This window comes from Lepidochelys kempii, chromosome 3, assembly GCF_965140285.1.
Source record: "Lepidochelys kempii isolate rLepKem1 chromosome 3, rLepKem1.hap1, whole genome shotgun sequence".
NCBI lineage: Eukaryota > Metazoa > Chordata > Testudines > Cheloniidae > Lepidochelys > Lepidochelys kempii.
This window is the reverse complement of record NC_136382.1, coordinates 130473907-130618085: the sequence shown is the minus strand read 5'-3', so window position 1 is coordinate 130618085 and position 144179 is coordinate 130473907. Positions and strand designations below refer to the sequence as shown.

The window sequence follows — 144179 nt, the reverse complement described above, 5'->3', positions numbered from 1 at the left end:
AGTGAGCCTTCTAGCCCAAGGATGGAGACAGACTTGCAGTAATTCTGCTGCAGCTAGCGTGCTAAAAATAGCAGTGTGGACACTGTGGCTTGGGCGGCAGCTCAGATTCTCAGGCCCATGCAACCCCCTGAGCCTGAGCTCAGGTGGGTAGCCAGAGCCACACTATCCACACTATTTTTAGCATCCTAGCTTGAGGAAAGCTAGCATGTGTCTATCTACCCAGGCTGGGAGGCCCGCTCCCAGCTGCAATGTAGACACACCCTTGCGGTTAAAACCAATACCTTGAATTTTACCCAGAAACATAAAGTGAACATGGGGACACATGTCAGGAACTGCCTCCTTCAGTGTTAATCTTTGGGGCTTTAGAATTCAAGCCTTTCCTCCAGTCATTAGAGACATCTTTCTCCTTTCCACCAATGTCCATGTAACAATCAATGAACAGTTACGAGCAAACCCTCTGTGGAAATACGCTTTCGGTACAGAACATGCATTGTAGCTGCACCGATTATACACCGATTATGCTGATTGGTATATGCTTAAAGCTGCATCACATTAAGCCCTGTGGGTCAAATTATCACCTGATGTAAATCAGTGTTGCTCCATTGCCATCAAAGTAGCTGTGTTGGTAGACACCAGCTGAGGATCTCGTCCCTTTTGTTTTCAGGCATTTCAAGCTCAGCAATAATGATTTGAAATTAAAAATTGAAGGGCTGGATTACTATAACAACAAAGTGAATTTGCCTATAAAACAGCTGCTGTCTATATGCAGTAGCATCTTTCAGTCAAACACATTTCATAGCGATGTCTACTAGGCAGACTCTTTAGCACCCAAGAGAACTGGTCTAGCCTATTGGTTTTGTATAATGTACGCTGTATCTGAAAAACATCTTTTGTGTGCATATTTGCACAATTTGTGTACCAAATACTTATTTTCATAGGAGACAAGCTAGCCAGTGGGACAAGCAGTGAGCCTTAAATCTGAACAGAGATGGACTTCTTCAATGGAATCTACAGTAAGTATCTTGAAGCTGGTGCATAGTTTTCCATCAGATTATCATATCCATACTTAACAGTATTATGTGCAGTACTAATTACTTTAACTGGCCTAATTTCAATATTTCCTTCATTTCCTAGGGAGCGGAATAAATGATTCTTTCTTCTCTTTCTTCCCTTCTTTCTCCCCCGATTCCCTCCCCAGATCAGCCATGTGCTATGACCTATCCAAGCAATCTTCCTCCTTCTATCCCGTCCCTACCCCACAAACCTGACTTCCAGTTCCTCACTGTGAAAGCAGAAAACAAGCACATGCATCTTTGCCAAAAGCCAAAATGATTTCCCTGACCCTCTTCTCATATTAGTCACCGCTGTTTGGTTTGTTTTTGTTTTTTACAGTCATCCCTCCGGCTCTTAGCACAAGTCACCCCATTAACAAAAATTAATCTTCTTTCCCTAGGTACACATGGATTTGGGATAAATGGTATAAAGCAGCTTTGCAAAATGGTAATTTTATCATCATCATTCATAGGCCTTGTCTATACTACGAAATTAGGTTGAATTTATAGAAGTCGGTTTTGTAGAAAGCGTTTTTGTACAGTCGATTGTGTGTGTCCCCACAAAAATGCTCTACGTGCATGTAGTCAGCGGAGTGTGTCCACAGTACCGAGGCAACCATCGACTTCCAGAGCGTTGCACTGTGGGTAGCTATCCCACAGTTCCCGCAGTCTCCACCACCCATTTGAATTCTGGTTAGAAATCCCAATGCCTGATGGGGCTAAAACATTGTCACGGGTGGTTCTGGGTACATATCATCAGGCCTCCCTTCCCTCCCTCCCTCCGTGAAAGCAATGGCAGACAATTGTTTCGTGCCTTTTTTCCTGGGTTACCCGTGCAGACGCCATACCACGGCAAGCATGGAGCCCGCTCAGCTCACTATCACCATATGTCTCCTGGATGCTGGCAGATGCGCTACTGCATTGCTACGCAGCAGCAGCTTATTGCCTTTTGGCAGCAGACAGTGCAGTATGACTGGTAGCCATCGTCGACGTAGTCCAGGGTGCTCTTTTAACCGACCTCGATGAGGTCAGGGGTACCTGGGCAAACATGTGTGTGACTCAGCCAGGTCATTTCCCTTTTAAGTTTTGTCTCATGGTGATTCAGTCCTACCGGCAAGGAGAAGATGATGGCCAGCAGTCATACTGCATCGTCTTCTGCCGAGCACCCAGGAGATGATGATGGCTAGCAGTCGTACTGGACAGTCTGCTGCCAGCAAGATGTATAAAGATAGATGAAGTGGATCAAAACAAGAAATAGACCAGATTTGTTTTGTATTCATTTTCTCCTCCCTCCCTCTGTGAAATCAAGGCCTGCTAAACCCAGTTTTGAGTTCTATCCTTGAGGGGGCCATTCTGTTTCTCGCAAAGCCACCCCCTTTGCTGATTTTAATTCCCTGTAAGTCACCTGTAAGCCATGTTGTCGGTCGCCCCAACCTCTGTCAGAGCAGCGTCAAACAATCGTTTCTCGCCCTTTTCCCTGGATTGCCCGAGCAGGAGCAGACGCCATAGCACAGCAAGCATGGAGCCCATTCAGCTCACCGCAGCAGTTATGACCATTGTAAATACCTCGCGCATTATTGCGCAGTATAGGCAGAACCAGCACCTGAAAAACCAGGCGAGGAGGCGACGACAGTGCGGTGATGAGGACAAAAACACACTTTTCTCTAAAACCGCGTTCCCCCGCAATTTGGAGATCATGGTGTTAATGAGGGAGGCTCATGCTGTGGAACGCCGATTCTGGGCTCGGGAAACAAGCACAGACTGGTGTGACCGCATAGTGTTGCAGGTCTGGGATGATTCCCAGTGGCTGCAAAACTTTTGCATGCGTAAGGGCACTTTCATGGAACTTTGTGACTTGCTTTCCCCTGCCCTGAAGCGCAAGAATAGCAAGATGAGAGCAGCCCTCACAGTTCACAAGTGAGTGGCAATAGCCCTGTGGAAGCTTGCAACGCCAGACAGCTACTGGTCAGTCAGTAATCAAATTGGAGTGGGCAAATCTACTGTGGGGGTTGCTGTGATGCAAGTAGCCAACGCAATCATTGAGCTGCTGCTATCAAAGGTAATGACTCTGGGAAACGTGCAGGTCATAGTGGATGGCTTTGCTGCAATGGGACTCCCTAACTGTGGTGGGGCAATAGACGGAACGCATATCCCTATCTTGGGACCGGACCACCAGGGCAGCCAGTACATAAACCACAAGGGGTACTTTTCAATGGTGCTGCAAGCACTGGTGGATCACAAGGGACGTTTCACCAACATCAACATGGGATGGCTGGGAAAGGTTCATGACGCTCACGTCTTCAGGAACTCTGGTCTGTTTAAACGGCTGCAGGAAGCGATTTACTTCCCAGACCAGAAAATAACTGTTAGGGTTGTTGAAATGCCTATAGTTATCCTTGGGGACCCAGCCTACCCCTTAATGCCCTGGCTCATGAAGCCGTACACAGGCACCTGGACAGTAGTAAGGAGCTCAACTATAGGCTGAGCAAATGCAGAATGGTGGTAGAGTGTGCATTTGGATGTTTAAAGGGTCGCTGGCGCAGTATACAGACTCGCTCAGACCTCAGCGAAACCAATATTCCCATTGTTATTGCTCCTTGCTGCGTGCTTCACAATCTCTATGAGAGTAAGGGGAAGACGTTTATGGTGGGTTGGGAGGTTGATGCAAATCGCCTGGCCTCTGGTTACGTGCAGCCAGACAACAAGGCAGTTAGAAGAGCACAGCAGGAAGCACTGCGCATCAGAGAAGCTTTGAAAACCAGTTTCATGACTGGCCAGGGTACTGTGTGACACTTCTCTTTGTTTCTCCTTGATCAAAACCCACCCCCTTGGTTGCCTCTAAATGCCCTGTAAGCCACCGGCCCTCCCCCCTTTGATCACAGCTTGCTTGCAAAGGAAATAAAGTCACTATTGTTTAAAAAACATGTATTCTTTATTAATTGATTATAAAAATAGGGAGATAACTCACAAGGTAGCCTGGGTGGGGTGTGGGAAGTGGGTAGGAGGGAAGGAAAAGGTGACTTTAAAACTTGTTGAATGCCAGCCTTCTGTTGCTGGGGCTGTCCACTGGGGTGGAGTGGTTGGGTGCCCGGAGCCTCCCACCCCGCGTTCTTGGGCGTCTGGGTGAGGAGGCTATGGAACTTGGGGAGGATGGAGGGCAGTTAAGCAGGGGCTGCAGCTGCAGTCTGTGATCCTGCTACCATTCAGGAATCTCCACCAGACGCCGGAGCACGTCCGTTTGATCCCGCAGTAGCCCCAGCATTGCCTCATGCCTCCTCTGCTCTTCCTGCCACCACCTCGGCTACTGTCCTGTACTCTGCTATTGTGTCCCTCCACACAGCTCTGTCAGTGCTGGACGACAGCATGAGCTCAGAGAACATGTCATTGCGTATGTGTTTTTTTCGCCACCTTATCTGAGATAGCCTATGGGATGGAGGAGGGAGGCTTGAAACATTTGCAGCTGCTGGAAGAAAAAAAGGGAGTGAAGTATTTTAAAAGATACATTTTACAGAGTAATGGCTATACTCTTTCACGGTGAACAACACTATTCACATTACATAGCACATGTGATTTCGGTACAAGGTCGCATTTTACATCTTATAGTGAGTGCCTGCAGCTTTGGTGTTAGAAATCACGAACGCAGGGCCGGGCAATAGAATTCGGCTTGCAGGCGGCCATGCTAAGCCATAGCCTTTCGGCTTCTGCAATCTTCATAACCTTTCCCATACCAAGCAAAGCCCGTTGAGTTGGCCATTTACTGCTGCAGTTTTCCTGTTAACATGCAGCAGCAGAAACCAAACTAACCCCCTCCCACCACCCAATTCTCTGGGATGATCGATTTTCCCCTCCCCCCACCGCCTGAGTGGTATCAGGGAAGATCCCTGCTAGCCAGATGTGAACAGCTCAGCGCCAATGCCCCCCCCACTCCCCGCGTGGCTAACGGCGGGGAGGATTTCTTTTCAGCCACAGGCAAACAGCCCAGTAGGAACGGCCACCTCTGAATGTCCCCGTAATTAAATTCCCCTATTTCAACCATGATACCATGAACGATATCACTCTCCTGAGGCTAACACAGAGAGATAAAGAATGGATGTTGCTTGAATGCCAGCAAACACTGGGACCATACGATGCCAGGCTTTGTCATACAATGATACCAGATAACTTGCTACTAGCATGGCGTGGTAAAGTGTCCTACTATGAAGGACGGAATAAGGCTGCTCGCCCCAGAAAACTTCTGCAAAGGCTTTTAGAGTACCTCCAGGAGAGCTTCATGGAGATGTCCCTGCAGGATTTCCGCTCCATCCCGAGACACGTTAACAGACATTTCCAGTAGCTGTACAGGCCACAAATGCATCCCAAGTCCTCAGGGCTACTTAATCATTAAAAATGCTTGCTTTTATAACATGTATTATATTAAAAAGGTACACTCACCAGAGGGCCCTTCTCCGGCTTCGTTGGGTTGGGAGGGTATTTCAATCAGGGTGATAAAAAGATCCTGGCTGTCAGGGAGAACGGTGTATTGTGTGCACTCCCCAAGCTCGTCCTCCTCCTCCTCATCTTCCCCATCCGCAAAATCCTCAGGCATGGCAGAGAGTACCCCATCGTCGGAGTCCACAGACAGAGGTGGGGTAGTGGTGGCGGCCCCCCCTAGAATTGCATGCAGCTCAGCGTAGAAGCGGCATATCTGGGGCTCTGTCCCAGAGCATCTGTTTGATTCTTTGGTTTTCTGGTACGCTCATCTGAGCTCCTTAAGTTTCACGCGGCACTGTGTTGTGTCCCTGATGTAGCCTCTGTCCCTCATGGCCTCTGAGATTTTTTGAAATGTTTTGGTATTTTGTCTTTTGGAACGTAGTTCTGATAGCACTGATTCCTCTCCCCATACAGCGATCAGATCCAGTACCTCCCGTTCAGTCCATGCTGGAGCTCTTTTTCGATTCTGGGACTTCATGGTGACCTGTGCTGATGAGCTTGCCTGGCCAAACAGGAAATGAGATTCAAAAGTTCCCAGGGCTTTTCCTGTACACCGGGCCAGTGCATCCGAATTCAGAGTGCTGTCCAGAGGTCACAATGGTGCACTGTGGGATAGCTCCCGGAGGCCAATACTTTCAAATTGCGTCCACACTAATCCTAATTCGAAATGGTGATGTCGATTTCAGCACTAAGCCCCTCGTTGGGGAGGAGTACAGATATCGGTTTTAAGAGCCCTTTATGTAGAAAAAATGGTTTTGTGGTGTGGATGGGTGCAGGGTTAATTCGGATTTAACGCTGCTAAATCCCACATAAACTCGTAGTGTAGACCAGGCCATAGTAAAGAACAGGCAAGGAGATTTGTGTCCAGGCTGATACATTTTCATGACCATTTTCCAAGCTTTGTTTAAACCACAGGGGAGTTGGAAGGTTCCAATAAACATTTATCTTTTAAACAGCAGCCTTCCTCACACTCCACAGCTTCATGTTCAGCCACACACATATTGCTTTTGTGGTCTAGCGCAGTGTGGTCCACAGATCTCTGGGGGTCCGCAGACTATGTCTGAGATTTCCAAAGGGGCCTGCACTTCCATTTGAAATTTTTTAGAGGTCCACAAATGAAAAAAGGTTGAAAACCACTGGTGTAGAAGGAACTGATGGGTAAGGCTAAGATTTAGTCATGGGTATTTTTAGTAAAAGTCATGGACAGGTCACGGGCAGTAAACAAAAATTCACAGCTGTGACCTGTCCATGACTTGTACTATATACCCCTGATTGAATCTTGGGTGCTATGCAGGGTGGGCTCCGGGGGTGCTATGGGTGCTCTGGAGGGGGAGCTCTGAGGGCACCGTGAGTGCTCTGAGGCAAGGGGCAGCCTGGGGGCACCGCTGGAGTGGCAGTGGAGCATGGCCCAGGACTGCAGCTGGTGCTGGGGGAGGGAGGTAGGTGGTGCATGGCTAGGGTTGTCAACTGTCTAATCACACAAACCCAAACACCCTTACCCCACCTCTGTTCTTCCCTTTTTCCGAGGCCCTGCCCCACTCATTCCATCCCCCCACCCACACTCACTTTCACCGGGCTGGGGCAGGGGGTTGGGGTGCAGGCTCTGGGCTGAGGTGTTTGGAGTATGGGAGGAGGCTCCAGGCTCAGCCTGGGGCAGGGAGTTGGGGTGCAGGAGGGGGTGTGGGGTGCAAACTCTGGGAGGGAGTTTGGATGCTAGAGGGGGCTCAGGGCTGGGACAGAGGGTTGGGGTGTTGGAGGGGGGTGTGGGCTCTGGGAGTTGGCTCAGGGCTGGGGCAAGGCATTGGGGTGCGGGAGCGGGTGAGGGGTGCAGGCTCTGGGAGGGAGATTGGGTGCAGGAGGGGACTCAGGACTGGGGTAGGGGGTTGGGATGCAGGAGGGGTTGCGGGCTCTGGGAGGGAGATTGGGTGTGGGACGGGGCTCAGGCTGGGGCAGGGGGTTGGGGCAAAGGAGGGGGTAAGGGGTGCGGGCTCTGGCAAGGCAGCATTTACCTCGGGCAGCGGCGCAGCAGGGCTAAGACAGGCTCCCTGCCTGCCCTGGCCCCATGCCACTCCCAGAAGCAGCCAGCACATCCCTGCGGCCCCTGGGTGGGGGAGGGGCTCCACGTACTGCCCCTGCCTGCAGGCACCGCCCCTGCAGCTCCCATTGGCTGCAGTGATCCTGAACTGTGTTTTGTATCTTAGGTCCACGTCTGCTCACTGTGGGGGTATCTTGAGCTACCAGGTCAGGGGGAGGAGGGGACTCTTTCCTATGGTTCCAACTCTGAGAAACTAAGATTTATCCCTCCAAAATGCAATAAGCTACTTCATGATATGTTATGGCTGACACACAAAAATGTCAGGAAATACAAAGTTATAGTTCTCACAACACATTTGCTTGGGCCCACCTTACATATATATATGAACTATTCATATTAGCAGAGCTTGAAGGGAGCCGGTAGAGCTGGCACACCACCTTTTCCACTTCTGCAAATCTGACCAATATTTGTGCACTCCCACCAGCCACTGCTGTGCTAGCATGTTGTGGGACATGTGATTGAGGCACCGATTCTACATTTCTCAGCACATCTATTCAGTGTGGGGCTTATAGGAAATTTTGCACAGTATTGCGGGATTAGAAGAGTGTTCTGTGAGATGGCTGTGAATATCCTAGAATCCCCCAGGAATTGCCACCATTTTACATGACGTTGGGCAGGTCACGTCACCACTGTCCCTCAGTTTCCCCATCTGTAAAATGGGGATAATGATACTGAATTCCTTTGTAAAGCACTCCCAGATCTACTAATGAAACCAAATATCTGACTGAATCCCTGGCCTCACAGAATCAGTGAAGGGAATGGGCAAAGTTCAGTATATATTAAAGGGGTGTCTGTCCTCACTGAGACTCTGGAAATAATTGAGCAGGAAACACCTCCCTCATCTGCCCCAGAGGCTGTGTCTATACACCAATAGCGATGAACATCAGTTCAATGTGTTGTTCCAGTGTTCTGCTTGCTTGTAGAGTGAGTGCAGAAGGGAACATATTAGCAAACAGAAACTTTCGGGGTCCAGTATATCTCAGCTGCTGCCACTACTAGGTAAGCTAGCATTAGCAGCATGCCCTCTGCTATTACTTTGCCAATGATGCAGCTGGCAATGGCAATGCTGACAATGATGACCCTGCCGACTGACTCTGTATGCTGGCAAATAGTGCTTCATTCACGTTTGGAGGGTTATCTCAACGATCTCATGGAAATTGATGTCGGTGAACAGGAAACACAAGCCTTGTTTGTAGAAGGATTGTAGCCAGTGCAGCTGAACTGATGTATAGACCTTGCGTAGACATGATTTACATCAGGCAGAACAATTTACACCAGTGCAGCTACACCATGGGATAAAATCCCAGCACAGATACAGCCATAATTAGTAAAGACAATTCAGGGACTTCCTGAGCATTTGCCCCATGGGCTTCTAAGGGCAGAGGGTAGAAAACAGAGTGGGATCCTTGTTCAGAGCAGTTCCTGAAGCACGACAGGACCAAGCTGGGAGAGCTCACTGCATTGGTGCAGCTGCCTTGCCTGCAACCCCTATCACTATTACAGCTGTAATGGTATTAATCAAACTCCTGTGAGTGGGGGCACTGTCAAGATGTGCTTGGACACAGCACAATCATAATGGAACTAGGGATGCACATGCAACATTAGGAGCACAAGGTAGCCTTCCACCGTATCAAGAGGAGAAAGCTGGATGGGGGTAGGGGGAGTGCTCTGCAACTGCAGGGCCTATTTCTGATCCTCCCTCAAGTTACATCTCCGGGCAGAGTTCCTCTGGGCCATGTCCACTGCTTCTCTGAAAGAAAAGGAGTACTAGTGGCACCTTAGAGACTAACCAATTTATTTGAGCATAAGCTTTCGTGAGCTACAGCTCACTTCATCGGATGCATTCCCTGTACACTTTCGAGGACAGTGGGCACTGTCCAGGATTCTCTGCTCAGTGTCCCGCTCTGAATCCCTTGACTTTATACCTGTGACCCTCACTCCCGTCCCTGTTTTTCATTTGTTGTCCCCTGAAATTATTAGGAGCACATTTGTGCATGGAGATGGAGAGTTTTATAAGCAATTGCAGGTGCCTGGCCCAGTGCTGACAACTGCTTTTTTCCCCTCTAGTGTAGGCAGGGCTTGTGAGCATGAGAGAGATTGAATGCGTTGTAATGAAGGTATATTGTAACATTTCTCTCCAGGTGGCACTTTGTTAACAACAATCAGATCCTGATTGATCTTTGAAGGGCTAATTCTTATGTGGCTTGCAAGGATCCTAGAAGAAGCAAGTGTTGAGTAGGGGTACTTTAAAAGTATCAGTGAAAAAAAGAATAGTGGCATAAGAAATTTGCAATACAATGCCTGTGTCTCCTTCGCACCCCACAGTAATTTGTTCTTATTCCTGTTATTATCCCCTCAGGCACTAATGGTCACTTTATTAATTAGTTGAAAATTGCATTCTAGGTCAAATGGTAGCCCCTCCCACCATTGTTGCAAATTGCTACTGGTAGGGCCCAGTAAATGGCAGTGTTACTGCAAAATGGGAATGATCCTTTGCTTTTCAAAATAAAGCCCAAGGGCCAGCTGCACTTTCCAGGGCTGCAAAAGGGATTTCAGAATTTCTAAGCAGAGCACTTCCCCAGGCCTGCTTTTAAGCAGTCAGAAATTAACAGGTCATTGTTAAGATTTCTAATCACAGCTGATTATGTTACTGTATGTGCTGATTTTTAAAGCCTGCTTTCTAAGGTGCACTGCTTCAGCACCTCCCTGAAAACTGGGGCTGAGGTTTTCAAAAGGCACTAGTAATTTTGGGTTGCTCAATTTTGGGGTGCCCAACTTGAAATGCTTTAAAGGTGCCTGATTTTCAGGGGGCAGATGCTCAGCAATTTTTAAGAACTACGACCCCCTTTTAAGGCATCTCAGTTTAGGTACCCAAAATCACAACTCAATTTAAAAAACTTGGCCTGGTGTCACTTGAAAGATATTTATGCTGAATGTAGGAATGAAGCAACATACATTTCAGAAAACAAGTGTAGAAATATAGGAATCTCTCAAGTCTTTAGAAAGGGAAACTCCTAGGGTTGCCAAAACTGTATTTAAAATAGAAGGGACTCTTTTCTTAGAACTCCCATCCCACCCCACCTCCCATTATTATTATTATCATTATTAATATTAATAATAATACACAGTACCGACCTACAGTTGCCAGGGATATTTATTGCAGCTTTTTGCAGCACTCAACTCCTCCCAATCTTGTTGTACAGAGTCATAGGGGTCTGAGGGTGCTGGAAGAATTTTTATAGTGGGGGTGCTGAGAGCCATTGAACTCAACTGTAAACCCTATATATGATGGAAACCACTTCAAGCCAGGGGGCGTGGCAGCACCCTTAGTTCCAGCACCTATGTGCAGAGATGAAAAAATAAGGGACGTTCCTTGTAGTAAGGGACTGTTGGCAACCCTATATGGAAGTCATAGGTGTTTGGCCTGTGCAGGAAGTAAAGGAGCAGAGGAGGTGAACATCAGAGGTCAAGCAAAAGATTTTCCATTAATCATTTTCTGCTGCCTAGTGTGCTAGATACATTGTGTCAGGACATCTGTGGTCTGGCAGGTAGGGAACTGACCGGAAGTCAGGAGGCCTGGGTTCATTTTCTAGCTCCTCATTGCTAGTATGAAGGAAGTGGTTAACATTAGAGTTTTGCAGATAACTCCCCTACCATCGTGCAAAATATAGAGCTCCTGATTTCTATTTTCTATATGACCATGGCCCTATGTCCTCTCATTCCCTTTCTTGCATAACAATTGAAACGCTTTTCCAACTGATTTCTATTCCGCACAAATTTACTGAAGCTCAAGTTGCCTTTCTTCCTTTCCCAAAGGCCACTGAAGTCAACAAAAAGACTCCCTTGGGCTTTGGATGAGACCATAAAATATCAGAGAAGATGGAGATGAAGATGATCACCAGACAGGGAGAGAGAGAGGTACATTCAGAAAGCAGTAAAATATTCATATCTATAAATCCATGACCACAAATTGGTGAATATTTTTCTGTTCTCACTTAGCCAGTTTTATGAAACTCACGATGGCTCTTATAAGTACTTAATATTTTTTCTCTTTGATTTTTTTTTAAACTTACCAGAAGCAGTAGTTTCACACCACCATATCCAAAGCCAGAAACTGATACATCACTCAATGATGGAACGCAATAGAAGCCTGTCTGAGCCTTGCTAAGCCTGGTGAATTTGGAGGATTTTATTTCCCTCATGTTCTAAAAATGCTCCAATTGTTTGTTTGTTTGGCCATCTGTAGAAATAATCAAAATGTAACTTCAGTGAAAAGTGTAAACTAAAGCAGCCACTTTAGGAAAGCAAGCAAAACTTAGCAAAGGAATTAAACACATAATATCATTTAATGTTCTAGTTTTACTTGTGAAATCATATTTAATAAACCTAAGGGTCAACACAGAAAGAATAATTGGAGCAAATATATTGTAAAACTTCTGATAGTCAGTAGATCTTGAAAGATTCCTGAATTATTTTTGAAATATGGAAACCTTGGCCTAAGCTTATTATTTTTAAATCTGTCTTAAAGTTGTATACTGCTGCTCATCACCATACTATCTGAGTGCCTTCCATATAAAATAAATACAATAACAAAGTTCCTAGTGGATTTCAGAGTCTCTGGCATTGCTTTATGGGATGAAAACTCTGCGTAGGCTGGGGGAGATTTTTTGGGAGGCAGGTAGGGAGTAAAAGGAGTGTTTGAATTGCAAGTGTCACTCAGGGTGGAAAAAAGAAAAGGAGTACTTGTGGCACCTTAGAGACTAACCAATTTATTAGAGCATAAGCTTTCGTGAGCTACAGCTCACTTCCTGAGGACTTAAGGACTTCCTCAGGAAGTGAGCTGTAGCTCACGAAAGCTTATGCTCTAATAAATTGGTTAGTCTCTAAGGTGCCACAAGTACTCCTTTTCTTTTTGCGAATACAGACTAACACGGCTGTTACTCTGAAACCTGTCAGGGTGGAAAGGCTTTCTCAGAGGGGAAGGCCATGCTAACATTTCCTCAAGATGGTCAGACTGTGTCAGTCTTATTATTGTGCTCAGCAAGCTGTATAATTATACCTGATGTTTTTTCTGTATAAATATACAATGTAGGTACAGTTGTAATATAGGCATACCTCAAACAGTGAATAAACTTTACAAAAAACAACACCTCCCCCCCACCCAGAGTGGAATGTAGATCAGATGATAAAGAAAGGAATCAATGGGCAATTAAACCAGAAGGCAACGATGAATATCAAAAGACATCACCGTCTACATTTAAATCCTACTAGATGAGCTGCATCTTAAACACAAATGAAAATTAAATGTCCTCAATGTAAATACAGAGCCAGCTGGGACTCCTGAATAAAAGGAGTTCAGATCTGATAAACTTAACTCCCCCCTGGTTACTTTGAGTTCAACCATCAGTGTTCAAAAGGGGATAAAGAGCAGCAACATTTCATAGCAGAGTTTTAAAAATTAGGGATGATTTTACCAAAACATTAAGATATTATGCAGTGCTGAGCCACCTATAACATAATATTTTAAAGTCACAACTGGGGGTAACGCTGCTTTTACATTCCAGTTTTGATCTCCTAGTAAAAGAGTCAAAAGGTCAGTCAGCAGTTGGATGCTGGGTGCTGCCTCCATAATCTTCTAGACATCCAAAAGCGTTTGATCACTGTGCATTGCCAAATGGCATGTATCCAAGCTGCTTTTTGTGTTTTACATTTTTCACAAGCCAGAGGGGTGTTTCCTGTGTAACCTAGCAGAGAGAAATGGAGATCCATACATTTTAAATATCAACTTTGACTGAAGTTCAAATGGCTGGTCTGGAAATGAAACCAAATGTATTTTATGTGATGATTCACACCTATTCAGTACTAACATACTGAATCAGACTCCCTTAAAATGGTATTTTATTTGCTCTGCTCCTTTGTGAACAGTTTTCAGAGTAACAGCCGTGTTAGTCTGTATTCGCAAAAAGAAAAGGAGTACTTGTGGCACCTTAGAGACTAACCAATTTATTTGAGCACAAGCTTTCGTGAGCTACAGCTCACTTCATCGGATGTAGTACTGATAGCTTTAATACAAAATCAGCCAATTAATGGGGTAATTGCTAATTATGGGCAGATGGAAATAACTGATAACAATACAAAAGAGGAAATGTACATAAAAATTGTATGTATCCCTACCCTCATCCCCTTTGAATTCCTCTTTTCTCTTTAAACTGTATGCTCTTCAGATCAGGGACCATATCCTTCTATATGTGTACAGGCCTAGCACAATGAGTCTCCAGCCCTGATGGCACCTTCAGGTGGTACTGCAAAACAAGTATTATATGCTAATAGTAAAAGAGGAGATGAGATTTTATTGATGATGTTTATACAAAACGCATCTTGCCGACTAGTGAAACGTGACTAATACCAAACCTAAATAGTCAGTTTAGGTTCTAGCTTTACCATCAGAGATACTCAATCCTGTACAGGGGAACACACTATCTTCCCATTTCCTGCAATGTTTGTAGCATATTGATATAAACAAAGCATAAAACAGAAGTTGAGATTACTACAGTTGAGGTCCTCTCCACACTACAACTGCAATCATGTTAGAGTACCTAGTCATAACACTGTTGTGCTCTAACCATGTTATAACACAGACTCTACTCTCGCAATGAGTTCTGTGCAGGCAGATCCCTGCACTCATGTGGAGCTCACTGCAGGATCAGAGCAAGCATCTGGTTTTACCTGTGTAAACTAGACAAAGATATATTTATTGCTCATTCATTTACTTTGATGTATACTCTCATTTCATAAAAAGAAACCACCTGTCCTTTACTCTGGGTATTCCTTCACTCATTAAAAAATAATTAAAAAATAGTTATAAAATACAGTTATAATTAAAAAATTAAAAAATACAGTTATAAAAACAAACTACTCCAATAACAGCACTTTGCTCAATTATTTACATAGAGCAAAACGCGTACTGAAGATCTTTATGGCCTCTCACCAGAGTCCTCATAATCCCACACAGCCAGGGAAAACAAACAGGCCTTGCAATATGCCCTGAAAGTCAGTAAGGCAGGACTATTTCACACCAGCAGGGAGCGAGTTACAAAGCTCACAGATTTCAGAGTTGCAGCCGTGTTAGTCTGTATTCGCAAAAAGAAAAGGAGTACTTGTGGCACCTTAGAGACTAACCAATTTAGTCTCTAAAGCTCACAGAGAATGTCCTGGTAGCGGCCACCCTCTCTTATACAAGTGGGACTCCAGCACACATCCCCCTACTGATAATAATTGTGGCAGTAGGGTCCAGGAAGACAGGTGGTCTTCTAGTTAAGTAGGTTCCAGGCTGTTTAGGGATATAGGTCAAAACCAACACCTTATGTTCTACCTGGGTTCTGGTCAACACTACCAACTTAGGTCGATGTAAGCTGCCTTGCATTGACCTAGTTATGCATGTATCTACACTTAAATTTGATGTAAGCTCTCCACTACACTGACATAGTAACACCGCTTCCCAGAGCAGCATTGAGCCACGGTTGATGTACTGAGGTCAACACTGAGGTGCAAATGTAGAAGATCCTACCTATGGCTACCTTAACAGCAGCTGTCCCACAATGCCCGACAGTGACAGCTCTGGTCACAATTGTGAATTCCACTGCCCATGGGTCACGGAGACAGGAAGCAAACCCCAACTTTAAAACCTCCTGTGAATTTTTGAAATGCTTCTTCCCGATTGTCCATGTTGGGGAGCACACCTAGCAGCTCTCCACTGTTGTGTACAACTACCCAGCTCACCATGGTGGCTACATGTTCCAGACGCTCTCCAGCCTGGACAGGACATATTGGATCTCCTGGGCCTGTGGGGAGAAGAGGCAGTGCAAGAGCAGCTATGGATCAGCCACAGCAACATGGGTATCTGTGAGCAGATTGCACAGAGTGTGCAGGAGAAGGGGTATGACAGGGATCAGCAGCAGTGCCGCATAAAAGCAAAGAAGGCCAGGGAGGCCAACGGTCGATCCACCGCCAAGCCGCAGACGTGCCGCTGTTACAAACAGCTGCATACCATACTTCGCAGAGGCCCCACCACCCCACAGACCACCATCGATACCTCTGAGGAGTCAGAGTCTCAGGCCCCTGCCGTGAACAGCAAGGAGGAGGATGGGGGACATGCGACTGTGGACTGCAGCTATGCCATGATCCCAGACTTGTTTGAGATTCCAGTGCAGTCCCGTCAGTCCCAGCTGTCGAGCATGGGAGAGCCTGATGCAGGGGAAGGTCCCTCTGGTAAGTGTGTTATTGTATTTCCCATTACAGTGATGTACTGATGATGCCTGCAGGACAGTTTTCATTACTTTACTTGTACTAGAAGAGGTAGCTGTACAACAAAGAGAGGTAGTGTTATCTGTTTTTCATTCCCCTGTGGAGTTAGGCTGGAGGGGGCAGGGTGGGGGGCGGACGGGCATATGGAGCAGTATATTTATGTACACAGGGCTGTCCCTTGAATGCTTCTGAGAGATCTTGATGAAACTTTCATGGAAGTACTCTGGAGTCCTCTCCCAAAGGTTTCTATGGATGACAGCCTTATTTCTTCCTCTGTGGTAAGACAATTTCCCATGCCAGTCAGCAATAACTTCAGCAGGTACCATTACAGTACCCAGGCTAGCAAGATATGGGCCTGGGCAGCTTTTGTTCAGAACTCCAATCTTGTGAGTAAACAACGCCAGCAGCATCCCTTCAATCTATCAAAAGCACATTCAACTGTCATTCTGCACCTGCTCAGACAGTAGTTGAATCTTTCCTTGGTGCTGTCGAGCTGGTTGTTGTACGGCTTCATGAGCCAAGGGAGCAAGGGGTAGGCTGGGTGCCCCAGGGTCACTACTGGCATGTCAACATTGCCAGTGGTAATCTGCCGGCTGGGAAAGAAAGTCCCTGCTTGCAGCTTTCTAAACAGTCCTGTGTTCTTAAAGATGCACGTCATGCACTTTCCCTGAGCAGCCAACACTGATGTTGGCCAGCATTCCCTCTGAGTCACCAAGGCTTCACAAATATAGAAAAGTGGTTATTTCTGTTGACGTACTCTGTGGCGAGGTGGTCTGGTGCCAAAATAGAGCTATGCGTGCTATCTATTGCTCCACCATATCTTAGGAACCCCATTGCTGCAAATCTATCCATTATGTCTGGCACATTGCTGAGAGTCACAAGTCCTGCATAACAGGAAACGATTACTGACCCTGCACACTTGCATGATAATGACTCCCACAGTGGATTTTTCAACTCCAAAATAACCAGTAGCAATCTGGTGTTGCAAGTTTCCACAGTATAATTGCCACTTGCTTTTCCACTGTCATGCAATCATGCAGCAATCATTTTGTTGTCCCTGTGCTGGAGGGCTAGGGAGAGCTACGTACACAGATCCAGGAACATGGCCTTGTGCATCCAAAAGTTCTGCATACACTGCTCGTCATCCCAACCTTGCATTACAGTGTGATCCCACCACTCAGTGGTCATTTCCTGGGCCCAGAAGCAGAGCTCTACCATTTGCAGCTGCTCCGGAAACACCACCAACAACTTGAATTGTTTCTCCCTATGTCCCACAGCAATCTCCCTCCAGGAAATCGTCATATTCCCCACGGCTCTTCTTGCAGCTTTGAACATACTAGAGGACTGTGTGTCCTGTGCTTGCAATGCTCATGACAATAATGCATAGCTGTGTGGGTTCCATGCTTTTGTCAGAGATGGCAGACAGCAACATGTCTTGCATGAGTTCATGGGATTTTAAAAATAGGTGCAAAAATTATGGGGTAGGGATGGCATTATGGGGTGGAGAAAGTTGCATGATGGTAACTTGACCTCACAGTCCCAGCACAACTCATTTCTGCCCCATCACACATTGCCAAAATTTCCAAAAAGGCAGTATGCTGGATGGTGATGAGTTGCACACTGGGATACTTATCCATGGTGCACTGCACTGTGCATCAAAACAAGCACTACTGGTACAGCACCAAAGCAAAGAACAAAGTATACACGCGCACATGTGACATACTCACTGTGGAGGTTTTATACCCATGTAACTTGTGTCTGCAAAGTCCATAGCGTAGACATATCCTGAAAGTATGTCTATGCTACTGCATCACAGCTACAGCATTACAACCACGTTATTGTAGCACAGAGAGTGGAACTAGGGGTACTGGGGGTGCAGCAGCACCTCCTGGCTTGAAGTGGTTTCCATCATATACAGGATTTACTGTTTGGTTCAATGGCTTTCAGCACACCCCTACTATATAAATTGTTCCAGCACCCCTGTACTGTAGCGTAGATGCTTGCTACAGTGCTGGAAAGGGGTTTTCCATTGCTGTAGTTAATCCATCCCCTCAAGAGGTTGTAGCTAAGTTGACGGAAGAATTCTCTGATAGACCTAGTGGTGCCTACACCCCAGCTTAGGTCGGTTTAACCACATCTCTCGGAGGGGTGTGAGTGTGAATTTGACGTAGTTAGGTTGACCTAAGTTTTAGGTGTAGAGCAGGCCTGAGAATTAATAGGCAGCCAGTACAGAACCAAAAGCACTAGTTTAATGGTATCTCCAAAAGATGTACCTTGTAACATTTCAGTTCCTTCAGTTTCTCGATAGATTTAAAGTGTAACCCCACATAGAGTGCACTTCAGTAGCCTAATCTGGAGGTGACAAAGATGTGGATGACAGCTGCACACTCCATATCTGAAAGAGATAAATGCAATCTCCTGGCCATACAGAGAGGAAAAAAAACTGATCTATCTGTAGCTGCGAGTCCAACCAGTCTCTTAGATTGCACACCTGCTCCACCAATGGCAGGGAAGCTCATTCCAAACACAGGGAGTGATATTAGAGAGCAAGAGAAAAGTTTGTCTTATTCAAAGAAATCTTATTTATATAAAATTGAATAAATCCAAGAGTTTAGAGACAGTCATAGTTAACAGGTTCAATTGCAGTGAGATTTAGATGCAATGAACCTTTTTCAGGGCTTGGGGAAATATTAGCAATAAACTAACAGCACTGTATCTTTCTAAACATAATTTTTGAAATTAGGACTGTCAAACAATTTTAAAAAATTACAATTAGTCACAAGTTAATCACAATTAATGGCCATTTTAATCGCACTGTTAAACAATAATAGAATACCATTTATTTAAATATTTTTGGATGTTTTCTCCATTTTCAAATATATTGATTTCAGTTACAACACAGAATATAAAGTGTACAGTGTTCACTTTATATTATTTTTATTACAAATATTTTGACTGTAAAAAGATAAACAAAAGAAATAGTATTTTTCAATTCACCTCATACAAGTACTGTAGTGTAATCTCTTTATCATGAAAGTGCAAATTACAATTGTAGAATTATTAATTTTTTTTATATAACTGCACTCAAAGAGCCTACAAGTCCACTCAGTCCTACTTCTTGTTCAGCCAATTACTAAGACAACCAAGTTTGTTTACATTTGCAGGAGATAATGCTGCCCTCTTCTTATTTACGTCACTTGAAAGTGAAAACAGGTGTTCGCACAGCACTGTTGTAGCTGGTGTTGCAAGATATTTACGTGCCAGATATGCTAAACATTTGTATGTCACTTCATGCTTCGACCACCATTCCAGAGGACATGCATCCATGCTGATGACAGGTTCTGCTTGATAACGATCCAAAGTAGTGCAGACCGACGCACGTTCATTTTCAACATCTGGGTCAGATGTCACCAACAGATGATTTTCTTTTTTGGTGGTTTAGGTTCTGTAGTTTCTGCATCAGAGTATTGCTCTTTTAAGACTTCTGACAGCATGTTCCAAACCTCGTCCCTCTCAGATTTTGGAAGGCACTTCAGATTCTTAAACCTTGGATCAAGTGCTGTAGCAATCTTTAGAAATCTCATATTGGTACCTTCTTTGCATTTTGTCAAATCTGCAGAGAAAATGTTCTTAAATTGAACAACATGTGCTGGATCGTCATCTGAGACTGTCCTAACACAAAATACATGGCAGAATGTGGGTAAAACCACAGAGTAGGAGACACAGAATTTTCCCCCAAGGAGTTCAGTCACAAATGTAATTAACATATTATTTTTTAAACGAGCGTCATCAGCATGTCCTCTGGAATGGCGGATGAAGCATGAAGGGGCATATGAATGTTTAGCCAGGACTGGCTACAGGCGTTGTCTTTGGTGTAAGATCGGGGGCAAAAATTGGGGATTGGTCCTTCTTTGAGCAGGGGGTTGGACTAGATGACCTCCTGAGGTCCCTTCCAACCCTGATATTCTATGATGCTAAGAACTATGGCACCAATTGATCTGGGATAAGTAAACTGATCTCTTGGGACTGGAAGCAACCTGAATATTTTGTGATTTTTGGTGTAAGGGACCATTTGTCACTAAGTACAGCTTGCCTGGGTAGCAAGATAGACTGGAGAATCTAAGGGAACTGTCTGTGACTCCATGGTAAGACTGTTAAATAGTGATCCAGGAGTTCACATTGTTATTGGCTTGGTGAAATCTAATTACAGTACATACCACCAGTTTGGGGTGTCTGGCATGTTTCTGATAGTCTGCCCTGAGGTAGGCACTCACTGTCATAAAGCCATTCCAGACAATTGGTGTAGCCTTGGCAGGATTCACATGACTCACGGTCAGTTGGGTTTATACTGCATAACCCCAGAGCTGTTAAAGTAGAGATTTGATAGTGAACGTTTTTAAGGGTTAAATGTTAGTCCCAATGAGTGAATCACAATCATATGAGGGTCTTGATACAAAAGACCTGGAGCATTTGTGCTCACACAGGGGACTATCCTTTAAAAGGCAAACCCCAGATCAGGAACTGAGAGCTTTGCTCATAAGCTTTGACCAAGCATCCAAAGGCCCTGCAGCCCCAGACATTGCAAGGAAACTGGCCAGACTGGAACACCTGGAAGCCCAGAAAGAATGTGAACGTGAAATAATGATGGTGCAGCTGTGGTTCTGGGAACTGAGGCTGAGGAGAGAGCCAACCAATGATGCATGGAACATATGGCAGCAGTCAAAGCCAAGGCTGACATGGAGGAGAAAGCCCACAGCACCAAAGATGCATGGAACAACTAGTGGCTGATGAGAGAAATCACGCATTGCAGCTCAAATACTGCAGCAGCCTCAACCAGTGAGTCCACCCCTACCCAGCACAAGGGAGTGGGAGAAAGCTTGCCCCATTTATCAAGAGACTGATTGTATTGTAAGAGACCTTTGAGAGACCATGTGGGGGCTACAAGATTCCAGAGGATAAGTGGATGTGAATCCTTCTGACCAGATTAACTGGGAAGGCAAGACAAGTTTTTAATGATATGGTGGAGAGTGATGCTAAGGTGTACAAGATAGTTAAAGGAAATGTACTGAAAAGGTTTAAGATTACCCAAGTCCTATTGATTGAAGTATAAAAATCTTAAGAAGTTTGACAAAATCACTCTTGTTGAATATGTGCATAAAATGTATAATTTTATGAGTAAATGACTAATAGGGGTGGGGCTGAAGGTAACTATGAAAAACTGCTTGATATGAAGGTGCAAGAACACTTGCTGTGGATAGTAACTGATGAGGTACGAGTGGCCATCTGTGACAAAAAACCTTCCATGGTTTTAGAGGCAGCAGAAATTGTTGATGAATAAATACAGAGACAGCATGACAGTAGTATCTAGCTCTTCTATAGTGTTTTCATCCATCAATCTCAAAGTGCTTTACAAAGGTGGACAGATTCATTATCCCCATTTTACAGATGGGGAAACAGGCACCAGGAGGAAAGTGACTTGCCTAAGGTCATCCAGCAAAGTAGTGGCAGAGCCAGGAATTGAACCCAAATCTCCTGAGTCACAGCCTAGTGCCCTATCTACTAGGCAACACTGCCTTAAAGAAGGCGAACCTACCCAGCAAAACCAGGGCTCTTACTGTGCAATTGATATAGCACTAGTGCAGCAGTCCACACACATGCTATCAGTTGCAGAATTGGGTCCTAAATGCCTACTCTCCTTATACCTAATGGACCCAAGTCACCACTGGGTTAGACCATTTTTATGCTGGTATAACTCCACTGAACTGGTATAAAACTGGAGAAAAGCTTTGGTGCATCAGGCCCAATCTATCCAATTTGCTACACAGAGGAGTGAGAGAGAGGAGTAGGAAGCCTTACAGATCACAGAATCTTCATTATGATGAAAAAAATCTTAAACTGCTTGAAGTCAAGATGAAAAATTAATTTTAAAAATGGACCCTTCTCAATAACATGTTGCCAGGGCTGGCATTAGACTTGCGGGCACCTGGGGCCAAAACCGAAGCCCCACAACCAGGGCTGAAGCCGAAGCCCAAGCCACACTGACTGGGGTCAGAGCCCAAGGGCTTCAGACCTGGGTGGCAGGGCTCAGGTTACAGGCCCCCTGCCTAGAGCTGAAGCCCTTGGGCTTCAGCTTTGCCCCCCCCTGCCCAGGGCAGTGGGGCTTGGGCACCCGCTGGGCCCAGGGTAGCTGGGCTCAGGCGCCCCCAGGCCCAGGGTAGTGGGGCTCAAGCTTCGATCCCCACCTCCTGGGGTTGTGTAGTAATTTTTGTTGTCAAAAGGGGGCCACAGTGCAATGAAGTTTGAGAACCCCTGACACACAAATAAACTGGGTGCCATCTGCTGGTGCTTAAGAGTATTCAAATGCCAATAGTTTATGATGGGCCACCAACAAACAAAAGCTTTTAAAATGCTTGTATTTTGAGTGAAGGTAAATTATGGTAACTATTTAGTTATTTACCTCCTTAACAGCAGTAATGTTAATAAGTTGAGCAACCTCAAGTTAAGATGAACTTGGTGCTGAATTGTGTGACTGGGAATCAGATCTGGGTCTATTCTTAGCTCTTTTCCAGTGTTACCATAGGTGCTTCATATCTCTGAGTGGGAGTTTCACAATTTGTAAAATGGACAATGGTGGGGTGAGGGCTAACTCAATGTTTTACAACACTCAGATTCCTACTTTGACGGTGCTATACATGTGCAAAGTAATGTAATAAAATAGAAATCACCTAGGTAAAGTAAGCGATGGCCAATGAATTCATGACAGTTTGTCTGTCTGTCATTATCAATGACAAGACCTCCTCTCTATTAAAGATTACACAGGTACAAGCTGACTCAATCACTGATGATCAGTAGTATATTCTTCTCCCATTTACCACTAAAAGTACAGTAGACATATAAGAAAACAATATCAGTGAATGATTTATTTCTTAAAATACAGCTGCATATTTTAGACTTGTTGAAGTAATTAGCAATTTAACAGTTTGTGGAATAAGAATTTTTTTCCTTATATTTTTCTCCTCCAGAATTACGCCTCCTCAATTCCAGCTCAAAACTGCTATGTCAGGGATGGTCTAGACAATATTTAGTCTTGTGTCAGGGCAGGGCACTGGATTAGATGACCTACTGAGGTCCCTTCCAGTCCTATATTTCTTCGATTCTATGTCTTTCACCTGTGGTACAGCTCCTTCTTCCTCCCAAGGCTCAAGGCATCCCAGGTGGGGCAACACTGTCAGGTTACAAAATCTGTCTTCCAGGCACTGAGGGGCCCAGTCAAATGTGCATCTTCAGGAAGGCCATTTTTTCCTTGTGTGATTACCTTTTCTTGTCCATAGGCCTCACATAGCTATGACTAGCCTTGGCCAGGAGGACAGAAACAAAACACTCTAACACAAGCTAATACTCTTTGGACAGGAGCACAGCACCTGCATGGAACTCCTGATCCAAACCCATGATTTCTAAGGAGAAAATAATTTTTTGCTTAGAAGTCTGGATAATTAGCAGCTTCTGGCTATGGTCCAGCATAAGAAGAAACATGTCTGACCTAAATATCTATGAACCTATGAAAAATGTCAACAGAGAGTGCCTTTACATCTCATTGGCAATTCTTAAAAAGTGCCCAATCCTAGCACAGCAAAAGCTCCCACTAAATTCATATTTAATTTTAGTTTACTACCACTTCATGTGTTGAGGCCACGAGAAGTCCCGGAAGACCCTGATGTAAGACAATCTACAAAATGCTGATGCACAATTAGAATTTTTTTAAAGCACCATTGCATATAATGAGGTTTCTGAAACTAGTGGTCTTTGAATAAGCCCACATTTCTACGTTCTCCCAAAGAGTTTGAATAAATAGCAGGTAGTACATTTACACATAAAGTGAATAGCTGGTAGGAAAATATGGCAGGACTACCCCACCCATACTCGTATCATCCTCAGAAAGCAAATCAGACAAAAATAGTGTCCTATTTAAACAAAGTGAAATCAGCACCATTTTTTTTTTAATAGAATTAAAAATGCTGGGCTACTGTCAATTATTTATTTAGCTGCGTTGTAGCTTTGTATTTATGTCACAGTACATGTATTGTATTTCAGACAATAAAAATACATATGAAAATCATAGTACCACATTATGTACAAATGACAGCATGTTTATGTTTAGAGAATTCAGAGATTAGATGGGAAAAACTCGATGGATAGTTGGCTCAAAAGTGGACATCTGCACAAGACCTAAGGCGTGAGAGCAACCGAGCTAACTAGTACCAGAATTAATGAAAAACTAGCAACTACTAATATGTAATCATTGTACCATAACGATAAATCAAGCTTCTACAGTGGCTATGGAATTCATTTGTTAATAATCCTTAACATTAGAAATAAACCTATTCTTTGAGATACAAGAAGAATTTATGTATTTTCTTCATGCCAAAAATTTGTACACACAGATTTAATCTACAATATACGCCCACACATTCTATACGCACTACCCTACATGTAATAGGGAAATCTGTATGACAAATTGTAGGCCTGTGAGAAATTAATTTACGGTACATGATTGGTTGCCACACCTGTGCACTGTCCACTAATCTGTATCATTTTGAGCATTCTACACACATGGTACACATTTCAACTGTTGTGCTTCAAATTGCTGACAAAAAAAATGAATTTATGAGAGAAATATTTGTTTTGTCCCCTTACCCCCATTTGGAATGTCCCCCCAAACTACAGAGGCCCAAGGCCCAGGATGAGCAATATTTTCTTCTCAGCCAATGACCGGTTTAAGGTTTGATGTATAATACTACAAAGGGCTAGAAATGGGACCATTACACTACTGAAAAGGGAAATACTAGGTTTCCCAATAGGGAACACAGCTCTCCTTTTGCTCTGGAAGATCTAAGAATAAGACTTTAAAGCTGTGAGCAGTTTTGCATCTAGAAAAAACATAAGTGAGCTTAAGGGTATTTTTAAAGATTTCTAAAATGTTTTAGCTATACTTTTCTTCTTCCTTTGAGCCTTGCATAGATGGTCTCATGTAACTAAGCCACCTGACTTTACAGGTAGATAGATACTTAAAAAACACAGCTTTTGTATTTAAAGCTATCTGAAATACTTCTAAAATACTTTTTCTGTAAAAGATGTGGCATTACATAGAATGTGTGTATATGTGGCATAAAGGTTTATCCGCACTTGATTGGGATGACTTCTTAGGGTATGTCTACACTGCAATTAAAACCCCACAGCTGGCCTGTGCCAGGTGATGTGGGCTCACAAGGCTTGGGCTAAGGGCTGTTTAATAGCAGTGTGGACGTTCGGGCTTGGGATTGAGCCTGTGAGGTGGAAGTCCACATGTCTAGAGCACAGTTAAACAGCCCTTAGCCCATGCCCAAGTCAGCTGGCAAAGGCCAGCTGCAGGTGTCTAATTGCAGTGTAGACATACTCTTAAGCTCACTCACGTCTTTACCACTTTAGATTTCCTCTATCTCCTTCACCACATAAAAGTGTCCTCTGTTTCTGTACACATTTCCTTTACTATTAGATTTCATAACTGTCTGCCTTAGGCTTTTGTAAAGTGCCCATCACTGTGGTAAATAATTCAAAATTTGCTTCAGAACAAACACATACTCTTATAAACATTACATTAGCAATGAAAAAGAAGTATCAGAGGTACAAAATGAAATTGGATTGGAAATACCGAGTGAAGTCAGGGTAATGTGTTTGTAACTAAATCCTTCCCACCACCAATTTTAAAATGTGTATTCAATTTGACATTTTCTTGATGGTACAATAGAAATACTGAAATGATTTTTATTATATTCAATGTATAGTACTTTATAAAAACATATCTTGTCTTCTTATCACTTTTCATTCAGTTCCAGTCAAGGACAAAGTCATCTGGGCCATCTAAAATACAAACAGCCTGTGATGGGCTAAGCAAGACACTCAAGTATCAACATGTAAACAATTTCAAATAATAAAAATCCCTGTGAAAAGATATAGCAGACAAATGGCTCCTGCGGCCATACAAAATGAATAAAAGTGTGTTTAAAACTTCAAAGAGTATTTAGGGTAAATTTTTCAAAAAGGCTTAGGAGCTCAAGGCCTGGTCTATACAAGAAAATTAGGTAGTTTAACTAAGTCAGTCATGGGTATGAAAAATCCACCCCACTGAGTTGCGTTGTTAAGCCAACCTAAATCCACGTGTAGCCAGGGCTAGGTTGACTGAAGACTTCTTTCGCCGACTTACCTATCACCTCTCTGTCAATGGGAGAATCCCTCCCATTGGCATAGGTAGTGTCTACAGTGAAGCACTACAGTGGCACAGCTGTAGCATAAAGGGTTTTGGACCCAGATTTTCAAAGGTACTTAGGTGCTTAAAGAAGCATATAGGATTTAAAAATCCCACTAGTGCAGTGGTTCTCAACTGTTACCTGGGCCGCAGGTTGAAAACCACAGCACGTTCCCCTCTAACTCCCCCCCCGCTGCCCCCCAGACCCTTATACCCAACACCTCCCACCCAGAGACCCCTCCATAGAGTGGGCCCAGGCGCAGAGCTCTGGATAGGTGACTGGGTGGCCTTTAGCACGCAGCTGGGCCGTTTCCTTGAAATACCATCTACAGTATTTACAGACTGGAGTGGATGAATGTAAGATTCCTTGTGGCAGTTTTTACTGACATCTATGATAAACTCATAGTCAGACTAATGATTCTAATATTTTTACTCATCCTTCAGTGATGACATTATATAGAGAGGTTTTCATAAAAGAAGATGACAAGGCCACATGTAATCAGAAAAGCATCTAATGGCTGAATAGTATTTACCTTGATTCCCTCAAACTGTTTTAAATAAACTAGTATATTTGGAGAAAGGAAAAGAGAAGCATAAGTCTCTCCAGTACCAACAAGCATTATAGGACTAATGTAAAAGTCATGTTAGGTAATCAGTTTTATGGAATTATTGCCTGGATTTTAGTGACAGTCTATGGGACTTAAAATATAAATAATATTATTAACAACAAACAAAAACAACAACAAAGGATTCAGGATGTTCTATAACTTCCCAAAGATTTTTCAAACATCCGTAGGAAAATGTTGCTCTCATTGCTATCATATTTGCTGGATATTATAATTTCTTTTGCTTTAAAACAGACCCGTTGAAAGTCTCTGGGTCAAGATAAAAGGGGGAAAAAATGGGGGCAATGTCACGGTAGGGGGGTCTACTGCAGACCATCCAATCAGGAGGTGGCCGAGGCATTTCTAGAACAAGTAACAGAAATATCCAAAACACAAGACCTTGTAGTAATGGAGAATTTTGACTAACCAGAGTTCTGTTGGAAAACATACAGTAATACACGAATTTTTGGAATGTGCTGGGGACAACGTCATGTTTTAGAAGAGTGAGGAAGTAACTGGGGGGCAGCCATTTTAGACTTGATTCTGTCTAACAGAGGAATTGGTTGAGGATCTGATGATTGAAGGCCATTTGGCTGAAAGTGATCATGAAACTACAGATTTTATTATTCTAAAGAAATGAAGGAGTGAGAGCAGTAGAATAAGTACAATGAACTTCAAAAAAACAGTCTTTAACAAATTCAGAGAACTGGTAGGTAACGTCCTATGGGAAGAAAATCTAAGGGGAAAAGGAGTTCAGGCAGCTTCTCAAGAGACATTAGTAAAGACACAACAGCAAACTATCCCAAAGCAAAGGAAAGATGGGAAGAAGAGGCCAATATAGCTCTATCAGTAGCTCTTTAATAGCCTGAAAATGAAAAAGGAATCCTATAAAAATTGAAGACATGGACAAATTGCTAAAGATGAGGAAAAAAGAACACAAAAGGACAAGATCAGAAAGGCTAAGGTACAAAATGAGTTGCACCTGGCAAGGGACATAAAAGGCAATCTGAAGAGGTTCTTTAAGTACATAAGGAGCAAAAAAAAGATAAAGGAAAGTGAAGGAGCATTATTTAGTGGAAGGAGAGCTAACAAATCCAAGGAGGTTGAGGTGTTTAAAGCCTATTTTGCTTCAATGTTTACTAAAAAGGTTAATTGTGACCGGACGCCTAACACAATTAACAACAACAATGGGGAAGGAACACAAGCCAGAACAGGGAAAGAACACGTTAGAGAATATTTTAATAAGTTAGATCTCAGAAATACTTAGGAGGGAGACATGATAAGATTTAGAAATAGCCTCGATGTGCAGAGTTATTCCCCTCCTAAACTGCAATGAAGTGCTGTTGGCACTTATAAATCAGCACTGCATTCCAGCAGGGAAGTACCAATGTTTCACTGGTAAGTGAAGTTTAAAAAAAGTGATGTCATCTTCCAATTTTTTCACCAGGCTACAGTAAGAAGAGTATGGCATAACCAACAGTAGCCTCCTAATTCAAGAACTGACACAGCATATGTACTGTACACTGTTTTTAATGGGCATACTAAGTTCTCGTCTGCAATGTAAAACAATATTGGGAAGTTCTAGTTACATTATATGAGTGCTCTAGCACCGTTAAAACTTGATTTGGACTTTCCTGTATAAATGGGAATGTGTGTTTTTTTAACCATAACTGGATAGTGCCAAGCAGTAACCAGATCCCCCGACACTGGTTTTACAGCAGTTAGTGAAACCATTCTCCACATAAAGTTAGCTCAATCTTAGTGTGGAAAGGACATAATGGGCTGAGCACCAACAGCTCTGCATGAAATAATTGGAAGCTGCATGAAATAATAAAGCCCCTTGACAAGAGTGGCGAGTTGTATGGGCCTGTGGTGCCCAGGCTCCAGGAATATTCAGGGCCTGGGGGCCCAGCTCCACCAATGTTTGGGGCCAGTCTCTCCCCCAGCCCTGCCTGCCGCCCCCCCCACACCTCCACTGAGTGTTCCTCCTGCCCCCATGCACCTCCCCAGCCTGCTGGAGCAGAGGGACCCTGCCTCTCCCCTGCAGCTCCACGCTGACTCCGCTCTGCTGGCTTTCAGCATCAACTGCCGCTGCAGGGTCCTAGTGCCCCAACCATTACTGCCAGGGCAGGCTGCCCTGACCCTGCCCTTCCCCCTCAGACCCTTCCCTTTTCCAGCAGGATCCTCCACCAGCACAGGGCCCCCCCCACCCGCAGTCACCGCTCCTGCCCCACGCTGGGCAAGGGGCAGCCCATCCCCCACCCCCAGTGAGGCTACAGTGAGGGGCAGCAGCAGGGGAGGAGGCACGCATCTGATGGAGCCCCCCCCCCTCCCGGCACCCACCACAGGGCAGGTGAGGGGGCTTCCTGGATCTGAGAGGGGCCCTAGGAGCACATGGAGTGACAGTGGTGGGGGTGAGTGTGCTGCCGGGGCGAGAAGGGGGCCCTTCCCCCAGAACTCACTGCTGCCAGCGGGGAGAGGGCTGGGGGGAGTCCTCCTCTCTAGCCCCAGCCCCGGGGCAGCCTGCCTGCACCCCACACTCCTCATCCCCAGTCCCACCCAACCCCAGATCCTGCACCCCCAGCATCCCCCATCCCACACACCAAACCCCTCATCCTCCATTCCACAGCCCTCACCCTGCACCCCCTCCCATCCCCAAACTCCCTCCCAGAGCCTGGACCCCCTCCCTCTTCCCACACACCACCTCACACCCCCAAACTCCCTCCCAGAGCCCAACCTCTCACCCCTTCTGCACCCAAACTCCCTCCCCGAGCCTGCACCCCTCCTCAACCCCAATCCCCTGCCCCAGCCCAGGGCCTGCACCCCAGACCTCCTCCCCTCACCCAAACTCCCTCCCAGAGTCTTAGGCAGGTGGGGGGCGGAGTTGTGGGGTAGAGTTTGGGAGGGGGAGGGTTCTGGGCACCACCAAAATTTCTACAAACCTGCCACCCCTGCCCCTTGAATCCTGGCTTTTGTAAGTAAAGATGCTATCTGTGGGAGGAATATTATCCTTTCATTCAAACCCATTATAGACCTTCTGTAATCTTTGTAGCTCTATTATTTACCGGGGAGCAAGCTGGAACCTTCTCCTCTGGCCTTGATGTCTCCTCTGGTCTCGATGTCCTTTACCTGGAGTGTGGAAGGGGAAATAAAATATTTTCCTCTTAACATTCAAACAGGAAAATAACTTATTGATGATAGTATTTAAGAAACAACCCACTGAGGTGTATTTTGAAAAAAGAACATTTCCCCCTTTGTTACTGCCACAACCCCTCACTATTTCTTATTCTACATCCATTTCAAAATAATTCAGTTGGTATTCAACGAAGGCCAATATTTTTTAAATTTAGGTGGCTAAAGTTAATGGTGGACTTGCTCTTCTTAAAGACACTACGCCAGCTATCTGCATAAATCTTCACTTTTAATACTAGTACAGCTGATTACTTGCAACTGATGGACATACAGTATGGTCCGCAGACCAGGTTGTACCAGTTAGGGAAAGGACAATGTGATACTTAGGACTTATCTACACTGTTTTTTGTATTCCTTTAATCTACATCTTAATTTTATCCTAAATGTGAGTAATAGTGACATAAGAAGCACCCTTATATCAGTACAACTGCATTCACTGTAGGGGATTGTACTGCTTTAACTATATAGGTTTCTATAGGCAAAACAGTATAAAAACAATGTGAAGACCAGCCCTTACTTCAATAATGAAGCATAATCAGATCTGGTCAACACTACAGTTCAACCTGTGTTAGCCAGAACAATGTTTAAATAATTCTTGTGAGCAAGACATTACCATGGTGGTGGCCTTGGCTAGTGTTGACAAGATCTAACTATGTCATAAAACATTTTACAAAATCATGCTATAAACTAAGGCCCTGCAGTAGAGCTGTTGCATATTCTGGAATGTGATTTGTTGAGTTTGCACAGGTGAGTATCTTAACTACCAGGCTATAGACTCATTCTCACTCTTTTTCCCTGGCCCAATGATGATTCACTGTCGTTCACTAAGAGGGTGGTGAAACACTGGAATGCGTTACCTAGGGAGGTGGTAGAATCTCCTTCCTTAGAGGTTTTTAAGGTCAGGCTTGACAAAGCCCTGGCTGGGATGATTTAACTGGGAATTGGTCCTGCTTTGAGCAGGGTGTTGGACTAGATGACCTTCTGGGGTCCCTTCCAACCCTGATATTCTATGATTCTATGATTCACAGTAACAATTCAGTCATTCACCTAGGATGTGGTAGACCCAAGTTCAAGTCCCTGCTCCAAAGACTACTTAATTATTTATAAAAAGTGGAACAGCTTCAAGAGGAGAGAATGAGAAAGGTCCATGCCAGAATATCCCATAGCTCAGTGGTTACAACATTCTCCTACAATGGGGAAAGACCCAAGTTCAAATTCCTTCTCCACAGCAGGCAGAGGGGGGAACTGTACCTGGGTCTCCCACATCCCAGGTGAGTGCTGGTTAATAACCACTGCGCTAAAGCTTATGAGGGAAGTGGGCACTTCCTCATTTTGTGATCCTTGGCTTGCTTTTGTCAAAACATCTGACAGTCACAGCAAAATTTTTCAACATTAACAAAAAGTTTTGATGTTTTTGGTTAGGTCAAAACTATTTGATGAACTTAAGACAAATTTGCAAAGAATTCCTTTGGTTGACCTGAAACTACATTTTTCAGAGAATAAACTATTGAGGCGAAAAATGTTGCCCAGCTCTACTCTCAATTCCCTTTCCCACATCTTTGGCTCACTGAGGCAGGCACTGGCCTTTTCTGTTTCTTTAGACAAGCTTCCCAATACCAGCGCAAGAGTCACGATACATAATGAAATTGTATAGTCAGGGCCAGACACAAACAACACAGAAAACTGTTGTGACTGCATAAAAGATCAGACTGTGTATAACCCTCATATGAATAAAAGGAAGCTATTGAAGATTTTATATGCTGTTATAAAAGAGTTGAGTAATGGACGGATAAGTTTGATTTAGATTTTGTTAATTGTGTTTTGCACAGGGATAGAATTAAGGTTGTTTGGAAAGTGGTTTGTATACTGATCAATGAGAATTTTTCTGTTTATTAGTGTGAGTACTGAGGTTAGTGACAGAATTGTTGATGTATCCTTCGCTTGTGATTTCTATAGTTCTCAGTGTTTTGTTTATTTTTAGTGATGTGTGGAAAGGTACAGCGTGTCCTGTTTTGAATCACATTTGCAATCTTAACAATTAATGAAGTTTTGTTTGGAAATATGCCATGTGGCCCTGTCTACATAAAGCTAGCAACTCTGTTACCTAAACTGGTTTATGCTAACGTAGTTGAATGGGGTCAAACTATGTTTAAAGCAAATTTAGCAACAGCTTCAGTTTTAAATGGTGTGTTTTTTAAACAGTAAACAACAACAACAAAACAATATAGGTAGCACAATTCCCAACCGAGAGTAGATGGAGACCATATCTAGGGTGCCCAAGATTTGTTCAACTAAGTACTGCTTTGTGTACACCTTGGGAGCCTGCAGCTCACACCAAATATGTGAAAAACCTGTGGCTGACTTTAGTATGGAGGTGTGACCCACCGAGACTATTACTACCATCGTGCAACATTCTGTCTTAATCTGAGTGATTGCCCTCAGATCAGGCTGGCACATTGCTTGCTGGGACCCATAGTCCCCATTAGCTACATCTCTAAATTAAAGAGGAGGCTAGAAAGCTACCTTCAGTTCAGGACTCTATGGGTATGTCTACACTGCAATTAGACACTGGCTGCTGGCCCATGTCAGCCAACTTGGGCTTGTGGGACTGAGGCTGTGGGGCTGTTTCATTGCTGTGTAACCTTTGGGCTCTGAGTAGAGCCCAGGCTATAGGATCCTTTGTGGTCGGACGGTCCCAGAGCTTGGGCTCCAGCCCAGGCACAGAAGTCTACACAGCAATGAAACATCTCTGAAGCCCAAGTCCTGTGATCCTGAGTCAGCTGGCACAGGCCAACTGCGGATGCTTAATTGCTGTGTAGACATATCCTGTGAGATGCACCTGAATTATACATATTGTATAACTGTATGGCCAAAACAAATTTGCAAATATGGGATTTAAAACTAGACTGGACAATACAACAGAACATGTACTGCAGGGAAAACCCCTACACGTGTAGGAAGAGAGCCTGAATGGATTCATTAGGTATTATATAGAGGAAAGATGGTACTGTGGTTTGGGTGCTAGCCTGTGCCTTTGGGAGATCTGGGTTCAAACCCAGGCTCCATGGTAATGGGAGGTGAAAAGACTGGAAGTGTGGGGGAGATATGGACTCAGATACAGAGCTTGAAGAGGAAGACTAGAACTGGCTAGGCAAAAAGACAGGGAAAAGAACCTGAAGACTGGGACTGGGTAGGTAAGGCGAATGGGACAAGCAGCCTGGATGGAGAAGGAACAGGAGCACTCTCCCTTCCCTCCAGAGCCTGGAATGGCACCCAACACTCTTGAGTCTCACCATTTCCCTGTCAGCAAACATCTGTGAAACCCACTGGCAAAATGTATACCTCATCCCCCTAGTGCTGTTCCACACAGAGAATGACAACTTCCTCTTGCTATCAGATATGCCATTAGCTCAAGAGGCAGAGGTGTGAGTGGTGGAACTAAAGGTTCCAACTCTGCTGATGACCCATGTGGGTGTCTATATGATGCCACATGATGGAATTTTTGTTGTTTGCAGTTTTTTAAATAAACTATGTCATGACACACACACATACACACACTCTAAAAGAACTTTATCAAGTTGCAAACTTGAAAGTCAGGAAATATGCAACCTTAATTCTGCTCCCACCACCCCACTTTTGAACATGCATTTTGAGTCTTTATTTACATGATCTCAAACCATTTTTTCCATAGGACCCCTCACTCATTTCTCTAGTAAACCTATTTTATATATACATAGGAAATTTGATCACATTGGAAAATCATGTTATTACAGTCTCCTGGGAGTGTTAGAACATGGTTTGGTTTCACCTCTATAGAAAAGGCCAAACTGGGTTTTAATAACACTACTGCATCATGTTTTTACATGACCCAGTGATGTTATTAAGAATACATTTTGCAATAAGATCTCTGTGTGGCTGGACCCTGAATTACATGCTTCCTAGAACAGAATCATTAAGACAGAGGGTCAGTTTTGACTCTGTTTATAATCAAGTTACTCAGCAAGGTCGTATGTTTTGGCCTCATCCACACAGGCCATGCCAAACAATTTTACTTGTGGGTCTAATAATAGGTATCACATTGTCTATCCTGTGCCCACAAGAGACCAACTATATTTAAAGGTTTTTTTTTTTTTTAACCAATCACTTCACCAAACTTCTTTAGAAAGCAAAACTAAAAATGTAGAAGAAACTCAGGGTTACATTGCTGTACTGCAGCCCCAAGAAAATATTTAGTCTGTTTTGGATGATTCTCCTTCTTCCTATGCTTGGTTCCTCTAAACTCCACACAGATGCCTCCTGACCCTGGCAACATTTTCCCTCCTTCTTGTAATGTCACCACAACCTGTTTCCTACCAGGGGCATTGACCTTAGCTTCCTTTAAATGTCTCTTCTGTTCTACCAACAGGTGTTGCTGGTGAGTGATTTATGGTCAACTCTCACCAAGAAAGAGCACAGCTTGCCTTTAAATCTTAACATTAAGCATGTGCTCAAGTGCTTTTCTCGATTGTGGTATGAGTTAGGATCTGAAACTAAAGGCATTAGCTAGACATTTCTATGCTACTGTGGTAATTGAAAACTACTAAAACTTTCTAAAACTATTCAACTGAGACCAAAATGAGAATTTTCAGACCCACCGAAGAATTTTTCCAAAAGTTACAAATGAGTGAAAACACTGGGTCATAATGGAACTCTATATGTAACTTGCAGGTTTAGCTTCAGCTAATACTAATACACAAATCTCACTGATGCAATGGAGTTTTGCCATTTATGACTATGGGTGCAAGATCATAACCATAATATACAAATACATGATGTACGTTTAGGCAGAGACACAGTCATATACCTTTGGCAGTGTCAAATCTATTTTTTTATATTGATTTTTTACCTGAAGGTTGTGCCTCAGACCCATAAAAGTAAGGTTGAGAGCCTCTCCACTGGAATCCCCTGTTCTGACTATGATATGGTGGAACAAAAGAAGTTGTGTATGCTTGCTGGAAGCTACGTTCCCTTCCTCCTTCTTGCATTTCTAAGGAACAATATTTATCAGTTGATATTGATTATATACACAATTTTATGAACAAAAGATAAATCATATTCTGCATTTTTTGGAAATAACATTTTATAAGACAAGTGCCACAGTATTCATGTGCGACTTTGATTCCTCCAAACTAATTAGCACCCTCCCTCTCACAGGTAACATAATTAACTACGGTTCTGTGCATGTGCTTATAGCTCAGTTTCTATCCACACTCATCATGGTTACAAGCTGTATAAGAGTGCTTAGAAACCATGCTGAAACTCTATTATGGTGGTAGTCAATGGTACAGTTTTGGTTAACACAGCTATGTTTAAAAAAAAATCTTTGTCCACATTGGAGCCTTAAATCATACTGGAAACAGTTAAACATGAATCCACAAGTCATGGTAGATGCTAATGTGGTTTGATGTGCCATTGATGAGAGGATCTTATAGGGACACCTTACTCCATTTTCATGCATTTTTTTTGTATATCTAGTATCAGGTCTTCAAAAAGCATGTACCCCCAAATGCCAAACAATGTGGCAATGGAAAAAAGAGATGTACCAATAAAAAAACCAAAGCACCCAATACAGAGGACATGACATATATCTTAAGACTCCATACACTTACCAAGGTTATCAAGAAGCTTCCATCCACTTATATAAACAACACAAAACAAAGAGTGGGGAGGGAAAGAAAGGATTCTTCTTACATTTGTGTATAAATATGATCAAAAGCCTGAGACTTGATTAAATCTTTCCTCTTGCTGTCTGGATAACATATAAGATTAAGAGAACCATGCCCATTTCTATTATCTGCATTTCATCAACAAATAGGCACAAAGGCTAAGTAATTGTGCAGTAACAGTATTTTAAAATGCATCAATTGTCATTAGAACTCATGCTGACTCAAGCTTTAAATTGAGAATAATTACAAAGGATTTTGAAGCATCAGCATTCACAGACTGAGCTGTGAAAAAATATAAATGTGTGTTCAAACCCCTTCAATGTTGTTAACCCTGAAGAACACTTCCTGAAAGCAGAATGGGAAATCCTGAGTCATCTAATTGCTAAGGAACAAAAATAGCTTTAGTCACTAAGTACAAGAAGAGTTATTAGTCTGACAGTAATCATTATTGTATTTATTGCATACATACATTTTACTAGCTGCGTAACTGGAGGGAAATATTATTTCACCTACGTTTGGGAAATCATGAAATTTTCTAAAATCAGGAAGCTTTGACTCAAATTCTTCCTTCAGTTAGTGTCAGCAAGTTCTCCCAGGATTTACTTAATTGACAAATTCCCTGGGGGAATTGTTGAAAGGTAATAGATATCATCAATATAGTGGCTTTACTGTAAAATTAACATGATGCCAACCTGTGATAAATCCGTTCCCTCGCCGTCTGCTCTGAATTGTTCTTTTCTTTACCATGCAAGCCTCGCAAATGAATGACTTCAGATTCTGGAACTGCATGTGCAAAGATCCCTGCAGACAGTGGGCTTCAATCAATGACTGTTGTACGTTCTTTTCTCTTTTCAAGAGTAGCACCACTATAACACCTAAATAGCAATCAAAAGAATTTGGCAAGTCCTGCCTCATAGTATCTTTTGGTTTGTCTTCCTCAAGACCCAAAGCTAAAAATATTCCATAATGAAAGAGGATTCAGGGGGGGAGGGGAGAGGAGGGGAGGAGATGGGGTATTTGTTCCTCCTCCTTTCTTGATAAAGTTTGCTTTTCTTGCTCCATTCATCTCTGTAAATTGCTTTGCACCCCTTGCTTTCTATTACACTGACCTGCCGCTACAAACAGACCTGACTAGACCTACCTAACCATTACCTTAGGCAATGATGGCTAAGGCAACTTGATAAGGACTGATGCATAGATGCCTGTGTTTATTACAGTATTACAGTGATGGAAACTGAATCAGTGAGAAACAAGTCTGCACATTTTACTTCATATACCCCAAGAAACACTTGGCAGAATAACTTCAGCCATATTTTAGATATTTGTTGATTGATAGAATATAACCTAGACTAAAGATGAAAGGAGGGATATAAGACAAAAGACTTGATTTGTTTTGATCCTATGGAATCCTGTTTTGATGGAAAAATCCAGTTGTCCAGAGGACAAATAGAACTAATTTAACTAAGGTCCCAATACAGCAAGGTGCTGCATTTCCTGAACTTCCACTGATTCAAATGGGATTTGCAGACACTAATTACCTTGACATGATCAGGTCCCAATAACTTATCCATTTTTTTTTTATTTTTGGAATGCTGGTAGAGGTTAGGCGAGTATTCAAGGCTGGGGATTCTCTGCCTGACTACAAGCTAGTCTGCTGATTTTCACAAAGCCGAACTGATTTTCATTGGGACAACAATTCCGTCAGTAACTAAGAGGAGACCCAAATGGCTACTTGATAAGGTTGAAAGGTTGACAAGACAGCCACTAACTAACTAGAGAGGTTTAACTAGCTCCTGGTGGAGTTCAACTCACTCAAAATTTCAGTGAATTTTCCTAACAAAGTTTCTAATTTGGCAAACCTGATTATCAATACAGTTTTGTTCACAATTTGTAGCTTTATTTTTCTATCTATGCTGACAAGTTTCTGTGGATAGATCCCATTAATACTAGAATACTCCCCTTGCATTCTTGGGAGAAGACGCTCAGAAAGTACTTATGAAGAAGACAGATTGAAAGGCAGCAACACAAAAGAGGACAAAACCTATAATTTACGTTGAGTCTGTCAGTTAACTTATTTTTAATTTAAAAATAAAGCATGAACATATTTTATTAGTGAGAGAAACAATAAAAAGTCAATTAAATGATAATATCATCACTTCTCTGTTTTATGAAGTTATTATATCCAGTTTCTGTGTGGATAAACAAACTAACTGGATTACTGCTAAAGAAAACAGAGGCCAAACGTAAGTTTAATTTATAAAAAAAATCAATAACTGTTTTAATCTGTAACAGAAGCCCAAGTCTTGTCCTTCCATTGCTATCCATAGTGGCTGTTGATATCTTTTACAGCTGGTCTACACAAAATTGCACTAAAATAACTAAACTGGTTTTAATTCCTACCTTTTTCTGTTTTGGTGCACGTCTCTGTGTGGACTGGCCCTTTGAATGTGCAGAAAGTTGCTAACCTGTGCTATGACTGGACCAGATAACGTACCTCTATTATAGTTTACTTAAAGCTGTTTCTTGTACTTAATTATATCTTTATGATTAAAACAACTCTGAGACTGCATCTCCTAACTCACTGAAGTTACATGGACCCACTCCAAAGCACCAGTAGAGAAGTGATACCTAAGAGTGTAGAGATAGAGAGCAACAGTGAAAAGAGCAATTTTTTCAACTTTTCAATAGCAGATCATCATCCATAGAGTAACTTTTCTGAATACAATACGGTAGCTCTCAGTAGATCATATTTACGATGTTTATAGGAAGACTGCTAAGAAATAAATACTGAAAGATCTTGGCTCCCAGCACTACATCAAGTTGTGCCAGGAAATAAGTACCAATTGTATCTATATAGCTAACTTTATAATAACAGCAACAACCAATCACATAAGTTTGTTGCGTTGCCAATGTCCGCAGCTAAACTGGCATCTCTAGGGAATGCATCTGAAAACAGATCCTTGCCTTTCAAACTGAAAAGTTGGAAAACTATTTCATTAGTCTGGGAGCTCTTTCTGCCATATATGTAGCATAAAACCCTAACTAAAAAAAGAAAAAGATATTCAAACTACTCTAAATATTCAAGAGTCTAGACTGACTATTTTTCTACAACAGAACTGTTCACTTAGGGAAGGTTTAGACTATGATAAAGGGTGGCTTAAAAAAAAAAAAAAGCCCTACTGTAGATATGTTAGTTGGCCAAGGTGAACCTTGAACTCCCTTCTCGGGTTGACTCAGTTAAACACTTGTTAAAATACAACTTGCCCTATCTACACTAGGGTTTACCTAACATGTTTTAAAAACACAAAACAAAACCCCAACCCTTTATCCTAGTCTAGATATTGTTTGCAAGAGTCATCAGCAACTTGGAATCTACTAAGTTTCCCAAAAGAAAAACATTAGTTAACAAGTAGTTTCAGATCCACCACCTGTCTGTGACCTCTTGCCAATTTTTTGTGGTTTTAAATTAAACAGGAAAATATAAACGTATTTTTTTAATCTCCCCTGTTGCTGTGGGAAAGGTGCATGCAAACAACAGGCGAAACTATCAGCCTAATCCAAAACCCATTGAAATAAAAAGAACAATTCTCATTGACTTCAGTGGCCGATTTGGATAAGGCTGTGTAGACCCAACCTGCAACTGACTCAGCTTGGGCAAATCCCTACGCCTGTATGGGATCATGCCCATGGGGGTCCACCCACATAATAAATTCCAGGATTGGGGCCTAATTGAACAAAAGAAACATAGAACAAAACATATAATTTACGTTGAGTCTGTCAGTTAACTTATTTTTAAAAAACAATGAAACCAATTGGGCCAAAAGAAATCTGATGAGGTTCAATAAAGATAAGTGCAGGGTCCTGCACTTAGCACGGAAGAACCCAATGCACAGCTACAGACTAGGGACCTAATGGCTAGGCAGCAGTTCTGCGGAAAAGGACCTAGGGGTGACAGTGGACGAGAAGCTGGATATGAGTCAGCAGTGTGCCCTTGTTGCCAAGAAGGCCAATGGCATTTTGGGATGTATAAATAGGGGCATAGCGATCAGATCGAGGGACGTGATCGTCCCCCTCTATTCGACATTGGTGAGGTCTCATCTGGAGTACTGTGTCCAGTTTTGGGCCCCACACTACAAGAAGGATGTGGATAAATTGGAAAGAGTCCAGCGAAGGGCAACAAAAATGATTAGGGGTCTGGAACACATGACTTATGAGGAGAGGCTGAGGGAACTGGGATTGTTTAATCTGCAGAAGAGAAGAATGAGGGGGGATTTGATAGCTGCTTTCAACTACCTGAGAGGTAGTTCCAGAGAGGATGGTTCTAGACTATTCTCAGTGGTAGAAGAGGACAGGACAAGGAGTAATGGTCTCAAGTTGCAGTGGGGGAGGTTTAGGTTGGATATTAGGAAAAACTTTTTCACTAGGAGGGTGGTGAAACACTGGAATGCGTTGCCTAGGGAGGTGGTGGAATCTCCTTCCTTAGAAGTTTTTAAGGTCAGGCTTGACAAAGCACTGGCTGGGATGATTTAATTGGGGATTGGTCCTGCTTTTGAGCAGGGGGTTGGACTAGATGACCGCCTGAGGTCCCTTCCAACCCTGATATTCTATGATTCTATGAATTATACACAAAATCCTGTCAAATGTACTAAGTCAGCAAACTGAAAAAGCAGTAAAATAATTTCTCTAATATCTTTTAGTTATTGTGATCTTACGTGATACTTGCAATAACATCAGGTAAAACATTTCAAATAGAAGTGTGATTTTTAAGTGGATGATGGGTAATATTTTCAAAAGCTCCTAAGTGATTTAGAAATGTAAGTCCCACATTCAAAAGTGACAGGCAATTAGGAGCCTAAATTATACTAACTTTCACTGAGACAGCCTCCCAAGTGCCCAAATCACTTCTGAAAATGTGATTTGGGCTCTTAAATTACTTCGGGTCAGATTTACAATGTGCCTAAAGATGCAGATAGGCACCTACTGGGATTTTCAAAAGCACCTGGTGTCTAACTCCCATGGATTTCAATGGAAGTTGGGTGCCTAGATGCCTTTTGGAAATCCTACTAGATGCCTATCTGCATCTTTAGGCACCTAAATACCTTTAAAAATCTGGCCAAAAGGCGTTTTCAAAATTTTATCCACTATGTTACTTTAAGGAACCTTTATGAATTCCTCTGAAATGTTTATGGGAGAAGTTCTCAGAAACACTTTAATATTAGAAACGGCAACACATTTTGTAATTCTCATTTTTTTTAAACAGATGACCAATTTTGTATTTGTTATTGTTTTTGAAGCAGCAAAAAACTATAACAGTAAAACTGTAACCTCCCCAATAGCCTCAACATTAATTTTACTTGTATGGGGGGCCACAGGCAGGGAAGGTCAGCTGGGGAAGGGAGGGGCAGGGAAAAGGATGAAATGAGACCAGTGAAACCCTTTATTTTAAAATAAAACAATGTTTGTAGTTGATGGTTACAGTTTTTCAGGTAAGAATGTATGACTTTTGCAAGGGATGTATATACTCACATTGCCCTCCAAAAGCTCCTCCAAAGAACAGCCTGTGTGTGACTGCTGATATTTCTCTTGAAAAAGTTTTCCATCAAACACCTTCCAGGGCATCAAATCATTCATATTCATTGGAAAGCCAAGGGAACTATTGGCCATAATCAAAGTTGTAAGCCCACGAATGAAGAGAGAACCAAGCTGTACAGCTCTGGAATCAACCTGGGCAAGCTGTTGAAATTAAAAACACAGACAACAGAGGATCCAAATGAACTTCTGAGTGATGATTCCACCATAACACAGACTATACCAGGCAGAGGCCACTTCTGCACCAAACAATAACAATGACTCTTGATGCTGGCTCTAGGCCAGGGGAACTCTGATATTGCGGTCCTCTACCCCCACAGGTGCTAAAGAGCTTTGTAGCATCATCATGTTTATTAGTATATTGAGGTTTTAATTCACTGAAATAAAGGAATTTGTGAGATTTGTTTACAAGAAATTAGGAGTTCAATACCACACTCAAGTTTAAAAACTTGATACACTTAAAACTAAAAATTGGCTCAGTGAAAGACCAAAGAAATGAGTAAAGTTAATTATAATCTCTACAATACTCCTTAAATACTAGCAGTTCCCCCAGGGATTCTTTTAGTGTAATTTAAAACTTTAACTGAAATGATTAATTGATTCATAAATTTTTCATAATTGGGTCAAATGAGAAATGTTACCACACTTGATGGAGACCATACAAGCTATAAGATTTGAAGGAACAGGGTTAATTGTGTTCAAACTGTAGAAATATTTTAAACACTGTAAGACTTCCTCTGCCAGCAGTCAAAAGATCAAATAATTTCTCTTCAATGTGGATTTATTCAGAAGAAATACTGGAATGGTAGCGACATCATCTAAGACATACAAAATTAACCTAAAACCTTGCAGCCAGGATAAAGTTGTGGTGAGGGATTTAACCAGCTGCTGTGCCAGAGTACAAAAGCCATAAAAGCTCTGGAGCCAGCAAGGGGACAATTTCCCTGACGTAGGCATTGCATGGGCAGGTGGAGGCTGCCTTCTGAGTAATGCCACCTCCACAGGCCCTGGCACAGGAGTCTGCCAGGGGCAGGAGGGCTTCATTCTTGGCAATGCCACCATTGACAGAACAGCCCCTGGAGGTTGCCATAACTTAAAGCAATTGCCCCGGCTGCATAAGTTAAATCAGGGGCTGCACTGGCTCTGAGAGTAGCCCATATTACGGAGGGCAGAAAGGTGGCTTAAAGCCCCTTTTGTCTACCTTCTATTCCACACGGCTGCGAGATCTCTGCTTAAGGTGCAACACAGAATCTCAGTCATTATCACTAACAATAACAGCAGCTTACAGCTTGAAGGATCCCAAAGACTAGAGATTCAGAAACTATGTACATACAACACCTCTGAAAAACACCTCCAGAGTGAAGAAAACAGTATACAGCACAGGTTTCAGAGTAACAGCCGCGTTAGTCTGTATTCGCAAAAAGAAAAGGAGGACTTGTGGCACCTTAGAGACTAACCAATTTATTTGAGCATGAGCTTTCGTGAGCTACAGCTACCAGCAGGACAGTGGGGTGGGAGGAGGTATTGTTTTATGATCTCTGTATGTATATAAAGTCTGCTGCAGTTTCCATGGTATGCATCCGATGAAGTGAGCTGTAGCTCACGAAAGCTCATACTCAAATAAATTGGTTAGTCTCTAAGGTGCCACAAGTACTCCTTTTCTTTTTGAGTATACAGCACACTGAACCACATTCGATTTTTGCCAAGGGACTGCATAGCAAAACCAAAGAGGCATGGACTCTTTACCGGTCACTTGGGGCAAACCAGGCCTCAGATTTTAAGGTCTCATCCAAAGGATCAACACACAGTAAAGTATAAGGAACATAATGTATCTAGCTCCCTAGGGCGAAGGATTTCTAAGTAATCCCTATTATTATTCTTCACTAAACTGAAGGATGTTGTGTAATTCATTTAGATGAAATAGAAGTTTACCCCATTCTAATACCATACTCAAGAAGAAGAAAAACAAACAAACATACAAACAAACCTGTATCATTTAGAACTAAAGTTGTCTCAGTGACATGCCAAGGAAATGAGTATAGCTCCTTGCAATTTTTTTGAATGATATATACAGTAATTGTACTTAATAAGATGCATCTTGTCATCTTCAAAATGAAATCTGCTTGGTTTGTGATTATGAAATAAGATTTAGTAAGAGGGACTACAAACAGAGCAAAAACATTGATGGGAATCTTCAGGACTCCCTCTGGGGTCAACATAATTCCTGCTGGGGGAACCTCTCAGAATTCTACCATCCTTCAACAAGCTTTTAAGCCCCTTAAATACAATTATTTTGTATTACAGTATGCGATGTGTGAGCATAAATCAAGTTCCTAGCATCCAAGTTATAAACAGAATGGGAATATTGAACCAAATTAGCAGAATCCCAAAGGCTAACATTGTAATACACTATACTCCAACCAACTACAATAGCATTACCAAAATTTATAATGACGCATGCCCTTCACTGTTGTTCTATTAATTTTAGATTAATGAGGGGGGAAAAAAAAAGACAGTATATTTCAGACAGATTCTGAAATGCCATCTTCCCTAGAGGACTTCCCAGTACTAATGTTCAGGAATTTAATTGTAGAACACATGAAAATAGCCTTCAATAAACTAAACAGATCAAAGAAGTAAACTTCTTGTTTAGACCCAAGCAGGACAGGTTTAACTTGGCTCAACTCAAAATGATAATAGTAAACACTGTCATATGTGAGGGACAATCTGTCATCTTACTCAACAGATCTGCTTCTGTGTGGATTCTGATTCATATCTGCTTAATTTACTTATCAAAATATACTGTTATTGATTTTTACTCCTATTAGCACTGAAGAGCTAGAACAGCTACTAGGGAATATTATTAGTACAGTGTGAGAGCTGGATTCCATTTTGGCTCATGTTTCATTGACAGAATACATATTTAAGGTCTTGATCCCACAAAGTTTTAAGCATGTGTTATCTTTTAGGCATGTGGGAGTTCAATGTAACTACCTATGTGACTAAAAGTTAAGCACATGTTTAAATGTTTGCAGGATTGGAGCATAAACTTAAATTGGAGATTCTTTATGACTGTTGATGATGCACAAGTCAGAAAGAGCACAGACTGACTTTGAGGTCCCAGGCTGAGTTTTTAGCACTCACTGTTAGAATAAAAATCTTCACCCCACAATTCTGTGTGTATGTATGTTCATTTTCCAGAGTATAACCACACTTTTGTAATCAAGAACTGGGGACATGTCCCCACCATCACTGGTGCACAAATTTCGCCATACCAAAAGCAGAACTGATCTACAATTTGCCCATTGTTCTCACCCCTGGCCCTGCCCCTTCTGCCTGAGGCCCCGCCCCTCCCACCAAAGCCCAGAAGCCCCAGAGTGCTGGGCATGGCTCTCCTTCCCTAGCTCCATGTGGGTGAGTGGGTGGTGTGCCCTGGAGCATCGAGCAGGCTCCACCCCAAGTGTGCCGGGCGGGCAGCACAAGCCCTTTCCCCTGAGCAGTGGGTGGGCAGGCAGTGTAGGCTCGCCCTCCCACAACTGCAGGCTGGCCCCCATTAGCCCCAGCCCCAGCCTGGGGCCCCAGCCACAGGGGGAAGAGCCCCGCATAGAACAGTGCCGGGAAGCATGCATGGGCCTGGGCAGGGCCATGCAAGACTGTTTGGGGAGGCTTAACCTTCCCCTGCCTTTAATACCTGTCCATGATTCTCACTCTAAACCAGCAGTTTACAATCTTAGTAATAAGAAAGTATCCTATATTAAAGTAAATGTGATCTTTATTGTATGAGGATTTTACGTCTGAGATTTTCTTAGTTCATTTTCTGAACTAAAATGGGGTACCTGCAGCATACTTACTGTTTTTCTAGTGTGATTCATTCACATCCATTGCTCTCAAAGAACTCTCTTTTCCCTTCCTAATCCAACTCTCCTATTTTGTCCGTTTTACAGACATGGAGAGGAGAATAAAATTAGAACTTCACTAACCTGAAGATTATTATTAATTATTATTAATAATTATTATGAGTTATTTGTATTATCTCAGTCATGGACCAGAATCCCATTGTGCATAACTAAAAGACTGTCCTTCACCAAAGCGCTTACAATCTAAATCTAGTGATTAGAATAGATAGACTCAGAGATTTTAGAGTAACAGCCATGTTAGTCTGTATTCGCAAAAAGAAAAGGAGTACTTGTGGCACCTTAGAGACTAACCAATTTATTAGAGCATAAGCTTTCGTGAGCTACAGCTCACTTCCTCAGATGCATATCATGGAAACTGCAGCAGGCTTTATATATACACAGAGAATATGAAACAATACCTACTCCCACCCCACTGTCCTGCTGGTAATAGCTTATCTAAAGTGATCATCAGGTGGGCCATTTCCAGCACAAATCCAGGTTTTCTCACCCTCCACACAAATTCACTCTCCTGCTGGTGATAGCCCATCCAAAGTGACAACTCTTTACACAATGTGCATGACAATCAAGTTGGGCTATTTCCTGCACAAATCCAGATGCACTGGGCTATTTCCTGCACAAATGCACTGGATTTGTGCAGGAAATAGCCCAACTTGATTGTCATGCACATTGTGTAAAGAGTTGTCACTTTGGATGGGCTATCACCAGCAGGAGAGTGAATTTGTGTGGGGGGGTGGAGGGTGAGAAAACCTGGATTTGTGCTGGAAATGGCCCACCTGATGATCACTTTAGATAAGCTATTACCAGCAGGACAGTGGGGTGGGAGTAGGTATTGTTTCATATTCTCTGTGTATATATAAAGCCTGCTGCAGTTTCCATGATATGCATCTGAGGAAGTGAGCTGTAGCTCACGAAAGCTTATGCTCTAATAAATTGGTTAGTCTCTAAGGTGCCACAAGTACTCCTTTTCTTTCAGAGATTTTAAGGTCAGAAGGGACCATCACAATCATCTAGTCTGACCTCCTGTACACTGCAGGCCACAGAACCTCACCTACCCACTCCTGTAATAGACCCCCTAACCTCTGGCTGAGTTACTGAAGTCCTCAAATCTTGATTTTAAAACTTTATATTACACAGAATCCACCATTTATTCATGTTCAAATCAGCAAGTGACCAATGCCTTATGCTGCAGAGGAAGGCAAAAAACCCCTAGGACCTCTGCTGATCTGATTTGGGGAAAATTCCTTCTTGACCCCAAATATGGCAATCAGTTAGATCCTGAGCATGTGGGCAAGACCCACCAGCCAGACACCTGGGAAACTCAGAGCCCTCCCCAGTTAGTGTTCCATCTCTGGCCATTGGATAGATTTGCTAAGTCACTGATAGGCCATATGCCATAGAAGACAATCTCATCACACCATCCCCTCCATAAACTTAACAAGGTCAGTCTTAAAATAAGTTAGGTTTTTCACCCCCACTGCTCCCCTTGGAAGGCTGTTCCAGAACTTCACTCCTCTGATGGATAGAAACCGTCATCTAATTTCAAGTCTAAACTTATTGATGACCAATTTGTATCCATTTCTTCTTGTGCCTACACTGTCCTTAACTTAAATAACTCCTCTCGCTCCCTGGTGTTTTCCCCCTCTGATGTACTAAAAGAAAGCAATCATCTCTCCCCTCATCCTTCATTTTGTTAGGTGAAACAAGTCAAGCTCCTTGTGTCTCCTCTCGTACTGTAGGTTCTGATCATCCTCGTTGCCGTTCTCCCCCTCCAGTTTGAATTAATCTTTCTTAAAATGGGGGACTGGAACTGCACTCAATATTCCAAATGAGATCTCACCAGTGCCTTGTAAAATGGTAGTAAAACTTCCATCTCTCTACTGGAAATACCTCAGCTGATGCATCCTAGGATTGCATTAGCCTTTTACATGGCCACATCACATTTGCAGTTCACAGACATCTTGTGATCAACCAACACACTTAGGTCTTTCTCCTCTTCTGTCACTTCCAACTGATATGTTCCCAGTTTATAACAAAAATTCTTCTTGTTAGTCCCTAAGTGCATGACCTTGCACTTGGCACTATTAAATTCCATCCCATTTCTGTAACTCATTTTTAAGGTTGCACAAATCGTCTTGTATAATATTCCAGTCTTTCTCCATAGTAGCAGTACCTCCCAACTTTATGCCGTCCACAAATTTTATTAGCACACTCTCACTTTTTGTACCAAGATCATTAATGAAAACGTTAAGTAAGACTGGTCCCAAGACTGATTCTTAAGGAATTCTACTAATAATCTCTCTTCTGTTCATCCTTCAGCATGACCCATTGAAGTTTCCCCATTAACCAGTTCCTTACCCACCTTTCAGTTCATTTATTAATCCTCACTTTCTCCAATTTAACTAATAATTTTCCATGTGGAACTGTATCAAATTCTTTACTGAAATCCAGGTCGACTATATTGACTGCATTTCCTTTTTCGAGAAAATCGGTTATCGTCTCAAAGGAAGAGATCAGGAGGAAAAATCTGCCTTTTGTAAAACCATGTTGTATTTTATTCTAATTATTGTTTACCTCTATATCCTCAACTACTTTCTCTTTCAAAACTTGTTCTAAGACCTTGAATACAGCAGAGGTCAAATTAATGGAGTCAAACTGTAGGTCAAACTGTACTTTCTTGGATCACTTTTTTTCCCTCCATTCTTAAATACAGGTACTATATTTGCAATACTCCAGTTCATAGGGTACAACCCTCAAGTTTATGGATTCATTAAAAATCCTTGCCATTGGGCTTGCAATTTCATGTGCTAGTTCTTAAGATTTTTAGATGGAGATTATCCAGGCTTGTTGATTTGGTCCCATTAAGCTGTTTGACTTTGGCTTCCACCTTCTACTTCCATATCCTTCTTCCCATTAGCTACCCTACCAATGACCCCAGGCTCATCATTACCCTTCTTAACAACTGAGGCAAAGCATTCATTTACATGTTGGGCCATATCTAGATTATCTTTAATCTCCATCCATCCTCAATACTTAGTGGTCCCACTTCTTCTTTCTTTGTTTTATTTTTATTTATATGGCTAAAGAACCTTTTACCATTAGTTTCAATTTCCTTTGGAAGATCCAATTCTGCTTGGCTTTTGGCAATTCTCACTTTTCCCCCTACACCTTCTGACCTCAAAGAGGTAGCATTCCTTGCTGATCCATCCCTTCTTCCATTCCTTGTAGGCTTTCTCCTTTCTCTTAATAACCTGTTTGAGATGCTTGTTCATTCAGTTTGGACTGCAGTTCCCTACAATTTCCCCCCCCTTTCTTGGGATGTAGGCTTCAGATTGTTTCTGCACAGATTGTAAGCACAGATGATCTTCAGTGGGATTCTATACCTCCCTAGAGGAGAAGAGTGAAAGTGAGACAGTATTATGGTGATCAACAGGTGGGTCAGGCTATGGTGCTATAAGTAGGGCTTTCGGAGGCATTCACGGACAAAGCACTGTTGTCATGGGATGGACTCCACCTCAGAGGGCAGGGAAATAGACTTCTGAGATAGAGGATGGCACAATTGATTGAAAGAACTTTAAACTAGGAATCCAGGGTAGATGGTGGGGAGAGTCTCATGTAATTCTAATATTAGGTCGGAGGAAAATCAAGTAAGAGAAGATACAACAATGGAGAAAGTAACAACAGAGGATAGGAGAATGGACATCGAGAGGAAAGGTAGTGCCAATACTAATGACACTAACAGTCAGGTATGTGACAGTGGCAGTAAAATGACAGTACCTAACTGGGCGAGGAAGCTGGGTGAAGCCAAGTAGAATCAAAGATCTTTGCACACCAGTGTAAAGGTACCCGGGGAACAAAATGGAGGCACTAAAACTACTGGTGCAGGAAGTGAAACCAGATATTACAGGGATAACAGAAACATGTTGGAACAGTAGTCATGACTGAAATACAGATATTGAATGGTATTTGCTTTCAGGAAAGACAGAAATAAAGGTAAAGGTAGCGGGGTAGCACTGTATATTAATAACAAGGTTGACTGCAAATTAGAAGTGATGGAATGAATACAAGGAAATCTATTTCAGTCAAAATCACTTCTGGGAAGAAAGGTTACAAAGGCTCCACTGGGATAGTGTTTGGGGTCTACTGCAGACCCCCATGGTCTGTTCTGCATATGGCTAGAGACCTATTTTTAATATTTTAATGAAATAAATACTACTGGGAATTGTGTGATTTGTGGTGGACTTTCATTTCCTAGATACAGATTGGAAGACAATAAGGGTAGAGCTCAGATATTTCTGGATGTGATAGCGCATAAATTTCTTTGCCAAAGTCACCAAACCAGCAAGAGGTGATGCCATTTTAGATTTAGTATTTGTAAGCAGAAGGACCTCATAGAATATCTGGTTGTAGAGGACAACCTTGGCTCAAGTGATCATGAGTTAATTCGGTTTAAACTAAGGGAAGGATAAACAAAAATAGGCCTACAACTAAAGTCCTTAATTTCAAAAGGTCAAACTAAGAAATTAAGGGAATTAGTTAGGGAAGTGGACTGAACTGAAGAACTCAAGGATATGACTGTGAAGGAAGCTTGGATTACTTTAAGGCATGTTTCTGCAAGTCTTGAGGTTTCCCTTCGCCTCCCCTGCTATCATCCACTCAAATCCCCTTCATAACTCAACTGTAATTTGTAGCTGCCTCTCCAAATCTTGGATCTTCTCTTCCATCAGATCTATCAGGCGACACTTCAGACAAATGAAGTACCTGTCAGGCAATCTCTCCAGAATAACGTACATCCTGCAGCTTCCGCATCCAGTCATCTTCATTGTCTCTTCCATTCCTCAGGTCACAATCACTGCTGCCTCTGTAGCTGTCATAGCCTTCCATCCTCAGCTCCTGTTTACTGTCCCTAAGGAACAGGGGCTTGCTCCCTTCTCCTCCAATAGCTCTCCACCCAAACTCCTCTGTTTTCAGCTGTTTGTTGGCTCCTAAGCCCCCTGCTCTTGATATTCAGACTTCTGAATTCTATTTCCAATTCTGCCACTGTGACATATAGCAAGTCATGCTGTGCTTCAGTTAACCCATCTGCAAAATGTATACAACTACTACGCATCCTTCTCAGAAGGATGTTGTGAGAATCAGTGTCTGTAAAATGCTTTCAGATCCCTGAATTAATGGTGCTGCAATATTACCTATTTGATAAAACTACAGATTGGCTTTCAATATTTAAAAGATTAATAACTAATAACTAAGATTTTGGGTCTCAGTCAAGGTAGAAAGCAGACCCACAGATTATGTCAGGAAAAAACCCTTCAGTTTTAAATTTATTTCTCAATAGTATAAATCTTGGACGTCACTGTACGTAGAGGACAACAAGTAAAGAGACTTATTGTGTCATCAGTTTGGGAATGGAGAACCATCATCATTACTGACAGCAGTGTTGACAGTCTCAGAGAGGCACCAAGGACTGCACAAGTATCAAGTTTGCAGATGACACAAAATTGGAGGAGTGGTAAACAGTGAAGAGGACAGATCACTGATACAAAGCAATCTGCACTGCTTCACAAGATGGACTCAAGCAAATCATATGGGTTTTAATATGGATAAAAGTAAATGTATGTATGTAGGAACAAAGAAAGTAGGCCATACTCACACGATGGGGGACTTTATCCTGGGAAGTAGGGACTGAAAAAGATTTGGGGGTCCTGGTGGATAATCAGCTGGACATGAGCTCCCAGTGTGATGCTGTGGCCAAAAGGATTAATGCAATCTTTGGATACACAAACAGATGAATCTCAAGTAGGAGTAGAGAGGTTATTTTTGTATTTGGCACTGGTGCGACCACTGCTGGATACTGTATCCAGTTTGGGTGTCCAAAATTCAAGAAGGATGTTGATAAATTGGAAAGGGTCCAGCAAAACGCCACGAGAATGATTAAAGGATTAGAAAACATGTCTTAGAGTGATAGACTTAATTAGCTCAATCTATTTAGCTTAGCAAAGGAGGATGGTTAAGGGGTGATTTGATTACAGTCTATAAGTACCTACATGAGAAACAATATTTAATAATGGGCTCTTCAGTCTAGCTATAACATCATCCAATGTCTGGAAGCTGAAGTTAGGCAAATTTAGATGGGAAATAAGGCACACATTTTTAACAGAGAGAGTAATTAATCATTGGAACAAGTTACCAAGGGTGTTGGTGGATTCTCCATCACCAGCAATTTTAAAAACAAGATTGGACGTTTTTCTAAAAGATCTTCTCTAGAAATTATTTTGGGGAAATTCTATGGCTTATGTTACACAAGACGTCAGACTAGATTATCACAAAGGCCCCTCCTGGCCTTGGAATCTATGAATGACAGAACTACCTTGTAACTTAGCTGAACCCGTCCTCACCATGGCTCAGACACACTGTTGGAAAGAAAAGGTTAAAGGAAGTTCATGCTGCTGTTGATGCTGGTGGTCCTGTTTTGAAGGTAAAGGACTTCACTCTCAAGGGATGCCAATCCAGTACCTTTCTTGCATGTTAAAAATAATTGTTTGCGGCTTTTTTTTGTTTTTAAATTACAAATGGAAATCACTATTGATAAGAATGAGGACTACAGTTAGTACAGTGAGTTCTTTATTTTAATAAGCAGGAAATGCAGTCACTCAAGAGTAGGGTTTTTTCCCCCCATGTCTGGAAACTAACAAATAAAATGAAAGCACAGTGAGCCTGCAATGAGTCAACACACATGGCAAACCCATGGGAAAGCTCACAGCTGCTTGGTGTCAGCAATGCAAAGATGTCACAACGAGGATAAACGGAAAATTCCAAAAGAAAAGACAGGCTTGCCTTTGAGGGCATTACACCCTACAGATTACTTCTTATTGGAAATTGCATTTGTCCTTTTTATTATTTTTATAAACACAGGACTCCCACGCATGATGTGAGATAGAGTACTAGGATTCTGCTGCTGCGCCTACCACCAACTGATAACATTTGTAGGAAGAAGAGGGGAAGTGTGTGAGAACTGTTCCACCTGTGTGTGCCGTACTCTTGTCACTGCTCTTACCAACAGCACCTTCCCAACCCTTAACATTTTGGGGAAAAGATTATTTTCCCAATTTACCAACATTAATTGAAGATTTAAAAGTGAACTTAGAGTTCACTCACTTTTTTTAATCACTGTAATTGAGGTTGTTGACACTACTCTTAGGAGGCCTACTCCTGAGCCATGCTGTATATATAATCTAATTTTAAAAAGAGATACAAAAATATTATGGTATCCAGAATCAGTAAGATGGAACACTCATTTGGTCAACTTGAGAAATCTGATCTCTGTCGCCATCTCAGATCTTTTTCTGCTCTACAGACACAAGCCTTGATCCTGCAAATTGTTGGTGTGGGCAGATACCTGTGTCCATCTGGAGCGCCACTGACCTCAGAATTGGGATCTGCCTAGGAGCAGGGGCGCTCACATTGAGCAGTTTGTGGGAGGAGAGCCATCGATTGTAGATCTTTCTGAAGTTATTCTAAACATTTTTTGGCTGATTTGCCCAATCTGTTTGGGGAGGAAGGGAGAGTCTTTGATTCGGAATGTATACTTCCAATTCAAACTGTATCAGACTATTGAATTCCTGAACCAAGTACTAGTGTCACAGAGGTAACTACTGATAACGAGATTGTCTGGGGGAGGGGACCGAAATCTGTTGATCAATGTGGAACTCATTACTTTTCAAGTTCTAGCTCAGAAAAAATAGTCACATGTGTAGGGAAATTCATCCATCTGTGACTGACATGTCTAGATCAACTCAATTAAGGAACAAAACAGAATTAAGTTTATTAAATTTAGTGCAGACATAGCAATATTTTCATCCAGCCAAGTTAAAAGTAATTTTTAGATGGTAGTCAATATTTTCTTGTTCAGATTTTGAGGATGCAAACATGTCTTAAGATTTTTAGGGCCAGATTTTCAGCTCTCAGCTTCTTCTTACATGGACATACGCAACCATATTCTTGCCCATGCAGTTCAAAAACTGTACTATACGTGTGCATTCAAGTGACAGAATATGAACTCACAAAAAGCATTTATTTTAATGGGTTCTGTGGATGCAAATTCTAACACATGCGTGTGCAGATTTTAGCATTTTTATAGTGCAAGGGCAAGTGTTTGAACATGCACAATGTGGCTGCATGTATGATCACGCAAGTGGAGGCTAGATAGAGTCCTAGCTGAGACCAAGAAGATATGATGGGAATATTTAATGATTTTACATTCATTTACCTGACTTAATTAACTGTTTAACAGAACTTCATTGCATACATATTAATATTATGCAATTGTGTATGTTGATTGGCTACTTTAATGGGGTTTTAACATTTTATTCTATTCAGGTTTATACTATACCCATCATGGTGGTATAAAAATAAATTATGGTTTATTTTCTACACTGCAACAAGCAGAGGTGTAGTATTTGATCTTGTGCATTTATCTTTTCCTTATTTTGTGTTTTTTTCCTCTTGGCTTTAATTTTTAAAGTTAAATATACACTTAAATAAACAAGAGATTACAAAATTACCTGAATAGTCTATAGTTTTTATTCACATTTTTACGGACATGAAAGCATTGCCCATAAAGCAGCATGCTTCTGTCTATATACAAAACAAAATTCAACAAAAGACATCATTCAAACAGATTCCAGGACAGGTTAATACTTGCTAATTCCTGATTCACTCAATCAATGCAAGAGAAGTAATTAAAACAAATGAAATCTGATCCAAGTAACTTAAACTGCTGGAACTCAAACCAAATGATGGTGATCAGAATCTGAAGCTATCGCTTTTCTAAACAAACTGGTTCTTTTAGATTAATCTGAGCTGGACCAGTATACTATTAGAGCACTGATTTTCAACTTGTGGTCTGTGGACCCCTGGGGATCCACAGACTATGTCTAAGATTTCCAAAGGGGTCTGAATTTCCATTCAAATTTTTCTTAGAAATTAAAAAATGAAATTGTTCCACAAATGAAACAAGGCTGAAAACCACTGTACTAGAGTTTTCATTCTATTTTGCCACTTATGAAAGATTACCACATATCCTACGTTTCCCATCTCGAACATAAGTCATTATGTAAAGAACTTATGTATGGAACTTAAAATACCATGACATGTAAAGCTAGTCTGAGCAGAGTCTGATGACCCAAGGCCAAGTCCTCAACTGATGTAAACTGGCATCATTCCATTGAATTCAATGGAATTACATCAGCTGAGGATCTAGCCCATGGCACTTTAAACACCAATAGCTGCCTGGAGCCTAGTCTATACCAGTGGGAGCACTGAACTAGGGATAGCAATGGCAGGAAATTTTAGTGTACAGACAGCTTAATCAAGGTGGTAACTTTAGTTGGCATCAATCAGCTTGATGCAACAGCTTGTTGAAAGAGTTATATTTCACCTGCTTCCTTGGCTTGTCTGAGTGAAAAAAGTCAGTATTTTGAAAACACGCTTATGGTGTATTCTGATAAAGGACTACAGCGTCAGATTAAGCTAAGCTCTTCCTGCTTAGACAAGGTGGGTGCAAAGGCAATGTGACTGAAAAGAGAAGGAGGTCCCTGTGCAGGCATCTGGTAGGACAGAAAACTAGAAAAACCAGTTCTTAAATGTTCCTAATACTTCCCAGTAAATATTTAACAGTAAACAGCCCAACTGTTTAGTGTTTATATGCTAAGGAAGGTTTATTTACTGGGTTTTACTGGCAGGTTGGTATAAACGGATACTTCTGTTGAGTAAAACTGCTATTTACATTAAGCCAAAAAAACACAGAAGTGAACCTAAACAAAGCTTCAAATATTGCTTTACCTTTGGGTGTTCTATAAAAAATGAATATCAAAACAAAGCAAGAAACACACTACAAATATGGTACTGTTTATTTAAAACAACCAGTTAAAATTACTTCTAGAGTTCAAAAAAAGTTTGCTTGTAGTTTCTGATTTCATGCTCAAAAATGCATCTTCCTCAGAGAGCTCCCTCTCAGATAGACCATAAGTACTTATTATAAATAGGATTTACTGCAGTTGAAAAAGGCAGATGTTTGCTAGTACCCAGTTCAACTCTAGAAACTCAAAGTGATAATATAGTTATGTAATGAAATGGAAAATATCATTGCTTTCAGAGCTTATATCAGAAAAGATATAAGTACGGGTTCTTTTCCTTTTCCACTTTATTACAATTGTAGAATCAAATCTTGCTCAGCTCTGATCCAGAATTTGTATTGGGTTAGTGACAGTTCAAAACACATCTATATAATATTTGCATAAACTTTCACAGATAACTTAAATAGGCAAACCATCTTTTTAACTGTCACAGCTATACCCATAAAACCCATAAAAAAGAGCAGATTCACTCTGTATTTAGTTTTACTCACTCTCTCAATGGGCACTCTTCTGTACCTTCTGACAGCTTGTCATGGAACACTCTCACCCACTATACTCACTTTATTACACCTGCTTGCTAATAAAAATTACAGTTGATATTTTACTGGGGCTTTCATTATAACCATCCCCACGCCATGTTCTATATGTTATGATTTTTTTTCCTTTTTCAATGCTTGGTTTCAGCCCAAAGTTTGGTTCTGTTTTGTTTTAACTGCAAAAAAATTCATTTGTCCCTTTCTGAGCCATGAAAACACGGGAGAAACAAAAATAAAACACTACACTCCTTTTCCTACTATAAAAACATCTATCATCTCCTCTTTTTTCAGTTCCAATAACTTCCTACTACATGCTTCAAAGACTAACATTCTTCTCTCAAAGTAAAATATTTTCTTTGCTATACCTTCCAAACACAGGTATCACACTCCTTAATTCAAACCACAACTTTCATCATAAGGTCTTGGAGACCCTGCAGTCATCTTTTATACTGAAAATTTTGTTTTCTTCATCATCTCCCTTGTATTCAAGACTGTATCTCATCACCTCTAAAATTAGAGGCTGCACGTGCCAGTATTGTATCTTGACCCTTCCTCCCCTTCTGAAATTCTTATTCATGCCTTATTTTAACAGTTTTTGTCTTGCTCAATCATAGGCCTTCTCTACACTAGAATATTTTACCAGCAGCAGTTCTATTGGCATAGCTATTTGGATGTTCAAACTTGGCTGTTTTTAATGGTACAGTATGACCTTACATCATCGGATTGGGAAAAAACATGGCCCTGTGGGTATGCATCCCAAGTGTCCCCCAGGACCACTATCTGGTGCACCTAGTTGTGGGAAATTTTTGCAGTGCATAGTGGGGCTGCTGCCATGCATTGTGGGATGCCATCAGTGCTTTCAGGGAATTGTGGGAGTTTGGGATTTGCTGATAAAACTTTCAAGTTTAGATCAGGTAATAATATGTAATCAAGACTGGAACCTAGCAAGCTATAGTTTCTCTCATGCCTACTTATGCTTATGATTAAGTGTCTCAACAGATTACAATTCTCTTTTCTATGCTTTTAAAGATCTACTTTCTAAGGCTGCAGCACCCCTTGACTTCAAAGGGAGCTGGATCAAACACTAACTGGACATCCAGAAAGATCTACAGCTCCAGAAAACTGAACCATATTGTTTGGCAACTGGTGTTAATGTCATGTGTGTTATGAAATGGCTGATGTATAAGCTCTCAAGCTGAAACTCTCCTTGCACCCAACCAGTTGTGAAAGGGATTGTATGAGGTAACAGACCCCTTGCCTAGGATGTCAAACTTTTTCTGAAGTTTGTTTGTATTGCAAAGCAGCTATACAAAAGGAGCGTTGACACCCAGGCTCACCTTTCTAGGCTCTGTTGTCCAAAATTAGCAGCTTTGGGCTAGTTGATTTCCCAGAAGACATGTCCATGAGTTGTGTTCATGCTGTGAGATCCCAGATTCCAGGAAAGTCTAGAGGCCCAAGACAACTCCTCCTTGGGACAGGGCACTGGTGTCTGCAAAAGGAAGTTGCCTGTGTATAGCTTTTGGCTACCTCTGTTCAAGAAATCAAGACTTGTGTACTTTTTGTAAATAAACAAATTACAACAGAAAACACCTGACTCCATATCACCAATTTCTCCTCCAAAGGGAAACCTACTTGCAAAATCTCCTACCTTTTGGCAAAGGAGCTACAGCACCTCTCTGCTCTGAATTCCTGTTGCTGAATTCAATTCATAACTGCATCTTAGTTTTTATTATTTCTCCACAGTCTTGCTTCCACCTACATTGCTGACCTCATATACCACTTTCTCCTCTACAACATCATCTCCTCAGATATTTCCTATAGCTAGAAGTTGTTGCCTCTCTTGTGTTGCTCTGTAATGAACTCTCTGCTACCCCATGAATCACTCTCTCTATGCAAATCTTGAAGCAAATATTTACTGCTTCCATTCATTCTTTTCTTCCTGGAAGTAGCATGAACTATTGCTTACTTATAATACTGCCATTGTAAAATGTCTCTTCTTTTTCTCTGTCTCTGTACTTATTGTCCTTTTGTGCATGTATAAATTGCTGTACCTTACTCAATACAGAGTTCACTCTCTAGTTTATTCTCAGTGTAAAATGATTCATGTGTGCCTTCTACAAAAATGAATTATATTGAATGTATGATACATATGCTATACAGCCCAATATTGATGGAAAAGTAGCAAATTTAGGAATGAATATTGGTCTGTGTGTGTGTGTTTATGTATATACTTCAATTAAACATCTAAAACAATCATATTGGCAAACCCTCACCTCTTTGGGGCAAGGAACTGGAGAAAAAAACTCCACATAGGATGTTTGGAGTAAGGAAGACTACATCAGCTCTCAGAGGAGTGACCATAAACAGAAAATGCAAGGAAATTAATGCTGTGATTTAAATGTGGCATTTTTTTAATGTTCTGCAATGTCACCAGTATATTAGTATGAGCTGAAAATACAAGTGCAAATAGGAAAGAGGTTAACTTGGACTTCTTCCTCATTCACAATTTTAAAGACTTACCTTAACATGGATTGGGATGGCTCTTCAAAGCAAAACCACACAGCAATGGGTGGAATTTTGAGCCAGTGTTTGGCTCCTTAGGAACTTTGCTGAGGAAATAAGGCTATGTCCACACTACAAGTACTATAGACGCACTACAGTTGCGCTGCAGCTATACCACTCTAGCACTGTAGTGTAGACACTTGCTATAGCAACAGAAGGGGTTTTTCTACCACTATAGTAAATCTACCCACGCAAGAGGTGGTAGCCAAGTTGATGGAAGAATTCTTCCATCGCTGCAGCGGTGTCAATACTGGGGTACAGGGTTGGCTTAACTGAGTGACTTAGCTAGGTTGACCTAGGGTTGGTGTACACCTAAAATCTAGGTGTCTCACCTACATTCAAGCCTAAGGAATTGCTTGACTGATTATACACAGGTGTCCTGGGGAAACTGTTATATATTTATAACATATGCTAGAAAGAATGCCTATCCACACATTAGGTGACCTTGCTATAACTTAAAAATGCATCATTATGTGGAGGTGCTGAATTGTGTTCACTGTAATGATGTCTGATAAAAAAAAAACCAATGTCAAGCTCAATTAAGCTGTTAACTGTAATGTAGATGTGGCCATGGATCATTGGAAGAGATGACACCCCTAAGAAGGATGGCCCAGTGGTTAGAGCACTAGCCTAACACTTGGGAGACCAAGCTTTGAGTCCCTTCTCTGACACAGATTTCCTGTGTGATCTTGGACAAGTAACTTAGGGCTTGTCTACACTTACATTTTATCGCACTCTAACCTGCAGGCTCAGGGGTGTGAAAAATCACCCCCCTGAGCGCAGCAATCAAAGCACTTTAAAGCGCTTGTGTAAACAGGTTCCGAGCTCTGGGAGAGCTCGCACTTCAAAGCTCTGCCACAGGAGCACTCCCGCGACAGCGCTTTGAAGTCTCCAGTGTAGCCATGCCCTTATTCTCTCTGTGCCTCATAATACTATTTCCCTATCTCCCAGAAGTCGTGTGGGGATAAATACATTAAAGATTGTCAGGGACTCAGATACTATGGCAAGTGGGGGGAGCATATAAGTATGTAAAATAGATAGACAATTTCAGTTTTCATACTCGTATATGAAAAGAACCATTTTACTCTTTTTGCAAAACCAAAGTGCCATAGTACAGGCAAATATCAAACAAAACAGTCAGAAAATAAAGAGCGGGAAAATAGCAATGTAAAGAAAACCCCTTTAAAATTTATTAATTTAATATTAATAATACTTCGCATTTAATGGCATCTTTCAAGTCCAAGATCACATTATTATTAATTAATAAATAATACCAATAAATATTTTAACCATTTCAAATGGGCAAACAGAGGAAAAGAGAAGTTAAATGACTTCCCCAAAGTCCCAAATCAAGTCAAAAACAGGAACAGAACATAAAAGTTTTGTCTCCCAGTTCTGTACTCTTACCTAGTAAACAATACTCCCAACTAGCAACATATTTCACAGAGAAAAGGTGAGCAAAGATGTTCATTGTTATCCTGGCTGTCTTTTGACATCTTTAAGGTAACAATTCCATTAAACACATTCCAGCACATCCTACAAAGCACTGCAACCGTATGCCTGAAGGTTTATTTTATCTTTGCCATCCACCTACAAATGACTTGTTAGGATGATTACGCAAAACATTTTTAGCTCTCTTCAGCTTCACACAACCACCTGCTTTTGCAGTGAAATCCTGGGCAGATGTGAAACTAGCACTCCTGGTCATGCAAAACAATGGACATGCTGACGGGTGCAAGGAAAAGCAGATGACAGGCAGGTGCGCATGCCACTGCTTACTTAACACAGGTTCCCTTCTCCTTGAGAGGCCCCGCCCTCTGGGCAACACGTGCCACTTAAGGACACAGGTCAGCTCTTACACGTGATGGAGTGCAGCCACATCTCAGCCAGGCAAACACGTTATCTCCAACCTTCATACATTTATCCTCTCCTTTAACAATCACCTTTCAGGACAACAACAGAAAGGAGAACTCTTTCTTATTATGAACAAATGTAGACTATGATCAACATAAAACTGGCTGGATCATGTCAGTCCACACTAGAAATTAGTATTTCCCTTGCATGTTAAAAATTACCCCTGATTCTTTTACAGTTGTATTCGGTGACGTTGTAGCCATGTTGGTGCAGGATATGAGAGACACAAGGTGGGTGAAGTAATATCTTTTATTGGACCAACTTTTGCTGGTAAGAGAGACAAGCTTTCAAGATGATACAGAGCTCTTCTTCTAAGACAAGAGCAGCTCTGTGTAAGCTCAAAAGCTAATCTCTCTCACAAACAGAAGCTGGTCCAATAAAAAATATTACCTCACCCACTTTGTCACTTCTATAGTTGTCAGTTTCTGTTAATCAACCTTTTGGGAGGGGTTTTATTCTCCTTTCTCTGCTGCTTTGCCAGCAGGAATCAGGAAGGCTTTTCCTATATATAAAACCTTCCATACTGTTATAGATTATGGCTTGCATTCACGTGAAAGTAGCAATAATTATCCTATCTAACATTTCCATGTCCTTTATCCTGAAAGATCCTAAAAAGCATTTACCAAATTATTCACAGAATGGAAATACTTCACAACTGAAATGCTGCTGCTATTAGCCAGGTGAACAACCAGTAAACAAGCAGCTATACCATAGCAGAGGAAGAAAATATTTTGGCCCATGATTTCAGGGAAAACTCATTCCCCTATGAAAAATACAAAAATATATTTAAGGTCCACAAAGGGAAGCCAAATCCTCACTTTTAAGGACTTGCTCGAAAAATTTGCACACTAGTACACTGCACAGAACTAAATGCATCTACCTCAAAATGATGAAGGGCTGAGTCCACCCTGCTAAGACTTGTACCCGTGCTTCCCGGGAATATAAATATGTCAGTGCTGATATCTGGACCTATAACAGAATGAATACTGTCCATCAAGAAATTACAATATTTTATATCTATAAATAAATTATATAAGAATGTGTGGAGATGACATACTCTGATTACACTAATAATTAAATCAGAAAATGCAGAGGCATCTGACAGAAAGCAACAAGGTGGAGAGAGAGAATGCTAATCTACCTTTAAAGATTGATGTATCAGATTGGGCTAAAGAATATTTACATGTTAATGGGCCATTGTCAGCTGGGGAAGGTGCTGTTTGGGGAAGGCAAGTGATTGTCTATGCAACAGGATCAAAGGAGATTTTTAAATACTAGGGGGCAAAAGATAAAATCAGAAAAATGGCTACAGTTCTAGAAGGTTTTCGTTGTTAAATATAGTAAACAATAGGTAATTTCAGTTCCTAAGCTATGGCACCTGTGCAAACATCATTTTATCTATGTAAGTACAACACAGGATGCCATGGCTAATAATGACATAGGGACATCATACCTAGATTCATAGATTCATAGATATTTAGGTCAGAAGGGACCATTATGATCATCTAGTCTGACCTCCTGCACAATGCAGGCCACAGAATTTCACCCACCACTCCTAAAAAAGACCTCACACCTATATCTGTGCTATTGAAGTCCTCAAATTGTAGTTTGAAGACCTCAAGGAGCAGAGAATCCTCCAGCAAGTGACCCGTGCCCCATGCTACAGAGGAAGGCGAAAAACCTCCAGGGCCTTCCAATCTGCCCTGGAGGAAAATTCCTTCCCGACCCCAAATATGGCGATCAGCTAAACCCTGAGCATATGGGCAAGATTCATCAGCCAGATACTACAGAAAATTCTTTCCCGGGTAACTTGGATCTTACCCCATCTAAAAACCCATCACAGGCCATTGGGCCTATTTACCATGAATATTTAATTACCAAAACCATGTTATCCCATCATACCATCTCCTCCATAAACTTATCGAGTTTAATCTTAAAGCAAGATAGATCTTTTGCCCCCACTACTTCCCTCAGAAGGCTATTCCAAAACTTCACTCCTCTGATGGTTAGAAACCTTCGTCTAATTTCTAATCTAAATTTCCTAGTGGCCAGTTTATATCCATTTGTTCTTGTGTCCACATTGGTATTGAGTTTAAATAATTCCTCTCCCTCTCTGGTATTTATCCCTCTGATATATTTATAGAGAGCAATCATATCTCCCCTCAACCTTCTTTTAGTTAGGCTAAACAAGCCAAGCTCCCTGAGTCTCCTTTCATAAGACAAGTTTTCCATTCCTCGGATCATCCTAGTAGCCCTTCTCTGTACCTGTTCCAGTTTGAATTCATCCTTCTTAAACATGGGAGACCAGAACTGCACACAGTATTCCAGGTGAGGTCTCACCAGTGCCTTATATAACGGTACTAAAACCTCCTTATCCCTACTGGAAATACCTCTCCTGATGCATCCCAAGACGACATTAGCTTTTTTCACAGCCATATCACATTGGCAGCTCATAGTCAACCTATGATCAACCAATACTCCAAGGTCCTTTTCCTCCTCCGTTACTTCTAGCACTTAAAAGTCCCCAGACTAGAATATAAACAGTCCTGCAGTACAAAAGAGACACATGGAAGTGGGCATGCTGAATTGAGAGACACAGCTTGTCAGAGAGACAGAAACTGACATTATATATATTAAATCTACCAGGCTATTAATCAGGATACCTAAAGAGAATCCTTTTAATTCTCTGGTTTTCTGCAGTGTAACTCCAAAGGTTTAGACCTACTTTGGCAAGACCAAATGCCCTCAGAACTAAATGCGTTGATATAATTTATTCTTCATAAATAATTTAAGGTTGGTTTGACTCACTTTTTTATTCTTACTTTATATCCATTAGGACTTGGACAATTTGGGGGATACTGTAATTCACTTTGGGCCATCTCAAGAAAAGGTAGAGACATCTAAGCTTCTGAGGACATGGAGTGGTGTGAAGCTATCTCACCCCCATGGGGTGTTATCACCACTTTTGGTCCAGTTAGTTCAAAGCATTGAGAAAGACTAAAGACCACAGATGAGAGAACAGACTGAGGGGCAAGGATCACAAGACCACTAAATCCTTCCTACTCCCTCATATTTGCAGTTTTGCTCACAGGTTTTAGAAGACTTTTGGCAGAACCAAACCTAGCTGGAGCATAAGAATATGCTTAAATCCCATTGCAGTCAATGCTTAAGTGCTTTACTGAACCAGGTCCTAAGTGAGCAATAAAAGCTTACCCAGGAAATCTTACATTTTTCTTTGCATTTTATTTTATTTTTTTTATTTTGTTCAGGCTTCAGGCAAAATTTTATTAGTAACAAGAAGAGTCACATAGGCAGAGTCAACAAAGAGCTTTGTTTATTTTCCATGGGTGGGGAGTAAATTTTTGAACCGCAATTAATTTTATTTTGAATAATGTAGCTAGTTCACAGAGGCTGCTTGGAATCTGTCAGAAAAACATTACGTCTAAGAGAATTGACAGATGAAGTTTTGATTTGCCAAACGGGTCAAAGGACTCTGAAGTTCTGGTATGTTCAGAATTAGCTATTTTTTCCTTCCTTTTCTGGTTGAATGTAGGGGGGGAAATGTAGTGGAGCTCAAAAGGAGAGTATTCTGTACTCTACAGTATTTTGCCTTGCCTGATATTTGAAGCCAATCACCTAACTCAGGCCACTTTTCTCATCTACAAACACACACACTACAAGCTGTTACATATCACTTGATTTATGTGGATATTGGTAGGATCAACAAGGCATGTCCTAGAAATAGATTCACAGAAAAAAAAATGTGGTTTTAAGTTGATGTTATGGTATTACCAACCTATCACAAGTACACAAATTCATTTAACAACATCCATGGCTCTGTATGGCACAGAATTCTGGGAACACCCAGATAAATTGCAACTGTTGTTGTGATTACATTTTCTTATCATGTAAGAAAATATTCTCTTCCAAGAGGTGATAAAGCAATTAATTATTTACTAAAAAAGAGTTTTTATCTGACTACCTATGGAGCTGAGCTGAAAGCAGCTTTTATAATTCCATTTGTTGTATTTATTTTTTCACACTTTTTAGCATAATATTCTAAAATAACTGTACCAAATTGAATTATTTCATGTCAATATGTAATTGTTTTCAACAAGAGCTCTCAAAACAAAAGTATATTCAAACAAGTACATTTCAGTGTTTTACTTGCTTGTACATCTAAATAGCCAAACTGAGCATTTTAACATTGGTCAAAAAAGGTATATTGTCCCAAAGCAGATACTTTGATGGGATTTTTTTTTTACAACAGTTATAAAGCTCTGAAAAATATTAATGTTGGAAATGGTGCCACTATAAGTACTGTGTATTTCTACATATGCCATCTGCTCCTGTTATAATACTTAAATTCATCCCAATTGTTGTATATTTCTGCAAGAAATCAGACATTGTACTAAAACAAACTTGCTCTAAAAGTGAGAAAAAAGCAGAACACAAGAGAGTGCTGAGATTCGTCTGTCAAATCTAATTCATACTTGCTTGCATGCTGTTCACTTTAAAACACATTCTGCACATTGCATAGGACTCAAATGTCAGCCCAAGCATATTTACTTTGAACATAGTACTAGATTTCCTCTACTGATTTTTAACCTCAACTTTAAGAAGCTTTTTGTCTCCAGTGTGAATCTTTCCACTCCTGTACTTTACAGAAATCTTACAAGAACTGCCTTTCAGCTTGAAGGGACAGTATTATAGGGTGCCCCTTTTTACAACTTATTACAGCCACTATTGTTTGGACAGTATTCTACATACATTGTGTGAAAGATAAATTATGGCTGCACTTACTGCAAAACAACTGTGAATGGCACAGTGTTAGAAAGGACACTGCAAACATGACTGCTGGTGCCTCTCTTTCTCTGCAATGCCTGCAAACTTGTGATGTTGGCTCTCTGGGCTCTTTGCCAAAACCACACATCAGATTAAAATAGAAAGAATGGAAATAGGCAACCTGGGGTCCAAAATCTTAATTCTGACCTTATGTACAGCTCCATGGGAGGCCTGCGCAAAACATAATGTTTATATACCATAAAAGGGGAAAGGGGGAAGCTGGAACAATCTTATGGAAAAAGAATGAATAAAAAAATCCTGCATATAAAGAACACTTTTCAGTATTTTGAAGCCATCAATCACGAAAAATAATCAAATGAGCACTTATAAACATTCCATTAGTTCTAAGAAAGTAACAATTTAATGTGTGTGTTAGTTCCGTATCCACAGCCTGGTTTCTCTCAACTTCAGACAAACTATATTTTGACTGGATTTAACTTATTTTATTCAAACCACAGATACATTACATAAATCTATAGCGTTATTACTCTAATTAAATATAGATGACCTATTAGCATAATAAGCAAATTCAGGGTGGGAGTTGAGAACATATATTTATCATATCAAAGATGTAGCCTGCTTACTTACTCCAGTGCTTAACAAAGGGTTTTCTTCTACTACAAATAATGGACTGAGACTCTTGCACTTCTGAGCCTTCAGAATTGGGCCAAATGATTTTGTACAGAGGATACAAGTTGCTCATAAACTAATCCCCAGGTAAATGATTTTGATGAATTAAATACATGTGATTAGTCACAAAAATGTATATTAAAATACTGGCATCACAGATATAAAGCTTTGACATACTTAGGACTAGTCTACACTGGCAGTGCTTTAACGTGGCGTGTGTAGTCACGGCAGAGCGCTGGGAGAGAGCTCTCCCAGCGCTCTAAATAAACCACCTCCACGAGAGGCGCAGCTACCAGCGCTGGTGCACTGTTTACATTGGCACGGGGTTATAGCGCTGAAACTTGCTGCACTCAGGGGGGTGTTTTTTCACACCCCTGAGTGAGAAAGTTGCAGTGCTTTAAACTGCCAGTGTAGACAAACCCTAAATCAGCGGTTCTCAAACTTCAGCAACCCGAGGACCCCCATTTTGATTTTAAAATTTTCCCGGATCCCCAAGCCCCCCTCCCATGCTCAGCGCAGGCTCCACCCCCACACCATCCCTGCCCCTCCTCTTTCTGCCCCCTCCCCCGAGCATGCCCCATCCCTTCTCCAGCTCCTCCATCACACCACTTAACAGCTGCTCCCTGGCATGCAGGAGGCACTGGGAGGGAGGGAAAGGAGTTGATCACTGGGGCCAGTGGCCCCAGACACAATTCTACCCCCTCCCCTGAGCACGCCTCATCCCCACTCCTCTCCCTCCCTTCCAGCGCCTCCTGCAGGCTGGGGAAAATGTTCCCCAGCCTGCAGGAGGCAATGGGAGGGAAGGGGAGGAGTTGATCAGCAGGGCCTGCAGACCCCCAGGAGTACCCTCGCAGACTCCCAGGGGTCCACGGACCCCAGTTTGAGAAACGCTGTACTAAATGATTCTATAGCATTCTCATAAAATTTCCTATGAGCTGAAGGAAGTTAAGTTTGGCTTCAGTTCTTAGAAGGCTCTTCGTTGTGTTCTAGAGTCCATATTTAACTTTTGCTTTTCCACTGAAGTTATGTCACTATGATAAAACACTTGAGCTCTGCTCCCATGGTGTATCTTGTTACCAAAACCTTAAATTCAAATTACTTCCATTTTAGACAGTGTGGTATATTCATTGCTTTTGAAGCCACCACCTGATTTTAATTTATAAAATATTTAAAATTAACGTATTAGTGCAAGAGCTACATTAAAATGTAGTGAAACTATTACATTAATATATTAGAAAAACAATTGCAGTTACTCTCAAAGTAAAGTGCTTTAACATGAAAGGTTTCAGAGTAACAGCCGTGTTAGTCTGTATTCGCAAAAAGAAAAGGAGTACTTGTGGCACCTTAGAGACTAGCCAATTTATTTGAGCATAAGCTTTCGTGAGCTACAGCTCACTTCATCATATGCATCCGATGAAGTGAGCTGTAGCTCACGAAAGCTCATGCTCAAATAAATTGCTTAGTCTCTAAGGTGCCACAAGTACTCCTTTTCTTTTAACATGAAAGTCACTTGAACTACAATTCCCAGAATGCTCATGTTACCGACAATTATGAATACTTCAAAACTAATTCTAAATTATTCTATCTATCTAGGTACGAACATGGCCTCCATCACCACAGTATTTGAGCAATTCACAAAAATTAATGAGTTTATCTTCACACCAGCTTTGTATTTGTAGCCTCATTTTACAGATAGAGAATTGAGGCACAGGGAGATTAACTGACATTTCTAAGTTCACACAGGAAATTTGGGACAGTCAGGAACTGAACCCAGATCACCTGAGTCCCAATACAGTGCACAAGACTACACTTCCTCTCTCACACATCAATCCATAGATTATGACTTTATGTCAGAAGTACCATTTTTAACAATTACGCTATAGCTGTGGTCCATCTGAGTGAAAAAGAATGTTATTTCATGAGTATTTTAAATAGAAGATTTAGTGAAGCAAGGCTAAGCAGGTCTGGCATCTAAACACACAAAGACCAAGACCACATTCATCCAGTATAATGCGACACAATCATACGTAAAATGAGGGTTTTTTCTGTAAGAGGTTTGTGATTGACGGAGAGAGTTACAGTCTGTGAGGGGGGACGGTATTAAAGGAAAAAAGGATGGCAGGATTATCAAGGAAGAACCAGAGAGAGAGAGAGAGAGAGATTTACAGCCAGCTGCTGCTATGGTTAGAACAAAGAACTGAGACAGCAGTGGCTCCACCTTTTACACCCTCACCTTCAGAACATTCAGGAACACAGAGGGTAGAGGTAGGAGGGATGAGTAAGTACTCTAACAGGCACTGCTTTGAGATGGTCACATCATTGAAGCTGCAATGGCTGGTGCATCCCACAAGCAGGAATATGCAGAGCCTGAGGATGCTAGAAGAAATGGAGGAACATTCCAGCAGCTTCCAATTTAAGAAAAGTCCAAGTCCAGCACAAGATTAGGGCAAAAGGACATTGTTTTAAAATGATACATGAGAACTATTAATTGGCTGTTAGTCTGGCAAGGATTTAAACATGCAAGGCAACATATCTGTATATGGTAGCTGCTAATAAAGGAGGACTGTATATCATTAGTGCTCAAGACTTCAGCCATTTGTCTAACAGCAAGACTGTTGGTTAAGGACTCACATATGTAGGAGAAAAATTTAATTTCAATGTCACAATGCTCAGGGCCTGTCTACAGTGAAACGTGGCAGTGGTGTGCTGCTGTAGTGCTTCAGTGAAGACGCTACCGATGCTGATGGGAGGGGTTCTCCCATTGGAATAGATAATCCACCTCCCCAAGAGGCAGTAGCTAGGTCAATAGAACTGTCCTGTGGACCTAGCTCTGTTTACACTGGGAGTTAGGTCAGCTTAATTGAGTTGCTCAGGGATGTGGGTTTTTCACACCCTGAGGGATGTTGATATAATTTCCTAGTGTAGACCAGGCCTCAGAGTTGGCAGGGTTTTCCGGATTCTGTTCAGCTCTGCAGTTCCCAAGGGAAGAGAAAAAAACTCTTCCATAATCAAATTCCAGATGAAAATTCCAGACCCCTCTTATTTTGAACAGAGGGTGCCTCTCACAGTGGAACAATGTTTGTAACCACAGACCATTCTCTTATTAAGATGAGGGAAGGGAAAGAAAAGAAAGAATTGGGACATAGTGCTGACTTATTACTACTGATCAAGTATATATTTTTAAGTACACTTGTAGGAGCACAAGACAATACATTTATAAACTCGTCCCATGTTCCGTCTCTGTAGGAATTAAGATTTTCTCAGTCATGGCTCCAAACATCAAGATAGAACGGTGCTGCTGCACTGTGTGGTTCCATAGCAAAATGACAAAATTCTTCCCTGTGTCCTGACCACAATGGGAGCCATGTACAACATCCAAGAGCAGTATTTGTCCCAAAAGATTAAACTGCTTACACAAAGTAACATCTAATTCAAACGGAAGTAATGTGACAGCAGTTTACAAAAGTACATAAAAGTACACCTAAGCATCCTCATAAACATGAAAACTCAACACTTTATGTTCATGCTCTATTTGCTTTATGTTTTTATTGAATGACTGTGATAGATAATATTAGGCTTCAGAGCACATCAAAATTCCAGATGTTAAGTACTATACTATATGTAACAGGATTTCTATATGGGAGTAAACGCTTTATTTTTGCTAGGAGCCACATTGCTTTCAACTCAATGTATGCTTTCTCTCTTATGTTATGCAGATTTAATGTTTGCTCTACAATACAACAATTCCTTGATGAACTCAGCAGAAATAATTTTTTTAAAGTTTGGATTTCAGCAGTTAGGACAAGACAAGAAATGACAGGATACAGGGCAAACTGAGCATTTTTGGAATTCCAATTCAAATACACCAGTGATCAATGGGCAATGACACAAGGAACACTACACACAAGTGGCTCATTTACTTTGTTATCAAGAGAAGGCGTTTTCAAAAGTGTGCCCTGGCCTGTTCAAAGTAACAAAGCATTCCACAGGTGTGTGAATAGATTATCAGAATCTGGAATAAGGCTCCACCCACTCCCATGCCTCCTCCCCTTGCATTTTATCTGTATCCAAACCTCTTAAATAGGTTAAATAAATAGGCAGACCCAATACACACCCTGTTTACCTCTAAATAAAACCCAGACTCCAGAGTGATTAGAAAATAACAGACACATATATTCTGACTGTGCCACAGGGCATGTTACAACATCAAGTACCTTTAAAATTCTTTAAAAAAAAAAAAAAAAGGAGTACTTGTGGCATTATAATTAGCTTTAAAGTTCTTACATTATCACAAATGAAAGAGACCTGAAGAAGAACTCTGTGTAGCTCAAATGGATGTCTCCTTCACCAACAGAAGCTAGTCCTATAAAAGATATTACCTCACCCACCTTGTATCTCACATATGAAAGAGGCATAGTTCATGTTCCTCTATTACAATATATCAAAGGTTAACATCTGGTAAATTGTTTTTATACGTTGATTCAAAAATATGAGAAAGAATAAAAGTTACATATTTGCTTTTATAAAGAATGTCACAGTGAATCCAAGTTACAGGTTTCATAAGTGTTATTGATTCAATTCTTAACAGCTCACTTGAGCCACCAAAACTCAGTTTCAGAGTGGTAGCCATGTTAGTCTGTATCAGCAAAAAGAACAAGGAGTACTTGTGGCACCTTAGAGACTAACAAATTTATCTGGGCATAAGCTTTTGTGGCCTAAAACCCACTTCATCAGATGCATGCAGTGGAAAATACAGTATATATATATATATAGATATAGATATAGATATATATAGAGAGAGAGAACATGAAAAAATGGGTGTTGCCATACCAACTCTAACGAGACTAATCAATTAAGGTGAACTATTATCAGCAAGTGGAAAAAATGTGTGTAGTGATAATCAGGATGGCCCATTTCAAACAGCTGACAAGAAGGTATGAGTAACAGCAGGGAAAAATTAGCATGGGGAAATAGTTTTTAGTTTGTGTAATGACACATCCACTCCCAATCTTTATTCAAGCCTAATTTAATGGTGTCCAGTTTGCAAATTAATTTCAGTTCTGCAGTTTCTCGTTGGAGACTGTTTTTGAAGTTTTTTTGTTGAAGAAGTGTGACTTTTAGGTCTGTAATTGAGTGTCCAGGGAGGTTGAAATGTTCTCCAACTGGTTTTGGAATGTTATAATACTTGACATCTGATTTGTGTCCATTTATTCTTTTACGTAGAAACTGTCCAGTTTGGCCAATGTACATGGTAGATGGGCACTGCTGGCACATGATGGCATATATCACATTGGTAGATGTGCAGGTGAACGAGCCTCTGATAGGGTGGCTGATGTGATTAGGCCCTATGATGGTGTCCCATGAATATATATGTGGACACAGTTGGCAACGGGGTTTGTTGCAAGGATAGGTTTCTGGGTTAGCGTTTTTGTTGCATTGTGTGTGGTAGCTGGTGAGTACTTGCTTCAGGTTGGGGGGCTGTCTGTAAGCAAGGACTGGCCTGTCTCCCAAGATCTGTGAGAGTGATGGGTCGTCCTTCAGGATAGGTTGTAGATCCTTGATGATGCGCTGGAGAGGTTTTAGTTGGGGGCTGAAGGTGACAGCTAGTGGTGTTCTGTTACTTTCTTTGTCAGGCCTGTCTTGTAGTAGGTGACTTCTGTGTACTCTTCTGGCTCTGTCAATCTGTTTCTTCACTTCAGTCAGTGGGTATTGTAGTTGTAAGAATGCTTGATAGAGATCTTGTAGGTGTTTGTCTCTGTCTGAGGGGTTGGAGCAAAAGTGATTGTATCTTAGAGCTTGGCCGTAGACAATGGATCGTGTGGTGTGGTTTGGATGAAAGCTGGAGGCATGTAGGTAACTGTAATGGTCAGTAGGTTTCCGGTATAGGGTGGTGTTTATGTGACCATCCCTTATTAGCACTGTAGTGTCCAGGAAGTGGATCTCTTGTGTGGACTGGACCAGGCTGAGGTTGATGGTGGGATGGAAATTGTTGAAATCATGGTGGAATTCAACAAGGGTCCAGATGGTGAAGATGTCATCAATGTAGCACGAGTAGGGGCGTTAGGGGACAAGACCTGAGGAAGCGTTGTTCTAAGTCACCCATAAAAATGTTGGCATACTGTGGGGCCATGTGGGTACCCATAGCAGTGCAGCTGACTTGAAGGTATACGTTGTCCCCAAATGTGAAATAGTTGTGGGTAAGGACAAAGTCACAAAGTTCAGCCACCAGGTTTGCCATGACATTATTGGGGATACTGTTCCTGATGGCTTGTAGTCCATCTTTGTGTGGAATGTTGGTGTAGAGAGCTTCTACTTCCATATTGGCCAGGGTGGTGTTTTCTGGAAGATTACCAATGGATTGTAGTTTCCTCAGGAAGTCAGTGGTGTCTCGAAGATAGCTAGGAGCGCTGGTAGCGTAGGGCCTGAGGAGAGAGTCTACATAGCCAGACAATCCTGCTGTCAAGGTGCCAATGCCTGAGATGATGGGGCGCCCAGGATTTCCAGGTTTATAGATCTTGGGTAACAGACAGAATATCCCTGGTTGCGGTTCTAGGGGTATGTCTGTGCAGATTTGTTCCTTTGCTTTTTCAGGGAGTTTCTTGAGCAGATGGTGTAGTTTCTTTTGGTAATTCTCAGTTAAATAAATATTGTGACAATCATTTTGCAAATGGGGAAACTGAGGCATAGAGCCATTAAATGACTTGCACAAAATTATTTATTATTTCTGTTACCATAGGGTCTATAAGCCCCTGTCGTGAACCAGGACACCACCATGTGCAAGGTGCTGTACAAACATAGAACAAAAGGTTGGTCCCTGCACCAAAAAACTTACAGTTTAAGTACAGTATGAGAAACAAAGAGGGATAGACAGGCAGACTAGTACAAGGAAACAATGAGATAATATTGGTCAGCAAGATAAGCTGTGGTCTTAACAAACCAGCAGTCTAACTTCTGTCAAATTTTTTGTAGACATCACTGCAAAGGAGTTTAAAGGAGGGATCTGAAGGAAAACAATGAAATGGCTTTGCAGATGTTTACAGGGAGTACCCTCCCAAGTGTAAGGGACAGCATTATAGACAGCACAAAGGTGCTTGTTTGAAAATTTAACAAGAGGGTGATAGAGGCTGACATCACAGGCCAACTGATCAACTGGAGGCAGGTCTCAACCTTTCACTACTAAATGAGAGATGATAGGTAGAGTGGGGACAGGCTATGAAGGGCCTTGAAAGTGAAGACAAGCCATGGTTGATACAATACAGAAATGGCACAAGTAATCAGTGGCACAGCTGAGAAAGGAACCCGAAAATCCATATATTTCCCACCCAGTTCCTTGCAATATATACTGTATATGACTGACTGTTTTTCCTATTTGATCATCCTACCACATGATATCAAACCAATATTTCAACACAAAATTCTAGACTATAATCCATACTTCATATGTTTGTAGTGCTTAGCATAACAGGCCTCTGATCCTGACAGTCACCTCTATAAATATTAGGAAATCTTAACTATAGGAACTGCTATTACTCTGCTAATAATAGACTATTTGACCTCAGTACTTCATCTAACATTGGTTAACTGTTCCATACAGACACACTCTACATCTCAGGCTGATTCCATAAAAAATCCATCATTACAGGACATATTTTCAATGTTATTTAGTTTATACTTTCATTCTCTCTTCCAAATTTTAAATAATAAAGTCAAACAAGTACTGTAAACCACTTTTGTGGATCTTTCTGATTATATTAAAGACCACATATCACAAAAAGAGAACTTGTGTCTAAAGGATTCCACAACACCTTAAACACTGTCTTGTGTCCCTAGATACTGCAGTATTGGATCCCCAAAGAGGGTCTTTACAACACTGGAAAATGTAAAACAACATGTGATTCTTTACAAGTAGGCTAACACTTTAGTACAAATGGTGTAACGACGCATTATTTTGTACTGTGTCTTTCATACAATTTGTATTCTCAAATGTGTTAAGAGTTCTCAGAAAAATAGACTCTCTCGTTAGACAGGAATGTGCATTCAAACATTTCCTTTACACATTAAAAAAATAATTTTTGAACATGGCATGTGGAATTAAACAAGTTTCTGTCTAACATGATCTGAAATAGACTAGACACTATCATCCCCAATTCAAAGTATAGAAAGGGAACTTACCAATTTCTGACAGGAACTTATGGGAAGAGTGATTTTATTTTTCATCTCGAGTATCTCATAAAAACTCAGCTGATTTTTTTCAAAATTCCATACAAAGGCCCCCAATCCTGCAACTGACTGCACATGTTCACCCCTCCTCCTGCACTAGTCAACCAAATTCATCTTTATACTTAGACCCAGCATGGAAAATTTCAACCTGAAAGGAACTTTTTTGAGAAAGCTATGAGCAACTGGAAAAGTGGGACTATTATGGAAACAATTCAATCTTAACTGCAGCACTGGCTATGATGATACTCGGCACTTATCTAATACCTTTCATCCAATTATCTCCAACTATTTTGCCATTGTTATTTAATTACAGTACCCTTGCAACATCCATGTGAAACAGATATGTATTAGCACTATCTTTTAGGCCTTGTCTACACTACAAAGTTTTTTGTCATCAAAACAGCGTACACACTGCAATGCAACTTTTGGCAGCAAAAATTTGTTTTGGAGACAAAATAAAATCAGCCCAACGAGAGACATAAGTCTTTTTGTGCAAAATTTTTGTCGACAAAGTGCCAGTGTAGACACCATACTTGATTTTATCGCTTTAATTGGCCTCCAGGAGGTGTCTCACAATGCCAATAATGACCACTCTGGTCAGCAGTTTGAACTCCACTGCCCTGCAGCCAGGTAAACAACCATCCGCCCCTCCCCCCTTAGAAGCCCAGGGAATGTTTGAAATTCCATTTCTTGTTTGCTCGGTGTGGAGAGGTCTCATCACATCTTCCCAGGTGACCATGGCAGGCTATCAGAGCAAATGATCTCCAGCTTGGATGACTGCGGAGCTGCTGGAGCTACTCAGGATATGGGGAGAGGAGGCTGTACGGTCCCAGCTGTGCTTGAGCCATAGGAATTTTGATACCTACGGGCAGATTTCTTGAGGCTTGTGTGAAAAGGGCTGTGATTGGAACACGCTGCAAAGAGAAGATAAAGGAGCTGAGGCAGGCGGACCACAAGGCGAGGGAGGCAAACTGTTGCTCTGGTGCTGCACCTAAGACCTGCCAATTTTATAAGGAGCTGGATGCGATCCTCGGTGGTGACCCCACCTCCACCACCAAGAGCCCCGTGGATACTTCAGAAGGCCTGGGGATGGCAGAAAAAGGACCTAACCCAGAGGATGAAGTCACTGAAGAAGAGGTGGACAATGATGTGGAGCTCCCAGCAGGGTCACCCGGTGGGGCAGGCAGCCAGGAACTGTTCACCAGTCCAGAGGTGTCTAGCCAGTCTCAGAAGTTACTCTCTGGTGAGCAAGAAGCAGGAGAGGAGATGCCTGGTAAGTGGCTGCAGTTTGTGTAGTGCAGAGGTGGGTTCAGGGTAAGAAATGTACAAGGCTGTCTGTGTTTCTGTATGCTGGACATTTCCCTGTGTAGCTAATCAGTATGGCAGAACACGCCAAATCTCACAGGAATCTTCCAGAGAGATCTCTAGGAACGTTTCCTGGAGGTACTCTGCAATCCTCTGCCGAAGGTTCCTTGGCAGAGCTGTTTTGTTCCTCCCCCCATTGTAAGAAAAACTTTCCCACACCATTCAGCAATCACTTGTGCAGGTACCAAAGCGGCACAGAGGTGAGTAGCACAGGGACCAGAGAAGAAGCCACAAGTGTGTAGTAGATGTACCCTCGCTTCCCTGCTTACCCTCAGCAGTGAGATATCTGCTACAATGACCCCTGCCTGTCGAAAAGCGTGGGAGAATTTTATAATTTTTTCCCTAGTCGGCTGCACCGCAACCCTTGCAGAGTGCTCTTTTCCATCATGTAGAGCGCCCCCCCATCCTCCCAGCCAACACTCACCGTGCTTTGGGTGTTCGCAGAGATGTGTGCTTGCCAAGGGTCAGTGAGAAAGTGACTGTTGTGTTACCAGAGGTGTATTTTACTGAAATGTTTCAATGCTGTTCATGAATTTAATAATCATGCCTCTGCTTCGACAGATGTGGCCTTCAGGAACACCCCACACACACCAGCCAAGAGTTTCCGCCAGATAAAAAAGCGTCCAAGATGGAGCAAAGACGACATGTTCCGGGAAGTACTGCATTTCTCCAATGCAGAGAAAAGGGAATTTAAGGAGTGGAAGGAAGACGAAAGGCAGGACAGAAAGAAAATCAGGAGTTTGTTAAGGATGCTACTGAATGGATGATTACAGTCGTGGAGGAGCAAACGCAGATACCAAAGTCCTTAATAATGCTGCAGACTGAGCAAATGTGTGCCCACCCTCTCCTACAGCACATTCAGAACTCTTTTCCATGCCCCCCACCAAACTCCACCCACACCTTCCTTTCCGCTTTCCGGGACTTCTCAGTTTCCCCTTCACTCCACTCCCTCGGACAACTTTCAAAATGATAGCTGAACCTACACACAGCTCTGAAAGTCTGCCCTTCCCTGGTACCTCCTTTCCCAGCAAGCGTGTGTGTGTGTGGTTTCTTGTGCAATAAAAGCGAAGTTTTTGAACAGTAACTCATCTTTATTTGTTTCCTACAAATTGAGATAGCAGGCATTACCAGTACATACACAGGAAGTTTAATAATTTGCTTACTGGAATATAAGGCCCCAAATGTCACCATTGCTTCCTAGGAAAACTACATGTAATGTAACATTGCAAGACCAATCACAGTGATATACATTACTGGTTCTCATTTTCAAAGTGTTGCCTCAAAGCCTTCCTGATTTGAATTACCCTCATCTGGGTGCCCCTCTATTAGCCCTGGAATCTGGCTGCTCAAAATCAGAAAACAAGCGGTCTGCCTCAACACTCCACCCTGAGCTTCACAAAGATTACGCAATGTACAACATGTGCATATGACCATGGGAATATTATCCTCACTGAGGTCTAACCTGCCATAAAGGCATCACCAGCGTGCCTTTAATCTGCCGTCCAGGTTTCCCGTGTAAGGTTTCATGAGCCACGGCTATAAGGGGTATGCTGGGTCTCCCAGGATCACTATGTGCATTTCAACATCCCCCACTGTAATCTTCTGGTCTGGAAAGAAAGTTCCTGCTTGTAGCTTTCAATATAAGCGAGTGTTCCTGAAGATGCGTGCATCATGCACCTTCCTGGACCACCCCGCGTTGATGTCAGTGAAACATCTATGGTGATATATAAACACCTGCAACACCATGGAGAAGTACCCCTTCCTTTTGATGTATTCCTGTAACCTGCATGACGATACCATCCCACAATTCAATGCCTGTTTCCCAAGCCCAAAAGCGACAGTCCACTCTCTGCAGCTCTTCTGTGAATGCCAAAAGCAATTTAAAGTTGCTCCTATCCATATCACACAGCATGTCAAGCAACTGGGAGTCTTCTTCAGTTAGGAACTTCGCAATTAACTGCACTGTCATCCGCGATGTCTTCATGACAGTTAGAGCACTGGATAGCAGAGCAGGATCCATCCCCTCTCATAAAAATGCCAGTGCGCACAGCAAAGAAGGGGCATCAAAAAATGCCACGACAGCAAACCAGAAGCCCATGGAATGCTGAGACAGAAAGCCAAATCACACCTGGAGTTGCACCTAGCAAGAGATGTTAAGAGTAACAAGAAGGGTTTCTTCAGGTATGTTAGCAACAAGAAGAAAGTCAAGGAAAGCGTGGGCCCCTTACTGAATGAGGGAGGCAACCTAGTGATAGAGGATGTGGAAAAAGCTAATGTACTCAATGCTTTTTTTGCCTCTGTCTTTACGAACAAGGTCAGCTCCCATACTACTGCACTGGGCAGCACATCATGGGGAGGAGGTGACCAGCCCTCTGTGGAGAAAGAAGTGGTTTGGGACTATTTAGAAAAGCTGGACGAGCACAAGTCCATGAGGCCGGATGCGCTGCATCCGAGAGTGCTAAAAGAGTTGGTGGATGTGGTTGGCAGAGCCATTGGCCATTATCTTTGAAAACTCATGGCGATCGGGGGAAGTCCCAGATAACTGGAAAAAGGCTAATGTAGTCCCCATCTTTAAAAAAGGGAAGAAGGAAGATCCTGGGAACTACAGGCCAGTCAGCCTCACCTCAGTCCCTGGAAAAATCATGTATCAGGTCCTCAAGGAATCAATTCTGAAGCACTTAGAGGAGAGGAAAGTGATCAGGAACAGTCAGCATGGATTCACCAAGGGCAAGTCATGCCTGACTAATCTAATTGCCTTCTATGACGAGATAACTGTCTCTGTGGATGACGGGAAAGCAGTGGACGTGTTATTCCTTGACTTTAACAAAGCTTTTGACACGGTCTCCCACAGTATTCTTGCCAGCAAGTTAAAGAAGGATGGGCTGGATGAATGGACTATAAGGTGGATAGAAAGTTGGCTAGATTGTCGGGCTCAACGGGTAGTGATCAATGGCTCCATGTCTAGTTGGCAGCCGGTATCAAGTGGAGTGCCACAAGGGTCGGTCCTCTGGCCGGTTTTGTTCAATATCTTCATAAATGATCTGGAGGATGGTGTGGATTGCACTCTCAGCAAGTTTGCAGATGACACTAAACTGGGAGGAGAGGTAGATATGCTGGAGGATAGGGATAAGATACAGAGGGACCTAGACAAATTGGAGGATTGGGCCAAAAGAAATCTGATGAGGTTCAACAAGGACAAGTGCAGTGTCCTGCACTTAGGACGGAAGAATCCCAGGCACCGCTACAGACTAGGGACCGAATGGCTAGGCAGCAGTTCTGTGGAAAAGGACCTAGGGGTTACAGTGGATGAGAAGCGGGATATAAGTCAACAGTGTGCACTTGTTGCCAAGAAGGCCAATGGCATTTTGGGATGTATATGTAGGGGCATTGCCAGCAGATCGAGGGACGTGATCGTTCCCCTCTACTAGACATTGGTGAGGCCTCATCTTGAGTGCTGTGTCCAGTTTTGGTCCTCACACTACAAGAAGGATGTGGAAAAATTGGAAAGAGTCCAGCAGAGGGCTACAAAAATGATAACACATGACTTATGAGGAGAGGCTGAGGGAACTGGGATTGTTTAGTCTGCAGAAGAGAAGAATGAGGGGGGATTTGATAGCTGCTTTCAACTACCTGAAAGGGGGTTCCAAAGACGATGGATCTAGACTGTTCTCAGTGGTAGCTGATGATAGAACAAGGAGTAATGGTCTCAAGTTGCAGTGGGGGATGTTTAGGTTGGATATTAGGAAAAACTTTTTCACTATGAGGGTGGTGAAACACTGGAATGCGTTACCTAGGGAGGTGGTGGAATCTCCTTCCTTAGATATTTTCAATGTCAGGCTTGTCAAAGCCCTGGCTGGGATGATTTAGTTGGGGATTGGTCCTGCTTGGAGCAGGGGGTTGGACTAGATGACCTCCTGAGGTCCTTTCCAACCCTGATATTCTATGATTCTATGAATGCATCATGGGACATTGAGCCCTGTCCCAAGATGCACCGCGATCTGCTCCACCTTCTCACAACACCTAGCGACAGAAGGTGTTGAGCTGGACTGTGGGATAGGTACCCACAGTGCATTGCTCACACTGTCGATGTTAGTGCCCCAAGTGTGGACATGCTCTGCTGACAGAGGGAGTGAGTGTGAACATGCATTACCGATTTTTATTACAGCGCTTTTTGAGTGTCGAAATAACTTCTGTCAACAAAACTCTGTAGTGCAGACAAGGCCTAAGATGGGTAAATTAAAAGAGGTTAAGTCACGTGCCTAAGATCAAATGGCAAATCAGTGGCAGAGCCAGGAACAAAATCTAGATCTTCAGATGCCCAGTCCTGGTTTCAAATCTCGAGAAAATGCCCCCTTTTACGTTTAACACTGTATGTCATTAATGAACACAAATGAACCAGACAAATTATAGAAAATGAAATGCCTGTAAATGTTACACTAAAAAGAAAAGGAGTACTTGTGGCACCTTAGAGACTAACCAATTTATTTGAGCATAAGCTTTGTTGCATCCGATGAAGTGAGCTGTAGCTCACGAAAGCTCATGCTCAAATAAATTGGTTAGTCTCTAAGGAGCAAATAAATTGGTTAGTCTCTAAGGAGCCATAAGTACTCCTTTTCTTTTTGCGAATACAGACTAACACGGCTGTTACTCTGAAACCTGTCATAACCGTTACACTGATGCTCTTACACTGTAAGAGAAGAATGCTTAAAAAGAAAGCCAAACTTTGTTTACCCTAGTTATCAGCCTTATGTTAGCAGATCAGTCATGTCTTTACCTGCAAACCTGCTAGCTGAGCAGCTGACTTCCCCTGAAGGCACAGAGTGTGAGCCACAAACGCATTCAAGTCCTCCAGAGAGAGACTGTCCACCTGAAACCGAGATAAAAAAAATCTGAGCTAGGAGCTATGGAAGAAAAACCTTTCTGCAAATTGGTCTTTATCACTGTGTGAAGACATACATACAAAATGAGTATGGCAGTGGTGAAGGAGTGACATTCCAACAACTTAGATAAAGAATCTGGATAAAGAAAAAGAACATGGTACTTAATTTCACAACTCCATTTGTGTAGCTTTGTATTAGCTCCACTCTCCCCAACAGCTAACTTTCACATTCTCCCTCTTCTTTCTCTTTTAGGACCTTTATAAGTAGTACCAACAGGATATCTATCAGTAACCACAATATGAAGGCTACTTCAGAGGTATAAAATATCTTTACAGTAAAAAAAATCAATCTACAACTATGGCCCCAAAATGAAGACTAATTGAAGCAGCCATAGTTGATGGCTATTATGATTTATCTCCAGTACAAATGCTCTACTGACCATCAGTAGAAAGATATAAAAAATTAGCTACATCATTAAAAAATGGGTGTGTCAGTAAAAATGACAAGATAATTTAGAACAAAAATTTCTTACTTCAAAGTAAATTTCCAGATTACATTAATACTTGGCTGTTGTTTTTGTGGGGAGGGAGGGGCAGGGTTGGCTCTTTTTTTGTGGGAGGAATTTAAATTTTTGAAGAAAATTGGGGAAAATCACCCTCTTATGAAGAACAACCCAAACGACAGAGGAAAACTCTGAGTTTCATCTAATTGTTTTCTTCAGATGCTTCTGTAAGGGAACGAGAGATGGGGTCTGCCCCTGTGGAAGAAGCAGACGGTCTGACTCCCTGAAATCCATGGGTCTCTGGGATCTGACAGAGAAAAAGGGACATCTGTGTGGCAGACCTATGGTTTTGCACCAGCAACTGCTCCCCCACACCCTCTGTGCTCTTTCTGCAGCATGGATCCAACTAAGTTATGATCTCCTACTTCTCCCCCAAAAAGACTGCACACTTAACCTGTGCATATATGTCAATGCTGAATATTTGCTAATATTGCTGAGATTGTAATAAGGTTTTGAATTATACTCTGAAGGAGATCCATGCAGTGTGTACAGTGTGTTTCCTTATCAGCTGGAAACAGAAGGAAGTGTTTTGTGAATATATGGAATCTGCATTGTCAATGCAAACATGCTGTGTAGGGGTTCAGGTACAGTTAAGAGGTGTTCCACAATTTGGCATTTCCTTGCTTTTAAGGGTTTTCTTTGGGGGCGAGGGGATGTTACACTTATCCAACCACAATCCATTTTAAACAAAGAGTTTGTTTATGGAATTAACACTGTTTTATTGAATTTCAGAGTGAAGTGGAGGAGGGGGGAAAAAGGCAGGTAGGTCAATGGGAAAGAACCAGGGAAGAGGAGAAACACAGAGAGAAGCCATCTACTGTAACTTCATTTACTCTTCTTAGATGATAAAAAAAACATTTAATCCACCCACCCTAGATAAAAATGACACCATCATAAAACTGGAAGACTTTGCATTAGGGACTTCTGCTCAACCCCCCTTTCCCTCATTGAAAACCCTCTTTCTTTGGAAGGTCTTTTAAACTTTGCACAAAGCAGGACTGGGTAATAGATATCAGAATAGTGTAACATTGCAAAGTACTCCTGCCATTCATTAACTCCACCGAAGCATGAATTATTGATTGCCTGCTAAAATTTGACAATAATCTTACCAACCTCAAATTCACCCTCCCCTATTTTTATTTTCAAGGCAGGTGATACCTTTGTGTAAATGGCAGCAAGAGAAAATTACTAAACCTGAAAACCCTAGTATGTGTGGCCAACAAAAAGAGTGATTTTAACCTCAGAACATTTATTAATGTTTCCAGAATTTTGTTCTAAAAGACGGAGCCTCCTCAGCAAACCTCTATATTTTGCTTTTTGGTGTCTGTATTTTTTATTGTGCTACACACAATCATCCAAAGAATTTAAGAGCTTATTAAAATGTCAAAATACTCATTTCTAAGAAACACTTTATTTAGCATTTCTTCCTGATTTGATCAAGCATTTATCACACACCCATTATCAGAGCATTTATAATTTCTTAATAGCCTCAAAAGATAAGTCTGGCTTCACCTACCCCAAAGACCGTTCATGACTTCATCCCATTTGTCCTATTCAGATTTTTTTAAGAGTAGATTTATCACTTGGATCTTTATCTTTTAACATTTTATTCTTAATTCAGAGACATTTAATTGATGCTCACACACAGAGGAGTGCTGCATTTTGCTTTCTAAACTGGTTCCATTGACAGAGAGACAAGGTGGGTCACGTAATATATTTTATTGGTCCAACTTTTGTTGGTGAAAGAGACAAACTTTTGAGTTTACACAGAGCTCTTCAGATTTGGGAAAGGTACTAGTGTCACAGCTAAATACAAGGTGGAACAGATTGTTTAGCATAATGAGTTAATACATGTTGCAATAAACCATTCAAGGTGAAATGGGCGGTTAACACCTCTGCAGTCCTCGGACGAAGGGGGGAGGGGTTAGTGGATTACAGATTTTTGTAATGAGTCTTAAATCCAGTGTCTTTATTGAGTCCATGATTTTTAGTGTCTAGCGAAGTTACGAATTTCAGTTCCCAGGCTTGTCTTTTGAAGGTGTTGTGCAAATTTTCTTTGAGGGTGAGGACTGAGAGGTCAGATTTGGAGTGAATGTTCTGAGAACCGTGTTCACCCACAAGTGATATGGTGTTTTTGTCTGTGTGATAAATGAAGTGGTGGTGGGGGCAGGGGGGGAAGAGCTCCCTTTTATGGGAGCTACCCCCTAGAAACCAGACAGGAGGTGGGAGTGGGAGGACCAGGTTTTGGGGTGACAGAGGTAAACAGGTGTGTGAGAGAGAGTTCCATCTATAGAACTGCCCCATAGGTTCCAAAGAAACAAAATATATGATATGGTTGTCAAATGACTACATAGATTTATGAATGATGTATACTGGCTTGTCAGCAGAATGTTTATTATATGAATAGTTGAAAAATGAAATTAGGCAAGGTAATGGCAGAAATGCCATCCAAGGAATAAGTCCATGTGTTTCCCTAGGATGCTGGTCAAGCAGCCCAGTTACACAAATCTCTTATAAGGGAGATGTGACAGATATTGCAAACCCAGAGGCACACAACATTCTATTAAGTTTATAAAAAGAAAAGGAGTACTTGTGGCACCTTAGCGACTAACCAATTTATTTGAGCATAAGCTTCCGTGAGCTACAGCTCACTGCATCCGATGAAGTGAGCGGTAGCTCACGAAAGCTTATGCTCAAATAAATTGGTTAGTCTCTAAGGTGCCACAAGTCCTCCTTTTCTTTTTGCGAATACAAACTAACATGGCTGCTACTCTGAAACCTCTTACGTTTATGTATCACTATGAGTTAGGGATTGTATGTGTATGCAACTATGCGGAGAAGGTTACAACTTCTCCAGAAACCAAAAACACTGGGAGGTGATTAAGATAAATCACTCAGGTTATAACACCTCCAGAGAGATACCACCATCTGGGGAGGTTCACATATACTGGTTCAAACTGAACTGCCTAGAGACCATCAGACAAAGAAAAGACTTTTGGATAAAAAGCTGGGTTAACACTGACTCAGGGCTTCTTTCTGATCCAGCAAACGGACAGGACCTCCTATACAAGGGCCCCAACCCTTAGACTTTGGTCTAGTAGGGCCCCATAAATGACAGATGACCTCTGATAAGCTTTTAGCATGTGCATGGGAACTTTTTTTGTGTGTTTTCTCTGTAATACTTTTACTTTAAGAATAAATGTGCTTGCTTTCTGAAGGTTTTTTGATAAACTGTATATACTGTTCTAGCCCCTGGAGAGATGTTAACCACAGGTGCCAGGCCTCAGTTACACCTGGTGGGGAAACCATAGTGAAGTGCAGAAGGACTATAAGCCTAAACCTTCAGTCTGGAGGGAAGGAGACACAGGTCTCTGCCCAAAAGAGGTGAACAGCTGGGACCTGGAAACCTAAAGAGGCTGCCCTCAAAGAAGACCCAGAGGTGGGGTGGGCTCAACGGTGCAGTTAACACCGAAATTGTGACACAGGATTTTTTTTTAAATTGTGTTTCCTGACCAAGCAGGAGGGGAGCCCAAGTCTCTTCAGAGATTATTTTGCTATCCCTTCCCTCAGTCCTACCCCCCAAAAAACCCTACAGATATTAGTATGCAATGTATGAAGGGTATCCAGGATAAAGTGATACATAGTTAACACTGTCAAAATCATGTCAGCCACAATTCAGCAAAGCACTTAAGCATGTGCCTTTGTACTTTCTCATTAAGAATCTGTGCTGTAAATGCAACCACTTAAAGGGAGGGAAAAAGTGATTACTGTACAGGGTTGTACAATTCCCACATGTACTTTCCAAGCACAGAAATCTTAGTTTGGGTTAATTCATGTGGCTAAGAAGAGTAAGAGAAAATTAGGAAGATCCTATTTTCACATACAAATAAAAACCCACTACTGAGAAAACAAGAGTCAGAGAAAACAAATTATATTTTAATCAAAAAAGAGTTCATAGAAACAGGAAATACAAAAAGCTAATCAAATTAGATGAAGGAAATATTTTTTCGTTGCACTAATAAAACAAGATATATTTGTGAGTTCACTCTTTTAAAAGGTGACTAAAATTGTGAAGAATGTGTTAAAAATCTCTTAGAAATGGAAACAATTAATATCATATTCAGTCCTAAATTTCTTTTGGTTTTCATTGTTTTAGGTACATAAGCAGCGAATATTTTAGAGTAACAGCAGAAATACGTACATGACTTCTTATTACAGTCAGATAAGAATTCGTATTTGAATGTGAGAATTGCTATGGCCACTCATCGTGGCTTTGAACTGGGGGAGCTGACAAGGGGTGGTGTGAAGAAGTCATGGGAGCTGATGAGAAGGCCTAGAGTAGCCATAGGAACAGACAGTCTCTGTTAGCAGAGAGGGTTTTTTTCTTTTCCTTTTTTCAAAAATCATGACATGAAAGAAACACAAAAAGAACAGCCACAATTTACAAATGAGCCAGGTATAGGGGGAAAATCCTAAGATTACATTTTTAGTTAGTTATTTTTTGTTAAGATGCGCAAAGGTCTTTTGCCAGAGGCATTCAAAAATTAAGACGTATAATTTAGGAAACACAGTATTTTCTCAGACAGGATGACACAAGTTAACTGGAGTAATAAAAAATACTGTAATATAGTACTATTAATGTAATCAACTATGCTTGAGCTAAAGATGAAGAGATACATTGACACAAGTGTGAGCTGCAAGAGCTGGTTACATAGTAACCATTCACTTTACCTGCAGAGTAAGGTAAATCAGCAGACAGCAGACAGCCGCAACAGATGGGTCCAGTAACTGGAACTCCTCCACCATGTCCTGAAGGTGAAAGCATGCCAGAAATGTCCTATACCGTAGTGTTTGCACCTCTGGTCCTTTAGTGAGCCACAATGTTCTCAAACTAGGTGTTCCACCTACAAAAGAAATCCATTATTTTATCTTTGCAATAGGAAGACAAGACAAGTTTTGCCTATTAAATTAAACCAGTGGTTCTCAATCTATTTACCACTGTGGGACACATATGCAGCTCTCTGTGTGCTATGTGGACCACGTCCACACAATATATATACTACCCATATGAGCCTGAAGATGTCACATGGGCCGCAGCTGTGTGCTGACTGTGCCGCAAGTGGCCCATGGGCTGAGAACCACTGAATTAAACTTTAAGAGGAAACACTTGTTCTGCCCTTTAAGTTTGCAAGGAACAAAATGTGAAAATTAACTGAATTTACATCTGTAACAAAGTTTGGTTTTGAAAAAAACAAACAAAAAGGCTGCAATCTAAACAAGTTTCATTGAAGAGAGTTACACTTTTATACCGGGGCTAGTGTAGGTAACTCTGAGACAAAGGGGATTCATCCCTTGGGACAGCAGGCTTTGTCTTCACTACTGCCCTTCCCGCAAGAGCTCCAGTGTACAAGGAGAGGTCCGTATTAACCTGAAACAGAGGTTTGATAGGAATCAGCATATCCCCCAGGTGGTAAATCAGTGCGTCCTTGGGAACTGTGGTCATGCCCCTCTCTGGGCCAGCACCTACTTTTAGGAATGACACTGGTATTCCCCTGGCAGAGTAGTGGTTGCAGGTAACTTCTGTCATGGCAACTCCTCTTGAGCATCCCACTACTGTCAGCCCCCTACATTAAGTCCAGTGGCATAGTCCAGAGCTAAATCAAACCCACCAGGGCCTATTTATTCTCCTAGACTACAGTATGATAATGTCACTACTAATGAACACACACGCGTTATGAGACTAACTATGTTTCATGTTATATCAATCTAGGCATTTTTAGTGGACTCTTCAGTATGGTAACTAGGGAGATCCACAAAAGGTAGTTAGGCTCCTAACTCCTATTATTTTCAATGGAACTTTGGAGCTCTCCACTTACATTACATTTAATCCACTGTCAACATAAATATTGTGAGTGAAATGCCAGGTGGATATCTAGACAGCTGCACCGAAAAATCCCAATTAAAGATACACACCTACTGTAAAGCAATGTTGCTTTTGTTGTTGAATAAGCAGAGAGGTGCTAGTTTTAAGACTGGACAAAGCTACATTTGGTAACACATCTTCCTTTATGATGAGCAGCAGCTGCATTCTACAATTAGAGCCACTTGGCAACAACAAGTGATTAAAGTGTCAAGGTGCTGAGATCTAGATGGCTGACATGTTTATTTAGCAAAGAAAGCCATTAACCAAATGGTACTGTGCCTAGAGAGAGAGAAGTTAAAAAGCAAATCCTTAAATATTTTCCTCCCTCACCCTCCAGAATGTTTACTTTAATATTCGCAAGACTATGGTTCCCATCAACAGATGTCAATCATAGCAACAAGAACTGTTCATGCAACCCTGACAAAGTTCTTTGCTTTTACCATACCAAATAAATGGTGATTTTTCAGTCTTCAAATCACTTTGCAGGAAAAATATGCATACTCTTCAGGAAAACATTAATCATTTGACATTAATTAGCAAAAAGAATAATTTCTGCTAAAAATACAGACTAATACCACCACAGACAACAGAAGTGATAGTGTCACTTTATACAGTACTGATGAGACCTAGAATATTGAATCCAATTATGGGAATCGCTGCATCAGAAAAAAGTCAACAAACTGGAAAGAGTTCAGAAGAGCAACCAGAGAGAGTAACTTGGGGGGGGGGGGGGAATAAAGATAAAATAGTTATGCAGCTGCCCTCTGGATAGGCAGATACACTCCAAGAGTCAGTTGTTAGAAAATAATCTCTTTCATCTCTAATTTCTAAGATTTTATAAGTGAATTTTATTTCAAGAGCGTAGATAATATTTTACTATCTTCAAAACAACACTGCTTAACAACTGCAGTGATAATGGAAATCATGTTATATGAAACAGAAATGAAGATCCAAGGATTGATTCCTCCAAAATACACTCCTTGAACAAGTACAATGTACAAGCATGCAGGTGTGCTGAAAAATCTCAGCAGAAAAATCAATAGATCTCCCCTGTAAAAGATTGCTGATTCCATCGTTAATTAAAATCCACATGTGCAGTGGGAAGAAGATGGACTTGTGAATTACAAATTATTTGTACTTGTAAAGGAAACATAATTCTATCTTCTAATTGAACCTACCAACCAATAACAACACTTCCATCCAAGGATCTCCAAGCATTTTACAAGTAATTAAACTCACAATGGTCTTAGGAGTTAGCTATTATATAACCCTCATTTGACAGACAAGTAAATTGAAATGCAGCAAAGTTTAATGACTTACCCAAGGTCTCACCAAGAGTTTATGGCAAAGCCAAGATTAGTACATCGAAGTCCTGATTTTCAGTTTTTTGTTCTAACCACTAAACTACACTGTCTCTCTGCTAGATTTAACAATAACTATAATACATTCCTGAGGAAAGAGAGGGGTTTACTTGGATATGAAAGAAAAATACATTGTTCTTCTAATACTTCTGGATATTCTTATTTAGGGCTTATCTACACGGCACCACAGTCTGAATGACAAGAGTGTGAACTATAGTGCACTCTAACGTATTATGCTCCAACTGCCCCATGTAGACCCTGCTAGTGTGAACTAAATGGTATCTAGTTTGCGCTGATGTCGTCCTATTTGAAAAAGGACTACATTAGTGTGCACGAGGTACCTTTTAATCTGTCCCAGCAGGATCTACTTGGGGCACTTAGAGCACAACATGTTAGAAATGGGACTACAGCAACACGAACTAGGTACCTTTCAGTTTGTGCCATCAGGATCCAGATTGGACAGTTAGAATTCAACATCTAGAGAGCTCTACAATTCACACTCCTGTAATTCAGACTTTAGTGCCATGTAGACAAATCTGCTGATTCACTTTTGAAAAAAAATATTTAAGAAACAAAATGGGAAAAAATTCATAATTGCTGCTTGAGCAGTTGCTACTAGAAGGATTATTCAAGGGAAAATTAACGGTCCTATCCGAGATTTAACAATTACAAGTTTATGTAAATCAAAGAAAGATGCCCTATAACTTTACATGATTTTTGTCATTTTCAGTCTTCCTTTATTATGCAATAAAATTGTGTGAAGAGCTAAATTTAGGAGTACTCATGCTTATACTCCTTGTGCATTCCTAGAGTGAGACTATCACCAAGATGAGTGGCCTGGTCACCTCAGGGATATGAGTTGATACGTTTCTAACAAGAAAGATACTTTTTAGTCAATATTGTGAAAAGATCATTGATCAAATTAATTTTTCCTTTTAATTCATGTGCTAGAATAAATGTTGTACTGAAATGTGATCATGTATGAATAAAAAACAAGAAAACCTCACATGCATAGTAAGTCTTTATTTTGGTTGGCTGAGCTTCAATAATTGATTTATAATAAGCAAGTAATGCATTCAGACACATACTGGTGGAATGCATTAACACCTCAGTGTCATTAAACTCTAGGTTTACATGAAGCTGCTGTATAAATTTACACCAACCTAAGTCAGGTCACCACATGGTACATGCACTGCATGTGTAATATACAAGCCGCACAGTTTAAAATAAAAAATACAGCTTCCCAACCTGAAGAAATAAATAATGAGAGCTGAGATGTGGCTTTATAGTAAAGAATGAAATAAATAAAATTATAAAAATATAATAAAACAAACATTTTAGCTCTTTTACATGTATATGAAAAAACAACTATAAGAAGGGTTTTAGAAGACTGCTTATCAGGAATGCTTAACATTAACCTGTCAATAGTCTTGGCCACTTTCAAAGGTTTACTACTGCAAGCCAGAACACTTGTTAAATTTGACTCTTAAAAATAAATCTTTCAATTACCCTCTTCTGAAACCAGCTATATCCATTACATATGCCTGTAGTAACCAATGATTGGAACAATGAAAGTACATCCAGACTCCTCCAATATGAAGTGACTGATATTTAAATTCATCAACAGTATCTGAGATACTTTTGGCAACAAAATGAAAAGCAGTGTCAGAATATGTTTGTGACAGCTGAGGCTGCCAAGTATCTCTTTAATCAGTAGTAAAATACAGACCCTGAATACATCAAATGGATCGGCTATCTTCAGGAGATAAGAATGTTTTCAAACTCATTAAATGGTACATTCCTAATACACTTCACGTCTCTGTTATCAAATCTTATCTCCTTTAGAAATATTTTATCAGCATTTTATTTGCTAGATTATTTCTCGAAGACAGAACATATTGATTAAATCTACATGCATTTTCCTTAAACAGAATTATGTATCCTAGGGTTGCCAACTTTCTACTTGCACAAAACCGAAAACCCTTGCCCTGCCCCTCCTCCAAGGCCCTGTCCCCCGCTCACTCCATCCTCCCTCCCTCTGTCACTCACTCTCCCCACCCTTACTCACTCTTTTTCACCAGGCTGGCTCAGGGGGCTGGGGTGCAGGAGGGGGGTGAGGGCTCTGGCTGGGGATGCAGACTCCAGGCTATGACCGAGGGGTTCGGAGGGCGGGAGGGGGATCAGGGCTGGGGCAGGGGGTTGGGGCACAGGGGGGAGTGAGGGCTCCAGCTGGGGGATGCAGGCTCTGGGGTGGCGCTAGGGATGAGGGCTTTGGGGTGCTCCGGGCTGGGATCGAGGGGTTCGAGGGCAGGATGGGGATCAGGGCTGGGGCAGAGGGTTGCAGTGTGGGAGGGAGTCAGGGATGCAGCCTCCAGGGGGTGCTTACCTCAAGCAGCTCCCGGAAGCAATGGCATGTGCCCCATCCAGCTCCTACGTGGAGGCGCAACCAGGAGGCTCTGTGTGCTGCTCCGTCAACAGGCACCGCCTCCCCCCCCAGCTTCTATTGGCCATAGTTCCCAGCCAATGGAACTGTAGGAGCAGCATTTGGGCCAGGGGCAACATGTGGGGCCCCACTGGCTGCCCCTACGTATAGGAGCCGGAAGGGGGACATGCCGGCTGCTTCCTGGGAGCAGCACGGCGCAGAGGCTAGCAGGGAGCTGCCAGCCCCACTGCGAGGCACCGCCAACTGGACAGTCAACGGCCCAGTCAGTGGTGTTCCGGTCGAAAACTGGACACCTGGTCACCCTAGTATATCCCCATCAATAGCATGGGGGATGGACAAGATAGCCTAATAGGTCTTTTACGTTTTTATGGCCATCTTTGCTCAACCATTAAATTAAAGAAAACAAAAGTCATCTAAGGGTTTAAATTTAATTTTGGTCTGTTAAGATGTGTGCGGGAGAGTAAGGGAAAATCCATACCCTAGTCATTCAAATGGAAGGGAAAACTCCAAAATTTCAGACGGGACTCCTTCAGAGGGCTGGGTCATATAAGGATACGTATGTATACAGGCACACACACTGTATCTTAAATTATTGTTCTTGAAGCCTTAACACCAGTTATTTTATAACCTAATATTGCATCTTCCACCAGCTGTAAGATTTTCAGACAATCTTACTGTCTTATGTCCTATAACAAGTATATTTTAGTAGTCTTTTTCCTGGGTGTTTTTTTTTGTTTTTTGTTTTTGGGTTTTTTTTTTTTTGAAGATTTCTGATATCTGCAATGATCCAGATTAAAGTTTAAAACATATGTCAAAATATTAGCTTTTTCTTTAACCACTTCAACAAATTAAGAAACCTGAAAAGATATAGGTGAAAACTTATACCTAGTGAAGTCAATAGCAAAACTCACACCGATTTCAACAGGGCCATGATTTCATCCATAATCTCTTAGTACTCTTCTTTGAGAGAAAGTGATGAAATGTTTATATAATATAAAATTTTCCAAAAAGACACATATTTTTATCAGAATCTGCAGCAGAAAACCAAAGCCACACAAACAAAAAACAAAAACCCATCACACATATTACAAATGCCTGTGGTTCAAATAATACCTTCTATCAAGATTCCTCTTTTTTGTTGGTCTGACTTTGACTGACAGATTTGAATTCTAACTTCCTATAACAACATCTTTAAATTTATCTCCAAATAAGATTCCCACTTGAAAACTGTGATGTGCTGCTGACATCCTTATTTGGTGAATCAGAGTCATGCAGTGGAAAATAAAAGCTGCATGAGGGAATTTAAGTCATACAAATATGGACAGCAAAAAATTCAGAAAAATATTTGTTCTCTGAAGGAATGAAAACAGAGCACTAAAAATAAACACCAGAAGTCATCCTCCCTTTCTGTAATAGTCTGCTCTGTGAGTAGATCAGCTTTTTATTACTGAGTTAGTACTTATTAGGGATGAATAAACTTCCACTTTTAGGTTGCACATACTTTTAAAACTATATTTTGGACTTGAATTCTTCATGGTTATTCTCAACACGAAGATGAATGGTGTAGCCAGAGCACCTGCCATTTTATGTAAGTCCTTCTCCGACTCTACCACCTGGAAGGGAAGATTTAACCATAGTACTCAGACTGAGTGTTCAGGGCAGATTTGGGGCTAAGATTTTACCTCCCCCAACTTTAAAAAAAAAATTTTAAAAAAACAATACGTGAAGGTGTGGTGCTCGGTAAATGCATACTCAAATGAAATAAAGTGAAAGCTGTATAAGACAGACCAAGTGATTTTTATACCATGGCTTCATATTATCCTAGGCATCTCCAGATCCATCTCATTCCCCAGCCAGCTGCCTGTCTCCTGAATTCCCCTAACATCTGTATTTGAATGTGCAATCATTACATCACTAGATTCCTAGAGAAGGAAGGACAGTCTCTGGGACAGAATACTGGATTTGGGCTCAGGAAACCTGGGTTCAGTTCATAGCTTAACTACAAACTTCCTTTATGACCTTGGGCAAGTCATTTAATATCCTTTGCCTCAGTTACCCACCTGTAAATTGGGATATGTTGCTACCTCACTAGTGTTTTGTAAGAATAAAATACATTCATGATTTTGAGGTGCCCAGATACTGTGAAGAAGAAGGGCATATAAGTAGCACATGCTTTTCAAATTCTGCATGTTTTGGAGTGCACTGACAGTAGGGAAAATGTGAATTTGGGACTAGGGGTGCTGGAACAAGTAGAAAGGTCACCAGCTTTAATGGGCATCTTCTTATTTCATCTTAAAAGACTTGAGGGGTCAAGGAAGAAGGTAGGTCTTACCAGTTATTTCCTTTACTGGATTGTGTGATAGTCAAGTAAGCTCAGAGGCACATTTCTATATCCTATTTATTTTAAAAAGAACCAAAATAGAAAAAATAAACACAACCAATTACATAAATGCAGTAAGAAAAGTAACAGCAGTATTTGGTGCCAAACAGTTCATGGGAGCACTTGCTACTTCCAGAAAGAGGCAAGGCAGGATAACTATTATAAATATTCTGTGTTTTAAAATAATGACACAAGTAGAAAAAAATGGCAGGTTAGTCAATGACTCATAATCCCCCTTTAACTCATGATGGCTGTGCATTTTTTCCCTCCACTATGTGAACTAAAAATTAAGGACCAAATTATCCATGAGGTAAGCAGACACAACTCCCATTAAAGTCAATGGGAATTCCACCTGCTCATTCCAGGTTGGAAACTGGACCAAAAGGCCAATTTACTAGTATCTGGTCATTTTTGTCACAACTTTATTGTTACAACATAGGCCCCATCCATGTAATGAGCTCTGCAGGGGTCCCTTTGTACATAGCTCAGTGCCAAAGGATTGGAGGTTGGGACCAAAGTTTGGTATTTTATTAGGGGGTGCTGCGCTAATGGAGATGCCATATTTTGAGTGAGAGATAAAATTGAGCTCCTGACACACTTGTGATAAGGGTAAAGGTGTTACACTAAAAATATTTTGGATAAATTTCAGCTAGGTAACTGCTTTTGGCCAATCTGAATTCCCTTTGAGAGTGCAACTGGATATGGTATTGTTCACTTCCTATCCTAAACTATCAGAGTGCAGCTGTGTGCCATTAAAAAGATGTCACACTCAATCCCAGGGGTGACTGCACTGCAGTGGTAGACAGGCAATTCATATACAGTGTGACCAATCATGTAGTGAAAAATGTGTTATAAATGTAAAACGGTCCTCTTAATATTACAATCACAATGAGATAGCTGAAATGCTGGTGGTGCAATGTCTCCCTTTTCTTAAAGCAAAATAAAGACAGAGAAGAAACAAAGTAGTGCAAACATCGAAAGCAGACAGTGTATGGGCCACAAATAGTAGAAAAGAATTCACACGCACCACATAGGAAGTCCAATTATATTTTTTTGAAAAATGGGACAATTTTTGGATTTATGTATGGTTTGGTAAACCAGCCTCTTTTCACTTCCTTGTCCTCAAATGCAATATACCTTTCAAACTCTTTAAATAATTGTTCACATCTGCTTCAAATGTCAATTTCTCAAAAACGGTCTGAGATTTTAATTTAATACAGTATTAATATGAAATTCTGAAATTAAAACTGTTAAACACACAGTTTTCAGAGTAACAGCCGTGTTAGTCTGTATTCGCAAAAAGAAAAGGAGTACTTGTGGCACCTTAGAGACTAACCAATTTATTTGAGCATGAGCTTTCGTGAGCTACAGCTCACTTCATCGGATGCATACCGTGGAAACTGCAGCAGACTTTATATATACACAGAGAATATGAAACAATAATGAATATGAAAATATGGAAAAAAAAATGAAAAAAAGGTATTGTTTCATATTCTCTGTGTATATATAAAGTCTGCTGCAGTTTCCACGGTATGCATCCGATGAAGTGAGCTGTAGCTCACGAAAGCTCATGCTCAAATAAATTGGTTAGTCTCTAAGGTGCCACAAGTACTCCTTTTCTTTTAAACACACAGTGCAATTCCAAGCAGCTATGGAGATACAGCACTAACATTTTAACAAGTGGTCTTTCATAGTCCTCTTTGACTGCACCACCAAATATCTGATGAAAGATTTTCTAAACAGATTTGTAACCAAATATTCAAATAATATCATTAATCGGTTGGGAATTAAATATAAAGATGAGATTTTATTCTACCTGGGATGTCAAGCTGCATAGGTTGTACGAGGTCTGGTTGCTCCATTGGATTCCCAAAGTACACAAACCATTCCTTTACTATAGGATAGGCTCCGCAGGTGTCTAAAGGAACAGACAATTTGATCAATAAACGAAGTACAAGTTTACATAAGGGTTAAGAAGAGTGGTGGGAGGGGACTGCAAAGCATTAGTAAGCACTAGATTACAAGCTGGTTGCTCAGATCCTTTAAAAATACAAGAAACAGTTTAGAGCATCTTTTCACAAATGATCAGAACAAATGGCTACAGGTTTAGTTATACATTATGACAAGAGTTCAGTGTTGGAATCGCAACTGAAAACTCAAGGCAAAATTTTGAGCTGTGCATGTGGCAATGAGGAGGAAGGGCTAAGTTAGCTTTCTGTGCCCTTCTCATCCTGGGCTGCCCTTCGGTGTAACTTAGCAAGTCTTTGGAACCGATGTTGTGTCAGGTTTCAGAGTAGCAGCCGTGTTACTCTGTATCTGCAAAAAGCATCCGATGAAGTGAGCTGTAGCTCACGAAAGCTTATGCTCAAATAAATTTGTTAGTCTCTAAGGTGCCACAAGTACTCCTTTTCTTTTTATGTTATGTCAGCCTCCCGAGGCTGCCTGAAAGACCACAACGCAGCCCAGACTCTCCACAGTGCTGCATGCTCCAGCCCTGCCCCTAATGTTCCCTGCCTGCTCCCAGACCTGACCGTGGCACACATGCTGTGTCAGGTCTTGCAAGGGGTCATTACAGGGCAGCCTATACAGCTATCTGCACCAGTGGAATCCTCCTATGGCTAGAACCGGGTCTTTTAGGGCCCCTTTACACCACTCCAGCCCTCTTACCTGGTATAAAGGGACCAGCATGGGGGGCTGCGGATCTCATCCCAAAGTATATTTTTGAAAAATGCTTGATGTGATGATTGAGGTAGCTAGCAATTTAGGCTGAGATTTTCAAAAATGGGCTAAGGGAATTAGGGCCCCCATTTCCCATTGACTTTCATGCCCAGCTCCCATTGAAATCTAATGGGAGCTGGGTGCCTAATTCTCTCAGGATCCTTTGCAAATCCCAGTTTAAAGGCAAACCATTTGTGACCGGGGGGGGGGGAGGGGGAGAATGGCCATTTGTCCTTTTTAAATTATGTTGTATAAAGAAGGTCTGAAAAGTCTCCCGGTCCCCCCAAAATAAAGTTTTTTTTCTTCCTTATTTTTTACCTTAGTAGTATTGGGCATGTCCATGCTTTCCTAATGTTGTTGGAGGTCGCAGAAACCTCTTTTGCTCAGCACACATTCCTACATATTTAACTAGATTTATTAGTTATTATTACCTGACCGGCTTGCCCTTTTTTTCTGATATGGAAATAGTTATAACCATTTTTTCCCTAAAAGTATTTAAATGTTACATTTGCTATTTTTATGTTCTAGCTACTTGAAGCTTTTTTTTTAAAACAATACAATAACTAAGTATTTAGAAAAGTATCCTAATTCTATCTGGCGTATTCAACACATCATCTTCATGTTGTAATTTGATTTATAGAAACTTTTCTGGATCACCTCCCATCATTGTGAAAAAATACTAAAATTAGTATTATTCCCCCTGTACATGGTACTCTCCCTTTCGGTCCAGAATCTGCTTGCATCACAACCATCTCATACAGCTCAGTGGAGCATGTCCTGAATTTTCACTTCTGTGTTCCAATATGCAATATGAAGAAAACAGATTTGTCAATCTCCAAGCAGATGCTAGAGGATAAAAAAAATCCTACATTAAAAAGATACCCTGAGATTGTATAGCAATTGAATTGCTGAACAGTCTAACATCTTGTTTTGGAATAATAATTGATAATTATTGGATTGATAATCTTTCATTAACAGGAATGTCTAACTTAGAATTCTAGTGTCACTTTTTGAAAAGAGTTCTGCAATTTGTATTTATCTTTAAAAAAAGACTTATGAGCAAGTCAGGATACTTCAATGCTGGGTTATAAAAATGTTATAATTAAGATTATAAACTGTCATTGGGTTCTAAATTTGGGTAAAAAACCATTTTTACACTGAACATGTTTCTGGTACTTACGCTGCTCAAGCATTAACATACCAAAAAGGAGAGAGTAGTCATAGTAAACCTTTATTATTATTATATTTATGTATACATGTGTATGTGTTTATATATATTTACAAAACATTAAATATCTTGGTGATGATAATCCATCAATTATATAAATACACAATTATTCAAGTGAGGTAGTTAAACAAACAATGACTGTTAAAAGCACGATTCTGCACAACTGACAACACAGAAATGCAACAAGAACAGGACAGGGATGTGAACGCCGAATTCAGTCTCTCCCCAGTACTGGAAATAAGGGTTCATCCTGGCTACTGCTCCGGTGGCATAATAAAACCTGCTGCACTAATTAGACTGAAACTCCTTAAATGCCACAAGACTGAAAGCCTCTGCTTACCAACAAGACATTCATATTACCTTTGTTCACATCCACTACATATCCTGGCAAAACATTGATGACAAATCTTTTTAAGCAGCATGGCTCCCAGGGTGCCAGGAAGTGAGCCATTCAAAGGAATATATTTTAAATTCTTTACCATTCAAAGATCAAAATGTAACACCTGAGTGACATTTGAAGGAAAAAACCACCCTGCTGATTTCTCTTTGATCAAGTAAAATGTCCACTGAAATTGTGCATTAGTGCTTCTCTTTTGGGTATGATTCCAAAATACACCAAGTTAAGAATTAATAAAAAGAGATTTTCATGGAAAAACTTAATGTGAATATTGGGTGACCTCATATTCACCCCAAATCTTATACCATAATCTAAAATGGCTGCACCTTTGATCCTGAGGGATCCCATTAAATTCCTAACTCCCTTAGAAACTTTTGATAATCCCAGACTACATTTTCAAAATGCTTCTGCACTATGTATACAGAAAACACCACTGAAATCCAGACACATCTGGAGTGGAAAATGGCAGCTATTTTAAAAAAAAAATAAACATTTTTGTGAACGATCTGTGAATTACTGTTGTCTATTAGTATAAACAAAAATTCCAAATTGGATAGGACCCCTGTGTGCAGCAACATGCATAACTTTAGACTTCTATAAATTATGTTATGTTACATATACTCCTCCACATCTGTGAACACTTCAGCTCTACAGAGTGCACACTGGTGACAAGGAGCACAGAATCCTCCACACAGGATGTCTTTTGGCAGTGTCAAAGCAGTTTGGCAGGCTAATCCTAGAACTGGGAGTAATTCCATGATCTCTAGGAGTCAGCCAAGTATTTATGATACATTACATACTTTTTAAATTAGCAACAGCAATACAGGTGCAGACGTTTCCATGTAATGAGTGAATTCTAAAACATAACTGCCAGCTTTGTTCAGAATTATTACAAAAAATAATCTGTTTGGGTTATCGAGGTGGGGTTAACAGAAGCATTATCCACTATTAACTTTTTCTCTATCTAAAATACTTTTTCCAGTAGTATTATTAAAAGAAAGATGATAGAAGCTCAATGCTGTATAGGTAGTATGTCTGCTAAATTATATTTAAGTAACTAATGAAGCCAAATGAACTACCTTTATTTTAAAAATTTAGCCAGTACCTGCTGTCATGGGCAAGACCACAATCAAGCCTGTACTTTTTAATGAGTCTCAAAATATGGCCTCTATCTTGCAAACACGTCAGGACTTGTGTGACTGACTTTACTCATGAGCAGCCACATTAGTAAAGGTGCACACATGCTTAAGTGTTTGCAAGATCAGAGCCTGAGGGAAAAACATCATGGTTTACTAAGGTGGAGATTAAAGGATCTAAAGGTAGCTAGGCCCCCAACTCCTACTGAATTCTCAATTCCCTTAGGCACCTTTGAAAAAAACAGCCTAAATTCTCAATCCTGAGGAGCTTCTGGGGGGGACGGACCCTGAGGCAGCAGTTTGTGTGACATTTTCATCTATTCTGAGCTAACTGTTTTTTAAAAAAATATCAAGCAACTAAAAGGTTTCAGAGTAGCAGCTGTGTTAGTCTGTATCCACAAAAAGAAAAGGAGTACTTGTGGCACAAATACTCCTTTTCTTCAAGCAACTAAAAGAAACCAGGGTATGTCAGATGACTGCAAAAAGAAGAGGCCAATTTCTACGACAGGAACGTCAAACTGATGGACTTTAAGGATTCAAAAAAATTAAGTACAATGTTTAATAAAACAATATAACACTAGCTAAATGATTTCACTTGCTCCCTTCTCAATTCTCTTTTTAAACTGAGAGGTTTTAAGAAAAATCATGATTACAGAACAGAACAGGCCACCTGATGGCATTGTTTGAGGGAGAAATTGGAAAGTGATGAACACCAACAATCCTTCCTTAAAGCTCTAAAAATAATTTCTGGAAAAACAATGCAGTATTGTCTATAACAAGGTTCAAAAAAGAACTAGATAAATTCATGGATGATAGGTCCATCAATGGCTATTAGCCTGGATGGACAGGGATGGTGTCCCTAGCCTCTGTTTGCCAGAAGCTGGGAATGGGCAACAGGGGATGGATCACTTGATGATTACCTGTTCTGTTCATTCCCCCTGGGGCACCGGTCACTGTTGAAAGACAGGATATTGGGCTAGATATACCTTTGGTCTGACCCAGTATAGCCGTGCTTATATTCTTATTTTAATTATGAATTGCCACACCAACAGCTTGTACACAGTTATGACTTATATTGGTAAAACTTATGTCAACCAGTGGTGTGAATAAGCCACGCCCCTGAGCAACGTAAGTTACACCGGCGACCGAAGCGCTGGTGTGGACAGTGGTATGTAAGTGGGAGATGGATTTATTACACTGATAGGAGAAAACTCTCTCATCAGCATAAACAGTCTTCACCAGACACACAGCAGCAGCACAGTGCAACTGTGCCAATGTAGAGCTTCTAGTGTAGATTAGCCTCAAATTTGACGAGTGGTCTATCTTGTCTAGTATCCCATCTACAACAAAAGCTAGAACCAGATATATTAGCGGAAGATGCAAGAAAACTTTTAACAAACAAACATGGAATTACTTGCCCAAAGTAGTTAGTAGTATATGCTTAAGAACCTCAGAAGACATACCCCTTTAAAATTTTTATTTTGGTTCAACAGGACTTGACTTAGGCCTTGTTTACACTACCACTTTTGTCAGCAAAACTTGTCCCTCAGAGGTGTGAAAAAACACCCCTCAGAGCAACATAGGTTTCACCATAGGCGCCAACTCCATGGGTGCTCAAGGGCTGGAACACCCACGGGGAAAAATTGGTTGGTGCTCTGCACCCACCGGCAGCTCCCCGCCGCTCCCCCCCCAACTCACCTCTGCCTTGCCTCCTCCCCTGAGTGCGCCACGTGCCCACTTTATCCCCCTAGCTCCCAGTACTTGCGCTGCAAAACAGCTGTTTCGGGTGGCTGGGAGGGAGGGGGGAGGAGGGGGAACGTGGCGTGCTCGGGGAAGAAGCAGGGCTGGGGCAGGGGTTTGTGGAAAGAGATCCAAGACTGGCACGTTACAGTGCTGAAACTTGCAGCGCTCAGGGGTGTGTTTTTTCACACCCCTGAACGAGAAAGTTGCAGCGCTGTAAAGTGCCAATGTAGACAAGACCTTAGTTGTGTGTGATCCTGCAGACATCACTGAAGTCCTGCTTCTCAGAGGAGTAAACAAAAGCCAACCAGGCTGTTGTCCTCAAAAACTGAGAAATGATGGGCTGAAAAATGGCTGTTGCGCATTATTTTTGCTGAAACCTATGTTGTTCTCTCCATATGCCTTTTAAACTCAGAGTCTCTTTTTCCTATTTTTTTTTCCTTTTACTGTAAGACTTCAATCTTTAGTAGACAAAGGAAGTCAGGTGCCCAATTACGTGATTTCTCAGTCTGTAATAAAAACATTTGTTTAATTGATGTCGAACTTTCATGGCTAACCATACAAAGTAAATAGGACGAGAAAACATATTACAAAACATAATAAAAGTGCAACAACAGTTTTTCATTTTCAATCCATTGTCTAAAAACCTTTGGAAGCTTGAGGCAAAAGACACATAAAAATACAACAGTTATGAAACAGAAGACTTAAGATCATGAATTTTCCACTCAGATCTGTACAAATAAACTCTTGCACTCATGCAGAGTCTCACTGAGTTCAACCGGATTCCACATAAGCAAATCCAGTTACAGAATTGGGTCCAAATCAGGGGGGAAAGAAATGATATTTTCTTACTCACAACTGGATAAAAGAAATACAATACTCAAAAGTGCTTCCATTTATTTTTATTTATAGTTAGCTCAATAACAAGAATTGCCTAAACCTTCCTTTTATTTGCAAACAAAAAATCACAGTAAAATTATTCAATTTTATAACTATTTTTTTAAAAGTACGTAAATGATATTTACTTTAACCTCTGAAGAAGCCTTGTATTAAGACCTAGGACTGTCGTGGAAGCAAAAGAACGTTCCCATATTTCTTAACCAGAACATTCAAAACTTAAATGGTTTTGCTTCGTCTTCTGATCACTAATAACTTTCACATGTATTCTTTTAACAATAAACGAAAAAACATTCAGTTATTTTTTTAAACTTAAAAAACGTAAAAGGTACTAAAATTCAACAGTATGTAGAAACATTACAACATTCTAATTTTCATGATTTCTGATTGATTCCTCACTAATTACATGTATATTGCCCACAGTATTTATCCTAAATGTGATACAGATGTGAGCCACTGAAACTTGGAATTAAAGAATTTAGATTTCCAAAATATAATTTTAAATGTCCTCAAATAATTAAGTGTAGTTGAGGCATTGTCGGTCCCAGAACATTAGAAAGACAAAGTGGGTGAGGTAACATCTTTTATTGGACCAACTTCTGTTGGTGGGAGAGAGAAGCATTCAAACCACACAGAGCTTTTCTTCACGTCTGGGAAAGGTATTAATAAGAACATAAGAATATAAGAACGGCCATACTAGGTCAGACCAGTGGTCCATCTAGCCCAGTATCCTGTCTTACAACAGTGGCCAATGCCAGGTACTTCAGAAGGAATGAACAGAACAGGCAATCATCGAGTGATCTTCTGTCACCCACTCCCAGCTTCTGGCAATCTGAGCTTAGGGACACTCGAGAATGAGGTTGCATCACTCTTCATCTTGGTTAATCGTCATTGGTGGACCTGTCCCCCTGTTCTTTTTGAAACCCATTATAGTTTTGGCCTTCACAACATCCCCAGCAACAAGTTCCACAGGTTAACTGTACATTCTGTGAAGAAGTACTTCTTCTTTTTGCTTTAAACCTGCTGCTTGTTAATTTAATTTAATTAATCAATTGGCTGCCCAATATACCAGCCTCTTCATGAGTCACCCTAAAGAAGAACTGCTGGACTAATGCACCACAAAACCCGAGATACATGGATGATATTTTCATTCTCTGGACAGACAGCTTTAAATTCCTCATAGATTTCCACCACAACTTCAACAACTACCACCTGTCCATCAAACTCTCTCTGGAACATTCCTACACTAGCATCAACTTCCTAGACATCACGATCAGCTTCAACAATGGAACCCTAGAGGCAACCATATAAAAAGAAAAGGAGTACTTGTGGCACCTTACAGACTAACCAATTTATTTGAGCATAAGCTTATATAAAACCATATAAAAGAAACCCACGGATCACCACACCTACCTTCATAGGTCCAGTAATCTGCCCAAACTCATCAAGAAATCTGTTATCTACATCCAGGCACTCACACACCACAGAATATGCTCCAAGATGAAAGTCCGGGATATACACCTTAGCATACTCAAAACTGCCTTCACCAAACAAGGACACTTCACTAGAGATAACAATAACAACTGTCATTACGCTCTGAAATGAACATACACAGGAAAATGATAAAAGACAAAAACACCCTATCATCTGTGGGTGAACACTTCTTGCAAAGCAATCACGCTGTTTCTGACCGATCAGTCCTCATCCTCAAAGGAAATCTGCACAACATTTTCAAAACACACGCCTGGGAGCTTAAATTCATAACTCTGCTAGACACTAAAAATCATGGACTGAACAGCGACACTAAATTTATGACTTATTACAACAATCTGTAACCCACTAACCCGCTCTTTTTGTTCTATAACTGCAGAGGTGTTAATAAGCCACTCTACTTTGAATAGTCCCTTACAATATGTGCGAACTACTTATGCTAAACAATCTGTTCCGCCTTGCATTTTGCTGTGAGTCTGGAAGCACCTTTCCCAGACCTGAAGAAGAGCTCTCTGTGGCTCAAAAGCTTGACCCTCTCACCAACAGAAGTTGGTCCAATAAAAGATATTATCTCACTCACCATGTCTCTTAAATAATTCAAGTATGTGGTCCAACCTGCATGCTCTAAAATTACCTGTCTCTGACACTGTGCAATGAGTGCCATAACCCTTACCTTTTCCGGACTCCAGCAGAACAGAATAAATATGTTGTCGAACAGGACGGTAGATAAGTGCCTGTCCAGGAAGTTCTGTATCAAGTTCATCTTCCAATGTATTGCTGCATTCAACCTCTCCTTTACTGAGGACATTGTACACCATATAATTTTCAGCTCTGACGTGTTGTTCTTTAGCTAGCTGTTCAAATGGGGAAGAAGTCATTTATTTTCTACTTTAAAATTAAGAAAACAAAAAATGGCAAAATTAACTTATTTATGAAATAAATATTTCCTCTGATCTCGGTAAAATGATGCCCAAGAAGGAAACAACTGATATTTCAAAATATCAGAATCCTACATTTTGCTTTAAGGAAAAAGGAAATAATATAATCTCATTGGTGTGTCATTTTTTTGTGGAGAGGACGAGTCCACAAAAATTCCGTCATTCTCTTCCTATTATTCCCCCACTCTCCATGGCAATTAGTGCCAATGTCTTTGCTACCAGTAACTCCCATCAGAGAAAATCAGTACCACTCTTTCGTCAGCTGAGGCCTTGTCTTCACTGCTAAAAATGTGTATTTTTTTAATTTGGGGGAACTAATGTGTGAGCTATCCCAAGGTGAAAACTCAGAGAAGACAAAGCACTTTAGTTTTACTGTGCAGTAAACTGGGTGAGGTCAACCCCAGGCAGGGGTACAGTACTGACCTCACCTTTTTTAGCAGAGAAGACAAGGCCTAAAGACTGTCACTGGAAAGCAACATACTACAAGGGGCCAAGCAACACTGCAACACTTCCAATCTCTAAAAGCCTAGGAGCTCAGGGACCCACATTTGGAAGCAAGCTTTGCTGATGCTAGACTAAGGGACGAGCATAGCTTGTTTTACAAAAACCATTTCAGGTTTTTCATTGATTTGTACACTCAGAAAATAGCTATGTAAATTACAAGGCCATAGATGCCACAATATCAGTAGCAATATTTCACATTTATATAGCATCTTTCATCCCAAAGGATCCACATACCACCACTGAAATGCAGCTATCTAAAGGGAACACCCTGGCAATCAATCAGTGCAGAGCACACGGCACAACAGTGGGGAAGGAAAAATTTTGGCTAAGCATAAAAGGACATAAAAATCTTTACTGTCCAAATAAAGTAAACAGGGCTTCAGTTTACAAAATCAACTCTATATTAAGTCAATAAATGAAGGGCTTGTATCAGGTTTTTTATAGCACTCATTGCTCTAGCAGTTAGCTGCAGCACTCATTAGCATAGTGCTGATGGCTACTCCAGAAGAGGTGTTTACAGCTATTTTACCAATTTATATCCTCAATGAAGTAATAAATTTTATTCCAATAGCCCATTTTAGATGCTACAAAATTGGCACACTAATGGATACAAAATATGCTACACTATTAATATACTTCATTTCATTTTAGGCATATAGTTTGCATAGACATGAGTTCACAAATTTTGTGAAATTGCAAGTTTGGTTGCCACAATGTACCAGAAATCCATGATTTACAATACACTGAAAAGTAAAAACACAAGCTGGGCTCCATACTAACCATGGACACAAGTGTAATTGACACTGCATCCTGAAAAATGTTTCCACTGTATATAAATAGGCAGACACAAGAGGTGCAAACTTTTCAAGACAAGCAGCATTGGGAGACAATGTACCCAGGCTGGAATTGAAGTGGACTTGTTTATGTGGACTTGTTTGCATTTAAGATAGCAGAGTTCTGTTTATTCCAAAATGTGAACAGTTGTATTTGCTTTGTCAATGTTCAAGCATGGAAAAACAAACCATTTATCTACAAATTAGACGGTACGTTTTTTTGGGGCAGGGACTTCTTTACTTAGGGTTTATAAAGAAACAAGTACAACAGGGCCACAATCTTAAGCTGAGCTTCCAGACATTATCATTTATTAACTGATTTTATCACATTACCTCATCATCTTAGGAAACTACATCCTTTCGCATTAAAGATCAAACCGAGGTAATGATCATGATGACATCTCAAGGTCCCTTCCAGCCCTACACTTCTATGATTCACGGTATGTTCCATAAGAGAAGGAATGTTAACTCTGATGTCCTGGCCATATTCCAACTTAGGGTATGTCTATATGTACAGCACTACAGAGGCACAGATGTATCAATGCAGCTGCGCCGCTGCAGCGCATCTGGTGAAGACATTCTATGCTGATGGGAAAGAGCTCTCCTGCTGGCATAAAAAAAATCACCTCCGCAAGCGGAAGAGAGCTTCTCCTGCCAAAACAGCACTGTGCACATGAATGCTTTATATCGGTGTAACTTATGTCGCTCAGAGGGGTGGAATATTCACACCACCTGAGCGACATAAGTATTGTCGACATAGGTTGCAGTGTAGACATAGCCCTAGATAATTAAATTTTACCTACCTAAATTTCCTTCACGTTTTCAATCAGAAACAGTATTCTTCTTCATTTTGACTTTACCACTCTAACAGGAGTCATTACAATCAATTATATGTGGATGTGTATCTTTAAACAGTTGCTATATTTTAACTCAGTGATGGCTGCATTTTAAAGGTGGACTAAGGGAATACTGTGTAGTTTTTATTTCAGTTTGTAAGTTTGGAATCTTTTGGGATGGAAATCATAATGTAAATATAAATATACTTTCAAATTATACTCAGAGAGACTTTTTTTAAGATAACTAAGAGAGGTAGAAAGAGAGATCCTATGTTCAAAGCCTATGGGCACCTAACAAAATATGGCTCTTAAATTAGATCCTACACACAATTTCTAAAGGGGCATTTTCTTGAAGTCTCAAAGTTCTCTCTTAATACATTGTCATAGATTTAACATTGTCATGTAAATTAGAAGTCTTACAAAATATATTAGAGAATTAACAAATCTCTGTGTTTCTGGTTACAAAAAAAAAAAAAGACTTGGTTCATTCAAGGAAAAAGACTATTCTTAGCTTGATCCTGAAGTACCATTGCCTGTAAAACTCCAAACCATTTCAGGATCAGCCTTAACATTCAGTAAGGAAAATAATATTTTGCTCGGAAAAAAAAGACATATATGAGTGCACTCATTATCACGTGTCAGTAAACGTTTACAGCAAAAGGGTGATGGCGAAGCTTTAAGAGATGAGATACCTGAAAGATCTCCTGATCTGGACATATGGCTGTTTCTTGCTTGACCAGGTGTATTTGAGAATTTGATACACCGGGAGGAAGCCATGGAGACTGTTGGCCAGGCAAGATATAGGACTCCACTCCCCTATAAAGCAATTTCTTGTCAGATGCCAAAGGTAGCATTTCTTCCAAGTCTTTCAGGCTACCATAACAGCATGGAACTCTTGATATGTAGCTTGCTACAGCTAGAATTGTGTTAGCCCTTTTGTCATAGCTCTGGCTCTTTGGAGGACATGAAGCTACACATTTCTGCCAGAAACCCTCCAAAATGTCTTCTGGAACTATATCATTCCCAAGCAGGCAAGCAAAAAGAGGGAGGTCTGTTATGTTGAGGCCCAGTGCATGACAGAGGTTCTCTCTAGAGTACATAACAGTGACCATCCTGTCCAAGCAGAGCTTATCAATAGAAAAATAGGAAGAGGTGTTATAGATGAGGTAGTCGGTATCTTGTCCAAGAATTCCCATGCAATTATTTTGCAGCCCATAAGAGGCCACCTCATAGTCCGCCTCTTGCAATGAACATATTGTTTCTTGACCAAGAGACTTTAAGGCAAAGCGTGTAAAAGTTGCCAACCCTGAAGGAATAAAGAACATCCCTCTCCCTGGTTGTTGTCTATAGGACTTGAGGAACTGAAAGATTCTGGCTATTTCTTTGTTGTTCTTCAATCTTCGTTTGACCCATTCATCTCTCTTTTTCTGCTCTACCACACCATCAAAGCAGAACACCAGCTTGATATCAGCTGCCATAAAAGCTTTAATAAAATCCTGCAAATTAGCAAGGTACTCTTGCCACTGGCCACCACAGACCCAGGATTCTGGTGTGTACCAGTGTCGAATACAGCCCATGGCATCTACCACAATTACAGGAGGGGAGTCAGGATGATTGATGTGATGTTTTTCTGCCATTTCCTTCAGATTTACCATTGTACATGCATCAGGGCAAGTGTTTGCCACAAACCACTGCAAACCTTTAATGCCCATAGTTGATCTCTTTTTAAGCCGAATTCTCTGAGCAATCTGAAAAAGGAAAAACAAAACAAAAATGTTCTAAACCACAATATTAAGAGAGAAGCAATGTTCAATGGTTAGACAAGGGAACTGGGAGTTCAACGAATGGGGTTCTGTTTCTAGTTTTGCTCATGATTCCTTGTGTTATCTTAGGCCTTAGCTCTCTGAACCTGTTTTTCCATCTCTAAACTCGGGATAAAAACTTTGTGATGCATTCTGCCTTCCATCTTTAGTTCTCACTATATCAGCACAAAACATTATAATCTATGCTAAAAGTATCATTTTAAAAAATCAAGATGAACAAAGCTCAAATAAACGGATTTATTTTTAATACAAAAACACAAAGTCTACTTTAAAAATTCAGTGTGTTTGTTTATAGGGACTCAAACAGATATTGAGAGTAAAAAGTGTGTAACTTTTCCCGTGCCAAGGGGGTTTACAACATAGAGACTACTAGCTTAACTTTCAGGGGCCCTCAGCACTCACAACTCTAACTGAAGTCAGTGGAAACAGGGGCTCAACAACTATTAAAATCAGCCCACAGCCTTGATCCTGCAATTGGATCCACGCAGGCAATCCTCCATGCCTACTTGAAGCTTCAGTATAGTCAATGGTCCATCCTCATGAATCCAACTGCAAGACTGAGACCCATATTTCTGCATGCTGTTTTAGTTGCTTCCATTGTATTTTGATTTTAAAATCTTATGCATTTTACTATCATGTATTTTCAAGACTCAAAAGCTAAATTTCAGAACACATTTAAATAATTATGTCCCTAGTTATATGTAGTAAGTTTATGATAACTTGACTGTTAAAAGGATTAACACTTTTAAGTGGTCACTATAGTGCGTGTTCGTTTTGAATCAATTAATCTAAATAGAAAAAATGATACATACTGACTACAATCTTAATACAAGGAAGGGATTAAATCAGATTTTTCTGTATTAAAAAACTGCCAAATGATAATAGAAATATGAATTCCCCCATCATTTTCTGTGTTTAAAAACATGCAAAGGAACCCAAGTTATATATTGTGAAAATAAGTACGGGAGAAGAGTTAAAATTAAAACCTTCAACCACCTCCATTTTTGTTGACAGAAATCCCTGCTCATATTAAATGATTTACATAGCTTTAATGATAGCTGTCTTTTTCTACTAATACAAAGGCTTTTTATTTCAAAGGATTTTCTACCAAAACCTGCTGGTGGCAATACAGAATTTTTTATGCAGCGAGACAAGCTTGTTTTTCTTTTTACTTTGACTTTATTCAAAATTGTCCCCTCCTTTCTCACACAAACAGTGAGGAAATTCACTGCCTGTTTTAATTAAGCAAGTACAAGTATTCCTGTCTTTCACACTGCTCATTTCTCACATTTTGAATTACAAACTACCTCAGGAGTGTTTAAAAAAAAGGAATTGAATATGAAAAGTATCATGAATTTACAACTCTGAAAGGTGCCTATGAGCCTTTCTTCCTCCTCAGAGTTGTAACACCCTTCACATGCAGTTTTCAAACACCTTCTTCAGTGTGAAGTGAGATGAAATGTTTAAAGCAATCTAGAACTACACTGTGGATATTACCTTTTGTAAAAATAGAAATATTATCCCCGTCACTACCACACAGGTGTATACAGTACAGGGTTGCTTTCCCAAGCACTATTTCTAGGGCCATGTGGGTGTCCCTCAAATTCCAGCTGTTTGTGTCATAAACCAGAGGTTTTCACTCCGTTGCACCTGTGATCACGACAGGAGTCACACATCTCTTTAGATTGAGGACTGGTGTATACAAATGCACCATAAAGAGTTCCTTAAAAGGAAGTTATCACATTTCTATGGAGACCCAGCAACAGTTGGACTTGTGAACTGAGAGAACCCCTCTACCACCTAGGTACTGTTTGCAGTTACACCAAGTGATGTGGTGAGGTCTGCCACAGGGTTTTTGAAAGGAACCCACATGGTTTCTGCAGAAATGCACTGGGTCCAAGCAACAGTTTTAGCTATGAAGATCCAGTAAAAGGAGACACTCTCTCCCCAATCAGGTGCTGAAGGAAGAAGCTGCACTAAATAATTTAGAAGCAGCACTATCTAAAGGTGATGCAAATACTCTCCAGCCTTCATGGCTATATCAATATCTGAAACATTCTCTCACATAACTAAGGCCAAACTATACTAGGGACATTTTCACAAAACTTCCCACTATTGCCTGTACTAGTTCAGTAACATTAATAACAGCAATGCTTGGGAACCTAGCGTAGACAGACTGCTGGCTGTCATCAGTATTTTCAGCACTATCATTTAACCATACTCAAAGCAGATGTAATCAACACAATGCTATTTTTGTGCATTAATTTTAGTGCTGTTGAAAGATAACAGACAGTACCGGAGGTTTAAGTCTTCTTTTTAACCACAGAACAGATACAGCCTGAGCAACAGCAGCAGTGCAAGCTTCCTGCATTGCCCCACCTCTACAATGGGCCTTAACCATGACCTGACAGATCACCTCTAATAAATTTGTTAGTCTCTAAGGTGCCACAAGTACTCCTTTTCTTTTTGCGAATACAGACTAACACGGCTGCTACTCTGAAACCTCTAAGAGGTAAGGCAGTTCAGTCTCCAGGTGCATTCAGTCCTCAAACTCCCTGCTGAGACTGACAAGGGTACCAATTTGGGGTTGTCTACATCAGAGATTCTCACCAGAGCTCAGGGCTTCTGACCTGTAGGACACCAGGGCTTGTGGCTCTGGATTTCAGCCCCACAGGGGGCAATGAGGCTCAGAGCTTCTGGCTTTTGGGGGGAGGGGGAGGATTCTGGGGCTTGGGACTCTGGGTTTCAGCCTCGTGGCTCCAGGCTTCTGCCCCACGGGAGCACCAGGGCTCATGTTTCCGGGCTTCAGCCCCACAGCTCCGGGCTTCAGTCATGGGGCCTCGCAGACCCCTGGTTGAGAAGCGATGGTCCACATAACAAAATCTGATCATGTTTAAACACAACTGTGAACAATAAAATAAGATATGATAATGACCATGACTAAGTCATCAGTGTAGACCAGGACAAATCATGCTCAGCTTCATGTCAAATAAGAAGATACTGAACCTGTTTTTTCCTGGGCTACATTAAACACTAAATTATAGTCAAAATCTAACTCAATCATTTACAATCATGTTTAAATGTAACATTTTGTAATGTAGACAAAAAACTTAAAAGTTAAATATGATGTTTTTTTCTGAGGCTTGTGGGATCTGGGTTGAGACCACTAAATTACTTTATGTGGTTCAGATAGCCCTCACTTTTAAATAATTTTTGAACATTAATGACGTAGGCTAACTTACAACTAAGAGATGAATGTTTCTATATTCTATAGCCAATCTTGTGAGCCACTAGTCCCCCTAAAAAACAAGAAAACGGATCCTGAATCTGTCAGTTATTCAGGTTCAGTAGCAGATTATTATACAAGCAGACCCATTGATTTCAAGACTACTTAACCTGAATAAATGTAGCAAAATTGGGCCACAAATGCTTTGTTCTAAAATTCTGGGTAGATTTCTAACAGCCTTTTCATCCTCAACAACAGAAAATACATACACAAATATCATTTGTTTACATCGAACACAAAATAAATCTAAACATTTATTTTTAACATTATTTCCTCGGGTAATTAACAAGTTAACTGCTATAGAAAATACAATGTTCAGTCTATCATGGTGTCCTGAATACCAAAATATCAAGTGTGTACACCTGCATGGAAGCTCTCCTATTCTCCAAGGAGCAATATAATCAGAACTATTTTTTGCTTCATGTTTTGTATATAGATACAGATGTGCATGGCCCACCCTTATTTTGGAATGGTGGCAAATCATCAGTCAGATATAACCTACATGTATGTCAGCACCAAACAGCAAACCTATCATTACGCAAATTTTATTAGACTCATAGCTAAAGTGCAGTCTGTCAGTAGCTGAGAAAAGCCTGCCATTCAACAACTAGACATTATGCCGCTAGATGGCAAAAATATTTAAAATAAGTATTTCCAGCCCCATACACAGAATGAAGCGTTGTCTACACTATGGGCACTACGGCAGCTATGCCTTTATAGTCTCACAGCATAGACTCTTCTTACAGTGATGGAATGGGTTTTTCCACCACTGTAGGTCAGTGGTTCTGAACCAGGGGTATATGTGCCCCTGGGAGTTCGCAGAGGTCTTCCAGGGGATACATCAACTCATCTAGATATTTGCCGTTCTTTACAACAGGCTACATAAAAAGCACTAGCGAACTCATCTTCCCTTCCAAATGCAAACAGATGGAGATCATACCAAAAGGACTGAAGGTAAAAAATCCATTACAATCTACATACCACACAGACTATGCTGACAGATTGTGCCACACACTCTCAAAGAAACTGCGGAACCACCTGATCAACATCCTATACAGCAAACAGGGAAAGATTAAGAATGAGTTCTCAAAACTGGATACTCTCATAAAAAACCAACCTTCCACACAAACTACCTCGTGGCTGGACTTTACAAAAACTACACACGCCATTTACAACACACACTTTGCTTCTCTACAAAAGAAAAAGGACACTAAACTATCTAAACTATTACATGCCACAAGGGGCCACAACAGTGGTTCCCTTAACCCACCCAGCAATATTGTTAATCTATCCAGCTATAGCTATACTCTAAACCCAGCAGAAAAATCTGTCGTATCTCGGGGCCTCTCCTTCTGTCCCTCCACCCCCACAAACATGATACAGTTCTGTGGTGACCTAGAATAATATTTTCGACGTCTCTGACTCAAGGAATATTTCCAACACACCTCTGAACAGCACAGAGACCTTCCTACCAATACTCCAAAAAGAAGGATTCTGGGTGGACTCCTCCTGAAGGTCGAAACAACAGACTGGACTTCTACATAGAATGCTTCCGCCGACGTGCACGGGCTGAAATTGTGGAAAAGCAACACCACTTGCCCCATAACCTCAGCCGTGCAGAACACAGTGCCATCCACTGCCTCAGAAACAACTTTGACATCATAATCAAAAAGGCTGACAAAGGAGGTGCTGTCGTCATCATGAATAGGTCAGAATGTGAACAAGAGGCTGCTAGGCAGCTCTCCAACACCACATTCTACAAGCCATTACCCTCTGATCCCACTCAGGGTTACCAAAAGAAACTACACTATCTGCTCAAGAAACTCCCTGAAAAAGCACAAGAGCAAATCCGCACAGAGACACCCCTAGAACGCCAAGCAGGGGTATTCTATCTGCTACCCAAGATCCATAAACCTGGAAATCCTGGACACCCCATTATCTCAGGCATTGGCACCTTGACAGCAGGATTGTCTGGCTATGTAGACTCCCTCCTCAGGCCTTACGCTACCAGCACTCCCAGCTATCTTCGAGACACCACTGACTTCCTGAGGAAACTACAATCCATCAGTGACCTACTGAAAACACCATCCTAGCAACTATGGCTGTAGAAGCCCTCTACACATTCCAGACAAAGATGGACTACAAGCCATTAGAAACAGTATCCCCGATAATGTCACAGCAGACCTGGTGGCTGGACTTTGTCCTCACCCATAACTATTTCACATTTGGGGACAATGTATACCTTCAAATCAGCGGCACTGCTATGGGTACCCGCATGGCCCCACAGTATGCTAACATTTTTATGGCTGACTTAGAACAACGCTTCCTCAGCTGTCGTCCCCTAATATCCCTACTCTACTTGCGCTACATTGATGACATCATCATCATCTGGACCCATGGAAAAGAAGCCCTTGAGGAATTCCACCACGATTTCAACAATTTCCATCTCACCATCAACCTCAGCCTGGACCAGTCCACACAAGAAATCCACTTCCTGGACACAACAGTGCTAATAAGCGATGGTCACATAAAAACCACCCTATACCGGAAACCTACTGATCGCTATACCTACCTACATGCCTCCAGCTTTCGTCCAGACCACACCACACGATCCATTGTCTACAGCCAAGCTCTGCGATACAACCGCATTTGCTCCAACTTCTCAGACAGAGACAAACACCTACAAGATCTCTATCAAGCATTCTTACAACTACAATACCCACCTGCTGAAATGAAGAAACAGACTGACAGAGCCAGAAGCGTACCCAGAAGTTACCTACTACAGGACAGGCTTAACAAAGAAAATAACAGAACGCCACTAGCCGCCACCTTCAGCCCCCAACTAAAACCTCTCCAATGCATCATCAAGGATCTACAACCTATCCTGAAGGACGACCCATCACTCTCACAGATCTTGGGAGACAGGCCAGTTCTTGCTTACAGACAGCCCCCCAACCTGAAGCAAATACTCACCAGCAACCACACATCACACAACAAAAACACTAACCCAGAAACCTATCCTTGCAACAAAGCCCGTTGCCAACTCTGTCCACATATCTATTCAGGGGACACCATCACAGGACCTAATAACATCAGCCACACTATCAGAGGCTTGTTCACCTGCACATCTACCAATGTGATATATGCCATTATGTGCCAGCAATGCCCCTCTGCCATATACATTGGCCAAACCGGACAGTCTCTACGTAAAAGAATAAATGGACACAAATCAGATGTCAAGAATTATAACATTCAAAAACCAGTCGCAGAACACTTCAATCTGTCACTCGATTACAGACCTAAAAGTGGCAATATTACCAAAAAAACCCTTCATAAACAGACTCCAACGAGAGACTGCTGAATTGGAATTAATTTGCAAACTGGACACCATTAAATTAGACTTGAATAAAGACTGGGAGTGGATGTGTCATTACATATTTCCCCAAGTTTATTCCCCCCCCCCCCCCGTACTGTTCCTCACACCTTCTTGTCAACTGCTGGAAATGGTCCACCTTGATAATCACAAAAGGTTTTTTTTCTCTCCTGCTGGTAATAGCTCACCTTACCTGATCACTCTCTTTACAGTGATTATGGTAACACCCATTGTTTCATGTTCTCTGTATATATAAAATCCCCCTACTGTATTTTCCACTGTGTGCATCCGATGAAGTAAACTGTAGTTCATGAAAGCTTATGGTCAAACACATTTGTTAGTCTCTAAGGTGCCACAAGTACTCCTTTTCTTTTTTCAGTACAAACTAAAATGTCATATAGACAATGATTTGTTTATACTGTTCTATATACTGTATCAGCAGTTCTCAAACTGTGGGCAAGTTTGTTTTAATGGGGTCCTCAGGGCCAGTGTTAGATTCACTGGAGCCCAGGGCAGAAAGCTGAAGCCTGAGCCTTGCAGCATGGGGCTGAAGCCGAAGCCAAAGCCCAAGTTTTTCAGTGAAGTGAAACTTGCGGTATGTAAGACAAATCAGACTCCTGAAAGGGATGCAGTAGTCTGGAAAAGCTGAGAACCACTGCTGTAGGTAACCCAGGTCCGAGTGGTCTTCCATCAACCTAACCACATAGACACCAGGGTTAGGTTGGAATAGCCAGAGCACTTGGAAGCATGAATCTTTCACTCCCCCACCAGCCGCGGAGTGACACACTTATGTTGATCTACATTTTAAGTGCAGATTAGGCCTGAGGGAATAGGCAGCCGGTCTACGCTGTCCTGTGCATTGTGTGGTCATTTACACTAGCAAAAAATAGGTGTAAACCATAACCATTCTTACTTCAGTTTGCACTTAATTAATTACTAGTCAGACGCAGCAAAACAGAGAATCAGGCCCCAGCTGTTTCTTGCTGTTCCCTGAACTCTGTGGTATCAGCAGTGCTCACACTGGCACTGGTTTCACTCAAAGTATGTTTTTTTTACACCAGTCTAGCTGAGCCGGTGCGAGCCTGTACGTAGACAGTCTTGTTCCAGCCAAAGCCAAACCACGATGAACCCCTGAAATGAGAGCGTCTACACACGGACCCGCATCACTGTATCTAAACACACCTGTCGCCAGGCCCGTGCCTGGGGCTGGTCCCCGGGGGCAGGCGGGGGCAGGGTGGAAGCGCTGCCAGCCCTCTCCGCGGCGACAGCACGGGCCGTAAGAGAGACTGTGTGTGTGTGTGTGTGTGTGTGTGGTGGGGTTCTTGGCCCTGGCTGGCCCCGGGGGCGGTGGGAGACTCCCCCCCGCCGCCGCCGCCGCCGGTACGGCTCCCTGCCCGCTCCGGGGATGGGGTCCCTGCCCCCTACAGCGGCAGGACGGACTCTCCCCCGCCCCCCGCCGGCTGTGGAGAGGCCCGCTAGGACGGGGTGGGAGAGGGGGGAGGAGGAGGAGGGACACCTGCGCCCAGGGCCCTACCGAGCGACACACCGGCGACCCCCGCCGCGCACCACACGAGCTTCCGCTTCCGCCCAGAAGGCGGGACTGCGCACGCGCACTGCCCCCGCCGCGCCGCTTGCACGTACCTCGCCGCTGATTGACAGAGGAAAGTGCCGCGGAGCGGCACGTGACTCTCCCACCAGCCAGGTGCTCGGGCCCCCGCCTCCCCAGAGCCGCAGATAGTCCGGGGGCTCCCACACGCATGCGGAGAAACAGCCAGACGCGCTTTGTAAAGCGCAAGGCACCTCCTCCCCCAGTGTAAATCCCACCTATTGCTACCATGTGACGCCAATATTTATGCATATATAGCATCATTGCACCTGGTGCTGTTCGGACATGCCAGAGCACCTGCCCTGGGGTGTTTACGGTACATCGCAGTGTCTGTGTTATTTCGTATACACATGGTACTCCGATACAGTATACCTCTTAGCTCTAATCTGTTACATCTCACTATGTCCTCCCCAGTTATATATATATACTGCGTCCCACTGCCTACAGTATGTCTATTACCCCAGATCGGTACATTACCTTCTCGCGGTAACCGTAGCATAAAGATATCTTTAATTATTTTTCTGTTGTCCCACTGTTATCCCCAATTGTACCCCCCCAAATATATCTTACTGTTATCCCCAAATTATAAAACCCCAGTGTGCACGTCTCTCTTTCTTCTGAAAGGCAGCACTGTGTTTCAAAACAGTTCTTACTACTGATCCTGTTTGCTTGCTGTACCCCTCACATGAGTGGTGCAGAGGGAAGGGGTAACGTTATAAAAGATGTATTTGTTTTCTTGGACATTTTAGGATTTCAGAATCTGCTGAAGTGAAAAGGACTTGCTTAAACATGTCTTCCCCCTTTACTAACACTTTAGGTTTTTTATTGGGGTCTCTTTTTCTATGTCCATTTATTGGACTTGGGCTTTAAAAAAAGCGTTTCCTAGCAGCAGAATGCAGAAGGCCCATTCATATTACAATGGGCAGAGAGGAAAGAAAGAGCCTGGTTTGTTTAAACTGCTTCTGTCTTCATTCACAGCCTGATATCCATGCGTATTGTGCTGGCTACAATGGGACTAAAGGACTCATTGTGGTCGAAAACAAATCAAAATAGAATAAGAGATGATAAGATAAAAGAGTCATGCAACAAAATTGTTCAAAAAATCTAAGTCTTACATTTGAGATTTATGTTACCTATTGGCTGCGTGGCCTATTGACCGATGTTTATAATAACCACTAGAGTTTAATAAACAAAGCAATACATGGGAACCTTATGTGCCATTTTTAAAGACACTGAGTAGAAATGGTGGGGTATTGGTTGTTTTATTTAATAGTTATTGTTTTGTGCTTGCATACATTTTACATATACATTCCATATTTCATATGTTTCTATCAGGTTATTCTCCTAGCAGTCACAACACATAATATCATTGTTATAAAAATGCCAGGGCCCTCTTTGTGTGTGCAAACAGCATACTAACACTAATGCTCTCCTCTCTCAACCACAAGATGCTCACATAACCTACTCCATCCCATAGGCAACAGGTGGAAGCTTAAATAACTTCACATGTTTTCAGGGGGGAAGAAGGGACTTTGGGAAACCGATTTCAGGATTAGATCAGATGTTATTGCCAGTGAAAAATTAAACAGAGCAGTGCTCGAGGGAGTACAGATTAATATATTTAGTGACTCTGCATACACAAAGGCTTACCATTGTGGCCACGTCTGAATGCCTGTGAATAGGATGGAACATATGCAGCCTGTCACCGCAGGTGCCCACATCTGTTCTTCTCCAGGCAGATGCTCACAGAAAAGGGGAGAGCATTTCCAAAAGCTCCGATCCACCCCGTCCAAATCCATCCTCTTTTCACAATCACCTTCTGCAAAGTAGTTGCTTTGTGTGTGTGTGTGTGTGTGTATGAGATACGTATAGAGATCCACAAAGAAAATAAAAATAACCTCATGGAAACTGGAGGAAGTTTTGAAAGCCCAAGTGCAAAGAAAACAAACCAGCCCCAAACCCCAAAGCATTATAATTTCTAGGTTTTGAAACTGCAGTGTAAAACTGGTTGTTTTACTAGGCCATACGTATAACAGGAAAAGACTATTCTCAAGCTTAGTATAGTATAGTATAAAATGCTATAATTACAGTAATAAAGAAATAATATATGAAGCTATTATTTGGAGTTTAAAATGTTGGGGTTTATGCCAGAGAATAATTAAACTTGGAACATGGAAGAGGTCACTTTCCCTATAGTAGCGAGTGAACACAGATGACATTGTTACTAAAATCTGGGTTACAGTGATGGGAATATTTATATCCACTCTCTGAAAATTCATAACCAGTGAATAACTCATATTTTTTCTAGAACATATTGAAACTAACAAGTAGCCACAATCTCTGGATTTCTTCATGTGCCAAGTAGACAGATTAGACTGAAGTAAGTATGGGCTGGATTTTGCACTTTTTGCTCAAGCAAAAAACAAACAAACAAACAAACAAACAAACAAACAACAGGAACAGAAGGTTTTCCTGACTCTCCCTCCATGGATCCAGCCACTGTGATAGAAAAAGAGAATGGTCTTATCTTACTAGAATGTCTAGATTCACATTCATGTACCTACTGAAGTCGATGCCACTGGGCATGCAGTGTCCGGTCCATAATCATGACCACTTTAGGATTTAACATATTCCATGACTTCACACTGAGATCTATGGCAAAAAAGTCATTGATAGGAATCCTAACTTTGCTCTTTTTATTCACGCAGAACTCCCTTTCAAGTGAATGGGAGTGTTGCATGAGTAAGGAGAGCAAGATTTGTCCGAGTATAGAGGCTATTTCTATCAGAATTTGTTAAGTAATGATCGTGCTCATGAAGTCAAATGCGGAGCTAAAACGGAAAGGGAAAACATAATTTAAATTATTTTAATTGTTTGAGTCCACCTAAAAATAGCGCTAAAACCATGACATTTGTAATTACCAAGCGTTTCTTGTAGGCTACTTGATCTATAACTGGAGATTTTGGTGCATACAGCCCACCAATGTTATAATCAGATAAAATGAGCCCACCCGCAATTCTTCCAAGATGAAACCACTTTCATAAAGTTTTTTTATTTACAGTAAGCCTTAGAGAGTAAAATAGATGAGATTTTTAGAGTCAATTAAAAAGAAGTAGGGAGGGTGAGGAGAAACTTTTAACCTTTTCCTCTTTCTTGTAGTCTCTCGAAAGAAGAATTGGAGAACTATCCGATGGATCAAACTTTAGAGTCTTTTACTTCGTCAAAACTCCCTATGATTTCCTGAGTAAGGACTGTAAAACTTGGGCCATTATTGATAAGTATTATGGGTCACATATAATGACTGAAGTTATCAAACTTTTTTGTAGAATCCTTTTACATAATTTCTAACCATTGACCTAGTCGTTTAAAAAAGAAATCAAAAGAAAAGGCGCTAAGCAAAACCAAACCAAAACAACAATATAATTGAATTGCCAGAAAGAATTTGTGTCCATATTTGTCTTTCCCAGCAAAATTCTCTCTCATCTGGTATTGAGTTATCATTAACAACTAGAATTTTTACTAAAATTGCATAAAATACATGGACACAAAGGAAAATGACAGGTTTCAGATAGCAGCCGAGTTAGTCTGTATTCACAAAAAGAAAAGGAGGACTTGTGGCACCATAGAGACTAACCAATTTATTTGAGCATAAGCATCCGATGAAGTGAGCTGTAGCTCACGAAAGCTCATGCTCAAATAAATTGGTTAGTCTCTAAGGTGCCACAAGTATTCCTTTTATTTTTTTACAAAGGAAAATGTAAGAGATGTATTCTATAAGAGCATGTGTGCTTTATATAGTTATATTGGGATGCATATATAATATACACAGACGCCTTTGGGTACATTTTACATTTTATTTTTAATTTAGAAAGGCAATCTGAGATCTAAAACGATTATGAGATTCTGGAGTTTAGCCTCAGAAGATATGGAATGTGCAGCTACGAGAGAGAGAGAGAGAGAGAGTTAGATGGTCGGAGCAGGTCACACTGGCTTCTCTTTTTGGGGGATCGATGGCAATCTGTTGGTGGGGGAGATGGGCCAGTCCATTGTCGTGCCTTTTTGTGTGTGTTTGGTTTTGTTCCTTCTATGGCCTGGAGGTATCTGTAATCCTGAGCACACCACATTTGCTAAATTTGCCCTAAGGAACGGGCAGATGTTCCCGTGGCAGACATCGGCACGCGACTGACCTCAACCCTTGCAAGAATATTCAACCAATAATCCTTGCCATTTCGAAATAACAGCAACAGCACGCACACACACACACACACACACACACACACACACAAAGAATAGTCACCAACTTTCCTCATCACAGTTTCCCACAGCCAAAATAGAGTCGGACGCAAGCCAACAACCAAACAAACAGCCAGAGCAAAGGGAAAAGGTTTTCCCCCATGTTCAGTCAGTAAAACATATGTAGGGGCCACTTTCAGATTTTCACAGGAAAGGGCTGAAGAGCAGCTGGCTGCAGTAATCTGATCTGGAGACAAAGGAATGCCCCGTCGGTTCTAGGATCACAGGTAAACACACAACCTTTGTTATGAAAATGAGGGGCTAGGGTAGGGCTAGAGCAGATGATTTGCGATTTGAAAAAGGGGGATGGGGGAGGAGGGGGAGAAGCCACCGAGCTGCTTATCTATCATCTGGCTTCTCTGTGTGCCAGCTGAGCCACGCGACTGCCCTTTCTTATTCTAATCAGCACATGCCTTTGCAACTTTCTACAAACCTTCATGCTAAACTTCTTAATCCCCCTCACACATAAAAACATGCGAATATCCATCAGAAAATACAGAGCAATCATATTACCCCCATAATTGCTTTATTGTAATACATTCCCTCCTTCGCCTCCCCTCTCACCACCAGCCCTATTTTTTATACAGGACTGGGTTACAGGAAAAGCTTACATTGCGTAACACTCAGGGGGAAAACAATCTTTTCCCACACCAGCGCTTGGTCTGCCACTTCCTAGTGAGGAGGCGGCTGAGTTTAAGTTTTCCAGATCAGAAAAGTGTACAGTAGAAGGATAGATATAATACTCATCACGTCCTGATTACCGTGTCAGAAAAGGCACCATCGAACTACTTTGAGGCCAGTGGTTTATGTGGGACTATTTCCAATCACATTCACTTACCCTTACCCCCGTTGCCATAAAGTATGAATACGATCATCTGCTTCACCGCACCTAACCATTCTAGACCTTCAGATGCATTATAAATATACTTGCATGTTAAATATTTCTGTGTATTAGCATGGCAGCGGATATCAGTGACACACACTTAGGTAAATAATATATACCCAATTAAAATATTATACCCAATCAGCGTCACATAACTACACACATACACGTATGCATGCATCTGTCGACATGCACCAGATGGCTATGCTTTATACATTTATAGAAAAATACAAGCCAGTAGAGGGTGAATAAGCAGTATCCTGTAGAAACTAATGCGTGTTACTAACCCTAATGACTAGACATCATGTAATGACTATATCTATAATCTGGCGTGGTTATAAATAAAAGATGATTTGACTGATTGGAAGTTTTCAGCTTTTTTGTTCTGTGGTTGGGCTGTAATTCTTGCAAGGGAAGAGGGAGCCTGGCATTACAGGATGCTATAAATTAAAATATACAGTATTCAGACCGCCTGAGACAGTGCAAGATCTCCGCTCTAGAGAATTGTTTAACGATAAGGCTCAACCTTTTAGTCCTACATGTTTAGACCGCGTAAATGCATTCTGTTCTCTCCCTTATTGAATTCGATTTCTAACAAGTCATTCGAAAAAGCAAGGTGCCTACACGTGATTCTCTTGAATTACCAAAATCCTGTTCTCAGGGAAATTTTTCCTTCCATCCCCATTGCCAGTGTCTGGGCTGTCTTCCGCTCCTTAATGAGCCTGACTTTGTACTGTATATTTGCTGAGTTATCAAAAAGTATTTAAAAGCGGGTTTCAGCATTTTCTTAACGAGAAAGGTGAGGATTTATTACCTCCCTCCAACCTCAGGACTTTGGCTGCTGTGGCCATGCCACCGATAGTCTGCTTAACATACTTCAACGTAAGCTGCCTCTGCATTTGGGGGGCTCTGGTTCGGGTATGTAAGTGTGAGAGGAGTATAGAGACATGCAGTTAGGAGTGAAAAAACGCCATTTGGTTAGGAGCAGATGGCTGGCTAGGGGGTTGATCGCGTCTAAAGGCGTGTCATCCCCCTTCAGCTCGAATCCCTAAGGGCTCCCCTTGTCTTTAAAATCAATGAAAATTAAAGTGCAGAGAAAGGATGAATAGCTAGACCTCGAGTCCCTCCTTTGTTCGTCCCAGCTACTGGTGGGCAGGAGTTAAACTACAACAGCCTCCTATAGAAACACTTAAGTTAAACAGTCTCCCCGTTAGCCCAGCATCTGAAAGAGAGAGGGAGAGGGGGGAAAAAAGCAAAAAAGGAGCTTTCTGCTTGATTTCCCCAACACAGAATCGCGTGGCATAAATTAAGTTGGAAAAGAATAAGTGCATTGGTCAGGATTCTGATGGATTTTACGACGCCTTTCAGTTACGCTTTGCAGCAGTAATCGAGAAATCTGTGCCACGTCAATTTAACAAATACTTGATACTGAAGGGTGATGTTAAAGATTTGGGGCAAGTTTTTTTTTTTTTTGTAGGTTTAAGCCCTTGCGCGTGTAACTTTTTATTTACAGTTTTTTAAACAGCGATGCAAATGAAAGAACTTTCTATCTCTCCCAGATTAAAAGATTTGTGGTGATATATCACTTCTAACCTCAGTCTATAGACGACCCCAACTTTAAACATATTTTCCCCTCCCACGTGCCCAGAAAACCTGTATAAACCAGATTTGCTTTCCGAGGGAAAAGAGGCTGCAGTAAAGTTTCAGAAGCAGTGGCAAGTCATTAAAAAATATGTTGACGCTAGGTGGCAAGAGTAATTTACAAGTTAAATCTAGCGCTGCTCTCCGATATCCTCTGTTAAGATAGCCACATGTTCCTTACTTAAAGGAGGTGAAAGTGTAGGTGGATTTTTAGTCTTTAGGCATGAACATGCTTAATGGGCCCGATCCGGCCGTCTTTACTCAGGCAAAATTTCCACGGATGTTAATGGGAGACTGCAGGATGAGACCCTACCTTTAAAACTGATTATCCCAGAAGTACCTGTAGTTTAAAAGCAAACATTCCTGTGGACATAAGATTTTATAATCCGGAGGGGGGGGGGAAGGAATATTTGGGTAAAAATGATACGTTTGACCAAAGTTATATTTAAACAAAGGAGCTTTAAAAGGTGAAAGGGTGCGAATATTTTGATACTTGTTTAAATGACACAGATACTTGGAAAGTTTTGGTGCCAGCAGAGGAAAAAAGGCTATGCTGCACTGGGAAGGATACAGTTACAGTCGTGTCATGGCCAGGATGTGCGAGGCTGAATGGACTCATTAGTGATTTTCTTTTAATTGGTATTAACCAGTGATTTTGCTTTAAGAAGTGTTTGAGAATTTTTTTCCAGTGCATTGTAAGATAATTTGTGATCAAGACATCTGCTTCAATGGAAGTCACATTTTGCCATGCAAATGCACGTTTCAACCCAATAAAGTAGCCATAATAAGGCTTTTAGCACGGCATACCTACAGTGAGGTTATTGTAGCCAAATCCTCTCTTTTGCACACAAGCTTAATCTGCGCTGAAATGCCGTGTTACAATTAAAATGACATTTACACAGACAGTTACACCTTGCATCCTAATAAATCCGCCTGCGCCTATCTAGGTGCTTGAAAAGGGCCCAAAACAAAGTGAAAACCCATCTCCAAGTTATATCCCAAAGTCGCCTGCAAACTTTTTATCTTCCACTTTCAGCCATAATTAAGAAATTTCGCAGTGAGAGGCCCTTCTACTCCCAGTAAACTCCTGGCCGTGTTTTTAAAATCGAAACAAAAGTTCTAGTGTCCGATGGATGTGTAAAAAAACAAGGAGTTGGCTGTTGGTGTAAAGTTGTTGTTTTTTTGAATGGGGGGGCGGTGCTGGACGGGATTTCTTTTTTAAAAATGTACGGACATTGTTGTAGAGGCAGTAGCGTGCGCCGAGGGGAGCTCTTTCTCTCCCTTGCATTGTGCAGCGAGCAGGTGCTGTCTACATTACCATACAGCTGAGAGCACAAAGAGCCAACTGATTCAGCCCTCACACAATAACAAACGGCCTTAATGACAGCCACGCGAACGACACACACCAAACTCACTTTTTACTAAGCTGAAGGAGGGGGGAAAAAAGGGAGAGAGGCTGATGAGGAGGCTGATCATAATAATATAAGGATATGGGACTCAAATGGGCTTTGCTAACTGCTTCCTTCAGCAGTTCGCAAACCGTTCTCAGCGAGGAGATACATATTTTTTTAAAAAGCCCAAATGTCTCCCCACCCCCTGAAACTTAACGCATGGCTCTTCCAGTTTTTCTTCGCTACGAAATCTCTGTCGTGTATCCAGAATAATGATCAGTCCGTAAGCATCCTGCCCCTTGCAGTTTGCCAACTCTGAAACGCCAGATTCTCTCCCCCTGCTCCGGTAAGATTATTTTAGCACCTTTAACATATTCCCCGAATGTAGCCTGGTTTTAAGAAACCGGAAGGAAAACACCAAAGCCCTTCTCTGGTCCCACAAATATATTCGTGAGCTTTTTTTTTTTTTTTTTTTTTAAAAAATAAATGATCCATGGGGAAGATGGTGTGAATTTAAAGGGATCAGATTTCTCGTGTGTGTCAAGCTGCCCCCTCTTCCCCCTTTAAGCAAAAGGATATCCCTGGAAATGTACATTATCACCAACAACTTACTTTTTGGGGGCAGAGTGGTGCTTTACACATTTCAAGAGGTAATTATAGATCTCAGTGCGTGGAGCTCGTTTTCTTGCTGGGGTGTGTTGCTCTCTCTCTTTCCGTGCATGTTGCGAGAGGGTGTTACCATCTCCCCAGAGCAGAAGGGGGATTCTTGCGGTTACCAAATTTGCAGGAATGTAAATGAGCGCGTTTGGTGAGAGCAGGAGGGGAAAGGGGTAGAGGAGGAGGAGGAGGATTGCACATTTTACAGCTCACTGACCATTTGGCGATCCATTGAGAGGAGGGTTTGGAAAAGTGGCTCCTTTGTGACAGCTCTAGCCAGATTGGGGGGCTGCTCATTTGCATCTCATTAGCCATGCAGGCGGCCGGCGGGATATAAGGGAGGCAGGCGCCTGATGAGAGGCAGATCCATAGTGCTTTACAATCGGAGAGAGGCACAGCAAAGATCATACACGCGCAAGGAGAGACCCAGGAGCACACACGGGCGCGCTCAGTTCGCTTCCACTAAGACATTATCTGTTTATTACTATTATTATTATTATTATTATTGGCTTGGATTCCTTAAAAAAAAAGACCACGAGAAATAACGAGACCGATCTTTGCATCTTGCGAGAAGGGGATAAGAGTCCAAAGTGATCTGCAAATTGCTGCTGCTGTTTGACACTTCCCAGCCCCTGATCTGCGAGGGGCCAGCTCCACACACGCAGATAACACACAAACCCCCTCTCTCGCTCTGCTCATTCGAAGGTAACGGGAATTATCGCTTCCTCCTCCTAGTCTACAGGGATTTCCAGATCGCTGATTTTTAATCTTCCACGGGAAGCCTTTTCTCTGCCTCTGTTGGGAATTAAGTGGCTTTTTTTTTTTTTTCCGTTTTGGCTGCTGGGGGAAGAAGCTTTAGGCGAAAGGAGAAAAATCGTGGATTGGAAGAGACAGGGAGAAAAAAGTTGTTTAGAATATCAGTCTGAAAAACAGTCTGTCCCCTTTTTTGCCACCCAGAAGAGCTGTCAGTCCCCCGAAGGGCGTCCCTAAAAGCAGCACCAGAAAAGAGAGAGAGAGAGACTCTTGAAAGAGGTAAACTTTAACACTAACTCCACTAGAAGAGGCTTCTCCTGCCCAGGCTTCTTGAGAGACACTTTTTTTTTTGCCTGTGAAAGAAAGAAAAGAAAAAAGTGGCAAGAAGAAAAGAAACCCTACTCTTCAAAATGGGAGGTCAGTCCATGCTGGCCCTTGCCATCCTCTCTGTGCTGCTTTGCCATTGCCAGGTAAGTGGATCTGGGGTCTGTATTCCAGGCGCTGTTCAGTGCAACTGCTAATAACAACTGCCAAGCTAACCTGGGGGGGGGGGGGGCGGTGTCTGTTGCAAAGGGAAACGCTGGGAGAGATGCTGCAAAGACTGGCAAACTGTTGAGCCTCCTCTCTGGCGGAGGCTTGTCCTCCAGCCCCGGGGGCAGCTGGCCCTGGCTCTGGGCGCGTGGCTCCTAGGGGAGCTGAGCCGGAGCGTGTGGGGTCTCCGGGCTTGGCCCAGCAGGGCAGCTGCTGCACCCGCTTTGCCCCCCCCCCCGGGTTGGCGGGCGCCTTTTGAATGGCTCCTTGTCCCCCGCAGGTGCGGTGCTCCGGGGTCTTCGAGCTGAAGCTGCAGGAGTTTGTCAATAAGAAGGGGCTGCTGGGGAACCGCAACTGCTGCGGCGGGGGGAGCGGCGGCCCCGGCGCCGGGCTGCAGCCGTGCGACTGCAAGACCTTCTTCCGCGTGTGCCTCAAGCACTATCAGGCCAGCGTGTCCCCCGAGCCGCCCTGCACCTACGGCAGCGCCATCACCCCGGTGCTGGGAGCCAACTCCTTCAGCGTGCCCGACAGCGCCGGCGGCGCCGAGCCCGCCTTCAGCAACCCCATCCGCTTCCCCTTCGGCTTCACCTGGCCAGTAAGTTCCACCGCGGGCGGCTCCCGCGCCGGCCCCGCCACGCGCCAGGGACCCGGGGAGCGCGGGGGAGCGCGCGCGTGGCTGGGGGGAGGGGGGGTGCGGCGCGGCGAAGGGTCTGTGGCCAAAGGACGGGCTGGCCTGGGTGCGCCACAGCAGCACGGGAGGGGGGGGGGCGGCTCAGGGGTGGGGTGCCCGGAGCGCAGGCAGCGGGCTGGGGCGGGGGCAGCAGGTACTGCCTGCCTCTGGACGGCGGGTCGGAGGGAGGCTCGTGCTGCAGCGGGCTCGTGGCTCGCTGTGGATCCGGTGAGCCGGGCAGAGGCACGGAGGGCGGTGGGAGCGGTTGAGTGTGTTTGATTTTGTGCGGTTCCCCCGCTCCCGTCTCTTGCCAACATACCTATGGTCCCCGCAGTGTGGGGGAAGTCCTGATTCTCCCCCCTCCCCTCCCCGCCCGATTGCCCGCTTCTGTGCCCCGGAGCGGGCTGTAGAAACCGTCAGCCCTGCGTGAAATTCCCAAAGGACCTTCCAGCCACCCTCCCAATGTGTGAAACTGGGGAAATTAAGTGTGAAGATTAATGGCAACTGCCCTCACATCCTACCCTGACTCTCCCCTTTTTTACACCATATCCTGTACTAACAGGCTGAAAAAACAGGCCAGGAAACAACTCTTCAAAAACTCTTCCAATCCCTTGAGAAAAGTGAAAACAGGCTGAAGTGAGGGGTTAGAGGGTTGCACTGACTGGGCACATATATTCCTGGTGCTGCTTTGCTGCCTGTGATCACATTTTTTGCTGACTTTAGATTTTCATTCTCATTTTGTGTGCATTTTTTTTATTTTAATTTTCCAGGGCACTTTCTCTCTCATCATTGAAGCTCTTCATACAGATTCTCCCGATGACCTCAACCCAGGTAAATACCCTGGTGCAAATCCTTTCCCAGGATTAAATCCAAACCTGCTACTTCTCAGGCTTACTTTCCTTACTCTCTCAATTAATAAAAAGAAAAGGAGTACTTGTGGCACCTTAGAGACTAAAAAGTACTCCCTTTCTTTTTGCAAATACAGACTAACACGGCTGCTACTCTGAAACAATTTCTCAGTTAATGTAGCCACTCCCTGCCCTTTCTCACTCTACTGTTCTTCATAAGTGTTATAAGAAAGAGAGCCCTGTCAGCCCATGGCTTTAACATTTCTGCACTTACAATTCTCCCCTCCTGTGAACTCCTCTAGGTAATCTATTGGATTTATTCCCATTGCACCCTCATGACTCACAGTTAGTTAATTGCATTTCTTCCTTCCTTCTCCTTTCAGAGAACCCAGAGCGCCTTATCAGTCGGCTTGCCACACAGAGGCATTTGACAGTGGGGGAGGAGTGGTCCCAGGACCTGCACAGCAGTGGCCGCACTGACCTCAAGTACTCCTACCGCTTTGTGTGTGATGAACACTACTATGGAGAGGGATGCTCTGTCTTCTGCCGGCCCAGGGATGATGCCTTTGGCCACTTCACTTGCGGAGAGCGTGGAGAGAAGGTCTGCAACCCAGGCTGGAAGGGCCAGTACTGCACCGAACGTGAGTGTCCACAAAGAAAGACTATTGAATCTCTCCTGGCTACAGTCACATGCATTATGATGGCCACTGAAGTCAATGGAAGACATTCCATTGATTTCACTGTGCATTGATTCAGGTCCCAGATGAGAATAAAAACCAACGTAGAAGGAATATACGATGGTATGGTGCTGCTGTGTAAAGGTTTTATTGGCATGAACCATGGGATGACCTCATTACTCAGAAGTACCAAAACCATAAGTGAGTTACCTGAAATCTTACACCAATGACATCTTGATGCCATATTATACCATCACATATTTTGTTTACACCAAAAATTATATAGAAAATTATTCTAGAAATGTTTTAGGAAGTTTAAAAGAAAACATATGGGGGCTATTTATGGTATCCTTCTACCAGGAAGTCAGGGTATCTTCACACCATGAGTCAAGAGGTACAGGCCTTAGAAAGAGGAATTATAACTAATAGAACTTCTACAATGCTGGAATAGCTTATCCATCAATCATAAAATCAAGATTGTACGGTTTGACATCTTGCAATCTTGTAACCTAACAGGGCTTGAAACAAGTGGTGTCACCCATTGGAAAGGAGGAGTCCAAGATACTCTTTAGTGATATAAAGAACATATTTCTAATCCTGGAAGATCATGAGATACTGGATCCTAAATCTGACACAGGTTGAGGTCTGAACATTGCCCTCCCTGTACCCCAGATCAGTGTAATCTGTGAGGAGAAAAAAACACATTAGTGGGAAACTAGGAAACATTATGGAGGCAGGCTGTGGTTTTGTTTTGTATTACATGAAAGCTTTAAATGAGGGCTGAGCTTGACCCTGCTGGCAGGTTTGGAATGTTAGACATAGTCCTGGCAGAGACGGAGCAGATTGCAGCTGAGGTGGTCAAAGAAATCAGATAAATTGAAGATTAATTTAGTGCACCCCTCACTGTACTATACACTCTAGTATATACTAATATTCTAATTTGTGTGTATGTCTATAATAATACATTGGCAGATAACTCACCATCTGAATATCCCCCTCCAAACCTCACAAATCAAGATGAGTAACAGGAAGAAAACAATTTGAATGTTGTAGTGTGCAAGGCAGCCTATCTGTTTGCCTTGTAAAAACAAATGAGCTAAATTGTGAATTCAAACGGACTGATATTAAACAGCCCCAGTTTATTCTTATTGTTAGGGACTAGTAAGGTGATTACAGCCCTATGTGACACAAGTTTGCATAGTAAACTGGGGGCTTGAATTTCCCCTGTGAAGGCTTTAAATGGTTGTAGTGCCCCTGGATTAAAGGTTTCTATTGCAGACATGTTAGGGGGTGGAGGGAGAGGAAACATTTCTTTGATGAACTGTTTAGGGATGTCAGCACCTTTTGATATTTGTATATTGCTGCTTCTTCAGTAACCAAGCAGAATATTTCCCCTCTTTTCTGAATCATTGTGTGTGCTTGCAGTACAGTGTACTTCGAGTCTTATGAAAAATCAGCTAAAATATATGAAATAATATGTTTATTAGGCAGTAGGCTGTGTGTGCTTATGCAAAAGAATGTTTTCTGGTTAGCAAGCGAGGTTTCCAGGCTCCAGATTGCTTCCCTTATACCCTTTCTCATCTCCTTTCATTCCAGTTGTGAGACAATCTGATTATCAGCACTTTCTTTCTTTCTTTCTTTCTTTCTTTCTTTCTTTCTTTCTTTCTTTCTTTCTTTCTTTCTTTCTTTCTTTCTTTCTTTCTTTCTTTCTTTCTTTCTTTCTTTCTTTCTTTCTTTCTTTCTTTCGCATGTCATTGTCTCCAGCTAGCTTTGTTGAATTAAAACTTTGCAGTGCCTGCTTAATGAGTTCCATAACCAGGCGAAATAATGAGCAGAAGTCTCTTTTTTCCCCACCCTCCCTCCTTCTGGCCCGCTTACCTCTTTACTATGTTTGTGCCCACCCGCCCCCTTTTTTTGCAGGGGGAGGAAGAACTTTAGACTTATTTATTTGAATAAGAAAAAAAGTTTTTGCAGAGAAATCACGCGCGTGCCATAGATTAGATCTGGGCAGGGATAGGCTGCTGGGGAAGCATGTCTTAGCCCCAATTGGCTGCAAGGGGTTGGGGGTATTGTTGCAGTGGGGCAGCTGCTGGGAGAGAATAGACAATAGAGCAGCTGTCCTGCACTGGCACCCTGCACACCAGCTGTCCACTCTTATCTACACACACACTTTCTGGGGATATTAAGAGGTGGAGCTGTGTGCAAAGAATTGGAAAAAAGGACTTCTGACCCTCACTGGGAAGGAAAGGGGGGTGAGGGGCTGTAGGGAAGGGAGCAATTGTGAGTCCTCTTTTGTCTGTGTGCAACTGTATTAAGAAGAATGCTCATCCCTAGTGATAAGTAAAATACCCAGTTACTAAGCAAGATCAATACTCCACCAGCCTTCAGAGATTAACTCAGCTGCTATTAACTGACTGAACTAGTGAAAGAGGGTTTGTCCCAACCCAGAAGACACTTCAAAACTGTATTTTCAGAAGGGATGTATTTGACCCAGGAGCTTATGTATCTATATCTTTTATTTGTCTGCAGCAATTTGCTTGCCTGGATGTGATGAACAACATGGGTTTTGTGACAAACCTGGAGAATGCAAGTAAGTTTTCAGAGGTTTTTCCTATTTTTTTTCTTTTTTCTTTTTGGTCCGAAATGTCAAATTGATGCTCTAGACTTAGATAAAACATTTGTCATTTGAGGGTTAGTTTAAGTGTTTTTCCTCATAGGAGATGGTAACCTGAGAAATCCAGATAATACCAGATCAAAAGTATTAATCTAGAAGTCAAACATCAGTGTCATTAATATTAACTTAATGAGTTTCCAGTAGTATATGGAAGGTTAGCGGTTTGTTATGATAGTAAACAAAATAAGTACCTAGAACAATAGCTCTGTTTAAGGCAATGAAAGAGGTAGCTGGGACTGATGAAAGCTGATGCTTCAGTTAGACTCAGTGACTTTCCCACATGAAGGATCACGGAAGGCTTTTTAGGAAACTTGATTCCTGGTTTTTGCTTCAGTGTGTTTGCAGAGTTTGAGATAGGATTTCTAATTGTTGGAAGTACAAATCTTACAATCCTTTGTTTGTTTTTCAGATGTAGGGTTGGGTGGCAAGGGCGTTATTGTGATGAGTGCATCCGATACCCAGGCTGCCTTCATGGTACCTGTCAACAACCGTGGCAATGTAACTGTCAGGAAGGCTGGGGTGGCCTTTTCTGTAACCAAGGTAAGTTGTCTATCATTGCTTATGATTGTCTTTTAGAAAATAACACCATTTTCTAGAGTACCCCCCATTCAAGCCATGCAACAATTGGAAACTAGCACATATCTTTATGGATCTGTCTCTCCTTTTAAATCTTTTTCAGATCTTAATTACTGTACCCATCATAAGCCTTGCAAGAATGGTGCCACTTGCACCAATACTGGCCAGGGCAGCTACACTTGTTCTTGCCGTCCTGGGTACACTGGTTCCAACTGTGAGATTGAAATCAATGAATGTGATGCCAACCCCTGCAAGAATGGTGGAAGCTGCACCGTAAGTTAAAGGAGTTAATGACATTTTAAAAATCTGATCAACTAAAGACAGTTTTACAGTTATTTTGATTTTTAAATAATTTAAGTTGACTAAATCTTTTCTTTTCGACAGGATCTTGAAAACAGCTATTCCTGTACCTGTCCACCTGGCTTCTATGGTAAAAACTGTGAGCTGAGTGCTATGACTTGCGCTGATGGCCCATGCTTCAATGGAGGGCGATGCACAGACAACCCTGATGGTGGATACAGCTGTCGTTGCCCATTGGGTTACTCTGGGTTTAACTGTGAAAAGAAAATTGATTATTGCAGCTCCAGTCCTTGTGCTAACGGTAAGGCAAACTATATACCTTTGTCTCTTGAAGGGATGCTGTCATGTAGTTGAGGGTTTGTATAAAATAAAATTACAAAGCATAGGCCAGGTCAATCCATTATTTTTAATCAGAACTCCCTGCCGAGTTGTGTCATTAGTTTTTATCTAGAACTCCCCCATTGACTAAACTGAGGAGTTCTGCTTCAAAGGTGATGGCATGATATGGCTCCACAATATCAATAGTATTGTCTTTCAATGTGACCTTGGGTCTGGCATTTGGCCTCCTTGTTCCACATTTGTAAAATGGGGATAGCAATCCTTTAAAAATGCCTTTGTAAAATTGCTTTGAGCTCTATGGATGAAATATGCCATTAAAATGCTAAATATTTTTTATTATTTAGCAGTAGTAAAGCTGTCTTCATTTAAAAAAAGTGTTTTTTAAAAACATTCCTCCACGCTGGTTGCAATCCAAACTCCACAACATTGTGCCAATGCATAAAAACCAAGGTGTGAAATTGATTCAGTCTAGTTTCACCAATGAAGCTGAGTAAAACACAAAAAAGTAAACAGAATAAGTGGTGAAAAGTAAATAAGGTTTAGAAAATTAATGAAAGTTTTGCTACTGGTAACAGAGATAAAAACTTTAAGAGTGAGCTAGGATTTTCAGAAATGGGATTCTAATTCCATATTTGTCTCTAGGCATCCCGTTTTTGAAAGTCTTGGCCTTGATTTTCATCATTTTAAGTACACTGTGAAGCTGAAGAGTTGTTACTTGATATTATAAAAACACTTACCTATTATTTGTCATATTTAATATTGCAGGAGCCCAGTGTGTTGATCTTGGAAATTCCTACATATGCCAATGCCAGGCTGGTTTTACTGGAAGACACTGTGATGATAATGTGGATGACTGTGCCTCCTTTCCTTGTTTGAATGGTGGAACCTGCCAAGATGGAATTAATGACTTTTCTTGCACCTGCCCCCCAGGATACAATGGAAAGAACTGTAGTGCTCCAGTCAGCAAATGTGAACACAACCCTTGTCACAATGGGGCTACTTGCCATGAAAGAAACAACCGTTATGTGTGTGAGTGTGCTCGGGGATATGGTGGACTCAACTGCCAGTTTTTGCTCCCTGAACAGTCTCAGGGACCTGTAATTGTTGACTTCACTGAGAAGTACACCGAAGGTCAGAATGCACAGTTTCCTTGGATTGCAGTATGTGCTGGGATTATTCTGGTCCTGATGCTATTGCTGGGGTGCGCTGCTATTGTTGTCTGTGTCAGACTCAAAATGCAAAAGAGGCACCATCAGCCTGATGCATGCAGGAGTGAAACAGAGACCATGAACAACTTGGCCAACTGCCAACGCGAAAAGGACATTTCAATAAGTGTCATTGGTGCCACTCAGATTAAAAACACAAATAAGAAAGTAGACTTTCACAGTGATAACTCTGATAAAAATGGCTACAAAGTTAGATACCCATCAGTGGATTACAATTTGGTGCATGAACTTAAGAATGAGGACTCTGTTAAAGAGGAACACAGCAAATGCGAAGCCAAGTGTGAAACATACAATTCAGAGGCAGAGGAGAAAAGTGCAGTACCACTAAAGAGGTACGGTTCAGATAATAGCTCTGGGGGAACAGTTTACTGTAAAGGGTGTATATGTTTCCTTGTTGGTACTAGTATCAGCTATCTGATTTGTTTTTTGTTTTTGTTGGTTTTATCTTCAATAGTGATACTTCTGAAAGAAAACGACCAGAATCAGTGTATTCCACTTCAAAGGACACAAAGTACCAGTCGGTGTATGTCATATCAGAGGAGAAAGATGAATGCATTATAGCAACTGAGGTTAGTACAGTGCCTAATGGTTGTAAAAGAAAATAAAAATAATTGAGCCAGATCTTGAGCTAGTGTAGATCAGCACAGCACCGCTGCCTTTCATGGAGCTATACCAATGTACACTCGGTGAGATCTGGCCCTGTAGGTTTATTTTCATGTGGAGGTTGTAAAACTGATAGCTTTTTCTGAGATAAAGCCCAATCCTGCAAATGATTCGCTTCAATGGGAGTTCCACACACAGAGAGCTGGCAGGATTGGGACACAGCTGTAGTATCATTGTAATTTATGCATTATTCCTTATTTGTGGAGTCTCTTCTGCCCTAGCACACCGATGGACTCCTTGATCTCTGTCCATCTCTTAATCACTGAGACCCTCTATATGTTTTACTAAATTCTGCTTCTGTCTGTTCTTGGCTTCTCTCAACTCTCTACAGGTGTAAAACGGAAGTGATATGACAAAGTTGTTGTTCAAAACAATTTCAAAGGAGATATGCCCCAATGAATGCTGCTGAAAGAGGAAAGGGAGATAGATTCCTTCACTGACTGCTGCTGAGAAACTAAATTCAGGCTGAGCTGGTTCTCTACTGAAGTTAGCAAAGTGACTGCAAAAAAACCAAGATGGACACGAGGCAAGGATCTGTGTTCAAGAATAACTGTTGCACTGCCTTTATGAATTTTATCATTGCACTATGGTCAGTTGCTTTTCTATATATATTTAAATGAAGGGACTTAATTACTACATAAGAAGCATGCACTGCGTGAAGTGTATATTTTGGATTCTTACGAGCCAGTCTTTTCTTGAATTAGAGACACAAACACTGCCTTTCATGTCTTTTTTGATACTAAAATGTGTTTTTACTAGGTGAAAAAAAGTGTGTTATTTTTTTGAATCTGTAAAAATATTTTCATGATAATTGTAAAGCTTGAGTATTTTGTGACGTTCATTTTTTTATAATTTAATTTTTTTGGTAAATATGTACAAAGGCACTTCGGGTCTATGTGACTATATTTTTTTGTATATAAATGTATTTATGGAATATTGTGCAAATGTTATTTGAGTTTTTTTTTACTGTTTTGTTAATGAAGAAATTCATTTTTAAAATATTTTTCCAAAATAAATATTATTAATGATAATGAAAAAGATATCTTTACTCTCCAAAACAATATGATCCAATTTTGCCATCAATGGCCAATCAAAAATCTGACATACTTCAGTAGGCAATTAGGGGGAGCAGGAATAGGGCTCAAAGTTGCAAGAAAGGATGGAAAAGAACTTCTCTGATGTAAATCCCTCCTTACATTTTTCATTCCCTCTTAACTTTCTGAATGATTGACCTTCGGGGTTGACACAACATATGCTTGTCTTATCCCAAAAGTGAACTTCTCTGGAAAGTCTGAGTAATATCTGTACAGTCATTTTGTAGTGTATATAAAAAAATACTGCGTAATTCTCTTAGAAGGATCAATTCAAGCATCCTCCTGTTTGATACATGGAACCTTTAAGGACTCAGGTTGTCATTTCTTACATCCCCAAAAATCTCCTTGGAGTCAATGGGAATTTTGGGTGTACCAGGCATGCCAGAATGGGCATCTGTGGCCAAATCCTTCATGTGTAGCCATAAAAAGTGAGCTTCCCAAATTAAACCTGAATAAAAGCAAAACTTCCATCTTAGAAGAAGAGGGAGTTCTATTAGGCATATGAGACTAAATCGATTGATGGCATACGTGATTGCTACGCCAATGACTTTAATGTATGTCTACCTATCAAATCTATTATTGTCTCAAAATACTTGCACTATACCTATCACTATGATATCTGAGCACAGTGGCATCAAACCCACATTGTGCCAGTGGTGAATTTGGCCTTTAATGCCAAGGCATCTTAACTGAGTTATAGTTTGTACTAACTGGCATGCCTACAAGCTGCAATGTACTTTTGAAAAATCTAAGAAACCATTTCCATTCCGATCTTTTATAACAGAATGTGGCTGATCATTACTGGCCTGATACAAAGTCCACTGAAGACAATGGAGATACTCCCATTGACTTCAATGGGATCGGATCAGGCCCTATCTGCAAATAAGAACATGTCCAGAACACAAATAGTCAAAGTATCATTGCAAGTGGTGATCTGTAACACTAAATTATGAAGCCTCCTCTCCAAACCTATCATTAAATGAAATACTTTGACTTAACTTTAAGTAGATTGATTCCCACATATAATCCATTTCATTGGAGTTTTTCCTGAGATGAGTAATATATCACAACAGAAAAGCAGTCTGCAAATGTCAGTGTGAGGAACATGGCTTCTACATAAGCAATAACATACATGGAACTCTACTAATGACAAAATTAATCTGTTATTAATTTGACTCACCACTGACTGAATGTATGGAGACAGGCTGGCTCGAGGCAGTGTAGTCTCATGGCTCAGACGCTGAACTGGCAATTAGAAAACCTGGGTTCTAGTCACAGCTGTCCTTCTGTAAGACCTTGGGCCAGTCACTTCACCTCTCTGTGCCTCTGTTTCCCTTCCCACCCTAAGATCTTTAGGATGGGAATTGTCTCTCTCACTGTGGGTTTGTATAGCACCAAACACACTGAGAGCAGGGGCCTCAAACTGTTGGGGCCTCTAGGTGCTATCTTAATACCAATAGTAATAATTAATGAATGCTCACAAAAAGAAGTGTCATCATTTCTTACCATCATTGCTGGTGGAGTGATAAACCATACGTCCTTAAAGGGAGGCTGATGAGAATTATTTTAATGTATCTTTATGTGCCCTATTGATAAAACATAAAGCTCCTTTTCCAGAAAGTGGGAGAAACCTCCTCTCCACTTGGGGTTCAAAGGGCTCACTTCTGCCTACAAGGTGAGAGGCACAGGCTCAAGAACGATATGTAGCTAGAACAGCTGGGAATTCAGGGCCTGATCCAATGCCCATTGAAATTGATAGAAATTGATTTTAATGTGGCATAGAATCAAGACCCTCCTTAATCAGCATATCGACTGATCTGCCTCCATCTGCATGGCGCCTATGGACTACAACAACATAAAGCTGCTCCCGCCAGGTGACAAAGCTGAAAGGAGAGATAAGTGGAAGCAAGTTTAACTGCCCTCTCTCAGGATTAATTTCCCCTGGGGGATTAGTTAGTGCAGGAAGGTATATTTTACTTTATGTACCAGCTTGGGTGACTCTAGATGCAATTTCTTTATGAGACATGGTGATATTCAGGGGCCTCAGCCCCCTACATATTTAACAGGGTTAGTACTAATAAGTTCAAAAGTGTTCAAAAGTGAAGGGCACTGACACAATATGATTAATCAGCAGAGAAGTATGCACCACCTTGTTAGTTTAAGAGATTTTGTAAACAGTGAGCATCAACAGCAATAGAAAATATATTAAGTCTTGGGCATGGAGAGTGTGTCCTAGTTTTAATTGCAAAAAATAGTTTTAAAAGTTGTTTAAAGAGGGATTGTGTTTACGTTGCACACAGGGAGGGAGGATGGTCTGGGCATCAGGAAACTGGGGTTCTATTCTTGGCTCTACCACAGACTTCATGTGCAACCTTGGGAGGGGAAGTATGGTCGTGTGGTGAAGGCACTGCAGTGGGATTCAGAAGAACTGCATTCTATTTCCAGCTCTCCCCTCAGACTTCCTGAGGGACCTTGGACCTGTGTCACTTAATCTCGCTCTGCCTCAGTAAAATGGGGGATAATAATACTTCCCTACCTCATAGTAGTGTTGTGAGGATAGTTGTATGAATGTTTGGGAGGTGCTCTGATGCTATGGTGTGGGGGAACATAAAAAAAGCCCTGTATTTCAATTTGCCCATCTGCAAGATGACAACCTGCCTTTGCAAATCACTTCATGGTTCTTGGATGGAATAACATTCCATGACAAAATGGAAGCATACATCATTCTGCAGAGGATATACATACAATATACTGTCAAATAAGTGCACAATGTGATTATAGCAGACTCCCCTCCAAGAATACTGTTGTTCTATTTAGAATGCATCCTGCAGGCAGAGATACAGACTGATCTTGGTTTGGGACAAAAAGTGAAAGAAAAAGTAAAAGATTCGGAAAGTACACAAACATTAATTCTAAACTGAAAGACACTGGCAATCCCACTGATTGTTTGTCTGCATTAGCAAATCTTGTATTGTCACAATGCCTTAACTAGCACAATTTAAACACAATCTAGTGTAGGCAAGGCCTATAGTATTTATCATCCTGCCAACTGGGAGGAGCTATGCAAAACACATGTTATTGTTTACATGAAAGTGCGGTTTATGCAGTATTTGTACCAACATTAGTGTTAGTTAGAGGTGTGAGTTTTTACTAACATAGTTATGCTGGTACAACCTCTACTGTGGGAGCAGTTATATTGGTACAAATTGCACTGATCTATCTATCTATCTATCTATCTATCTATCTATCTATCTATCTATCTATCTATCTATCTATCTATCTATCTATCTAATAAATTACCTTTTGTTTTTTGAGCCTTTGGGGGAAGCTGCCTACTTTCATTGTGTGTGAGAATTTCAGGTTCCAAGTTCAACCTGAAATGCATCTGCAAAAATGAGGGCATCCTCACTGGCTGCTTTCATTATCATCTCCTAATCACTTGCACCCTCTTTGCTAGGGGCAGTCTCAGATCTACATGCAAAGCTTGTAGGGAATGGTGATCATATTGGCTGAAGGAAGGTTGGTTTCAGACATATTGAAAGTAATGAGAGATGGTGGCCATTTTGAATAAGAGAAATTTCATGAGTTTTGAAGCCAGGAATAGGGAGGTCATCATGAAACATTAACCTTCCTTGCCCCTCACCAATCTTGTGAGACTCATGATGAAATCACAAAAGCTGGCAATACTGAATTGTCTCCACTTTACCCATAGGTCACGCTTAGTGAGCACTGGTAATATCAACTTTCTAGCCAATTTCCTCAAACCCAGTGGCAAGGGCCACCCTCCAGCATAGGCTGCCATTTGAGCCAAACACTGTGGCCAATAATGCCATATTTTTTTATTCTTCCCTAGCAGCAGAGTTGTCCTTGTTTCTGATTCTCCCTTACCTTGCACCTCGTGCAATCATTTACACCTAAAATTGGTCAAAACATTTCCAGTTTCAAAATTTTTGGATGAAAAAAGGACACATTTTTTCACACAAATTTCAAGAAAAATGTGTTCCTTGTTTTGACCAGCTCTATTTATACTTGTGCAAAATGGGTGCAACTAACCGGTAATGTTTTATATCCACTTTGCACTGGTATAAATGATTACCAAGGCCATAGAGAATCAGACCCCTTGAACCAGGCCCATGTTTTATTATTAACAATCCCTTCAGGTCTTCTTCAGCAACCATGAAAGTCAAAGGCCTGATTCTCATTTACACTAAAACTCTTGCCAGAACTGTGTAGAGGGGCTTTAGTCAAACTGAGAACCAGGCCTTAAAGGTACTTATCACAAAATAACCTGGCTCTCACTTCAATGTTTTCCTTTTCGAGACTCCTTTAAGAGATTGCTCCTATATACAATACATCTGTTTACAAAGGTCACCTGACTGACAGATGTTATCCCCTCAGACTTTTTGTTACAGACTGCTTTTACCTTAATTTATTTTAAATCAAAGTGATTGTGGAATTGTTCATTGTCCAGTAACTGTGACAATTTGGCACAGCTGCTGATCTGATTCTGAGCTTCTTTGAAAAAAGTGGATAGCCGATGTTGTCAGTGAAAATTAGCTGCTCTGTTCAGAGCAGCAAGCAATAGGGAAACACTTCACAGAATGCTTGTGCTAGGCTGGATCTTAGTTTCCCTTCCCTCTGCAAGTCCAAGGAAAGCAAAAGCAATGGAACCTGAATTATACCAAATGTATCATGCTGTGTAAGGGTCCTTCTAATTCTCTTCAGGAAGTGTTATCTAGGCTAGCAGTTGTGAGCATCCAGAACTCAGCAGATTTATCTGGGTTATCTAATTACCATACTATCAAGTTTTGCTGACATTTCCTTCTGATAAATGCCCTACATAGCATTGTTTAACTGTCTATATTAAAGGCACAATGTCCTCTTAAATTTGGCCTGAGGTAAATATTTTGTAAAAACAAGTTTTTATAAAACCTAAGACTAGAGGAAATGTTTCCACAAGCTTAAAAAAATATCAGTGAAAACAGTTGTTTTAAAATAAACAAACATTACCTTGCAATGTTTGAAACCGACTCCAGATCTGAAAGTGAAACTGACAATAAACACAGCCTTGATCCATTATCCAAGCTCAGAGAAATGGAAAAAGTAAATGAAGTACATAAATAATGACAAGATACTGACTGTTTAAAATTCTCTCACTTTTAATAATCTAGCATTTCATTAGTAATATATGTAAAGATATTTGTTTGCGACATACGACGTTTAAGTTGGCAGCATCTGTTTAATCAAATTGGAATGAATCCAAATGACAGACACAAGATTGTTAAGAGTTGAGCAGATTCATGTGTTTCTGAAATGCTTACATATAAAAATTATATATATACAGTGAAACTTGAACAAGGACCATCTCCAATAGGCAATCACTTTAAAGTATTCCCCAGGTTTTCAGATTACTTTGTTTAACCTTGAGTTATATAGGTAGTTAGCATGAACTGAACACTATGGGGGTCAGAGGGAAGGCAAAATAACAAGCACATTAAAAAAACCTCTAGAAATGACCTATAGTTTTTCTAGACATGAACATTAAGAGCAGGTTAGACAAATACCTGTCAGGAATGGTCTAGATAATACTTAGTCTTGCTATGAATGCAGGGGACTGGACTAGATGACGTCTCGAGGTTCTTTCGAGTTCTATGATTCTATGATTTTATCTCACAGCTTTTAAATCTTATATCTCATGACCTTCCGGGGCTAGAAGAAAATACTTTGTGTCCCATTGAAAGCTGTGAGTCTCTCTTTCTTAAGGGTATAAAGCTCTCATTCCTGACCCATCCTGGTGACAAGCTATCAGACCTCAAACCTAGGACTGGTCTAGGACTGAATGTTAGCTCCCTATGCCTCTGACCAGCATAATAACATTATTATTATATTATTATTTTGGAGGGGGTGGAATTCCTCATTGGGACAAAAGAATGAAACATTCTTGTGACAGGCTGAATATAAAAGCTGGTGGTTATCAGAAGTTGCTAATAGGTTTAGAAAATTAGAATATCTCTCAGAAGGGGCAGGTTGGGGAGTGATGAATTAGTGTTGCTGAGGCAATCAATTGCACATTATACATTTAGCTCATGGCCCTGCAATTTATCACATGGATATAACCTCTCCCGCACACTTATCAGCATGTGATATCTATCTCTCTAAGGTAATTTTATGGCCACCATCACTATAGTATCTGAACACCTCAATATCTTTAATGTATTTATCCTCACAAATCCCCTGTGAGGTAGCAAAGTGCTATTATCTTCATTTTACAGTTAGGGAATTGAGGCATAGTGAGACGAAGGGCCAGATTTTTAAAGGTCCTTTGTGCCTAAAGGCACAGAGAGGTGCCCAGTGAGATTTCCAGAAGAACCTTAGATGCTAGGAACTTTTGAAAATTTCACTAGGCAACTCTCTGCATCCTTTAAAAAAACCTGTCCCTTAGTCTCTCTGAGACTCAGATTCCTATCTGAACAATGGAGATAACAGCACTCTGCTATCTCACAGAGGTGAGGTGCCTAAAAACCTTTCAACATATCCTGGGTAGTGTAAAGAGGCTCCCTCTGCAATATGGTGACTCTCTGTTAAATAGTGAGATCTGAGGATTATATTAATGTACCATACTACGTGCAACACTACATGCATCCGATGAAGTGAGCTGTAGCTCACGAAAGTTCATGCTCTGATAAATTTATGCTCCCTGTTGCAATGATCTGCTAACACTTCCTAAATAAATAAATAGATTAAACAAATCTGGCCCTAAATGAATTACTTATGGTCCCACACAGAGTCTGTGGCAGCACCAGTAATTATATGTGGGTCTCCCATGTCCCAGGATAGTTCTCTAACCACTGGACCGCCCTCCTTCTCTTAATCTGACACATTGCAAGGCCTTTTAGACTCATGTATATTCTATATACAATTAGTGTGTATGTCTTTAAGACTTAGTTGCAAGTACACATTCAGAAATAGGTACATTATACATGTATAACAAGAGGTATGGTGTCTCCTTGTTTTAAAGGTGTTTTTAGATGAAGAGAAAAATAATCCAGGGATGAGAGGGAAGGAATCTTATTTGCAAAATAACTGCAAAATTCCATCAAGTGGCAGTCTGTAAATGCACCTTGTAGATCAAATTTAACCACCAAATGCCATTGATGTACCAAAGAACTTGGTGCATTCATATGGGAAAGATACCCATTTCTTTCAGAAATGTTATAGGAAGTGTTAGTGACGGGAATAAATAACAGGTGCTGGGAGCAGCTGTTACTGATTCATGACTCTTCTTTTTTTAAGTAGGTTTTCTGTTGGGGGAATCAAAAAGTTTTCAGTAGTGTTCCGTTGTCAGATATTCAGGGAATGTGTTTTACTAGTTTTTTAATGAAGAAATCAGTTAGTATTTCTAAGTCAAAATTGCTATGCCAAATTAACATTTGGGGTTCAGGGCAGCAAAACTTTAGCAAAATCTAAATGTTCTGAACTCAGATTTTATGCACATGACCATGTTTCTTTGGATTTTAAAGAAACAGTATTCCATCTCACCTCCTTCAGAGGTTCTGTTATGACATATTGGTTGTGATACAACTAGCGACCCAACGTGCAGGTGTGGGTGCAAAAATGACAAGATTAAATATCACGGTAAAAAGCTGGCAATGCAGTGAACCAGTGCTGTTTTTCAGTGATTTATTCATTTTTAATAATTAATCTAGGACAGCTCAGTAAAAATATCTACTCAGTGTCCAGAAGATGGCAAAGAAGCAAACAAAATGGTGGTGTGTATAAAGAATGGAATAGAAAATAATACTGAAAATAGGATAATAATTCAAATTAGTCTTTATCTAGCACTTTTCGTCTATATATAAAGCTTAAACTACTTTACAAAAGAGGGCAAGTATCACCATCACCATTTTTTTACGAGTGGAAAAACTGAGACACAGAGGGTGAAATCCTAGCCCTACTGAAATCAATGTCAAAACTCTGACTGACTTCAGTGGGTCCAGGAATTCATCCAGAGGGCATGTCAACAGTGCAATCGAAAATGTGATCAAGCTTTAGTTTAGGTCATGTGGCTAAAAATAGCAGCGAAGATGTAGTGGTACAAGCTTTAGTACCCAGGATAGGTATTCATGTGCTACTCGTGCCACTGTCTTCACTGAGATTTTTAGCCATGCTGGTTGGATTAAAGCTAGCACTAGTCTGCCTAGCCAAGCTGCAATCACACTTCTGATTATAATCTAGCCATACCCGGAGAGGTTAGGTAACTTGCTCAAAGTCACACAGAGCAGAGGTCTCCCAGCTCTTAGTTCAGAGTCTTATTCACTACACTGTTCTACCTCTCTAAATTGGTGGCATACCATTGTCAGTTCTGCTTTCTGCATTTCAAAAAATATCTAGCTGAAGAGGTCGAGAGGTGGGCAATGCAAATGAACACAGGTATGGAAAGACTTCTGTATGAATAGAAATTGAAAAGACTGGGACTGCTTGGTACTGAGAGGTCACAAATAAGAGGGAACATGGTAATGGTAAATTAAACAACGAATGGTACAGAGAATAGGGTGCTCCTATTTATCGTCTCATAATACTGTACAAAAAATAAGGGGAAATTAAATACAATTGAAAGGCAATACTTTTAAAGTGGAAATAGTTCTTTACACAATGCGTTATTAACTAACCTGGGCCATTTACTGCCTCAGAATATCATGGATATAATTCCAAGACCTTAGCAGGGTTTATAAAAGGATTAGATGTTTATATTGATAATGAGCATGGCTACAGTTACATTAGTGAGGATAAAAAAAATATAAAGGAATGTAAACCTTCCTATGTCAGGACATAAACCAGCCACTGACTACGTGGAGCATGTTATATGTGTTAATTTATATACCATGGGTAGGTTACTACATAGTAATTCATAATGGAGTTCCTTGCACCTTCCTCTGAAGCATCTAATACTGACCATTGTCAAAGACAGGATATTGTATTAGATGAACCATTGATCTGATACCACTCCGAGATAGGACTGAGCAGAAGACTTCAGACTGACTTCCCCAAAGACTGGGAGTTTTCAGATCCAAGCCCATCTCTAGATGAATCTTAATTTTTCATTAATATGATAATAATAGTAGTAATAACCAAAGAGACCTCCCAAAACTCTTTGTCTGTAGAAGGACAACGTACCCACCATTGAAATGCAGCTGTCTCTGGGGAAGAACACAGCTGTCATTCTGCACCACTAGTATTACACAACAGTTTGGAGGAGAGGAAGTGGAGAACAACATATATAATTGTAAGTACAGTGGGAATATAGGTAGGCAGAATTTAATGAGTGAAGCTGAAATTTGTGACAAGAACTATAAGATCTTTAATAACCACAAACAGCCAGGGATTCTGTTATGCATAATGCATAAGATGGTATCT

At 41.4% G+C, this 144179-nt stretch overlaps 2 protein-coding genes across 10 annotated transcripts; one reads left to right on the top strand and one right to left on the bottom strand.

The window, feature by feature from the left end:
• Window positions 1–24874: 24874 nt before the first annotated feature.
• Window positions 24875–115538, bottom strand: FAM120B (family with sequence similarity 120 member B). 9 transcript variants are annotated; one of them, XM_073337988.2, is made up of 11 exons: window positions 115478–115538; window positions 106154–107209; window positions 103024–103204; window positions 94560–94661; window positions 85368–85540; window positions 79969–80061; window positions 41232–41438; window positions 36398–36506; window positions 34886–35026; window positions 29874–29937; window positions 24875–25818 (listed from the first exon to the last, which is right to left on the bottom strand). In XM_073337988.2, the coding sequence occupies exons 2-11, from the start codon at window positions 107171–107173 to the stop codon at window positions 25806–25808; spliced, it is 2103 nt and encodes a 700-aa protein (XP_073194089.2). In that variant the 5' UTR covers window positions 107174–107209; window positions 115478–115538; the 3' UTR covers window positions 24875–25805. The 9 variants fall into 9 exon arrangements, with proteins under 9 accessions (XP_073194089.2, XP_073194090.2, XP_073194097.2 ...); XM_073337989.2 differs by lacking the exon at window positions 115478–115538 and adding an exon at window positions 115126–115208 and having other exon boundaries at window positions 29843–29937; XM_073337996.2 differs by lacking the exon at window positions 115478–115538 and adding an exon at window positions 115126–115208.
• A 9230-nt stretch (window positions 115539–124768) lies between these two features.
• On the top strand, window positions 124769–134428 carry DLL1 (delta like canonical Notch ligand 1). Its single transcript, XM_073335248.2, has 11 exons — window positions 124769–125637; window positions 125979–126293; window positions 127139–127199; window positions 127600–127857; window positions 130423–130483; window positions 130977–131107; window positions 131247–131416; window positions 131528–131744; window positions 132548–133340; window positions 133463–133577; window positions 134003–134428. The coding sequence occupies exons 1-11, from the start codon at window positions 125578–125580 to the stop codon at window positions 134006–134008; spliced, it is 2187 nt and encodes a 728-aa protein (XP_073191349.1). The 5' UTR covers window positions 124769–125577; the 3' UTR covers window positions 134009–134428.
• The last annotated feature ends 9751 nt before the right edge of the window (window positions 134429–144179 follow it).

Bases quoted from the DNA above. Each gene is read 5' to 3' on its own strand.
- FAM120B (XM_073337988.2), bottom strand. From the start codon at position 107,173: ATGGGCATTAAAGGTTTGCAGTGGTTTGTGGCAAACACTTGCCCTGAT. The intron at 94,662-103,023 runs GTAAGGGTTATG...CTGTTCCTTTAG, and splicing joins TCTGCTGGAGTCCGGAAAAG to ACACCTGCGGAGCCTATCCT. The intron at 35,027-36,397 runs GTTGGCATCATG...ATTGTTCCTTAG, and splicing joins AGGGAACGGATTTATCACAG to AAATGCAAGAAGGAGGAAGG.
- DLL1 (XM_073335248.2), top strand. From the start codon at position 125,578: ATGGGAGGTCAGTCCATGCTGGCCCTTGCCATCCTCTCTGTGCTGCTT. The intron at 131,108-131,246 runs GTAAGTTGTCTA...AATCTTTTTCAG, and splicing joins TGGCCTTTTCTGTAACCAAG to ATCTTAATTACTGTACCCAT. The intron at 133,341-133,462 runs GTACGGTTCAGA...TATCTTCAATAG, and splicing joins AGTGCAGTACCACTAAAGAG to TGATACTTCTGAAAGAAAAC.